Source organism: Barbus barbus (genome assembly GCF_936440315.1).
Source record: "Barbus barbus genome assembly, chromosome: 34".
Classification (NCBI taxonomy): Eukaryota; Metazoa; Chordata; class Actinopteri; order Cypriniformes; family Cyprinidae; genus Barbus; species Barbus barbus.
The window spans coordinates 28,810,090-28,954,268 of record NC_136762.1 but is presented as its reverse complement, the minus strand read 5'-3'; the positions used below and the strand labels follow the sequence as shown (position 1 = coordinate 28,954,268).

Below are 144,179 nucleotides of genomic sequence, written 5' to 3'. Positions count from 1 at the left end.
CTGAATATGAACTTTTGTGAGATTCAGTCATTGAAAGGTGATTGAAGTTGAGGTAAGACGGGCTCCCTGAGTGGCATAGTTATACTAACTTTATTATTTTAACATTTATAACACACTTATTGTTATTGATAAAGTTAATTTTTTAATATTAGTACATTTACATTTACGATATCTTTGCATTTAATTAAAACCTTTAGGTTAAATGAGTGAAATCATTCATGTTAACTTCATAATGCAGCTATTATGACATATATTCAATTAAATATTGCCAATTAAATATGCAAATATTTAGATGAATCTCTTTTACTGGATTATGTCAGTTATTCAATTATTTAACTAAATAAGATCTTTTAATAGTTTTACATTTTGTGCTATGAGAACTAAACGAGCAACTGTTTCTGTTTGTTTACTCGAATAACACATCGTCTGATGCATTATCATAATCATCATCATCCTGCACATGCTAACCTAAGGGTAACACCTTCCCTTATCTTACCTTATTTCATAATACATTTAACCCTTAAAATGAGAAAAAAATAAAATAAAACGGAAGAATACAAATGGAATTTCCATTACACATTAATGTATGGTAATGATTTAAACAGTTTAAATCTAACACAAATTCAGCACCCCCCCCCCCCCCCCCCCCCCCATTAATTATTTCAGCAGTAAGTCATAAGGGCACAAATGAAGCCTGGAAGAGTCTTTATAGACAGTGTGCTGGTTAGGGTTAGTTATTTATTTTATTTTTTTCCAGGTTTCCTTTCAATCAAAGAAACACTGTTATTCTGTAGTACTAAAACTAAGTCGTTCTAAATTTTGTCACTGTCATCCCCATCATCATCATCAACATCATCATATGACCTAAATACGAGACATACAGAGAGGGTAGAAGCAATGTGGCCAGGTGGAGCTGTTACACTTTATGCTGTGAAGGCAACAGATAAAGAGCACAAACAGATAGCTCACTGTCAGACGATAGGATACTGCTGTTAAAGTATAATGATGGGTATGCATTTTACGATGGACATGTTGTGTACAGTAGATCAGGGGTTTTCAACCTGTGGGGCGCGCCCCCCCAGGGGGGCGCCAGCACCTGTCAAGGGGGGCGCGAGCATCAATTAATTCAGAGACATTGCCTTGAAGATTTATAAATACGAGCTTTCAATTCTTCAGCCATCCGCTAGGGGGCAATCTGACTCCCGCTGTTCGGCGACAGTGAGAATGGTGTAAAATAGGGGTGTGCGATATGACGATTTTTGATCGTGGACGATAAAAATGTCTCCACGATCTGCTTTTGAAGAAATATTGTAGTATCGTGCTACAGCACACATTCTGTCAAATACAGTTCTGGTGCCTCCGTCTCTATGTACTGTACAACACGACATACAGCAGTAGAGTTACTCTGACAGGACACTGCACTTATTCGCGATCGCAAAAGTACATTATTTGCACACAAGCCTTGCTGGTTAAATGTTTAATTCGCGCGCTGGTCTGAGGTGCCCTTTTTCTGAGCGCATACACCTGAAGCGCGCGCACTAAAAAGCCTGTCTAACAGCGCCAGATTACTCAACTAACTTATCTTTTGTGCTAATACTGTCAAAAAACACAAGGTTTACATACAGACTCAGTTGGTTATCTCTAAAATGAAAGTAAATAGTTAAGAGAGAAACGGATGCATGCCTGTATATTAGATGCGTGCAGCTCTTAAAGGGACAGGACACTAAACATGCTGTCGACTGTCATTAAAGGGATAATTCACCCTAAATTTTAATTTCTGTCATTATTTACTCACTCACGTTGTCCCAAACCTCTATTAATTTCTTGTGCTGAACCCAAAATAAGATATTTTGAAGAATGAGGGTAACCAAACAGTTGCTGGTCCACATTGAATTTGATAGCAGGAAAGAAAAATCCCATGGAAGTCACTGAGGACCAGCAACTGTTTGGTTTTCCACCTTCTTCAAAATAGCATTTATGTTCAACAGAAGAAAGAAACTCATTCAGGTTTAAAACAACTTTTGAGTAAATGATGGTATAAAAATAAAACATTATGACAGAATTGACAGACAGATGACAGAATATTTATTTTTGGGGGAACTAGTCATTTAACGTTAACAAAACAACAAAACGCAAAGAGAAAAATCACTCACTATTCTTGACTGAAAATCTTTAATACAGTTGCTTTAGCAATCAGTCTATCTAGTGTTTTATTTTTATATTTGTTCATTCAATTTCATTGAATGCTCCTGCTAAATACACCTATTGTACCTGAAAATAAAGCACTGTTCTTCATAACTGTTCTTCATACATCATTGTATCTTTGTTCTTATTTTTTAATAAGAAAGATAAAATGATGACAAAGATTTTTATCTTTGCCCACTTTGGCCTAAATATCTGCAATGTCTTTTTTCTACCTTGAAAGGTTTTGCCTTTCTAGTTTGGCTGTAATGCTCAGACAACTTGTAAAACCAAAATAGTAAAACTAACATGACAAAGAATCGTGATAAAATCGTGAATCGTGATATTTCTAAAAAAAAAAAATTGTGATATGATATTTTTCCCATATCGCCCACCCCTAGTGTAAAATGATTTACGGTTAGTCATGTCAGAAATCCAACCACAGATTGGCATGTTGTTATCTCAGAAACAAGCTCAGCCATCACACTGAATCAGGTAAACTGGTTATATGTTTATGTTTCTTAATGCTACGCACTGGAAACGCAGCAAACAATATGTGAATGATGTTCGCACACTTTGGGCTCGCGGGGGGGGGGGGGGGGGAGTGTTGGGGGGGCGCGAGTGAAATTAGACAAACTTAGGGGGGCGCATGTCCTAAAAGGTTGAAAACCCCTGCAGTAGATCACTGCAATTGAATAAATTTGATAAATGGCTGCTATAAGTGAAATAACATAGTATTTTATAAAAGCTGTGAAATTACAGTGATTTTATGTTAAATGTTAAATGTAGTATGACATTCTGGACTGAATGTCAGCAGTGCAAAACATAATGTCACGCTCGTTTAATCTCCATTCAATGTGTCGAGTTCTTCTACAAGAATACGTCTCCACTTTTGCATCAAATAAGCTATTCAAATACCTTTCAAAAGTAGTTATAAGCATAAAAAGTCTACCAAGACTAAAACCAAAAGAGCCCAATTAAAATATAAAAAATGTATAGTGTCAACCAACCGTCTGTGCAACATAAAGTTAGATTTAATGCATTAACTAACAATAAGCAATGCTCTCTTGTGGTTTTTATTAATCTTTGTTAACGTTAGTTAATACAAATACAACTGTTTATTGTTAGTCCATGGTAGCTTGGATCCATTAAATAACATTAATAGATACAACTTTTGATATTAATAACGTATTAGTAAATTTTGGAGTCAACATTAACCAAGATTATTAAATGCTCTATAAGTATTTTTCATTGTTTGTTTATGTTAACTACTGTAGTTAACTAATGTTAAAAAATGGAACCTTATTGTAAAGTGTTACCAACAATTTTAAACTGTATTGATAAGTAGCGTAATGGGTGACTAAAATATTACGGAACAAAATAAGAAACAAATACAAAAAGAAGGCAAAGGATAATAATGAGAAAGCGTGAAGCTTACCATATTTCCTGAGGAATCCTCTGTGCACCACCACCGCGCTCATTCCTGCGCCCAGCCAAGCAGAAGAGATGCAAAGAGATGCACAGCTGCGCAGCTTTACTCTCAAGCTGAGAGAGAGACACTCATGTAATCCGCGCTCATTTAGGACATTCCAGCAGCCAGCATGCTGAGCAGGGCATTATGGAATTGTAGCGACCGCATCTGAAAGGGAAGACACAGCAGCACTCATAAACATCACATGCACATATAAGCTGCCAATCATGATCAGAACCCAGAGAAAGTCCCATCGAGCTGGAGGTTGACAAATGTCATGTTAAACTCTCAATATAGAGCATATACTCTATATAGTATATAAATTCATCAGAACATTGCACGAAAGTAAACAACACACAAACAATAATGTTTACACACGCTGTGTACATGCTCACAACACAGGTGGAAATGCATTGCAAGGCTTGGGCTTGGGGCCCCTGGGCTTGACTTTATTTTTGGCCAATACCTACACTACATATGACCACAACTAGAACATCATTATGGAGCAGCCAGGACCGGCCCTAGTGTTTTGGGGGTCTAAGCAGATTTTCAAAAGGGGCACCCACTACCTGTGACTGTGAATAGCTGTTTGAGAACACGTCAACACAGTTTGATTTCTTTCTTCTCTGTGACATGCAGGAACTGATCCAACACAAAATATACCTAATTTCTTTATGTACGTAATTATTCTGGAATAATTAAACATGGACTTATTAGTATCAGAAATTGATCTGAATATACAATGAATAATACAATAGCCTCTGTTAAATTAATACTCTATGAAAAGCTTAACTCACCATGCATCATCTTGGAAGCTTCATGTTTTTAAATTCGTACTGTATGTAGTCAGTTATTTCTCTGAATAAATTATGATGTGTATATTTTTAATGTCTTGATTGAGCAAAATTTATTTCAGACTCTCTGAAATATGTTTACTAGCATTACCGTTTCCATGTAAAATGTTATGTATGTTAAATTAATAATTAATTTAACCACCGTTTAAATCATTACCAGCTTCAAAAGAAATGCTGTTAACGAAATCATTGTTGAAACATTTCCAGTAAGCCTACTGTATGAATAAAAATACTATAACAAAAATAACTACAAATAGAATGAAGGTAGGCTGTTCCCTATCAGTTGGTCACTCCGAGTCACGTCGGTGACCGACGAATTGGGATCTCGCTTAGAGAGACCAATCCACTACGAGTGTATCTAAACAAGCCAATGCACATTGGCATGCGATTATTGCATCCAGCTGCCAGCTGAGAATAAGTAGGCAGGAGGTGCAGCGCATATTCAGCTTTTCGCTTCGGTGCCGAGCGTTCATCGTTCTGCTCCTGACAAAGCTTTCGACTACGGTGTCTGCAAGTCAGCACGCTCTCCGGAGGTCTCTCTGTGCTGGTGTTCCTTTCCTGTCGAGTGGGTTGCACACATAGGATTGCACTACCCCCTGATTGTGTTGCAAGCGGCCATCTCCCCTGTGCGCTTCAGCACACTGAAAGAGTGATTTCTCTAAAACAGCATTCACGGGTGGAACGTCTTTTTAAAGACGCGTCTTTTTAAAGATGCCCTTCCATCTGTGCGTTTCTGGATTCGGTCGTTACCTGGCGCCGGGTGATGGTCACGATCGCTGCCTCTCGTGTCTGGGCATCAATCACGCTGAGGCGGCTTTCGTGGACGAGTCATGCCCCCATTGCGGGAAAATGGCCGTCGCGGAGTTGCGGACCAGACTCCATTTCCTGCAAAGGGGTGGGGTGCCTGTGCCTCTGTCTAGATCTAGGGCTCCACCTGGTGGCAGCTGGGGGAGCGCTACTTCTGACAGTAGCCAGACTGGTCTTACGGTGACGGTGAGAAATTCGCCTCCGAGGAACTAACCTCCGAGGGCTCCTCCTTCCACCGGCAATTCGTAGCCTGTGGAGCTGCCGAGGGAACAGGCTGGACACTTTCATGGGGTACCAGTTGTATCCTTTGGTGCTTCCCCCGACGATCGGATGTCGATCGCTGCATCGGAGGGTGAGTCAGACCTTTCTGGAGGTGATGACCTTCTGGGCGGCCGGCGATGCCGATTCGGATCCAGAAATGGTGGCTATGCTTGCCCGGGCCGCTGAGAGGGTCAGGCTCAAGTGAAAACCTCCACTGCATCCCGAACCCTCGAGGTTGGACGATTGGTTTCTTGGGGTGGCTCGCGCTGGTTCTCAGGGCCCCACCCCGGTACCTTTCTTCCCAGAGGTGCATGATGAGCTCACTGGATCATGGACGGCACCTTTCACTGCCCGAAACCGATCTGGTGGCTAGTCCTCCCTCACCACCCTCGACGGTGGGGCAGCGCGGGGGTATGCGGGGATCCCACCGTTGGAGCGGTCGGTTGTGATTCAGTTGTGTCCAAATGCTGCTGCCACCTGGCGTGGAAATCCATCGCTCCCCTCCCGGGCCTGTAGGTACTCGTCGGCCCTGACTGGCAGTGCCTATACGGCCTGTGGTGAAGCTGCTTCTGCCCTACACGCTATGGCGTTGTTGCAGGTTCATCAGGCCAAGGCACTGAAGGACCTGCACGAGGGTGGGCATGACCCAGAAGTTCTCAGAGAGCTTCGTACCGCTACTGACCTCGCGCTACGAGCGACGAAGGTCACTGCACGGTCTCTGGGCCGTGCGATGTCCACTATGGTGGTCCGGGAACGCCATCTCTGGCTGTGTCTGGCCGACATGAGAGAGTCTGACAAGATGCGGTTCTTGAATGCCCCTGTGTTCCAGACTGGCCTTTTCGGTGACGCAGTGGAGAACTTCACCCAGCAGTTCTCCGCTGCACAGAAGCAGACTGAGGCCATCAGGCACATCCTGCCCCGGTGTGCAGCTGCTGCCTCCACCCGGCCGCTAGCGGCAGCGCCTCAGCCTACTCGTCGCCGAGGGTGGCCCCCTGCCGCCGTCCCCGCACCCGCGCAGCAAACACAGCAGCCTCCAGCAAAGCAGCGCCGTGAAGCCGGTCGCAGGGCAGCCGCCCCGCCCGTCCAGGCCCCCGCCAAACCTGGTGGCAAGCGAAGGAGCAAGAGGCCCTGAGACAGGCGACCCGGAGATGGAGGAGGATGCTCTTCGGGAGATGGTGAACGCACCACTCCCTCCCCCGGAGGAGGGCCAGGCGGAGAATCTTTTGTTTCTTTTTTCCAGAACAGGACAGGGGTCCCACTGAAACAATTTCAGAGGCTCCTGGGGCATATGCCAGCTGCAGCGGCTGGGGCTGCTTCATATGAGACTGCTTCAACACTGGCTCCATGGCTAGAGTCCCGAGGTGGGCGTGGCAACGCGGCACTCACCGGGTCCAAGTCACACCGGCCTGCCGCCGAACCCTCACCCTGTGGTCAGACCTCTCGTTTCTGCGGGCGGGAGTGCCCCTGGAACAGGTCTCCAGGCACGCTGTAGTTTACACAGATGCCTCCACCACCGGCTGGGGCGCCACTTTCGACGGGCTTGCAGTGTCGGGGGTTTGGACGGGCTCCCAACTGCGCTGGCACATCAATTGCCTAGAGTTGCTAGCAGTACACCTGGCCTTGATCCGTCTCAGGAGGCGCTTACGAGGCAAGCACGTACTGGTCCGCACGGACAACACTGCGACCATTGCGTACATCAACCAACAAGGTGGTCTATGCTCCCGTCGAATGTCGCAACTCGCCCGCCACCTCCTCCTCTGGAGTCAGAAGCATCTGAGGTCGCTTCGTGCCATTCACATTCCGGGCTTTCTCAACTGGGCAGCCGACGAGCTGTCACGAACTGCGCTCCCTGGAGAGTGGAGACTCCATCCCCAGATGGTCCAGCTGATTTGGAGACATTTCGGACCCGCTCAGGTAGACCTGTTTGCGTCTCTGGAGACCTCTCATTGCCAGTTGTTTTACTCCCTGACCGAGGGAACACTCGGCATGGACGCACTGGCACACAGCTGGTCGCGGGGCCTTCTAAGTATGCGTTCCCCCCAGTGAGCCTTCTCGCACAGACACTGTGCAAGATCAGGGAGGACGAGGAGCAGGTCCTGCTCGTGGCACAGTACTGGCCCACTCCACTTGGTTCCCAGAACTGATGCTCCTCGTGTCAGCCCCTCCTTGGCAGATTCCTCTGAGGAAGGATCTACTGACTCAGAGACGGGGCACTTTGTGGCACCCGTGTCCAGACCTCTGGAAACTTCATGTCTGGTCCCTGGACGGGACACGGAGGATCTAGGTGACCTATCCCAAGAGGTAGTTGACACCACCTCTTCGGCAAGAGCGCCGTTTACGAGACATGCTCGTTTTTTTCTATATGGAAGTTACAGAGGACAAGCTGCTGTTTAGTTACCCAAATTCTTCAAAGTATCTTCTTTTGTGTTCAACAGAAGAAAGAACTTTATGCAGGTTTAGAACAACCTGGGTAAATTATGATAGAATTTTCATTTTTGGGTGAAACATACCTTTAAACATACCTTTAATGTTTACCAGAGCAACGGTGCACTGAAGCGTTTTTTTCCCCACTAGTTTAATGTTTATGAATGAATTTAACGTGAAAGAATATCATTAATCTTGACAAACTATATATCATTCTGAAGGTCTAAGCCTCAAGCATCGACGACAGATCGCTGTTTTCCGATGGAAAGCTTATAAGGAATGTATTTGCTACATTTGCGTAAGCAGTACACATCAAAACATGCAGAATAAAAAAGCAGTACGTACCTTTATCATTGTAATAACGAGCCACAAACGCGTCCACTGCTGAAATCCCAGTTTAGTTAGAGAATTAAGGGTCCACAGAACAACATCCCAGCGAGCACTTTTAGTCCAGCGAAACAATAACGTTGTAATAAGGATGAATATTCCTTTAAGTTTCATTTATTCGGGAGAGTTATTGTTCGCGTCCGTTATGGAATAAATTGCGCTCAAAAACATCGTCTTGGTGGTAAGAAAACAACACGGTGCTGTAGCATACAGTTTTACAAACAGAATGAGACCGTCCACGGAAAAAAAAGTATCAGAAAAGCGGAATATAGTTTATTTGATTTTGGCGCTCTCTCCTGAAAGTGTGACGCACGCTGTGACGCAGCTGTCATCTGAGGGGGGCGTAACTTAGCGATCTGCTTTTTACATAAAAAACTGTTTTTTTTTCCTTCTACATTTTTTATGTGTGTGTGTGTGTATTGTGTGGGGAATGTGACCGTATCTGCATGATTATCATATGTATGGACGGACATCAGCGTGTTTATTACCGACTCTATGACGTCTATAATTGTGATTCAATGATGAGCTATTATTGATTATATGGCCCATCTGTTTGATTATCATCTGTATGGAAGCACATCAGCGTGTGATTACTGACTGTATGACCATGTCTGCCAATATCACTTCATGTCTGGCAATCAGAATACTTCAGTATACATACTATATACAAAACATTTTTTCTATTTTTTTTTTTCCTTTTTTATTACTCAAATAATTATTTTTGTATTTTTTAGTGCTCAAATAAATCACTTATATGATGTCTAAAATTCTGTCTATTATTTTATAATTGAAAAACTATGCATCAATATGTATAATGACTATAATGAGAAAAAAGCGCAGCGTGGCTGCCGCTAATCTCGCTTAGATTGCTAATACTCTATTCACACACATTACCATTGTTTCACTCTTACTTGCTTAAGGCGAGACACTACAGGTGAATAGGGTAAATTTTTTAACTAGCAGATATCACCATGAAATTTTTTCCAGTTGATTACCTACATTAAGATGAGAAAAAAATGTATTACAAAGTTTCTGTAATTTTATGTTTAAATAGGCAAATTAGGCATTATCTAATTAAATATGCGCTAATTTGCATATATTTTAAAAAACGAAATCTCAGAATTGGATAAAGCCAGGTTCAAAATTCTTTTTTCATTGTGTTCACATATTAGATGGGAAAAAGATTACAGAGGGATTTATGGATATCTACTTTTGTTATCCTGTAAATCAGAATATACTGTCAATAGCCTTAAAAAATTTATTTTCGCCATGTTTTTTGGAATAAAATGTTATATAAATCAGGCTAGGAATAATATATTTACAAATCCCTCTGTACTTGTCTTCATAATATAACTAGGTACAAGACTGGAAAGTTTGGTGTATATAGGTGCTACTGAAGTGGAGATGTCGGACTTGGAGTATGATAGAAAAGTCATTTTGAGAAAACGGCTTTAAAGATTTATATTGTAAAAATCCATACATTTTTATATGAAAACATTGCTAACAAGCAAAACAACTGGCCAAGTAATTGTTTATAACAATGTAGACTATGAACAATGGCAACTGAATAAAACAACATTGCCAAATAAGACCTTCAACTAACCACAGAGAACCACAAATACAGACACAAACTTATCATCAGAACTGCAACTCTAGTCATCTATGTCCATCGGAACACAAAGTTCACCCATGAGGGTTGAAAGCCTAGCTCTCCATGCCTGCACCATATGTAGGCCCCTCACCCCTCTCTTGCTGATGCCTTTTCAGCTTTTTAGCTGTGCTCAGAGTCTTTCTGCAACGTTTTACACTCTCAGACTGGATGGATTCGGCTTTTGTGATCCTCAGCATGTCGGTTTCCCTGATGGTGGTGACGGTAACGACATTGCTTTCCAGCCAAAGCTTATCCATAATGGCAAACATGGCAGAGGCCCCCTCATTAAAAGTTTAAATGGCCATACTTGCAGCTGCCTCAACTCTACTCTTACCTACAAACACTGTTTTTGGACAGCGGGCCCAAATGACGGAGTTGAGGCATTCATTCGCATTTTGAGTGCCACCATGCTGCATGCGCTGCAGCAGGCTGTCACTTGACATGCGGTGGTATACAGGTATCAGCTTCTGGCCCACCTCCCGAGACAAAAAGTTTCCTGCATGGAGCCTGTGGCTCTCTGGAGTTTCTCCATTTTCCTCCGCTCTCCTATACCAACACCAGGACAGGTTGCACCTGGTGTGCAAATTGCCCCCCTGTAATAATTTTGTAATGTTTTACATTTTTTGGCCGTTAATTTTCCCAGACCCCCCCCCCCCCCCCCATTTGCGTTCAGCAATTAATTTCCATAGTGCTGTGCCTATACGCTTATGGGCATGGTTGATGCATTCTAATTTTACTACCTCATGCCCAGGGTATGGGTTGAGGGATACCACCTCCCTGAATGCAGCACTGTCCCCATCTGACAGCATCTGAATGTATCTCAGCTGGTGGCGACTCACAGACCTGGCCCACATCCTCTTCGCTGCCTCCTGCTCCATAGCCTTGCTTGAGCCCCTAAAATTTTGTGCACAGTCATGCGTTTCTCTCCAGCTGTCAATTTCCTCATCTGTAATCTTTCCCTCATGCCTGGCAGCTTCTTTAAGGGCACAAGCATGGCAATAGGAGGATAGAACCTCAAAGTCGATCACCAGTCCCGTAAAAATATCGATGCACACCCCAATCCCATAGTGTGATGTGAACCCTCTTTTCTGCCAAGTGCCATCAAAAGACACACTGATATTTATCACCACATCTGCATCCTCTCTCAGCAACTCTGCCACATCTGCATCAATATCTGCATAGGCCTGCCTGACCTGCTCCCTGATCCTGTGAAGTGACTCAAGACCTCTCTCAATTTCTGCCGCTAAAATGAAATGTGTATTGTATCAATAACTGTTCATTTGTTTTGTTTTTATAGATACAGCACACAGAAATCTGTACTGTAAAAGTAAAACTGACCACCGCAACACAACATAATGAATGAGATGGCACTTTATTCTATTCTTATAAATCTTATAAATAAATAAATATTTCATCCATACAAAACAAATATTGTTACAGTAATGTTATAATATGTTACAAGGTGGTAACAGCCACACGTATTGAGCTATTTCTGACATTAGAAATTCTACAGACTGCTTAAATTTTTGGGATAGGCTACAACCCTGTTTCCATAGCCTACCTGTCACTCTCTTGCCGTGCCTCTGATACGTTTTAAGGTGAAGGCCAGGGAGCCCCAACACCTTGCTGATTGTTCTGAGAGCTGCATATCCCAATCCTAACTCGTGTGCCAAGAGGACCATTCGCACATTCACATCAAATGCAACATCGTTTCTGGACTCATCGCGAAGTCGCGTAGACGTGTACACGCTCCTGCGGTACTTGTCATCTTTACACAGACAGCACTCGAGCAATAAACTGCTACAGAACCCTTGATTCTGTGGATCTAGGTATATTAATTTTTAGCCCTGACATACCACAATTCGGACAAGTTAAATAACCAATCAGCTCATTCAGTCGCGCAACATGAACAAGCAGCCACTGTTGGGTAGAGTGCACTTTATTTATAGATTGGCTTATATCTAAACCTCCCATCGACAGCTTACGTTCAGATGCGCTTCCCGAGGGCATTTCTCTGGGTAATCCATCACTAATTTTCCTTTTCCCCCCTGCAAGTGACAACTGCTGTACTCTTTTCGATGATTGACGCAAAGTCATTTTCATTAATTCACTCAAAAGATCCCGCAGAAAGCTAAACCAAACAAGGAAGCGTCAAAGCATACCATGTGACGATTCTGAACGAATCACGTTGTAAGAAATTGTCTTCAGCCAATGAGATTGCGCATTTAGAGTTAAATCCCCTCTTTTACTTTTTCACGATTGGTAGCTGATAAAAAGGAAATGACCATATTTGGATCCGACAGCATTGTACAGAAGAGAGAGAGCTTTCCAGCAGTGTACGTGATGACTGGGTACAGGCAGAGATCGCAGAGCAGCATGTTGATTTAGAACGCCAACTTTTGTTGAATTTATGAGAAATCTACAGACGCAAACAGACAAAGTGCAGTAAAATAAAGACCTAAATGTGTATTTCAGACTTTTTTCACCACAAGTCTAAAAGAAGACATGTTATTGAAGACAAATATCCAAAAATCTCAAAATTGACCAATAAAAAAAAAACGATGTTTTTGCCTGCCGTGTCTCGCCTTAAATGGCAGATTTGTGTCTACCTTTGAGTGCAGGTGAGGACACGTTCGAGCTGCATTCGGTGCAGCTAGAGCTGGAAGCCGTGGAGAAGCAGATCCACGACCTGGTGGAGAAGCAGGCTCAGCTGAGAGAGCGGAGAGCCGCGCTGGAAACATCCCGGGCTGACGCTCACAAGTCCGGGGTAAATATACAGCACGCTGCTAACACTCCCACCACCTCTACTCCGTGTGTTTCTCTGCACAGACCCTGTGCACCCAGGACGCGATCTTCCCAGATGTCCTTCACTCCGGCGCCGGGACGCCACGGACCCTGGGTGTGCCATCAACGGAAGACGCGAGCCAAGCCCCGGGCAACGACCTCGCCGCCTCCGGTCTTCGAAATCTCCACCCGGAACCGCTTCGCTCCCCTCCGCGAGACGGAACGCAACGCTGTGATCGTCGGAGACTCCATCGTCCAGCACGTCCATGCTACGTTAGCTGAAGGTAAAGTGCACACTCACTGTTTCCCCGGTGCTCGTGTTCTCGATGTTTCTGCGCAGATACCCGTGATCCTGAAGGGCGATGAGAACATCGGTGCTGTCGTGCTGCACGCGGGGGTTAACGACGCCAAGCTGCGGCAGACGGAGACACTGAAGGGGGACTTCAGGAGCCTGATCGAGACGGTACACAGCACATCGCCCGCAACAATGATCATCGTGTCAGGACCGCTTCCCACGTATCGACGAGGAAGCGAAAGGTTCAGTAGACTGTTTGCTTTAAACGAATGGTTATTGTCATGGTGTAAAGAACAGAAACTGCTCTTTGTTAATAACTGGAATCTTTTCTGGGAGCATCCTAGGCTTTTCCGTGCTGATGGCCTGCACCCCAGCAGAGTCGGAGCGGAACTCCTGTCAGACAACCTCTCCAGGACGCTACGCTCCATCTGACTAGTAAGCCAACTCTCAAATAACTGCTATGATGACTTTTGTTCTACCCACTTAAAAGATAGAAGCACTTGCGTTGTCCAATCTATACAGACTGTGTCTGTTCCCCGAATAGCGAGGTCAAAATATAAATTTAATGCAGGATCTAGAAAAAATCTGATCGTGATTAAACCAGAAAAATGCTAAATAAATGAACAAAAACAATTTTTAAAGCTTGGGCTCCTAAATATTAGATCACTCGCACCCAAAGCAGTTATTGTAAATGAAATGATCACAGATAATAAATTTGATGTACTCTGCCTGACTGAAACCTGGCTGAAACCAAATTAATATTTTGTTCTAAATGAGTCTACTCCATCAAGCTACTGTTATAAACATGAGCCCCGTCAGACTGGTCGTGGCGGCGGTGTGGCAACAATATATAGTGTTACTCAGAAAACAGGATACAGGAGGTTTAACTCATTCGAAATACTTCTGCTTAATGTTACACTGTTAGATATGCAAAAGAAATCTCTCTTATCTCTTGCTCTGGCTACTGTGTATAGACCGCCAGGGCCATATACAGATTTCCTAAAAGAATTTGCAGATTTCCTCTCAGATCTATTAGTTAATGTTGATAAAGCGCTAATCGTTGGAGATTTTAACATTCACATTGATAATACAAATGATGTGTTAGGACTTGTGTTTACTGACCTAATAAACTCTTTTGGAGTCAAGCAAAACGTCACCGGGCCCACTCATCGTTTTAATCATACGCTAGATTTAATTATATCGCATGGAATTGATCTTACCGATATAGATATCGTACCTCAAAGTGATGATGTTACTGATCATTTCCTTGTATCGTGCATGCTGCGTATTACTGATATTGGTTATATGGCTCCGCGTTATCGTCTGGGCAGAAATATTGTTCCAGCCACCAAAGACAGATTCACAAATAACCTGCCTGATTTATCTCAACTGCTCTGTGTACCCATAAATACACATGAACTAGACGAAATGACTAGCAACATGGGCACTATCTTCTCTAACACATTAGAAGCTGTTGCCCCCCTCAAATTGAAAAAGGTTAGAGAAAAACGTACTGCTCCATGGTACAACAGTTATACCCATTCTCTCAAGAAAGAAACTCGTAATCTTGAGCGCAAATGGAGAAAAACTAACTTGGAAGTTTTTAGAATTGCGTGGAAAAACAGTATGTCCAGCTATAGGCAGGCTCTAAAAGCTGCCAGGGCAGAGCATATCCGCAAACTCATAGATAATAACCAAAACAATCCAAGGTTTTTATTTAGCACAGTGGCTAGATTAAGAAATAAACAGACACCGCCCGATCTAAATATTCCATCACAGTTTAATAGTAATGACTTTATGAATTTCTTTACTGATAAAATAGATCAAATCAGAAATACAATATCAAATGTAGATTCTACTGCGTCTAGTATTTCAGCTTCATTCATCGCACCCAAAGAAAAACTGCAGTGCTTTACAACTATAGGACAGGAAGAGCTAAATAAACCACAACTAGATTCTAATGACCTGGCAAATTACAGACCCATTTCAAATCTTCCGTTTATGTCTAAAATTTTAGAAAAAGTTGTGTCTGCTCAATTGTGCTCCTTCTTGCAAAAAAATTATCTCTATGAAGAATTTCAGTCAGGTTTCAGGCCTCACCATAGTACAGAAAATGTAACTAGGAATGACAACCTTCAGTCTGGATCCAACCCTTAAATGATCTGAGATGACCGAACACCTGAGAAAAGATGATGCCAACCCCTCAGAGGACTTCGGAGGATGCCAATGCTCAGACAACATACAGAATTACCAAATTTTGCCATAAGTCAAATATATTAAGGTTCTGCAATATATACATATATTGTGGAAACTTAAATTCCTGTAGAGCTGCTTTGCAACGATTTGTATCGTAAAAAGCGCTATACAAATAAACTTGAATTGAATTGAATTGAACTAAAATAGCTTGTATAATTCTGCAATCCATTTGGTGGTTATTTTTCCTCAAACAGGGGGTTGGGAGGACTATAAATTGTTTCAGAAAAAATATTGCAGGAATCAAATTTTTCATGGTATCTTCTTCAAATTTGAAATATGAACTCATGAGACATGTGGCTTTCAATCCATTACTTTTCTGAATTGCTCCCGGACTTATTTCATGTATTTGTATATGAAATAAAAAAACATTCAGTGTGGAAAAATATTTTTCAAGGCACGTCAGTGCCTATAACTTTTTATCTTTTTGAGCATTATCAACTCTGGATGATGGATAGTAAAGCCTAGAATGTCTTCTTTCCAAAGATACCTAATTTGTTTGTGTAGCACACTTTGTCAGGAACTGTTACCGTTTTAATTTAGGTAGGTTATTTTCACCTGTGAGGCCCACAATGGGGGGCGAAGGTTAACAGGTTAAAGTGACAGACACATCTTAGCTTGTAAAAGGTATAGGCCTATTATTTTATTAAAATTTTGTTAGTCTGTTAATATAATATCCCATACATTATCAGAGCTTGGTAGACATAATTATTTTACTTTTAGACATTATTAGACAGATGATTTAATAGATTATAATTAATGTTAGACCATATTATTAATTTATAATTTATATAATCATAAATATATACATTATAAATAATCATACAGGCCTTTGTCATATACAATTTTGCCTTTTAAAAAGAAAAAAAAAAGCTAAATTATTTTGATAAAAAATGGGACAAATAATTACATAATAAAAATGTAGTCCTAATTAAAGCAAATGAATAATAACCATCTAGGTAACAGCTGCAGAATTGTAAAAAAAAAAAAACTAATAATAATTAATAATTGTAAATAATCAAATTTAAAATAACAATATTCATGTATTATGTTGCAAGTTTACATACTTAAGCATGTTTTCTCATGGTTTATTGTTGAGCTATGAGTTTCTCACTGATTATTTGTGTCGCTGGTGTTATTTTTTTTTTGGGGGGGGGATTTGTGAATGGGTGTCCATTATTTTTCCTCGCTGAAGGTGGCTCAATTCTGAGCATTATCCTCTGTATATCCCTTTCTGAGTTAGGACTTTTGCTGTTTTCTCATTTATGTCTCTGCCTGCTGTTTTGGACTTTATCTTTCTTTCTCTGTGTTTGACCCATGCCTGTTTTGACCCTGCCTTGTCTTACCCTATTAAACCTCCTGCACATGGCTCTTTGCAAATCTTGTTTTCGTTGTCACAATCAGACTGAATTTTTATGCAGCAAACATGCAGTGTTGTAAAAGAACTGGTAAATGGAGGAGAAACTAATGTGCATTTTAAAAATGTAAACAATTCAGATAATAGGGTAACTAGAATTCTTCACATATTTTGAAGTGTCCACAGTAACACCATGCACAACACTGACACTGCTGAATTAGATCAATAAGACATGACACAACTGACATTTCAACAATTATATATATATATATGACATTTCAACAATTATATATATATTCCTCTTCTCTACACCAGACTGATACTGCCAACTCTTCATTTTTAAGTATTAACGCACACAGCTGACACAGGCAAACTTTATCAAAGTTATTATTACCAAGCATTACTGTCTGAACCACAGGCATGGGGCCCCCTGGTGGCTTGGGGGCCCTGTGCAACCACTTCCATTGTTTAATAGATAGGGCCAGCACTAGGAGTAGCACAAAATACACAAAAATTTAAATATGCTTTGAGGTTCCTATAACAATTAATATGCAACATACATAGAGCTCTCAGTTGAGAGAAGATCACTTTCTATGGTTACATGTTAGTTAATTTTTCTGTTCACATACTGTATGTATGTTTATTAATTAATTCATTAATTCGTTTAGCCTGTGCATATACAGTATACTGCCTGTGTCTTTCAATTCTTAGTCCAATCTCGTCTGTGTCGTGGTTGTGTTCTTCTATATTTTTGTTTAACATAATAAATTCATTTTAGATTTCTTTCTTCCTCGTGTACATTATAACAGCAACCTCGTTGTGACAGAAGAGTGGACCAACAAATGTTATGTTATACCAAGCCTGTGTCTCCACCTCGACGTGTCAGCCCTTGGGCTCTGCCGTGGCTCTGCGTCCCCTTATCTTCACCGTGGCACATCTGTACTGGGCCTTCTCTGTGCTCCCTCTGGATCAACCTCGGTCAGTTGTCACTCAGCCTCCACCACGGACTTCCAGCTCTCTGGCTGCGCCTCGACCATTTACTCCTCCGGGCTCCTCCCTTCCTCGGGTTTCCCCATCATCCTTATTTGCATCATGTGGTTGTGTTCCTTTGTATTCTTGGTTGATTTAATGAATATAGTTTGGATTTTCTTCTTCCACATCGTGTGCATTACTACAGCAACCCAGTTGTGACATCAATGTATTAAATCAGAATAAAACATCACTGAATGACTATTATCAATCAAATGCAATCAGTATCAACAAAATTCATCTTTGGATTTACACATACTGTTCAGATGTCTGCTCAGCTAGCCATGCAGCTCAGATGTGGCATGAATGGATATACACGGCAATTATAACTGCACAAATTATGTCGAGAGATAACATATTTAATGATGAAATATTAAATTATTGAAAAAATATATATATACAGTGCCCTCCAAAAGTATTGGAACAGTAAAGACAAAATTGTTCTGTTGGCTGTGGAGTCAAGACATTTACAAATATGATTAAAAGATGAATATGAGACAAAACTACAGAATGTCACATTTTATTATTGGGTGATTCAACACATAGATGTTTTACCAGCTAAGAAGTTTAGCACTTTTAGAGTGTCATCCCCCTATCTGATGTGAGCATAAGTATTGGAACAGTTGCCTCACAGGTCTTTCTAAGTGATCAGCTGTGTCCTGTTGCATTAATTCTTCATATATTAAATGCAGGGAATGTGTCGTATCAGTTATATCCATTACTTCTGTATTCTGAATCTTGCATTCGATGATGACACACACAAACCAGGATGAAGACGAGGGAGCTGACTTTGAGAGAAAAGCAAGCAATTTGGATGCTAAAAGAAAAGAGGAAGTCAATTAGAGCTATAGCAAAAACGAAGGGCATGGAGAAATAAAGAGTTTGGAATCCATCAGAGACACCAGCAAACAACAACGACCTGATTGGCTGAGAAAACAACAGTAATTGATGACAGACAAATCATAAAAGCTGTGAAAATGAATCCTAAAAGACATGTCTGTAAAATCACCAACAACTTCCAGAAAGCTGGGGTGATGCTCTGACAATCTATTGTCCTCAGGAGACTTTGACACAGAATGACAGATGCTACACAGCAAGATGCTAACCTCTGACCAGCACCAAACATAGAAAGGCAAAATTACAGTTTGCAAAAAAGCAAAAAGGTGAGCCAGAAGAGTTTTGGAACTGTGTTTATGGACCAATGAGACAAAGATGAACCTTTATCTAAGTGATGGGAAAGCAAAAATGTGGGAAAAAAAAGGGAACTGCAATTATCCCAACCATACAGCCTCATCTGTAAAGCATGGTGGAGGTGGTGTCATGGCATGGGCATGCATGGCTGCCTCTGGAACAGGCCCTCTCAACTTTACTGATGACTTAATGTATAATGACAGTAGCAGAATGAATTTGGAAGGGTACAAAACCATCTTGCCTACCAATATTCAAGAAAATACCACCAGATTCATTGGGAAGTGCTTCATATTGCATCAGGACAATGACCCAAAACACCCTACCAGTTCAGTCAAGGAATTTATAAGGGCAAAGAAATGGAAAGTCTTAGATTGCCCAAGTCAAAAAAAAAAGTAAATCCGATTCAACATGAATTTCATCAGCTGAAGAGGAGAGTAAAGGCAGAAACTCCCCAAAACAAGCAACAATTGGAATTGGCTGAATTAAAGGCTGAGAAAAGCATTTCAAATTATGAGACCAAGAGTCTGGTGATGTCTATGGGTCACAGACTCACTGCTGTGATTGTGTGCAAGGGATCTGCAACTAAATAATAGCTTTTAATCTTTTATATCTGCCTTTTGTTCCAATACTTATGCTCACATCAATGAGTGGGATGAACTCTAAAAGTGCTGTATCAACAAAATTAATCTTTTGTGTCATTTTGTAGTTTTGTCTCATATTCATCTTTTAATCATATTTGCAAATGTCTTGACTCCACAGCCAACAGAGCAATTTTTTCTTCACTGTTCCAATACTTATGGAAGGCACTGTATATTAGGCTACTTTTAAATATGAAACTAAAACCACCAGTGGGTGCCAGCAAATGACTGTTTTATTGATTGAGTTGAGTCCATTATTCAACCGATTGGTTCAAAATGCTAATTAACTTAATGAAGCAAATGACTATATTTTTGAATGGGTAGCCTAATTCAATCAAATGATTCATTCCAATATGCTGATTCTGAGGAACACTGTGTGACTTGGAGATGCAGAGGTTCTGCTGTTTTTCTGATTCAGTGTGTGTGACCTTCTATGTGAAATAATGATACATACCTATTTAACCCTGTTTGATTATTGCCTTGAAGCTCGCAGTCAGAGGCTTTTAGCCCTGGCTGGCCTGTTTAAAGCCCTCACTCACACTGGCCCAACAGTGGAAATGCAGCTAATCATTTGTGGCTGGCATGTAACTGAACAAATCAAACGAACATAAACAGGTAAAGGACTGCAGCCCAGTCAAGCCCAATGGTAAGTGCGGCAATGAGTGTATGAAATATTTGATCTCACAAAAAAAGCAGGTCAGCTAATCTGGAGTCCAGTGGATGAGAGGGGGTTTGAGGTTTTGATCAGAGACATCCTGTCTTATTAAAACACCATTTGCTTTTCTCAAGTTACTGCCTGATGTGGACTGATTTGATGCTCTGATCAGACTTTTTACAGCTGATACGATTAAGGATTTATTGTCATTTTAATTGGCTGATGCCTATACTGATTACTTTTAAGTCTAAGTCTAAGTATTATATATATTAATTATATTATAAGTTTATATGCTGTATATAAAACCATGTACAGGTATGCAGTCATGGATAGAAAGGGAATAGGATTGGGCTCAGCACACAGCCCTGTGGTACACTAGTTTTCAGAGTGAAGGTGGAAGAATTATGGTCGTTCAGCCTAACAGACTGTGGTCTGTTAGTGAGAAAGTCCAAGGTCTGAATGCAGAGGGAAGTGCTTGTACCAAGATCACTGAGCTTTGAGATCAGCTTGGATGGGATGACAGTGTTGAAGGCAGAATTCAGTTCAGTTTGGCTGTAAAGCAGCTTTAAAAAGACAGTAGTAACTGAACTCCATCGGTGACAGAAATGGTGTTGCTACTGTCCTAGTGAGTAAGAGCTGAGTGGAGAGGTGAGGCGATAGCGTCCTCAGTTGACCTGCTGGGTCTGTAGGCAAACTGGCATAGGTCCAATGTTGGGGGCAGGCATGTTTTCAGGTGAGAGAGCTCCAGCCTGTCAGAATATAATGGGAATAAGAGCAACAGGGCAAAAGTAGCCTTATTGCCCTATTTATAAAAACATGATCAAGGATGTTGTATCCTCTTGTGAGCAAATTTGGAGAATGCTGTCCTCAAATTACTGTGATTAAAGTCACCAGCAAAGACAAAGACTCCATCTGGATACATTGTTTGCAGACTGCTTATAACCAGTGTTGGGGGTAACGCATTGCAAGTAACGTGAGTTACGTAATCAGATTACTTTTTTCAATTTACAAGAAAATATCTGAGTTACTTTTTCAAAAAAGTAACGCCAGTTACTTTGTTGTCCCATTTATTGACTGACAAGTCTCCTGTCCCCATGTTGGGAGAAATCGTAAGTACAGAGGCGTTGTGTGAGCTGTCTAAACATGACGTTACTGTAGTTCTAGACTAAATCTGAATGTGCAAATTTACTTTTCCTTCAGCCTGAGGTTTATTCATTAAACTTTTTGGTGTGAAAGGGCTTTTACATTTGCTATAAATAGAACTTCTTATATTAAAAACAATCAAGCTCTGCTCATATTTAAAAAGTAACACGAAAGTAACGTAACGCATTACTTTCCATAAACTAAGTAATGTAATTAGTTACTTTTTTAGGGAGTAACGCAATATTGTAATGCATTACATTTAAAAGTAACTTCCACCAACACTGCTTATAACTTTAATTTGTTTCTTTGTTCTATTTATTTATTAAATTATTATTATTATTTATATTTATTTGTACTTATTATAATTAGTATATATTATACTTATTTTATTGACTCTTCATTGTAATTTTGCTGTTTTAGTGAAAATGGAATCAATAATTGTGAATTTAACTGGCATCTAAAGTGTTGGTGTCAAGCTTATTTATTATAATATTACATAACATAACTGTGTTGTAAATATTGTTGTGACATACATATTTTATATAAAAAGATATATATAATTATAAGACCTGGGCTTTTTAAATGAAATCTAAGGTTACTAAATTTATACAAGATCTGTGGGTTAAAAAAAATAAATAAATGAAAAGAGAGAATGTAAAAATAAAAATGCAATATATACCCACCCACCCACCTGGAATGTCACTTGGCCGACCCTTCATCTCATATTTGGAGCCGGTATATGTCATAGATTAATGTAAGAAATGAAAATCATTATAATTTCCCCCCAAAATGTTTTAGACAAACTCTTGTTATATGAATGTGTAAAATTATTATTTGGGTTAAAAGAGCCTCTGCTGTTGCAGCTATAGGCACATTGATTGACATGTCTCACAAATTCAGCCTCTGTGGCTGCCTCCGATCACCACCAGAGGGAACCCTCACCTGAATATTAACTGTCATTCAGACTCCATTTCCCATCTCACCCCGTACCTGAGACTGATTACCTGCACAGGTGTTCCCTATTGACTCGTCTATTTAAACTGCTCCACCCTTGCTCTCAGTGTGAAGTCTTGTTCTTGCCATGGAGACATTTCTGAGTGATTTCCCCGTGTTTAATTTCTTGTTGCCGACCTGGACTGTTTACCCATTGCTGAACGAACTCTGCCTGCCTATTCTGACTCTGCCTGCCTTGTTGATCTATCGTGTTATCTGTGTGCCGCCTGCCCACATCTCTAGTCTGAACTCTGTTGATGATTCTGTCCTGCCTACATGGTATCTGACATCTGAGATTGACTTATGCTTGTATGACCGGAAAGCCGATTAGTCACCAGAAGAGATGGACGGCGGCTCGCGTAAGTGTTTTGAATAACTTTGTCGCAGTTCTGTTGTTTAAATTATTTACTTGCTACTAGGAAGGTATAGTTCGTTTCCTACCTATTTCTACTCTGCATTTTTGTTGGTTTTTCTGTTTGATTGCACTTACTGGTAACTAGAATACTTTGCGCCTCAGCTGAGAACGAGCCTGTGTGATTGTACAAAGTGTTAGGCTACGTCCACATGAAGACGGGTTTCTCCGTATCCGATCTTTTTTTTTGCCTCAAATTCCGTAAACACGGAGACTAAACCTGTTTAGTCAGGTTTCACTCCTGAAACCTGACTAAACAGTCAGGTTTCAGGAGTGGCCATTCAACAGAGACTGCGCTACTTTCAGTCACTGAAGCCCTGCGAATTGCAAAGGCTGATTCCAAATTATCAGTGCTCATTCTGCTGGATCTTTCTGCTGCTTTTGACACTGTCAATCATCAGATTATCCTGTCTACCCTCTCATCTCTGGGCATCACTGGGATTCCACTTCGCTGGTTTGAATCCTATCTCATCGGTAGATCCTTCAGGGTGGCCTGGGGAGGGGAGGTATCCAAACCACATCAACTGGTCATTGGAGTTCCTCAGGGATCGGTTCTGGGACCCCTCCTCTTCTCCACATACACTACATCGCTGGGTCCCATCATACATGCGCATGGCTTCTCCTATCACTGTAACGCCGATGACACACAGCTCTATCTCTCTTTTCAACCAGATGACCCAACGGTAGCTGCACGGATCTCAGGCTGCCTGGTGGACATCTCAGCATGGATGAAAGAACATCACCTACATCTCAACCTGGCAGAGACGGAACTTCTTGTCTTCCCTGCCACTCCAACTCTACAGCATGACTTTATGATTCAGTTAGGCTCATCAATGATTACCCCATCAACTTCGATCAGAAATCTTGGTGTAATCTTTGATCAGCTGATCTTCAAAGAGCACATTGCAAAGACTGCTCGATCCTGCAGGTTTGCACTACAAAACATCAGGCCCTTTCTGACAGAGCATGCTGCACAACTTCTTGTCCAGGCCCTTGTCGTTTCTAGACTGGACTACTGCAATGCTCTTCTGGCTGGTCTGCCATCAAACACAATTAAACCTCTACAAATGATTCAGAATGCAGCGGCACGACTGATCTTCAACGAGCCCAAAAGAGCGCATGTTACACTCCTCTTCATCTCCTTGCACTGGCTACCAGTGGCAGCTCGCATCAAGTTCAAGACACTGATGCTTACGTACAGAACTACCACAGGCTCAGCACCCTCCTACTTCCACTCACTATTACAAACCTACATCCCTTCTAGAAGTCTGAGATCTGCTAGTGAGCGACACCTTGTGGTACCATCACAGAGAGGCTCAAAATCACTCTCCAGAACATTCTCGTTCACCATTCCTGGCTGGTGGAGTAATCTTCCCACCCTTATCCGGAAAGCCAGATCCCTGGCAATCTTCAAGCAACAACTGAAAACTCATCTCTTTCGACAGTACTTGACTTCATCCTAAACTCAAAAAAAAACTCTTTCCCTCTATCTTTCTCTCCGCTTACTAGCTTGTACTTATTTGAACAATGACTGAGACTTGGTGTTACGAGCACTTCCTCTGTCTGATTGCCTCTTCAAGATTAATCGCTTTTTGTATTCCCCAATTGTAAGTCGCTTTGGATAAAAGCGTCTGCCAAATGACTAAATGTAAATGACCATTCTTGTGAATTAATAAGGTTACACTTTATTTCGATAGTCAACTTTAGACATTCTACTAGCTATAAGTAACTTTATAACTACATGTCAACTAATTCTCATTAGTTTGCAACTACATGTCTACTAACTCTCAGTAGGGTAGGTTTAGGGTTAGTAGAATAAGTTGACATATACTTGCAAAGTTTCTAATAGTCAGTATGTTGTGGACCCATCAAAATAAAGTGTTAGAAGATATTAAGTAGACAGTCTACTAATACTCTAATGACTGCAAGTTGACATGTAGTTGCAAAGTTACTTACAGTTAGTAGAATGTCTAAAGTGGACTATCAAAATAAAGTGTTACCATTAATAAAGCTGCACATGGATCTTAACGACACTGCCGCTGCGTTACAGAAGACTTCACTTGAAATCGATCCAGCTGCGTTTTACCATTTCACCACTGAGGTATCTGCTCAAGCTTCGAGCTTAGCCACTCATCAACAACAACAACTTCATCGCCTTACCTTGTTGACCAAAGAAATGATACAGACATTGCGGGATCTTTGTCAGCAAACACCCGTAGCCCAAACACCTCCTTCAAGCTCACCTCCTCAAGCCCCGACTCCATCTACCTCCACCACCAGTCCTCGTCTGGCGTTCCTAGATAAGTTTGATGGCTCACCCACAAAATGTAAGGATTTCCTATTGCAATGCTCGATGTTTGTGAATCAACAACCCATGCTATATTCCATTGATAGCCGCATAGCATTTGTCTGCTCTCTACTCACGGGAAGCGCGCTGGAGAGGCTACTGCTGTATGGAGTGATGATCATTCTGTTTTCCCTACCTTCGCTGCCTTTATCCAGTGGTTTAAAGAGGTTTTTGAACATCCTGCTGTTGGGAAAGGGGCGGGTGAGCAACTGATTTTGCTATGTCAGGGAAAAGGTTCGGTGGCGGATTATGCCCTCTCCTTTCACACACTCGCAGCTCAAACAGGATGGCCAGATGATCCTCTGAAACTACACTTTCGCAAGAGTCTGAGTTCGGAACTACAGTCTGAGCTTGCCTGTCGGGATGAGGGTAAAACCTTGGATCAGTTCATTGACCTGGCCATTCGGATCTTCTTCGCTCCCGATGTTAACCTCATTTCTCCTCGGCTCCAGTCGGCACTACAGCTTCATTCTCTGATCCCAAACCCATGCAGATCGGATTCACTCACCTCAGTGAGGAGGAGAGCGCGAGAGACACATTCGCAAAAATCTGTGTCTGTATTGCGGACTCTCAGGACCTATGAGGGCTACCTGTCCCACTCGTCCATCACGCAACCCCCGACGGTGAGTTCTAATTTGAATCCATCCACTGTACTAGAAATACCAGTCACCCTAACGATTGACGGGCAAATCACGGAAACTTTGGCTTTGATTCTGGAGCTGCCGAGAAATGTGAGTTTCATCAAGAATCTGTGTCTTTCCTCGGCTACGTGATCAGTGCTGGAGGGGTAGCTATGGAGGATAAGAAGATACAAAATGTAGTCAACTGGCCTCAACCTGCCACACTGAAGGAACTTCAGCGCTTCCTAAGGTTTGCTAACTTCTATTGGAGGTTCATTCGTAATTTCAGCACGATAGTCCTCAATTCACCTCACGAGTATGGACCGCTTTCTGCCAGAAACTCCATATCAACGTGAGTCTCACTTCCGGTTATCATCCCTAATCCAATGGCCAGGTGGAACGTCTCAATCAAGAACTCACTCGATTCCTTTGATCATACTGCCGTCAAAATCAGTCAGACTGGAGCCGCTACCAATTCTGGGCTGAATATGCTCAAAATTCACTCTGCAAACCTGTTACTGGTATCACACCCTTCCAATGCACTCTGGGATTGCAACCCCCTCTCTTCCCCTGATCAGGAGAACCCTCAGAACTCCCTGCCGTCAACTCATGGTTACAGCATAGTGAGGAAACATGGAATGAGGCTCATACACCTCTCCAGAGAGCAGTTCGTCAATCAAGTGAACAAGCTAATCATCGCCGGCGCATCAATCCCAATTACCAGCCGGGTCAATGGGTTTGGCTGTCCACTCGGGACCTTTGTCTCCGGTTGCCCTGCAAGAAGCTCCGTTCCAGGTACGTGGGTCCATTCTAAATTCTTAGACCAATAACTCCTGTTTCATTTCGTTTGGCTCTACCTGCCCATTACCATATCTCACCCACTTTTCATGTCCCTCTACTCAACCCCGCTGGTGGTCCGAGAGGAGCGGAGGTCCAAGAGGAGGCTGGTGAGCAGAGGGCTCCTCCCATCATAGATGGCGAGGGGGCATCTCAAGTCCGAGAGATTCTGGACTCTCGTCGCCGGGGCAGGATACTTCAGTATCTAGTGGACTGGGAGGGGTGCGGCACGGAGGGACGGTCATGGGTCAATGCGGAGGACATCTTGGATCCATCTCTTACCGCAGACTTCATCGAGACCACCCGGATAGGCTGGCTCCGAGACCCTGTGGAAGACCCTGGCGTCGTTTGCCTCTTCGCATCAGGAGCCGCTCACAGGGGAGGGGCTCTGTCACGAATTCAGCCTCTGTGGCTCCCTCCTATCCTCCTATGTTTACAACATGTTTATTATTAATAGTCTTCTCTGTTCAAAAATAGATTTAAATAAAGTGCTAAACAATAATAAATAGTTTCTCAGATATAAAATATTTTTTATAGTACAAAGTACATCCTTTTGTGGTTCACAGCATACATGAGTCTATGCTGCAGAATCATAACAGCTTCTATAAAATCATGCATACTAGGCTGTATGACTACAAAATCATAGCTGTTGTTTTTTGTTTTTTTTCCCCAAACTGTTGTTTTCATGCTCTATATAAAACAAAAGTAATATGAGAGTACACTGTAATGATGAATGCTACGAGTCGAAGTATGTTTACAACATGTTTATTATTTAGCCTACTCCGTTCAAAAATAGATTTTAATAACGTACTAAACAATTAGTTTCTCAGATATAAAATGTCTTTTTTTTGTGTACGATAGTACAAAGCATGCATGAGTCTATGCTCACAAATGTTTTTTTTTTTTTTTTTTTTTTTTGCTTGTTTGTATTTTATTGAATCCGGTACCTGAACCACAGATGAATCCTGATGACTTTCTTCAAGATGTTTTCCTCTGAGAGCGCTGTACCAACATCAGATGGTCAACTACACTGATATTATATGGTAAAGCAAGATCCTTGACTACTGATTGTGTTTTTTTTTTTTCTTGAATCCATGGAAATAAGTAAATGTTGTTGAACAGAATCTGTTGCAGGAATGACTCAAAGTCTGTTCACATCTCTGTGGTTAGATCAGTGTGCACAATAATGTGTCTTTGACCTTCATTATGTATGTTTTGATTATACTGTGTTGTAAATAAAATACAAATAATTTAAAAACCCCATTTTTTTTTTTCAGTCTCCTCACACTCTCTCTCTCTCTTACCTGTCTCAGTCACACTGATGGCCCATTAGCAGCTTTAGGGGAGGGCCCTTTGTCTCTCAGGTGAAAATCACTTAATATTCAAGGACATTACCACTCCCTCGCATATTGGCTTTCAGTCATAAAACATGTCTTTAAAATTTTAAATCAATATATTGTTTTCTGTGAATGAGTAAGCTGAATGATTTTCACATAATTGTGAAGTAAATATTCGAGCCTAGAAGACTGATTACACAAGTCTTATTCAGGACGATTTAGTGTGGCTTTTATGACTTATTTCAGATACTTTTTTTTTTTTTTTTTTTTTTTTTTTCCCAAAACTTACTGACCACGCATAATATCTTTTTTATAACCAATGCAAACATGTACATCCACCTTGGTCACATATTATTGTAGCATAGTTTGTGCTGAATACAAAAAAAAAATATGTTTGTCAATAGTATATTATAAGTAGCTGAAATAAGCACAAATATCAGGGCATGTCAACACATCTCAAGGGCCCCAAATTACCTCAGACCCCAGAGGGTTAACTGTCATTCAGACTCCATTTCCCATCTTACCCCGTACCTGAGACTGATTACCTGCCCAGGTGTTCCCTATTGACTGGTCTATTTAAACTGCTCCACCCTTGCTCTCAGTGCGAAGTCTTGTTCTTGCCATGCAGACATTTCTGAGCGGTTGTCCCGTGTTTGATTTCCGACTGTTTGTTCCGACTTGTTCTGATTGTTTGGTTGCCGACCTGAACTGTTTACCCATTGATGAAAGAACTCTGCCTGCCTATTCTGACTCTGCCTGCCTTGTTGATCTGTCCTGTTATCTGTCTGCCGCCTGCCCAGATCTCTAGTCTGAACTCTGTTGATGATTCTGTCCTGCCTACGTGGTATCTGACGTCTGAGATTGATTTATGCTTGTATGACCATTCTTGTGAATTAATGAAGCTGCACATGGATCTTAACGACACCGCCTCTGCGTTACATAATGCATTTTGATATTTTGCTTTGATATTACACAAAACAGATTATTTTAGCCTTTTTTTTAGCATTAAGTGTTTGTATGAACCATTTACCCAAAGTGTGGAGAAAGTCTGCCCTTGCCATCTCATACAGTTATAAAATTTCTAAACAAAACTAGTTTATGTATTTTTTTTTTTTCTGATGGTACACTGGTGTAATTTGATTTTCTGCAATCACATGAGTAGTGAAAAACACATTTAGGCATGCCTTTAACCGTGTTGTACCTGTATTCAAACAGCACAGCAGTTCTACGGTGGGTCTGTGAGCTCGTGGCTGTGGATTCATTAATTCTCTGTGACGTTGTTGGTAAACCGTGAACCAGATGGTAAATCCTCCACCCGAGCTGACTGGATTACCAGCCTGGGATTGTTATTCTCCCACATCTGTCCTGAGCTCCGTGCAGCGCTCGCTGATAATCTCATGCTCCTCAGCCGCTGCCCTCAATAATATTGATTGTTTAATATAAAGAGAAAAGGAAATTGAATCATTGTCCTTACGGAACCCTGATACACATTGTTATGCAACAATCATGACCTTCTGGCCAGTGCCTGTAGAATATGGATGATTATGTGATCTACGTCTGATCCTAAACCATCAAGACTTTTGGAGACTCCTACCAACGTGTTTCTCTTTTTTCTTCATGCTCTGTAAAATTTGAATATTCTTTTCTTTATAATATGTGGAATTTATTTGCAATTTCTCACGATCATCATTGTGGAATGTGACAAGTGATTTTCATTTGATTTGATCATAAAGGCTTTTACTGTAAATTAAATTATATAAATGCTGTTATATTCTAACAGCATCTCTTACTTGAAATTAGAAAAATGAAGCAACAATTGCCATTATTTTACCTCTGGGACTTGATCTTATCCAGTAGATATGATGAATTGGATGGTGAAAAGTGGGTGCTCCACATGCGAACAGCACAGCTGATTGTGGAGGTCGACAGATCTCCTTTTGAGGAGGCTTTTTGAATGGGATGCGAACTTCACTCTTCACTTATCCCAAAGATAATATTTCTTTTTAAAATCTGTTGGCTTTTGCTATGATTGCCGTGACATTTGTGCCAGCATCTATTTACACGTAATAGTTGGCAAAGGCTGTTTTCACTGAGTCTGTCCACCATTGCTCAGATATTTAACCTTTAGTACATTACCGTTAGTATATTACTACTATTCACTTATATTCCATTTTTTTTAAATTTCGGTTAACTATTTGTAAGATTTTAGAATGCCACTTTATCTATAACAATGGCTTCAACACAGACAAACAGCTTGTTTTCACTATTCATTAATTTTTCCTGATATCACCTGAAAGCAAAAGCAGGGAAAGTTATTACATTTTGTTATTACACATCTGTCTGGATTCTGACTGCTCAGTTGTAGCATTGAGCGCTCAGATGTTTCCTATCATTGTTGTCCATGTCAACGCTCATCCAGGTAAATGAGACCACTTTCGTGTCTCATAACACACCTTGAATGTGCTCTCTCATATTACACACAATTGCAGCTGACACCCTCCTGTTACTGACTGTATTCCTATAGTTCCTATAACTGAGCTTTTCCCTGCTGAAAAAAACCCTGAAAATGACCTCTGAGAACTTTAATGTTACTGTAATAAAGGTGCAGTGTTATCTTTGTTGCAATACTGATTGTTTTGTACGTTTTTCCCCCTTAATAGAAGCTGTAAAAGAATATATAGGAAATTATTTCAAAAAATGCCTTCAAGTCAATTGAGTATTTCATTCAAACTTATTGCATAAAATTTATTTGGTGAGGTGGTGTTTATTTTGTAAAAATGACCAGCTTACAGTGCATTATTCTTACATTAAAGTATAAAGATATTTTTTTCTATGGAATAATCTTTTTTTGGCGACTCCTGCATGAAGGACGTGCTTAATGATATTTGCTGCTAGACTTCAGAGCGTCAAACAAAAAGGCTTAAATTTCAGACTTAAAGTGGAAGAATGAGCAAATAACAAGACTTCTGCTCTGCACAGAGGACTTTAACACTGAGCTACTGCCTGCGTGTTCCTCTAGCCTTGGAGTTCTTTACAAGGACCCTGAGCAGTGATCACCACTGACATGCTTGTAGTTTTGTTAGCAGCCAGAAGGTGGTGTACAGGTCATGTTTAGGAACAGAAATCTCTTTCCCCAGCCCAGTCAGTAAATCACATCACATCAGTAAATCACAAAGTCTCTTGTTGTGATTTAAGGCACTACTGGGGCCTGTTTCAATAAGGAGGTTCAACCAACTCTGAGTTAAAACTTGAACTCTGAGTTGACTTACCCTGAGATGGGAAACTCTGAGTTTTCGGTTACAGAACAGCTGAAATGAGTTAGTTCAATCAACTCTGAGTTGACTGACTCTGAGTTAAGCGCGTGCACCGCAACTATAAAAATCCATTATCAATGGAGCGCAGATATTATGAGTCACCATGGCAACGGCGCCAGACAAAAAGAGGTCTTCATATTTTTCACCAGCAGAACTGGATGTGCTTATGCAAGCATATGGAGAGTACGAACATATATTTTAAAAAAAAGCAACACGGCTGCAGCGGCAAAGGACAGAGAGTTAGCTTGGGAGAAAATAGCTGCTCGAGTCAATGCGTAAGTTTACATTTGAATTAGTGTTATACAGTGTTGTGTGTAATTATTACTAAGTAATCTAAAAACTGTAATTTAATTAAAGGGATTACTCCGTAATTTAAAGTAAAATCTGATGTAATTGCATTAAATGCTGCATAGACTATAAAGCAATTCTCTATAAAACCAATAGTGGCTTTAACATCAAATTTTAAAGGATATATTTTTTCAAGAATAATTCATGTAATTGTATAATGTTTATTTGAAAGCAATAAAAGTGCAGTTTCTTGTCTCTCCTTGTATTTTTCAAGTGGTTGAGGTTGATATGGGCTTTAGAAAGTAATTAGTAATAAGTAGACCAATACTTTCTAGAGATAGTAATTATTACATTAATCTAATTACACTGTTGAAGATGTCATTTGTAGTTAGTAATACAAGTAACTTGCACAACTGTTATAATATCAGAGGTGACACTGGAAGAACAGTATGTTATTCAACCTAATTTAAGTTTTCATGCAGGTGCAATCCTGCAGGTGTTAAAAGAACATAGCAGCAGCTGAAAATGAAATATAAAAACATAATTCAATCTTCAATTCTTCTTCTTATTAAAAAGATAGACAAAAAACTGCAAAGAACTTGTATACTTGGACCGCCAGATCCAAAAGGCAGATCTAGAAATCGAGATTCTGAAGCAAAAGCTAGAGGTGAGTGCATGGTCACACAGGTGAATTCTAAGAAGTATTGAAAAAAAATTAACATCTTTTTCTTTTTTTTTTTAATGTGTAGGAAATAAAGAACACCATATAAATTGCTGTGAATTTGTGTTTATTAATTTTTATTTTATTTTGTGGTTAGCTGTGGTGGTGGATATAATGTATATTAATCTGAGAAGACATTGCGGCATATCATATCCCGGACTACCCTTCCATCCTGGAAATCTGCCCGGTTGATGGGGTCTTCCTCTGGGTCTTGTATTTGTAGGGCAGGGTGTTGCTCCCCTCTAATTATGGCAATATTATGGAGAACAACACATGCCACAATAATGTCGCAGGCCCTTTCAGGGGTTACCCTGAGGTAACGTAGGCACTGGAAACGTGCTTTCAACAGGCCTATGGTCATCTCCACACGGGCTCTCGTCCTGCAGTGTGCCACATTGAAGCGGCGCTGGGAGCCTGGTTCTGGGTAAGGGGTAATCAGTGTTGGTCGGCATGGGTAACCCCTATCTCCCAGCAGAAAGCCATCAATCTCTCCTGTAAGAAAGTTCACATTGGTTTAGGGCTGCATAGAAGTTCCCCTGTAAGTGTGTAGTGCATACATTGAAATACGTGCATTTACTTACCCCTTTCCAGTCTGTTGCTCAGGGTCGACTCACGATACATTCGTGAGTAATGAACAGAACCGGGCCACTTGGCCTCCACATTTGTAATGAGATGTGCAGCATCACATATGATCTTGACAGTGCAAAGAATGAGACATGTTATAGTATTGTGATGTAGTCTTTGACCATTAGAAACAATAGGCTGTCAGTGTACCTGCACATTAATACTGTGGATGGACCTCCTGTTGACATAGTCAACTTCATTTTCAGAAGGTGCAATGATGGGAATATGTGTGCCATCAATGCATCCAACCACATTCGGAAATCCTAAAAGTAATTCTAATTAGCCTATTAGTTTACTTCCAGGGGTCGCAGCAAGATGCTCTTAACTGAACGTCATTTATCAGGTTAGCCTCATTTAAACCGATTTATACATCACTGACCTGCAATCCTGTGAAACTCCTCTTTGATGGCTCTCACAGGTTTGTGCCCAGGAAACAGCACAAAAATTCTCAGAAAGCGCTTGAGAGCGAGGCACACTTTCCTTACAACTCTGCAAACAGTAGCCTCACTAATATGCTCTGCATCCCCGATGTTATACAGAAAACTACCATTTGCAAAGAAACGTAATGCAATTCAAAGCATCTGCTCGGATGTAAGAGCACGGCCGCGATGGCTGATGTTTCTGATGTAAGGATGGATGAGATTATGGATGTATCTTATTGACTGTAAAGAAAAACGGTACCGCTCAAATAAAATTGAATATGGATATGACAAAAAATCCACTCTGGGCCTCAAAATCCTCTCCCGACGTAAATGTAACTCCCTACGGATTAATGCAGCCTCTTCATCCACAGGATCGTCCATAAAAGGACATGCCATTTCATTCACTTAATTTGATGCGCTCTGCGTGACTGAAATGTGCGCAATGAATGAATGTACCGAAATAATGAATGGGGTGTTTAAATACCACTTAAATACCTCCCATTCTGAAACCGAAAACCCAGAGTTTCCCTCATTTCAGGGTTAACATACTCAGAGTTTTCACTTAACCTCCTTTCTGAAACGGGCCCTGATCACACATCAGGTGTAAATACAGGACTCATATTACATAGTCATAGCACACGTTTCACTCCTGGAGCTCTGTTATGATGTGGAGGGCATTTTACTGACATGGTATTGAGACCCACTGCAAATCATATTCTGAGTGATCACCTTCATCCTGTGATGAAACATTTCTATCCTGATGGGTCGGTGAATGGTTTGATTAGTCTGAAAATTATGTTAATCATATCCTACGATCTTCACAGTCAACAATTCAACACCCGTTTGAACAGCTGTCATGTTACAGCACTCTTCACCACCATCAAAGCATCACATGAGGGAAGAAGACTTGAAGAATCAGTATCAAGGCATATTAAAGCTGATGTGGTGGCATGTGGCAACAAAACACCATATGTTTTCCCCCCTTTTATTTGGCATCTCTCTCTCTACACACACACACAGAGATAGACATATAGTAACATATTTATATTAGCAGAATATAACAAACAACATTACATATGTGACACAAATATTCAGTGAACATAAAATAACAGCACAGCAGGGAATCTCCAAGCTATCCAAACTGTTGAGCTCTGCCGACAAACTGTTTTTCACAAGAATTAATTCAAAAACTGAACTACAAAACTGTTGAGTTGTTTCTTCAGTTCTGCGGTCAGTAAGTGATTTTCTGATGAACTGATAGTCAGTGTATGTGATTTGAGGCAGACCGGGTCTAGCCTGTTTGACGAGTTTAGTGAGGCTGGTTTAATCAGTTCCCTCTCACATTAACCTGACCCACCCACACTACCCTCTCTGTCTGCCCAGACAAAGTCTCCTCATTCTTAACATTTAGCATTTTTTCCCTTCTCATTCTTTTAAGACAGTGTTTGATACTTTCTGCCTCCTTTATCTCTGCCGTCTCTGTCTGTGTATTTGTGTGTGTGTGTGCGTGCGTGCGTGTGTGTGTGTGTGTGTGTGTGTGAAAGAGAGAAAGCGTGATTCCTTGGTTTCTTTTGAAAAGCAAGGACACAATGGGGTCTTTCTCAGATGGGTTCTGTCTCCATTAAAGACCCTGGGAACACTGCATGGACCCCTCAACCTCCTCTTAAAGGGCCAGAGGACTCTCTGCCCTGAGCAACCTGAGAGCGCAGCAACAGTCCCTTGTGTTTCCATGGGGAAAAGGAGGAATCAATTATTCATGAAGGGAACGTGGATCCCGCCCATCCTACACTCTCTCTGAGTTCACCCAAACAAACTTCACTCATGTTTATCCTCTCTCCTGAGTCCTGTATGAACACGCTATACAAACTCACCCGCAGACATAACCAGGAGAGATACATAACAACCAAGAAAAGATCATCTCAGATGCTCATGTGGAGTTGGTTTTGCACTTGGGGTAAAAGTTAGTTGTATTGCTTTTAACAAGTAGTGTTTTTTCAAACGTGTTTCCACAAATGAATATCATTTATGAAAATATCTCACCTTCAAAACCTTTATGTGATTCTAATTTAAATACCAAAGGCCTTTATTTACATCAATAGAAATAAAAAGTGACAAAATCCTGATAAATTTCCAATTAAATGAAATGCGATTAATTAGAACAGAACACACATTGAACACAAATGTTACTAATTAATTTTAGGAACATTCTCTCATACAAATTAAACAGGTTTTGCACAGAAATGCTCTAACAGTTACAAGTTTAAATTTTAATAATCATTAAAGCTAAGAAATAGCACGTGGAAATATAGGACTTAATCATTTGCCTAGACACCAGCTCTGCACGTTTCACATTCAGTCAGGTGCATCCTGGGATTGTAAACTGGAAGAACAAATAGGGCTTTCTTTCACAGACAAGTTCTCTTGCAAACATTTTTAAGTTATTTTTTTTTTAAGTTTAAGCCAACTTTAAGCTTAAAGTTTTTTTGCTTAAAATGACTCATCCTTAGACAATTTGAGTGATATTTAAAGAAAACATATGTTGTGAGTATCTGTGTCTCATACGGCTGGTCAGTAGGGTTAGTTAAGTCTACTAGTACTAGGTGAAGGAGGTTGTTGTGTGTGCAGCTCCGAGAGGGAGGCGCACAGGAGGGGAGGAGAAAGACAGAATGGACAAAAGTTGAGTGGAGGAATGCAGAGTTTGTCTGAAGGGGGAATAAAAGCGTCCTGATGGGAGAGCAGTTTTGGAGGCAAAAGGAAATTCTGACATAAAAATACGCGTCGTGATTCCAAAAATAACAGGTCTGGCTGGGAAACTGCAGCGCTTTTTGGTTTGGGCTTTCTTCACGTTCAGGATTATACTAAAAAGTTTTGAGCTTAAAGAAGGGGGAACGATATTTTTAAAAAAAAGAAAGGGAGAATTAACTGCTTACGCTGCTGTTGGAAACTGATTTCAGCAGATGATAATTCTGGGGACAACTTGACAGCTGCGATTTGAAACTTTTTTTTCCTTTTTTTCATTTTTGCTGAGGAGTCTGTTTTTGCTCAAGAAGAATCGCTCCTCCGTGGAAAGTTGAAGCGCAGTCTGAGCTCTCATAAGCGCTGGAGCGATGCGATGATGATGCGACCCGTCTCTGATTCACACTCGACACCGACCCGGAGCTCGAACCGGAGCGCAACAATGAGCGGGTCGAGCTTCCTCACTCTGATTCTCGCGACACTGCTGCGCCTCGGCTCCGCGGAGCTGCTGTCAGGTAACAGATTTACCTCATCATTTCTAATCACAACCTGTGTAATTCAGAGCATTCACCATGACTGAATATAATCAAATAATATAACCGTTGCATTGTTTCAGGACATACAGTTGTCTGAAAAGGTTTTTTACACACTAGTCACTTTTTAAAAAATGTTTAAATGTCATTGTATTAGATAACAATGATTACTTATCAAGCAACGTAGGCTATTTCACATAATAATGTTTCAAAAAGTACAAGAATGTTACGTTTGAAATGATAAAATAGTGTTAAAACGAAGATCAGTTTTGCTAGTTGAACATGTCCATAGATAAATATGATAGAGTACAGCTGTGGATATTCTGCTGTGTGAACTTTTTATATTCACTAAAATGGCCCTGGCACCAAAATAAGTGTAAATAATTGCAGATAAATGCATGTATTTCTGAGAAAAGCTAAAGTGTCCAAAAACCTTCGGTCCACTGTACAAGCATCCTTTGGATATTATTTATCGTCAGTGCATCTAATTTTGGGGCAGACAGTAACAACTAGTAAAAGACACTTGACAATGTAGTTCACTCTGAACATATTAAATGCCTCATGTCTCTATTCATGCCACACTGTCTTTGCTCTTCAGCTGGTTGAGAAGAGCAGTGTGTGCTTTTCAAAACAATGGGACTTACTGTTTTCACCTGACAGACGGAAGAAAAAAAAAATCGTACATTGAAGGAGGGGCCTGGGATATATCTGGAGACAAGAATATCTTATTTTATCTTAGAAGAACACTCTAGCAATGCCCTAACAATAACACTACAAGACCTTAGCAACCAACCAGAACACAAGATAATGGCTTTAAGTACCAGACACAAATCTACAGTCTTTACATTTGTCTGTGAGCAAATTGAGCGAAGACTCAAGGTGTGATGTGATGTCTGGCAGACTGGACACTTATCAGACTCTCACATCGAAGCTCTCAGACTCTGAAGACGGGCAGCCTAAACATGCAGCGTGGATGCCGGGATTCAGAAGGAATGTGGCTCAGGGGCCATTCTGAACCAGACAGGGGAAATGATGGATTGAGTTTGGGCAAAGGGACGGATGAGAGGATCAGTTTATAAGAATGAAATAAAAAGACACAGGAGGAGACTGAGATTGGTGGAGAAGTGAAAACATAAAGGAGGAAAGGAAAAGTGATTTGTGTTAGTCTGGTGATAATGGTATCAAACATGGGGAAGGATGTTTGAGGGGCTGCTATTCCCGCTGTTTAGTAGTTGTCGATTTTTACTGATGATTATTGACACTATAACATTTTACAACACCTTACAAGATAATGTTAATGAGGACAGCCTGCTCTCATTATTTATTCATAGGTATTACTACGTTACATGTATAGGTGCAAAATGTAGATTTTTGTTCTTTGGATAGATGCAAAAATGTACAATATGGATCTATTGACAGCATCTAAAAAAAATTACAGATAAAGAAACTTAAAATATCCCTCTCAAACTTTACCATTATAAAGATATTTGATAGTTGCGAACGTAAGTAAGTGTACATGTGGTGGAACAACACCTTATGTAAAATACATTCAAATCAAAATTGACCTTTATTTCTGAGTTATTTATTGAAAATAAAAAGTCATATAGAGGCCACTTTTCATGATAAAAGCAGTTCTTGATGGATTGTATCTTGTTGCTGAGTAGACAAGAATGCAGAAGTTTCTTCTTGTTGAATACAAAGTTTCAAATTAGGAGAGTAAAATGGGTTTGAAGCACCATTTTGTGTTGGTGTTACACACTCAGATTCAAAGGGAGGCTGCAGAGAAAGACAGTTCAGGTCAGAGCTGACCGCCCACTTTCTGGCCATCATAAAAGGAGATATGTTTAAAAGAACTAGTGAAGCTAAAAGCCGCTGTAGCAATATAAAGAAAAAGCTAACCACGACGAGAATATTTAGTGGGCCTCATTTTAAATATCAACTTGGGACCCGTGCCTCTGCATATGTGTACGTGTGTGTTCTCCTAAACCTTCCCTAAAAGACTGACCGTGTCCACAAGTTGTTTGTCCCATTCATATCTGAACACACTTTGGATGGACTGAAAGGAATGATATACTCTTTAAAAAAATAGTTCTGTAACTTCAAACTCTAAGTGGGTTTGTTAAGTGTGTACCTGAATGTGAAATGAATTATGTTTTTTACGGCCTTTTTCAAAAGTCAGACTGATTTCTTGATATAGTGAAGTGACATACGGCCAAGTATGGTGACCCATACTCGGAATTCGTGCTCTGCATTTAACCCATCCAATGTGCACACACACAGCAGTGAACACACACACAGCGTGAACACACACCCGGAGCAGTGGGCAGCCATTTATGCTGCAGCGCCCGGGGAGCAGTTGGGGGTTCGGTGTCTTGCTCAAGGGCACCTCAGTCGTGGTATTGAGGGTGGAGAGAGCGCTGGACATTCACTCCATCCACCTACAATCCCTGCCGGCCCGAGACTCGAACCCACAACCTTTGGATTACGAGTCCGACTCTCTAACCATTAGGCCACTACTTCCCCAGCTGAGGAATAGTTGTGTTAGTAAGTGTTTTAGATGCCATGTCACTCTGGATGAAATAATCTTCATGAGGTCGAAGGTTAAGGGTCAGGTCAGCGTCTGACAGCCTTGAGAAAATCCTAAACTGGAGTTAAGCAGGAAGGAATTCGGAAGGATTTGCGTCATCCGTAGCGAACCTACACGGATCTGGCCTAATGCTGGATTACACGCCTCTGGTATCTCTACAGCTTTAGCTGCAGAGCTTCTATTCGGCTCCATGTCTACATAGGAATTTAAGTTCTCCAGGCAGATGAAGATGCATGGAGCCAATAGAAAGTGTTGAACTATACCGTCCTGCGCTCGTAAAAAATCCATGCGAGGCAGGGTTGTTTGTGTTTTTGAATACCTTTCCTACAAAATCAGTTCACAAATCTATACCACCCCAATGGCATTGAAAAGGAGGTTTGACTGATAAGTTTATGTGATGCTTACTCGTACTGCCAGACAAGGGAGCAACAACTCACTTAGACTTAAATGGAGGGGCTTGAGCCGTATTTTAAGATTAAAATAACGTTGATGTACTCCTAGTGACCACTAAGAACCAGAGTGGTCCTCGATGTGTCAGAGAAGCACCAGGGTTGGGATACACCGATGCAGAACTGATCTAGATTTATAAAGGTGTGATCTTTAATCTTCAGAAAAAATGAGGAAGCCCTCCAGTATGATCTTTCAAATAATCTTTCAAATGCTCCAAATAATCTTTCCATTGATGTATGGTTTGTTATGATTGGACAATATTTGGCTGAGATACAATTATTTGAAAATCTGGAATCTGAGGGAGCAAAAAAATCTAAATATTGAGAAAATCACCTTTAAAGTTGTTCAAATTAAGTTCTTAGCAATGCATATTACTAATCAAAAATTAAGTTTTGATATATTTACATATATCAAATGTATATACAATATTTTGTTGGCTATTGCTACAAATATGCCTGTGCTACTGATGACTACTTTTGTGCTCCAGGGTCACATATGTTTAATTAATCTGCTGTTCAAAACAAACAGAGGTTATGGAAGCTAAAGTGCTAAACTTAACTTTACTCCTAACCTAATGGCTTTTTCATGATTTTCATGCACTGTGTAGGGCTACTTTTCGTGGAGAGCCCTGAGAACGTGACCTCCTCTCTTGGGAAGCCAGTGGCTGTCCAGTGCATCCTGCGAGCGGACAGCGAGGGCCAGGGGCCCCTGGATGTGCTCTGGTTGAAGGAGGGACAGCCACTGGACTTTGCTGACACCAACCAGATGCAGTTCCCCGAAGATGAGAGCGGCTGGCTGGTTATTAGTAAACTCAAGTAGGAATACCTGTTTAATTTGGACATTTACTCTGCCTCTCAGTGGACTGTTCTTTCAGTTTCCATTCATGATCAGTGTTGGAGAAAGCTAGCATGTTACGTTATTGCCTTGATGCCTAATAAAAGTACTGAATTATGATATCTCATGAATTTGTATGGAAACTAGTATGATAGGTATGCTTATGCCACTTTTTCTCATTGACATTTTGCTGAGACTCCAAAATACAAGCGCTATGATTGGTTTGCAGGTACATTTTCTTTTGTAATATGACTCTTTTGTCAGTAAACAGATTTTTTTATTAGAAAAATCGGTAACACTTTAGAACAGGAACAATTTCTCACTATTAACTAGTTGCTTACTAGCATACCTATTATTAACATATTAGCTGCTTATTACTATTTATAAATAAATTATAAATAATAGCTTTCCTGTACTTCAAATAGTAGAGCATGGCGCTAGCAACGCCAAGATCATGGGTTAGATTCCCAGAGAAAGCAAGAGCTGATAAAAATGTAAAAACTGTAACTTGAATGCAATGTAAGTCCCTTTGGATAAAAGCGTCTACTAAATGCATAAATGTATAAAGCACATTCTGCATGAGCACATACATCCCTAACCCTACCCAATAACTAAATTCAACAACTACCTTACTAACTATTAATAAGCAGCTAATTTATTGAGGCAAAATACATAGTTAATGGTTTGTTGATAGCAAGAATTTAATCTTAAAATAAAGTGTGATTGAAAATCTTTAAAATGGATTACCTGTGACCCCAGCGCTGATCAAACCCAGCCCACAGACATGTAAAGCTGACTGCTATGCCTCTAGCAATGCAAATGTCAGGTGTTTGATTCCCATTGACCGCACACACTGATGAAACGGAAACACTAAAAGCATTAATTCGCTCGGGAGAAAAGTGTCTTCCAAGCGAATCTATTTAAATGTGCCTGCAGTTTCATATTAATATATTCTCCTTCTGCTGACAGGATAGAGGAGGTACAGCTCTCAGATATGGGCGCCTATCAGTGTGCGGTTTCCTCTGGTGAAGAGGAGATTTTATCCATTGAGGGATACATTGAACTAGAAGGTATTTCACTTTTTGAATGTCTTACTTAAAATCCATTGTTCCAAAATACAAATTCATATGGTGACTTGATCTCCTGATTGCTGACTGGGCGGCTTCTTGGGCTGGGTCAAGACTATATCACTAGACTGCTATGTTGGGAGCTCCTCTATAGTGCATTAATGATATATTTCTGGATTCCCTAACTGTCTTTCTCTCCCCCAGGTCTCCCTCATTTCTCGGTAGAGCCGCAGGATCTGTCAGTCGTGGCTAACAAAGAGCTGAGTCTGCGCTGTGTGGCTCACGGTCCTCCTGATCCGGTGCGGGTCATCTGGCTTCAGGACGGGGCTCCTCTCAATAACCTGGATGACCCGATATCCCTGTCGCCCTCAACCCTCCACATCTCAGGTACTGACCGCACTCTACATGACTGTACGCTAGGGTTGTTTTTATCAACATTTCCTTCTAAACAACAAATACCCTGTGTCTCCATATTTCATAAATCGATGCTATTATTCACCCTTTACATTTGCCTGTGAGTTTTACAAATATTTAACCAATAAATAGTGCTAAAAGGAGCCTGTGACTAAACCTCATAACTCCACATGGATCCTCAAACCTCACCCTGAAACAATGAAGTGCAATGAAAAAGTGCAAAGTTCAGCATCAAGAAACTCTATCTTTAAGAAAAATGTTTTATGCATCTGAAGTGTGGAGAAGAACATTTCACCATGAACATTGAAGAGATACCATATACTGTGTAACCTGTGATGTGATGCACTTACTGCCATGAATACAGCCATACTAATGGCGAACAAAACAGGCCGACAGTGACGACTTGTAACTGTTCCACATAATAGCTTACTTCAGTACTAAATAAAGGGGCAGTAAAGCCATACAATATACATGATTACTTGAAGCTACTATTGTGGCGTTTGCCAGTGTAATCAGTATCATTGCTATATTGCTCATTTAGAGGCATTTGTACACATCACTTTAATGCTGAGTATTAAGCTTTGGTCCTGTATTCATATTTAGAAACCAGAGGCCTGTTCCATAAACTGCTTAGACTAGTACTACAAGTTAGTCATCTCAATCTTTTCTTTAAGGCTGGTTCTTTAAGACAAATTGTCTGCAAGACTGGTCACACACACACACACACACACACACACACACACTGCAGCAGGCGGACTGTCTGGATGTTTTCCAAACGAGAATCATCCTTTGAGACGCTGGCCTTTGCTTACTGGTGAAAGAGCAGCAGGAGATGAGAGGAAGGTCGGACAGGAAGAAAGAGTGGAAGAAAAAAATGAGGAGAAGGAGTAGGAAGAGGAGGAGGCCTTTGAAAACCTGCCACAGCAGAGAGCCACATACAGCCTGTGTTGTTGTTCCAGCTGTACTGAGCTGAAGAGAGAGAGAGAGAGAGAGAGAGGGAGGGAGGCTTTGACTCATCATGGATAACTGACCATTAGTGGTGGATTCACATCTTTGGAATGAGACACTTCTGCTTGCATGCACACACGCACACACACACACACACTGACTCACACTCATTGAAGAATTTCATAAACTAAAATGGCAGTTCTTTCCATCCATAGCATTCCGTCTGCCGCTGCAGCAGCCTCACACACACACACCGGCAGTCACAAACTGAATGTTAAACACTCCCTAAAGCATTCAGTGCTGTTTGCTATTATTGCTGCTCACACTTATGGTGAGGGGTTTGATTAAAAAAAAGTATTTAATTTTACTTTTTTTCCCCTTCCAGATAACAAAAAAGCAAAAACACAAACCAATCATACAAAACACCTTAGTGACACATAGCAAACACCCACTTCATGGCCACAGGTTTTGCCCAGGCACACTAGTAATTTTATTGTGGGAAAGTGTATCATGATGCTGTGAGGTTCTTTCAGTGTTATATTATATGGCAAAAGTGTGTCTAGTTGAGCAGTAAATGGGTTTACACTCTTAAAGAATTCATGTTTCTTCTGAATCTGTGCTGATGAAGACAGATTATGTTTTTAGGGAAGGAAATTAATGAGATGAAATTGAATGTGGCTTGTGTTGAACTCTCTCTCTCTCTCTCTCTCTCTGACACACACACACAGCACTCAGCCCTTGTCCATCAGAATTTGATCTGGTGACCCTTGATATTGAACTTTTGTGGCCTTTCAACAATGGACACACAGTGTTCTTCAATGACACACATGAGTTATTTTCACTGAAAGTGTGAAGAATGCTGTGTGTGAGAAAGAGAGCCTTCATTTGACATGTTTCTGGGAATGTCAGCATGTGCAGTGTGTGTGTGTGTGTGTGTGTCTTCAGTGTTTTACTGAAAGCAGAAGTAGTTATTTTCAAATCAGCTCTTTTTAATTCTCCATATGAATGCATGTTTAAATCCACAAACGGATTCTGAGACTCAAACACAACCCAACACAAGTTTTTTTGGGTCTGGTTTTCTCAACCATAGTGTTTCTCTCCTCAACAGGTTTGAATAAAACCAGCTCTTTCTCCTGTGAAGCACACAATCGTAAAGGCGTGGCATCGTCTGGCACAGGTGTTGTGAGAGGTGAGTTTGACGTCCAGAAGTGAGTGACCACCGGTCATTAACAAGTGGTCAGTCAAGACCCACATGGGTCTACAGCTCATGGTTTTTCAGTGCACTATAGCCTTTAATGTGGTAATAAGCATAAACATTTTTTTTAAGTTTTATTTTTATTTATTTTTTATATGCATAAAATTTTTTTCATAAAATATATGAAATATATGCAGGGTTCTCCATGAGGAATGTATGCAATACTGCTGTAGAATTTGGTCAAATCAGGCTGTGTACAGTGTACTTTAGGATTTAGTGCTCAGTTTAGATTTACTGTTCGTAACTGATTTAAAAAAAAAAAAAAAACAATTACATTGTTTTTTTATATATGGCCAGGATCAGATACCAGTGTGAAAAGGTCACAGACATAAACACAGAGGCAACTGAAGTCAGAGTTTACTTTTAAGGCGCAGAGTTTAAAGAGATCAAAAATTGTAATTATTTAGGATATGAGCACTCAAGCTCTGCTCGTATAGCTCATAGCAGCTCACTGTCCCTCCACTTTCTCGAATAAAAGATTCCATGCTGATTGTGCAATCTCATATGAGATAAAAACATTCTGATCTTTTGCTGCAGTCTGAATGTAGCCAAAGTGTGGAAACACAAATAGATTTGAGCTATTTTTATCAGTCAATGTTTATGTAAAAACAGTACTTTTTGTCTTTTTGTCTAGTTCTTCCTTCCCAGCCCTGTGACATTAAAGCTGAAGAAATCTCAAATTCAAGTATCCATCTGTCTTGGCACATGGGCTTCGGAGGAATTTATCCCATCAGCCACTGCATTGTTCAGGTACCTGACAAAATCTTTCAATAGATCAACATCAGCATGAGTGATTGTGTCTATATATGTGTGTTTGTTTGTATCATTTGACTGTTTTGTGAGTCAGAACCCTTTCCCTACACACACATGCTTCTTAATCATGCTGTAGAGTATCACATTTCACACATCGAGAGAGGCCCGTTCCACTCACTGCTGAGGCCCAGCTCCACATGTTCTGGGGCCCTGTTAGGACGAGTGTGTGTGTGTGTGTGTCATACACTCCCCTTCGCCTGAGCACCACCCCAAAGTGTCTGGTTCTAATAAAAACAGGCTCTTGTGTCTGATCCCGCACCCCTCCTCTGTTTCTCAGCTCGGCTCCAAACTGAGGCTAAACACACAAACCTGAGGAACTGACGGATAATAAAAATGGAAGAAAGAGAACAAAGAAATAACCAGAATGTGTTAACAGAACTCAACTGACGAGAGAGAGAAAGAAAGAAAGAAAGAAAAAAGAAAGCATTACAAATCTATTACAATTTAATCAGGGGTTTGGCAGCCATTGAAAGCTTTCATGTTTGCATATATTAAGGCATATACAGGCTATATTTAACCCCAAAGTAAAAAAAAAAAAAGGTTTTGAAAAAAGACTGGATACAGTATGTATATATATAATATTTGGTATGTATACAGTATATTACAATACTTTTGCTCAGTGTAGGAAGAAAAATGATTCAATTTCTACAAATGGTATGTGCTGTTTAATGCTTCATCATTAATTTCTCTTCCCCACATCCTTTGGCTAGCGTTACAGTAAATGATCACAGAGCTGCTGACTGTTTATAAATGATAAATGAAAACAACTGAACAACTTAACAGCTTTCAGTTATAGGGTAATTACTGAAATACTGAATGGCTACTCATTTCTTTTTTACTTTTTAATCATTATTCCCCAAAAATTACAAAAATTAAGAAACATTTAAGTAACATGCATCTAATTTTACTCTTTTTATCAGTTTGTTCACTCCTGAATTGAAGTAAATGATCTAGAAGGAATAGGTCCATCTGTCAGCTCAAGTCCAGAAATGCTTCAGGTTATTGTGAATGCTGGTCTAGATAAACGGACCGGTCATGGGGGAATTCTGCAACGCGGTGAGTCAGTGACCAGCTCTGTTCACTCTGTTTACTGACTCCAGTCTGAATCACAGAGTCCTGACTCACGTGTGACTCTTCATTCCAGAATGAAACCTTTCACCATGATCAGGAAGAACAGCTTTGAGCATTATGAGACATCTACTCTTTTGCACATGAGTCAGTTCTTTCATTCATCTGCTCAGACTACATTAGGATAAACACTCTACATTATAACTCTGTGTGTATTGTGCAGACGTTTGAAGTTTGTGTTTGATGGGAGTTTTTTTGCACAGTTTTAGCACTGCCTCAGGGAATGTGAGGAAAACAGAAAAGACGAGAAACGTGCATCTAGTCGTACATTTATTGATCATATATTACAATTCCTCACCTCTGTTAGTTTATTCAATTTGCTTACTGTAAAGTAAAAAAAAATAAAAAATATGGTAATGAAAAAAATTAAGTATTCTGATGTACACTTAATATTATACTTTTTATTTGAAAATATATAGGGTAAACGTACCTATTAAGCTCACCAATTTTAAGTGCACAAGATATTGGTTTCAGTACAAAAAAAGTTATGTTAAAATAAAATATTAACGTTTCACACAAAAATATTTAATTTTATTTTAAATGAAAAAAGCATTTTAATTAAGATATACATCATTAAATTCAAAAAGTCCGGCAGTGCTTAATCTGTACATTTCTTTGTTCTTTAATAATAATAATAATTTGTTACATTTATATTGCGCTTGTCTTGGTACTCAAAGCGCTTTACATAGAAACATCCACCACCAGTGATTAGCACCTGGATGATGCGACGGCAGCCATATTGAGCCAGAACGCCCACCACACACCAGCTTACTGGTGGAGAGGAGACAGAGAGATGAAGCCAATCAGTGTATGGAGATGATTAGGAGGCCATGATGGTCAGAGGCCAATGGGGAAATCTGGCCAGGATGCTGGGGTTATACCCCTACTCTTTTTCGAAGGACATCTTGGGATTTTTAATGACCATAGAGAGTCAGGGCCTCGGTTTAACGTCTCATCCGAAGGACGGTGCTTTTTACAGTATACTGTCCCCATTACTACACTGGGGTGTTAGGACCCACACGGACCACAGGGTGAGCACTCCCTGCTGGCCTCACTAATGGCGCTTTTCCACTGCATGGTACGGCACGGTACGGTTCAGTACGGCTCACTTTTGGGGGGTTTTCCACTGGGTAGAGTTTTTTTAGTACCACCTCGGCCAAGGTTCCAAGCGAGCCGTACCGTTACTAAAACGTGACGTGTAAACTCTGCTGATCACTGAATGGCCGGAGAAAATCGTCACTGCCTGTGTCATTTGAACTTTTTTTTTTTTTTTTTTGGCGTAGTTTGAACTTGCGGCATGAGACACAACCAAAGACTATAGAATACCTAAGACATGTCACTCGTATTGTTTTGAATGGGGAAAAATGCAACGCTTAATAGAGTCTGGGAATCTACGTCACGCCGCGTTGGATTCCGCCATGTTTTAGGTCACGCTCAGGAGCACACAGTGTAAACACATGCCAATCACCACAGAAAAAAGCCAACCGTTTACTATTAATATTTTTTGAAAACCATCTTACATACTCTTAGAATAAAACGGACTAATATGTAAATCTCTTTAAATAAAAAAAATCACTCTGTGGTTTGTCTGAGAGGCTGCAACTATTAATTATTCAGTCTCCATCACTGCAGTGGTACTGATATAGGCTAATTGCTATAACACTTTAGTTAGAGTAGGAAAACCGTGGCTATTTTTTAAAGGGGAGAATACATAGCTAGATCTTAAACAGTGGATCGTTTAGCATTGTTATATATCACGATTGCCCAGTAAATCTGCTCAGTGTAAAGAATTAAGCCATTATAGAGGTAACAGAACTTACTGTAAGCTAATATCCAGAGGTGGATTTGCTGGTGTGTTTTGGATCATTGTCCTGCTGCAGAACCCAAGTTCACTTCAGCTTGAGGTCACGAACAGATGGCCGGACATTGTCCTTCAGGATTTTTTGGTAGACAGCTGAATTCATGGTTCCATTTATCACAGCAAGTCTTCCAGGTCCTGAAGCAGCAAAACAGCCCCAGACCATCACACTACCACCACCATATTTTACTGTTGGTATGATGTTCTTTTTCTGAAATGCTGGGTTACTTTTACACCAGATGAAATGGGACACACACCTTCCAAAAAGTTCAACTTTTGTCTCGTCAGGCCACAGAGTCTTTTCCCAAAAGTCTTGGGGATCATCACTAAACACGTTTTCACACAGGGCCATGTGGGTTTGGATTTTGTTTTCCCTTCATAAAAAAAAAAAAAACTTCATTTAAAAACTGCATGCAACTGTTTACTTGTCTTATCTTTGATTAATATTTAAATTTGTTTGATGATCTGAAACATTAAAGTGTGACAAACATGCAATAAAATGCAATAAAATCAGAAAGGGGGCCAACACTTTTTCACACCACTGTATGCGATTCAAATTAAGATTGCGTTGGAATGATTAAAGCTTACTGTATCAACATAGCGTTAATCAAAATCATTTACATTTACATTTACATTTAATCATTTGGCAGACACTTTTATCCAAAGCGACTTACAATTGGGGAATACAAAAAGCGATTCATCTTGAAGAGGCAATCAGACAGAGGAAGTGCTCGTAACACCAAGTCTCAGTCATTGTTCAAATAAGTACAAGCTAGTAAGGGAGGGAGAGAAAGATAGAAGGAAAGAGTAAGTTTTTTTTTTTTTTTGAGTTTAGGATGAAGTCAAGTACTGCCGAAAGAGATGAGTTTTCAGTTGTTGCTTGAAGATTGACAGGTATCCAGCATTTCGGATAGGGGTGGGAAGATTATTCCACCAGCCAGGAATGGTGAACGAGAATGTTCTGGAGAGTAATTTTGATCCTCTCTGTGATGGTACCAAAGGCATCTCTCACTAGCAGATCTCAGACTTCTGGAGGGGATGTAGGTTCGTAAAAGTGAGTGGAAGTAGGAGGGTGCTGAGCCTGTGGTCGTTCTGTATGCAAGCATCAGTGTCTTGAACTTGCTGCGAGCTGTCACTGGTAGCCAGTGCAAGGAGATGAAGAGAGGTGTAACATGCACTCTTTTGGGCTCGTTGAAGATCAGTCGTGCCGCTGCATTCTGAATCATTTATAGAGGTTTGATTGTGTTTGATGGCAGACCAGCCAGAAGAGCATTGCAGTAGTCCAGTCTAGAAACGACAAGGGCCTGGACAAGAAGTTGTGTAGCATGCTTTGTCAGAAAGGGCCTGATCTTTCTGATGTTGTGTAGTGCAAACCTGCAGGATCGAGCAGTCTTTGCAATGTGCTCTTTGAAGGTCAGCTGGTCATCAAAGATTACACCAAGATGTCTGACCGAAGTTGATGGGGTAATCATTGATGAGCCTAACTGAATCGTGAAGTCATGCTGTAGAGTCGGAGTGGCAGGGAAGACAAGAAGCTCCGTCTTTGCCAGGTTGAGCTTTAGGTGATGATCTTTCATCCATGCCGAGATGTCCGCCAGGCAGCCTGAGATCCGTGCAGCTACCGTTGGGTCATCTGTTTGAAAAGAGAGATAGAGCTGTGTGTCATCGCCGTAGCAGTGATAGGAGAAGCCATGTGCATGTATGATGGGACCCAGTGATGTAGTGTATGTGGAGAAGAGGAGGGGTCCAAGAACCGATTCCTGAGGAACTCCAGTGACCAGTTGATGTGGTTTGGATACCTCCCCTCCCCAGGCCACCCTGAAAGATTTACCGGTGAGATATGATTCAAACCAGCGAAGTGGAATCCCAGTGATTCCCAGTGATGAGTGGGTAGACAGGAGAATCTGATGATTGACAGTGTCAAAAGCAGCAGAAAGATCCAGCAGAATGAGGACTGATGATTTGCAATTCGCAGGGCTTCAGTGACTGAGAGTAGTGCAGTCTCTGTTGAATGGCCACTCCTGAAACCTGACTTTTTAGCATCCAGTTTGTTGTACTGTAAAAGAAACTGTGAGAGCTGGTTGAAGACAACTCGTTCGAGTGTTTTCCCTACGAATGGAAGGAGAGAGACAGGTCTGTAGTTTTCTGAAAGAGAAGTGTTTAATGTAGATTTTTTGAGCAGTGGCGTTACCCGAGCCTGCTTGAATGCTGTGGGGAAGATGCCTGTGAGGAGAGATGTGTGGATAATGTATGTGAGTGTGAGGGGATTGGGTCGAGAGGACATGTTGTAGGATGGCTGGAGAGGAGAAGTTTGGATACTTCTGCCTCGGTGAGGGGACAGAAGGAGAAGATGGGAGTTAGAGCAGTGGATGTGGTTGATTGAAGGTCCTGTGGAGTTGAGAACTGGTTACTGATTGTTCTAGTTTTGTCTGTGAAAAAATAGGCAAAGTCGTCAGCGGTTATCGAAGTGGTGGGAGGTGGAGGAGGGGGACAGAGGAGAGAATTAAATGTTCTGAAGAGATTACGCATGTCTGGAGCACTGTTGATCTTGTTGTGGAAATTTGAAGATTTGGCAGTGTGGACTTCAGTAGAGAAAGATGAAAGCAAAGACTGATACCTACTCAGGTCCGACGGATCGTTTGATTTGCGCCATTTTCTCTCTGCCACTCTGAGTTTGGTCCGATTCTCACGAAGAACATCGGATAACCAGGGGTTAGAAGGGGCAGCCCGTGCTGGTCTGGAGGAGAGAGGACAGATGTCATCTAGACAAGAGGTTAAGGTAGAGCATAAAGTGTCAGTAGCTGCATTCACATCCAGAGATGAGAAATAGGTAGGCGAGGGAAGAGAGGAGGATACTACAGAGGAAAGAAGGGAGGGGGAGAGGGAGCGTAGGTTGCGTCTGAAAGTAACCGGTAAGGGAGATGGTGGCACCTGGGTAGCAAAATGTAAAGTAAATGTCATGAAGAAATGGTCAGAGATATGTAGTGGTTGTACAAGAATGTTATCTGTAGTACAATTGCATGTGTAAATTAAGTCAAGTTGGTTGCCTGATTTGTGTGTGCTAGTAGTGGTGAGGCGTTTGAGATCAAATGAAGCTAGGGGTGAATGGAAGTCTGTAGCATAAGGCCTGTCTAGGTGAATGTTGAAATCGCCGAAGACTAAGAGTGGAGTGCCATCCTCCATGAAAGAGGACAGCAGTCTGTCCAGCTCATCTAGGAAGGTTGCTAGAATTTGGCCAGTGGGACGGTAGATTACCACAATCTGGAGTTTTATAGGCGCTGTTACCGTAATGGCATGATATTCAAATGAGTTGAGATTGCCTAGGGGAGAGTGGTTTGAGTATTTCCAATTGTTTGAAATGAGCAGACCAGTGCCTCCACCCCGGCCAACTTGTGAGAGAGAGCAGCTGGGGTTGCTGAGTCTTCTGGACGAATCCAGGTCTCAGTCAAGCCCAGGATGCTGAGTGTGGATTGTAAGGAAAAAGCAGAAATGAAGTCGGCTTTGTTGACAGCTGACTGGCAATTCCAAAGACCCACAGAGAAAGAAAGAGGTGCAGTGGAAGATGTAGAGATAGGGCGCAGGTTAGCAGGGTTACGTAGCCTTCTGCGTGTGTTTTTAGAGGGAGGTTGAGAGAGAACCGGAATGGTTTGGAAACACATGATGGACGTGGAAGGATAGAGGATAGGAAAGTTTGAGGGAAGATAAAAACAATACTTAAGTGTGTGCTCGGTGTCGTTGCTCGGTCAAAGTCGTGCAGGAAAAAGCCGTCTGTCTTTACACTCGTTGGTCTTCACACGAGGAGGCTGAGCATGACGGCTGAACGCTTCCGCGTACGCTCGGACATCAAATAAATACAGTCTAGGAAACTAGAGTGAAAACAGCTGTGGCCGGCTTCTGATCAGCCCAGCCAATAAGGTTAAAGGACTGCTAATAGCTCAAGACGAAACTAACACTTAGCACAATCACACAGGCTCGTTCTCATCTGAGGCGAAAATTATTCTAATTACCAGTAAGTGCAATCAAACATAAAAACCTCAACGAAAATGCAGAGTAGAAATAGGTAGGAAACGAACTATGCCTTCCTAGCAGCAAGTAAATAATTTAAACAGAACTGCGACCAAGTATTCAAAACACTTACGCGAGCTGCCGTCTGTCTCTTCTGGTGACTAATTGGCTTTTGGTCGACAGACGAAAGCAGAGGTATTTCATGCAGACACTGATAAGGGCTATGGCATCTATTAATTTCTGCAGGAAATATCTCTGATTTTCAGCTTTCTAAGGCTGAAAAAAGCATGTTTTTCACACTGGCCGTGTATAGGGCTATGGCAAATGATGTACAGTGAGCCTTAACCACTCCAACGTGATCTTAAGTAGAATAATAGAAAAATTAAATTATATCAACTAGTGTTGTTTTTGGCGGCCTGTTTTAATTTTAGATTTAGTCTAGTCTTTGTGTGAAGCTGTCATTTTAGTTTTTATTAGTTTTAGTCACGTTCATACTCTTTTTAGTCTAGTATAGTTTTAGACGACGAAAACTGATGACTATTTTGGTTTATTTCTAGTCGACGAAAACTGATGACATTTTAGTCTAGTTTTCTTCAATGAAAATTGTATTTTAGTCTCTTTTTAGTAATACAATTCTTTTTAACCCAGTCAATATAGTATAAGTACCTAGTAGTATAGACGAAACCAAAATTTTATTTTAGCCAAACCCATTTCAAACAAGGTTATCTTATTATATTATTGTTACCTTATAGACTCAAGCATGCATCCATTCCAGACAAGGAAGACGCTCTGATTTGAATTTACAACATTTATTTTACCAACCAAACATGTTAGAAGTACACACACACATCTCCCAAAAACGAACCCCGGCCATCGGTCCCTTTCTCTGTGTCAGACTTAACTTTGTTGTCGTCTTCAAAATAATGCCGCGAGTGGGGCTTGAGGAAGTGACGTCGCCTGCGTCTGCGCAGTGCAACCTGAAGTGAGACACCGGAAACAGAAATACTGCAAAATAATAATAATAACGCGACTAAACGAGACAAAATAACGTTATAACATTTTGTTTCGTCTCGTTTTAGCCAACGAAAATGAAGAGACATTTTAGCATAGTTTTTATTTTGTAAACCACATTTAGTCTCGTTTTTATTCGTCAACAATATTGCATTATACATTTAGTTATCGTCATCGTCACATGACCAGCATTTACATTTAGTCTCGTCTCGTTTTCGTCACGTGATAAAGGTTCGTTGATGATGATATTTAGTCATAATTTTCGTTGACGAAAGCAACACTAATATCAACGTCTATATTCACTATATTATCCAGTCTCCGCGGTAGCTCCCGTGACCTAAATTCCCAGAATGCACTGCTGCTGTGACGACACATTCCCATACTCAATATGGCCACTCAATCGCACGAAGCCCCGCCTTCTGAATGAAAGAGCCAATCACTAATTGGTAAAGTCAGCGCGTCACTGCAGCTGCTGTTAGAAGTCCCGGTTGCTATAGAAACATTCAGCACTCAGGACTGCGCATGCACACTGGCTGATCTAGTCTGAGAAATACGATTTTTATAACGCTACTTGAGCAAAAGAAACAACATTTATAACAGAGTTGTTGTCCGATTTCATTGGTGATTTAAAATATGAAATTTAATCATAAGCTTAGTGAACAGTTTTGGATAATTTGATGTTTCCCCATTCAAAGAGATACAAAGTCAATCACAAAAAAAACTGAGCACTAAAATCAAGCAACAAGGCATTTAAATCGATCAGTTATATATATATATATACATAAATGTCATCTAAACACATATCAACATCTAGACTAGTCCACTTTCAGCTAAATAACACATTCAAAAATCATATAAATCATGGGGATGAACACAGAAACTAGCCTCATTATGAAACCTCTTATTAAATGGATGTAATCTTACCTCTAGTCTCTTATGGCTGGAATACACATGATTTCTGCTCTGATTTTCCACAGATTTCCAGTCTGGAGAAGCTGATACTAGTTACCAAAGATCAGAGCCAGTCTGCAGATTTGAGTCGACAGAATCCATAGAAAATCCATTAACTTAACTTAAAGTGACAACCATCAGTTAATATTTAAAGTCTGTTTCTGAAGTATTTACAGAGACGTTCAGTGTAGAAGATCTTAAAGAGAGTACACTGAGCTTACATGTCATGTAATATTTATTAAAATGAAAGGATTTAGCTAAATAGATAGGTCATGTATTAAGTTCATACATATTTTAATATGAACAACTATTATTAACAATATCTATGAAATTATATGTTTTCTTATTGATGTCACACTGAAGCTGTGTGATTTTCATAGTAGTGTCCTTTAAGCTCACCTTAAAATAATATGAAATCTTTCAAAATTACAGCACTGTAAAACCACAGACCAGCAATAAACTGTCAATTTATGATATTATGGATGTAAAAGTACAATCCGGTAATGTTTGTGAAGTAATATATTAGCGTAGCACACAATCTTATCCAGCTAGTCAGCTAACTGTGTTCTGTAGCATCTGTTGCTAAAACTATCTTTTGGATCTAATGTAATTATTTCCCACATCCAAGTTCCAGGTTATAATATGCAAAAGTTTGAACATTAATCTCTTAATTTTACAATAAGTAGTGAAACTTACCCAAAATAAAGGCTTAAACATCTAAAAAACACACCTCTTTTGGTGAGAGTTTTCAGACAGCTTTCAAAATGTCCGTCAGACAGAGTGAACACATGGAGACTCATATCTCAGTGTGCAATGACCTGATTGACTTCAAATTACACGAGGTATATAACAACAAACACATCAATTGGTTAAGACATCAAGTAGGATAATAAATAATTTTTTCTTTTTATAATCTGAGCTCAAAAATGGAAGTGTGCTTAATAGGTACGTTTACCCTACTATTGTTTGTTTTTCACTTTACATTAATGATAATTGAGAGGCAAGATATGCTTATGCCAGAATGATTTATTTAGCATTATTTATCAGAAGCATTTATTTATTTTTAATATGACTCTAGACATTTCTAGAGAGTTTCACACTTTGTTTTTGGCTGTTTAATATTTTATTTCTGGCTTACACTTGTGTGCAACCTGAATTCTGGTAATCATTTTCAGTCAAGCAATAAAGCTTTTTTTTGGTTTGTAAAGCCAACTCTTTCATTCCTCTCTGTAGTTTTAACTGTAAGTCCCACATCCGAGAATGATTTGAAGCAGTTTAACTGCAGGTATGTGGTTTGTTTTCTGCCAGTGTTTGATGTTTGTTGCATCGGCAGCATGTTTCTGGGGCTGAGTGAGCTGTTTTCACATGTCCCGCTGCGTGTCTCCAGGTGGAGATGACTTGTGTGTGTGTGTGGGTGCCAAAGATCAGCTCAAGAAGACTGCAGACTACATGCTTATGTGTTAATGTATTAACATTCTGGCTTCAGTATACCTTACCAGAGAAGTGTGTCTTTTTTCTCTCATGCCTTAGATGAAACTACCACTTTAGTTTACGACTGACTATATTAAAATAATGTCATTAAAACCTCTGCAAAGTATGCAATAGTGCACTGTTCTCTACAGCCTTGTAATTCTTTGTATTTTTCTACAGCTTAGTTTTTTTTTGTTTTACTGGCCTTTTTTTATACTGGCCTTTTCAGCGCCGCCTTTACGCTTTCTTTTAGGCTATCCATTTTTTAATCTATTATTTTTTGCTCGCATATCTCAAACTAAATATTTGTACTGTACCAATGTCTGCCTGCAGTTAAAAAGTTATCAGAAATAATCACATTTGTTTTGCTTAACCTGTTTATGTTCAATTATTCTAAAAATAATTTGAATGTAAAAGAAAATAAATAAAAGTAATCGGCCTGAGTAAATTGTACCATTATAGAGTTGTGACTGCACAAGTAGTGTAGTAATTTAGGAGGTGAAAATACTGTGAAATTACATACATACAAATGGCAAGAAATTTTAACATTTATGAAACGTCAGTCAATAATATTTTTTTAAACAATCACACTTATACTTTTTAACTAAAATAGGCTATTATTGCATCCATATAGCCTATGAATGAATGAAAATGCATATTTTTCAATTAAAGTAAACTTAGAGAGTGTGGACTGCTTCTGGTGCTTGGAATTCTACTTCAATATAATGAGCTCCAAGAATGCGCTAAATGTCGGGCTCATGATCAATAAGTTGTTTGTAATCACCCAAATTTATTTGGCAAAATCAAAAAGCAGAAGGAGAAGGGAATTGGCGTAAGTGCGTGTCCCGCTCGCTTGCTGTGAAGTAGGAGCAGCCGGCAGAGGATTCCACTTGGCCTTAAAGCCTTCCTCAAACAGTTGAACAAATAAAACAATAATTTGCCCAAAAAGAATGATTAATTATCAGTTGAGAATTTGTTATTCATATGGTCTGGTGGTCATATGTTGTATGTATGCCTGTGAATACGGGACAAATTGTGTTATAGCTTTCATATGGAATGCTTCTTTGATGCCTTGAATACGGGCATCCATATTTCAACCCCAGTGGCAGGACAGTGCTGGCCCACCAGGAATCCTCCCGGTGCTCTCGATTAGCCAATCCAGGTTACATAAAATTTGTTTACACATAAACTTGTAAGTCACATTTTATGCTGAATATTCCTGCATTTACACTGACATCAGCACAGGATCCTGGGTAAAGGGGAAGTGATCACTTCTTTTTTGTCCTGAACAGAAAGTGAATGTCACACATTTCACTCAAGTTATCAGTGGTCATTTCCTGTGTGTCAAAACACCAAACATTCTTCTTGCCTCATTTCTTAAAATAATTGTCCAACAATAAATACTTGAAAAAAGTCTGCACAATCTCATATGCAAGATAAAAGACATTTACTGAAGAAACAAGGCACAGAGGCAAAAAAACCCCAAAAAACAGAATAGCCATTCAATATACTGTTACATGTTGGGTTTTTTGTGACTGTTCCATGTCGGGTTTTCTGTTTTCCCCTGTGTCCTAGTTCAGTTTAATTAGTCATTGTGTACACCTGTCCTTCCCAATTATCTGCCCCTTTATAAGTTCCTGTCTTTGTTAGTCTCACTATCGGTTATTGTTTCTACTATGATGTGTGTGCACTCCTGTGTCTGTATCTGCTCCTGGATCTCTGATTAAAAGAGAAGGTAATTGTTTATGCTTGTCGTGTGTTCGTTGTTCCGCACAGCACCGTAACATATACTGATTTTTTGTAGAGTGAGATTTGTTGAAGTGTGAATTGAAAAAAAGTTTCTCTATTTTAATATTTTGAATGTACAGTGTATTTGCAAATAATGAAATGGTTTGATCGTTTAAAAATCTGTTCGGCGAGGCCCTAGGAGATCTTCATCCCTGTTATAGATGTCACTAAAAAACATTTTGTTAAATATCTTTCAGGTTAAAGCGTCTGGTGAAGACTCTGGTGATGAGCTGATCTCCAGTCAGACGGTCAGCCCACCGGTCACCAGCCGTCTGATCTCGGGTCTGCAGGCCTTCAGCCGCTATGATCTCAGACTGGCCTGCCAGAGCAGCGAGGGCATCTCCAACTGGACTGCCTGGATGAGCGTCAGCACCAGTGAAGGAGGTAAGCACGTCTTCTCCAAACACTGCTGGAGAAGTGTGTTTACAGTAGAGAGATGTGTGAGGTCTGTCTCTGCTGAACTCTGAACGAGACTGTCAGCTCAGAAAGAGCAGCGAAGCAGAACGACAGAGGACTGAAGTGCACTAGGGATGGGAACTGACAGCAAGGAGCAATCAGGAATGAACAAGATGCCCTTTCCTAATGCACACTTCATCCTGAGACCTGGTGGTTTTGTAGGTTTGGGTGTGTGTTTTCTGTAAAGGTTACGGTCTGGCTGTGTTCACATCAGCACTGTGCGTCTGTCCGGAAGGACTGTGCTGGAGTTGTAGTAAGTTTTTCCATGCCAGATTACTGAAGGATTGTTTGTAGGAGAGAGTGAGGTGGGTGTTGGGTACTTTCCATAAATTGGCATTATGAAATGTCTCTTGGAAACAAGCGGCCTTGAGCGAGCTTTAACACACACAGACAGTGAGAAACAGAGACACAGCATGTTACTGTGAGCACAAGAAGAATCTGAAGCTCCGTGTTAATATACAATTTTATTCCTTTAAATGTTATTTCCTAGTGGCTGCTCCTTTCATTTATTCAGTTCATATAGACTCTTTTATGTAAAGGGGATGCATTCCACGTTTTAGTGTTACAATACTTTTTCATGTCCCAGCTTAAAACACAGATCCCACAGTAATGAGCCAATCCTACATTGATTCTTTTGTAAAGTGTAAGCAGTTCATAATCAGAACACTTATCTATTTGTCCGAGTATCCCAGTAACATTCACTCACTGGAGTGGATTTATACCTGACTAATGACACACAGGGAGTCTTAAGGCCGGGACACACCAAGCCAACGTCGGGCTCATGTCGGCGCCAGTCGGCATCGGGGCCGTCAGCGAGAGGGAGAACTCTGATTGGATGTTCAGTTTAGCGAACGAGTCGGTGCCCGAGAATTACAGCGAAAGTGATGAAAACGAGCACGTAAATGAAGGCGGTACAGACAGAAGGCTGATTAAAAGTTACGTTATCTTTCCCAATCATTCTAATATGCAAATGTTTTCATAACAACATGAGCCGCTTAAAATAATTAAAGTTATCAACATTACTGATACTAAAAATGGTAAGCAAGCGCTGCTTTGTTTACGTTTTGTATATCTGCGTTTATCTCGTATATCTTTGTTTCGGTTTCTCCTTTTGAATGAGGAATATATACTACTGATAGCTGCTGAAATAGACAGCTAACTCCTCTGACGCAGGTGCAGAACACACGTGTTAGTTTGCCATCGGCTGTAGTCTGTGCGGTGTGTTCTCATGCAGCTTTTTGGTCCGAAGCGAGGGTGACAACACCGTCAGCTTTCGTCGCCGCTAGTTCTTTGAAGTCGACTTGGTGTGTCCCGGCCTTAACAAAGCATGAGTCATTATTCATACCATTTGGTAATGCTGTTGGAAATATTTAACAGGAGAAGCATGTCTAGGTCTAGAAGGTCTGCTGCTTAGCCTGCTTTGCTGCGGCCTGTAAAACACTTAACTTTCAGTAATTTATTGATATGTCTGCACCGACACCGTCAGATGAGAAGAAAACTTGACCTTAATTAAGCTGTTGAGTTGCTATTGAGCTGCTTTACAGCTGAATCTCTTCTTGCAGCATCAACACTGTTATTGAACTGAACTCAATCAACAATGAACCGACTAAAGATGAATAACAACATTGCTGCCTATTGACTACAGCTGATTGATTAACTTCACACTATTTATCTGAAGTGATTTGAGCTGAATAATATCACTGCTGTCTTTCAGAGCTGCTTTACAGCAGAATCTGAACCGTCTCCATAGTTGAGTTTGATAGTTTCCATAGTTGAGTTTTCCAAAGCGTGGAGTATGGAAGTGAGTGGGGCACACTGCTCTAAAAGCACTCCGCTCCAGCTCCTCTCCAGGTTTTCATTTCCTTCAGAGCTCACATCTGCTCCAGAGCACGAGGATTGTGACACAAACACTGTGTTTATTGGTGCTGTATTCAAATGATGGAGGTGAAATGAGTTTGGAATCTCATGTTGTCTTTAAAAAGGTTTCATTTGTGATTATCTTTTCCTGTTTGTTCTGCTTGACTGGATTTAGTTTTCGTCCTTTTTTCGATCTCCAGTGAATAATTGGCTCACCGCTGTGTCAGTGTGTGGGACAGGCGAGACACAGGAAAGATGGAGGAGTGAAGGAGACATTTCAGATTTTCCTGGAGAGGGTTTTGCTGGACAGTGACACAGTGTTTGGCTGTACTGGGCTGTGTGTTTATACGCATGTGTGTGTGTGTCGGTGTGCTGCTGTTTTTGGTTTGAGTGTAATTAGCGTGTTTATTATGTTAGTCCAGGCTGAAGGCACCTCTTCACTCTCAAATGCAATTTTGTTTTGCTGTCCCTCTTTTCCCTTGTCTTCCAGTCTCTCCATAAGAACAATCACACATGAATTGTGTCCCAATAGGGCTGGGTTACAGTATGTGACAGTATTTACTATGCAGCATTAGAAATGTGTCATACTGTTTACACTGCAGTATATATATATATATATATATATATATATATATATATATTGCTCAGCATGGGACTGCATTCAGTTAATATAAGGATTAATTAAAAAACACAGAACAGTGTGAATCCCAAACAAGTCAAGATGAGGAAGAACTTATTACATTAGCTGTTACATTAACTCATTCATCTGTTTATACTTTTCCCATTTTTTTCTCTCTCGCACACACACACACGCGCAGGTTTTTGTGGTTTATGGGGACTCTCCATAGGCGTAATGGTTTTTATACTGAACAAACTGTGTGTGCTATTGCCCTACACCTAAACTTAGCCCTCACAGGGGACTTTGTGCATTTTTAGATTTTCAAAAAAACACCATTTAGTATGTTTTTTTTTTTTTTAAGCCTTTTGAATTACGGGGACATAGGCAGTGTCCTCATAAACCACCTTCATATTGTAATACCTCTGTCATACCCATGTCATTATACAAATTTGTGTCCTCATAAACCACATAAACATGCACACACACACACACATTTGTATTTCAAACTTAGCTGAGAGTAACACCATGCCGCTTGAGCTATAAAGATAGGGTATCACTTTAGAATACTGCTCCATAATTAATGAATAACTACACAAGAACACGAGTAACACAATATTAGCACTCTAGTAACTACTAGTAACTAACAAGAAACTCTGATTAATGAATTAGGAAGTAATAGTGCTTAGTCAAATGTAGTAGTTCTTCTGAAGAAACTACTAATTATTTGGATCAGTATTCTAAAGTGAATAACATGGTTAATGCTCTAGTAACGACTGAAAACATTGTAAGCTTTTGAGAGTGTTGTAAAGTATTGGGCAGTAATTATTCAGGTGTTACTACATCCTTCTAAAGGAATTACTAATTCTTTGGATCAGTATTCTAAAGTGAAGATCGTGATAACTCCCTAGAAATTACTGAAGTCATTGTAAACTTTTAAAGTTTTTGTAAGGTTCTGGTTAGTAATTAATTTTGTTAGATTTGGTAACACTTAAATCATTACTAGTGGGTTTCCATGATCTTCACTTTAAAATACTGATCCAAATAATTAATAGTTTCTTCAGAGGGATCTAGTAACACTTGAGTCATTACGATCCAAAACCTTACATACAGTGGTGTGAAAAAGTGTTGGCCCCCTTCCTGATTTTTATTTTTTTTTGCATGTTTGTCACGCTTTAATGTTTCAGATCATCAAACAAATTTAAATATTAATCAAAGATAACACAAGTAACCCCCGCCCCGTTAAAACATAACTGTGGTTTATCACACCTGAGTTCAGTTTCTGTAGCCACACCCAGGCCTGATTACTGCCACACCTGTTCACAATCAAGAAATCACTTAAATAGGACCTGCCTGACAAAGTGAAGTAGACCAAAAGATCCTCTAAAGCTACACATCATTTTGAGATCCAAAGAAATTCAGAAACAAATGAGAAAGAAAGTAATTGAGATCTATCAGTCTGGAAAAAGTTATAAAGCCATTTCTAAAGCTTTGGGACTCCAGCGAACCACAGTGAGAGACATTATCCACAAATGGAGAAAACATGGAACAGTGGTGAACCTTCCCAGGAGTGGCCGGCCGACCAAAATTACCCCAAGAGCGCAGCGACGACTCATCCAAGAGGTCACAAAAGACCCCACAACAACATCTAAAGAACTGCAGGCCTCACTTGCCTCAGTTAAGGTCAGTGTTCATGACTCCACCATAAGAAAGAGACTGGGCAAAAATAGCCTGCATGGCAGAGTTCCAAGACGAAAACCGCTTCTGAGCAAAAAGAACATAAAGGCTCGTCTCATATGATCCCCAAGACTTTTGGGAAAATACTCTGTGGACTGACGAGACAAAAGTTGAACTTGTGTCCCATTACATCTGGCGTAAAAGTAACAAAGCATTTCAGAAAAAGAACATCATACCAACAGTAAAATATGGTGGTGGCAGTGTGATGGTCTGGGGCTGCTTTGCTGCTTCAGGACCTGGAAGACTTGCTGTGATAAATGGAACCATGAATTCAGCTGTCTACCAAAAAATCCTGAAGGACAATGTCCGGCCATCTGTTCGTGACCACAAGCTGAAGCGAACTTGGGTTCTGCAGCAGGACAATGATCCAAAACACACCAGCAAATCCACCTCTGAATGGCTGAAGAAAAACAAAATGAAGACTTTGTAGTGGCCTAGTCAAAGTCCTGACCTGAATCCTATTGAGATGCTGTGGCATGACCTTAAAAAGGCGGTTCATGCTCTTAAACCCTCCAGTGTGGCTGAATTACAACAATTCTGCCAAGATGAGTGGGCCAAAATTCCTCCACAGCTCTGTAACAGACTCATTGCAAGTTATCGCAAACACTTGATTGCAGTTGTTGCTGCTAAGGGTGGCCCAACCAGTTATTAGGTTTAGGGAGCAAGCACTTTCACACAGGGCCATGTGGGTTTGGATTTTGTTCCCTTCATAATAATAAACTTCATTCAAAAACTGCATGTTGTGTTTACTTGTGTTATCTTTGATTAATATTTAAATTTGTTTGATATGAAACATTAAAGTATGACAAACATGCAAAAAAATAAAAAATCTGGAAGGGGGCCAACACTTTTTCACACCACTGTATATCTCAAAAGCTTAAAATGACATCAGTCAATATTATGGAGTTATGATGCTTTTCACTTTAGAATACTGATCCAAGTAGTTAGTAGTTCCTTTAAAAGAACCTCTTCAACTCTGCGGACCCGCGGGCGGGTCCAAAATGATGTAATCAAAGTTTGCCTTTAATTTTTAAAGGTCTGTCTGGACCAATAACACCATATGTGGTACCATTTGAAAGCTTAGAATCTCTATTTTATGCAGATATACATCACTTTGATTGTAACGGGGAGTCCAAGATCTAAAATGCAGATCCAAATGCAGCTTTATTGGAGAAGTCAGATGGGAGAGGTCAGATACCAGCAAACAGAACAATGGAGGTAATGCAGAGACATAGGTCAAACAGGCAATAGGTCGGGGCAGGCGGCGAGATGCAGAGTCCAATAAACAATCCAAGTCGGGGCAGGCAGAAAACGATCAATAACAATAAGCAGTCCAAGGTCAACAGGAGAAAAGTAAACATGGGTAAATAAAGACGCTCAGAAATGATGGCCGGGGCAAATCAAGACGTCGCGACGTGCTGTAGAGTGTGAGTGGTTTATATGCATGTGTGCTAATGAGGTGCAGGTGTGAGTGCAATCAGTCCCAGGAATGAGGCATGATGGGAATTGGAGTTTGAGGTGGTGTGTAACAGTTAGTGTGGTGCAAGAGTTCATGTGGTGAGTGAGTTACATCTGGTGGTGAGTAAATGCGAGTTCATGGCCAGGATTTGTGACATAGCCCCCCCCAAGGAGTGGCTTCCAGATGCTCCTATACAATCAAGGAGGGCGGTGGAGCGGAGGCGGAACAGGGGGAGGGAACGGAGGGCCAGGTCTTTGAGGAAGTGGGAAGACCGGGAACAGGGGCAGAACCGGCAGAGCAGGAAACCAAGGCGGAGCCAGAGGCCAGGTCAGGACCGACAGAGCAGAGGCCCACCAGGGCAGAGCAGGCGAGACCAGAGCCCACTAGGGCAGAGCAGGCGAGACCAGAGCCCACCAGGGCAGAGCAGGCGAGACCAGAGCCCACCAGGGCAGAGCAGAAGACCACCACGGCGGGGCAGATGACCACCAGACCCGAGCATAGGACCACCAGACCGGAGCAGAAGACCACCACGGCGGGGCAGACAGGGCAGGAACCCATGACAGAGACTGGGATCTGGGGAGAACAAGGACAGACAACACAGAGAGAGCAGAGACAGACAACACTGGGAGAGTCTTCGTTGCAGGGCAGGACGGGACCAGATTCCCCCTGAGCGGAGCAGGAGACCCCCAGAGCCAGACAGCTGACCACCACGGCCGAGTAGACGGAGCCGGAGCCCACCAGTGTGGCGTAGACTGGGCATGGTATCTCCACGGTAGAGCGGACTGGTCAGGAAGCCATGGCAGGATCAGGGATCTGGGGAGAACAGAGACAGACAACACAGAGAGAGTCCCCATGGTCACAGGAGCCGTGACCGGGCAGAACAAAGGTTCATGGACGGTCTCTATGGCCGTGATTGGCCAGGACGAGGATTCACAGACGGCCTCCTTGGCCGTGACAGGACAGGGTGTGAGTTCACAGACGGCCTCCTTGGCGTGACAGGACAGGGCGTGAGTTCACAGACGGCCTCCTTGGCCGTGACAGGGCAGGGCGTGAGTTCACAGACGGCCTCCTTGGGGCGCTCCGGAGGAGCGGACACTTGAGGGCGCTCTTGCAGCGCGGACACTTGAGGGCGCTCTTGCAGCGCGGACACTTGAGGCTCGGGAACGGCACTCCTGGCCGTGACTTGAGAACTGGATTCTCGGGATTCGGGATTGGCACTCCTGGCCGTAGTTTGAGAACTGGATTCTCGGGACTCTGGATCGGCACTCCTGGCCGTGACATGAGAACTGGATTCTCGGGATTCGGGATTGGCACTCCTGGCCGTAGTTTGAGAACTGGATTCTCGGGACTCGGGATCGGCACTCCTGGCCGTAGTTCGAGAACTGGATTCTCGGGATTCGGGATCGGCACTCCTGGCTGTGACATGAGAACTGGATTCTCGGGATTCGGGAGTAGGTGTCACCACTTCGGGAGATTCTGCAGCAGAAGCCGCCACCTCTGGAAGCACTGGAGCAGACTCGTGAACAGGAGAGGCCTCAGGAGCATATTTATTTTACTGTAACAAAGTTATTTACACGTAAATTACACTGTGTACCCCCCCCCCCCCCCCCCCATTTTGTACATTCCCTGGTGGTCATATTTTTCATATCGCTCAAATATGTCACACATGTGCAAGTCATATATCAAATGAAAGCTCTCATTCCCAACAATAAGGATCCACCGTTATTTTTATTGAATTAAAATCACCTATGCAACAGTCTTCGAATGAATCATGAGGTATAAACTAGTATTTTGTAAACATACGAAAGAAATTATTGAATATTTGCTCCGTGAGCTGCAGCTGTTAGCACAGATCGCCAAAAAAGCTATATCATCGTTTAGCTTAGGTTCTCCTCTACAACATGAGCCCATTTTCAGCGTTTTCTGTGGTTGTGTGCATGAGTAATACCTTGCTGTGCCATGTATGTCCAAAACACAACAAAGGAGGGTCATGACATTCCAAAATTCGGGAAAATATGAAAGGATCGACCTATACTACATGATAAAGACAAAATTCTTTTTGCTAGTGTTTCTGCCATCTGCTGGTATCATTTAAAACTACCTGCAGTTTGATAGAGCACACAGGGCCTGAGTTATACACTTTCAAAAACAGGGTTTAGAACAAAAACAACTAAAAGCGCCTTGTGTTGACATGGTTCATCTTAGGACAGACATCATATATAATAATATTTATCACTTACAGCAGTTTTTTTTGTCATTTCAAAGGGTTTTCTTTAAAATGACACCAAGATATTGCATTTATTCCACTGTATGTTGGTATGGGGAGACTTAAAATTTGGGTAGGCGGAAATTGTATAAAAAAGGGTATTATTCTTCCCTACAGTTGGAATAGAATAACTCTTGCATAGATAATGATCGAAACAAATTTCCTTTTTCCTGTGCTTGCTGGCATCTGTTGGAAACAAATAAAATTGTTTGCAGGGAGCTGAGGCACTCAGGGCCTGAGTTATATACTTTCAAATTTCAGTTTACAAAAAAAAAAAAAGCGCCTCTTTTTTTTTTTTTTTTTTTGTCTTTATTATAACACAGACAATATATACAATAATTTTAATCAGTTTCAACAGTGTTTTATGTAATCTCAAAAGGTTTCCTTTAAAATGATACCAAACTTTTGTATATACACCTCTGCATGTGGGTATGGGAAGCTTTTTAATTTGGGTAGGCCAAATGCAGGCGGAGTTCCCCAAAATAGCCCCAGAGTGGAAGAGGTTAAAAGCATTTGATAATGCTTGAGCCATTACTACCATGATCTTCGCTTTATAATTAATTATACATTATGCATAATTCACATTAATTATGAAGTTGTATACAGTAGTTCTTAGTAGTTCTCCAGGATATATTAAAATAATAGTAGTTATTGATTAGCTAATAGTGAACTACCAGTTTCAACTGAGCGCTATTACTTACTAAATCAATAATCATAGTTTCTTGTTATGTAATAGTAGTTACTACAATGTTAATACTGCATTAGTCACTTGTTCCTGTGTAGTTATTCATTAACAAAGGATCAGTATTCTAAAGTGTTACCAAAAATAGAAAGCTCTGAGCAATCAAATTTTCATCTGTCTCTTTGTCTTTGTAATAATCCTACAAATTTCTCTTTTTTTTTTTCTGTCCTCCCCGTTTCATGTAGCAGCTCTGTCTCGTCTGCCCTGACCTTACGTGACCTTTGATTCATGCTCGCCACAAAAAGAAAGGATGAAATACAGACATGCACAAACTGTGGGAAAAGTGAATGAGGCAGAGATGATTCTGTGAAAAAGAGGAGGAGGGGTTTGTGAAAGAAGAAAAAACATACTCTTTGCTAGTTTCCCAGAGTCCCACATTGCCCAAGGGATGAGAGAACCAGAGAGAGAAACAAAGCTGATCGCTGATATCCCAATGAAATTGATTTGGCATGTTCTGTTTGAATGGATTATCTCAAAACTGAACTTATATAATCATAATCGCACATCCACTCTTATCTACCACCATCTACTTTAAAGTGTTTGCCCAGCTACAATCTACTCAGAAGTGAAAGTAGTTCAGCTATAGTCAGGGTGAACTATATTGAATGAGTTCATATCTTTTTAAATATATAAGTGTTAGATTATGTAATTTAATCAGTATTTTTATTTTTCAATAATAATGATGGTTTTTGTATCAATTAAACCTCTCAACTGAGGACTAGCATTAAACAGATATATTTACACTGAATAAAACTTGCTAGAATGTAGCAGAGAGGCAGGCAGTTATAAACAGCAGTGTTTAGCTGGACAAAAAACTCTCACATACTGGAAAAAGTCACTTATAACTGGAAAATTTACATTATTTTTTAAAAATGCTGAGCTATTATCTTGCTCCTGAAAAAAGAAGCATAAGTTAATGTAATTAACATACTTAATTAGAAATGATACCTTTGGTTATTCGCTAAGACAGCTCTCCACATAACACTAGTGAGTGTCTGCCACACTATGGCCTCGTACACTAGATTTAGGAGTGTCAAGTGCACTTAAATACCAGAGTGAATTCTCTAAACACTAAGTTCTCTTTTGTTTCCGTTTGAAAAACTAATCACTCCTGAAATTGCGTTGTTTGATGGTGCACCACTAAAGTGGGCAGATTTGTGCTACAATATCTCTGGATTTCTAAAAAAGAAAGCATTAGGATTTATTCATATTTATTTTGTGCTTGTTCTTGTTTGCTGTTTTTTGTTTTGTTTTGTTTCTGCAAGATCTGGCAACACAAATTAATCAAGGCTCATATTCTTGCATTGCGCATAAGGAAAAACAACAGCTCTTTTCAATTCGCCATTAACAACTAGTTCTTCAGTTCGGTTTCGTAAACTGCATAGAATTATTGTAAATATGGTTTTCACTACCACCGAGATTTTCAGAAGATAATTGAGGTGTAGAATGCGGTTGTCACTCCAGTAAATGTGTGAAATGTATGTGAACAGAACAGGATTAAGCACGAAAAGGTGAATTGCCAACCGAGTTTAGCTGGAGGGTGTACGTGCCTATTTTCCTTTAAACACAGCCCCAGTCTGCATGAGAGAAACCTTTCTGAAAGCAGATTTTATACCGCATGCCACCGCAAACAGTAAACAACACAATTTGTGACTAATTGCTGTAAGACTGAGGTTCATGCCTTGTAAAGCAGCATGTGTGAAACGCTCGACTCGTTTCTTAAACACTTCAAAATTCTTGTGCATCTCAACATGTCTAGATCACATCTCCACATTCAGTAACGTAGGATCAAAACTGCAATATTTGCTTTATGATAGTGAAGCACCTTGTCCACATAATCCTAATTTACATTTCACTAATGAATATGGATGTTTTACATTTGCAGGTTTCTCCTGTAGATCCCCACCACTGTACATTTTGCATGTCTCCATTATTGGGCACACCAGATATTTACACCTAATAAATTCAGAATCCTGCACATTCATATGGGACTTTTTGTCAAGGCCCTTCCTGTTTCGCCAGCATACAGCTTCAAATCGCACCATTTTTATTTAATTTTTTTTCTGGTTTCTAACTCTCTGCTTGTGCGGGTAGTACTGTCTGCATGATCAGATCGGACTGGAAGTGTAGGAGAAGATTTCCACCAAGGAAAGTTATTGAGAGAGAGGGTTAGGCCATAGAGGAGGAAGAGGAAGGCTGAGACTTTTGACGAAATGCTATTTTCACAGCCATGAGCCAGAAACACATGTGGAAACAATCAGACGTGAAACTCTTCCTGATAACATCATCGGAGTGCTGCGCCATGTTCCTCAGCGTCTCCAACGCAGGGGCGAGGAGACTGCTTACTTACAACATAGAATAACAAAGAGTCTGCTCTCATAGATACAATGGGGAAACTATACTAAGAAATAGTTTGATTCTGCCGTTGAAGAGAATTCTGTTCTGGGAAGTTAGCACACACACACACACACAAACACTCACTCTCACACACACACACACACACACACTCTTTCACACAACTATTTCCAGACCATTACTGCAGCCGTTCCCGGTGTGCTATTTTTTTCTGCTGCTCTGGATTAGAAACAGAGACAGCGGCAGTAAAATGTGTTTATCAAAGAAACAAAGAAACTCTTAGCTGCACTTTTGCAAAATGTCAGAAGTACAAGTATGTTCAGGCTGTAATACAATGTTGCTACTCACTGAATGCTGCAGAGAACACTTGTAATAAAAACAGCAGCAGGCTTTATGCAATGCTTCACATTGTCACAGCTATTTCACATTGTTGTATGTAGTTATCATCTTGGAAATAATCTTTTTTTTTTTTTTTGTTAATTCAATTTTGTGTGTAAATAATGACAAATGTGACCCTGGAGCACAAAAGCAGTCATCAGTAGCACAGGTATATTTGTAACAATAGCCAACAATACATTGTATGGGTCAAAATTATCCATTTTTCTTTTATGCCAAAAATCATTAGGATATTAAGTAAAGATCATGTTCCATGAAGATATTTTGTAAATTTCCTACCGTAAATATATCAAAACTTAATTTTTGATTAGTAATATGCATTGCTAATGACTTTATTTGGACAACTTTAAAGGCGATTTTCTCAATATTTAGATTTTTCTGCACCCTCAGATTCCAGGGCCCGTATTCATGAAGAATTTTAATGCAAAAAGTAGCTCCTAGTGACAAAATTCTAAGAAAATTCTTAGAAATGTGGGCGTTTACTCTTAAAATTAAAGAAAAAATCCTAGTAAAGAAAAAAGTAATTCAGAAAGCATCTTAACCCTTCAAAGAGGTCTTAAGGTCAAACTTGTTAGGAGTATGGACGAGGACTTTTAAGGGGCTTAAGAGTTTCTTTAACAGCGGAGAAATGGACGAAAATGAAGAGGGAGAAGAAACGTGTTGCACACAATGCATGACAGTGAGTTAATAAGACGCTAGACATTAGTTCGTGCAGGGATCATGTTTGTGACTGATCTTTTTAAAGACATGCTAACATCTCAGACACCGCACAGAATTGCCATAGCGCCAGAAATCACTACATTAAAATATTTGGCACCTGGAAAAATGCAACCATGCAGCAGTGATGATTTGGGTCTGTTACAGCATTTATTAGGCTTATATGTCTCTGTTCATTTCCTATAAAAGACAGTAAATATGCAGGGCCGGCGCCAAGGCGCCCAAACGAGTTACTGTGCCCCCCCACTTTCCATCCTCTCCCCTCCTTGCTGAACGCGATCGATTTTGAAAGCGAAAGTACCGATAAAACAGCGCACATAATGCGATTTGCACGCTTTAGCGAGCGTCAGCAACTGCACGAGATCACAGATTGCAGCCCCCCCACCCCTCCGACACACACACACACACACACCCAAAACGTGATTTGTGTGCCCCCCCGAAATTTAAATGCCCCCCGATGGAGGTGCCCTGGCGCCGGCTCTGTAAGTATGACAGCATGGTAAATAAAGAATATATACATATATAATGTGTGTGTGTGTGTGAGAAAGAGCGAGAGGAAAAATTCCACCAGTAATTTCAAAGTGAAGGCTTATAATATACCCTACTCTTATGTAGGGGTTTATTACATTTTATAATATTAATACGTAATTTAAACAAATAGTTTAATTTAGCTCAAAGGGAATCATTTATGATTTTATAGGGATTCGAACAGAATCAGTGTTACGGCGATTCACTGAACGAGCCGTATAACAAACTCTGCACTGGATATTAAAATCCCAAATATAGTGAAAACACTATTAACTAGCACAGTAACGAAATCGACAGATTAAGGCATTAACTTGTGAGCAGAAAACACAAGATACTTCTCTTTTAAAATATAAATCAGTTTTATTTATATAAACCTAAGACATAAACTAATCTAACACATGAACACAAGCATTCACACATTCACACGTTGCAGAAAGAGAGAGAGTGAGGAAAGGATGAGTTTAAGAGAATGGAAATGTGAAATCCCAAGTTCACAGCAATATGTAATATTGCATAGACCTGAACAACCATCAATCACTTATTTAACCCTCGCTTTGAGTTTCTCAATGAGGCTAAAATTTACATTAAAGTCACCAATTCAGTATTTGGAGGCATTGCTTGCTTGCCTGTGTTACGGGGTTTCCTTTGTGTCGTCGTTGCAGACACGGGGTTCCCCGAAGTGTCTGATTGGCTGGAGGTTCAGTAGTCTTTGAAGTGATGTCTCTTGGGCGTTGGCTGAGGATGCAGAGTTCTTTCTGGTTGAAGTTTGAAACGGGTCGGAGCTAGACTTTGTAGCAAACTTACATTAGAACACGAAACTCCACGGAAAGAAAAGAAACTAAAGTAAAATAATAAAATAAAATGATGTAATGAGACTAAGTTGTTTTCTTTCTCATTATGGCACGTGGGCCAGGGCACGCTCAAAGAGCAGCACGCACGCGGTGAGAGGGACGAGAGTTGGAGAGAGTAAAAGGCAAGAGAGAGAGATAAGAGAGATGTCCTGAGGTTTTAAACTCAGCTTCTGGACCGTCCCATCTGCACGTATTGACCAATTAGGTATTGTCCTTGCTTAGCTAGGGTGTGTTCTTCACCTCATAAATCAGCCTGTTATCAGTCACATGGTCCGAATTTTACAAGCTTTGGCCAAGTATACCTTTTTGAACATGATTTCATAATAAGACTATGATGCCTTTGACAAAGAATTGATTGGAAGAAACATTCACATCATGGATTTTCGAGCTCATACATACTAAATATGCAATATTTATCTTTAAGGCTCGAGCTATTCAATAATGATTAAAAAGACATACATATTATTTGATTAAAACATGATATGTGGGTACAACATAAAAATGTCCTTTTAGGATGATTTTATGTGCATATGGAAAATAAAGTCTTTGTATAGTTCTAAGGAGAACGAAGGAATGTTCTTTAGACAGGAATGTTGGTTTGTCTTCTATGTGGGGGAGAAGTCAGTCTAAGGAAGCTTGTGAATACAATCGTGGAACCCGTGATGGCCATCTCTTTGACCCTCAGTCTTGATTATTTGCAACAAATTTGACAGTCTCCTTCTTGAATTGGAATTATCAATAAGTGTTCGTTTGTCTCAAGGTTGTAAGCTGTTTGATGAAAGAGGCTTTGCTAAGTTAGGAGTTGCTTCAGCTAGTTGGAGCTAGGACTCCGGACAGATTTATGATATCCTGTTTCTTGGAACCTCTCTTTCTGGAATCTCAGCTTCTCAGGTTTCAGTGTCCTCATGCATCTTAAAAATTGTCTGATTCAGTCTATGATATCCTACATCTCCCCCTTTCGATCGGCGAGGTGTTTAGTTGAAGACGTCGTCGAGCGCTGGAAACACAAAGGCAGAAGAAGCAGACAAGAACACAGCAAACAACAAGACAACACCTCCATGACAGTTACTGTATTGGTGCAGGTCCTCAGGTTATTTGAGGTACAGACGGTTATATTCAATTAGTCAATGTAGTTTAGTAATTTGAACAGTTCAATTTGGAAATTGTTGTTCTAATTCGGTTCAATACTTTGATTCTTCGATCAAGTTTTGTGATTAAATTTGTTTGTTCCTTCTAAGTTGTCTTAACTTAAGAATGTTCACCTTTAGTTTCTGGTGGCATCATTTGTGGTAAAATGAATTGACCTATCGTGCATGGAGCTCTCTGGCTTCCATTCAGTTTAGAGTGGCTTGCGGATATTAGGTGTGACGAGTCAATCCTAATATCAGACCTTTGACCCTTGCAGGGTGTCTAGGTGTTTCACCTACTAAAGAAAGAGGGGAAGGAAAAGTATAGGTGAAAGAAGAACAAAACAAACAAAGCTGCTGTGGGTTTTCCTAGAGTGGTTTGCAACTTATGTTGAGCTAGGATGTCCTGTGCAGCTAGGGAGTCATGTACCCTAACTTAGTGTCAGGTGCTCTACCTATGGTGAGGATAGCTGCATGTTTCTTCATGGTGTTGTATGTAACTTCATGTTATGCTCTAATGTGTATATTCTACTTGTGAGAAGAATATGTTTGTGGAATGTGTTATCAGTAGATGTGGTTACCTCTGGGTATAGGTAATGTTATGTGTGTTAGTGGTGTAGTGTAGGTGTGGTCAGATCTGTTTCAGTCTGTGTTGTCTTCCCCCTTTTCTGGTATGTCAGTGAAGACTGGCTCTCTACATCCTTGGCGTGGATGAGGGCGTGTCCATGATCTAATGGGGGTCAGTCCAGCAAGGCAGGAAGTTCTTAAGCAGACAGTCAGAGGTAGTTTGGCATGGCTGTGTGAAGCTGGGATGCAAACTTCGTCTCCTATGTTGCATTCCTCTTGTGCTGCCTTCTGGATGTGGCAGACTTTCTGACCTTCTGTGCTTTGGTGGTTGCTGTTGCACAGACGTGAATGTGGTTCTTGAAGTTTTAGTTCATTTAGCAGTTTACTAGTGAGTGATGGGTGACTGAGGTGATGTTCTCTGGTACCTCAGTTTTCATCATTGGTTGGCCGTGAGAGACTTGTTCATTCTGGGTGGTTGTTGAACAGGTGCTTGTCATCTCTGATATGGTGTTGTACCATGTGATCACCGGCCTTCCGTTCTGTCGCTGGTCACAGCGAGCATGACTCAATTTTGTAGTCATCCATGTTCAGCTTATCTTGAAGGAACTCTTTCAGTTGTTTCATGACTTGTTCCATGTCTTCTGATGGTAAGCTGTCTTGTTCTTGTGCATACTCAGCACTGTGCATGTCTGAGTGGTGCTGAGGTGGGTTTCGTTGTCGCTTACCCACACGAGTCGCCCTTGGATGAGTCAGGCGATTACCTTTGGGTGTCTGGTTAGGTTTCCAGTTGTTGTGGTTTCTTGAGAAGCGTGGCTGGTCCCATGGATTTTTCCAGCGGTTAGGCTGATAGCTGTCGTGGACATGGGGGTCACGTTCTCTGTGCTCTTGATGGAGGACTCTGGTGTCGTGATGCAACTGGGTGTCGTCCAGTGCAAAGCTTGAGTCTTTGTTGACAGAGTTCAAGAGTGTGGAGGTTGTGTTACCTTTCTTTGAGGCCATCTTCTGCTTGTTGTAGGCCTTCTGTGTTAGGTCACGCAACTGTTGGATGGTCATGGAGCCTGGACAGGCCATGACGCCTAGATGGTGGCTGACTCCAGGGTGCAGATTTCTTAGGAAGAGGCTTTTGAAGTTCACATCCTCTTCAAGGTCAGGTTCGTTGTGTGCACCGAAGTAAGCTTGTCGGAGTCGGTTGTAGTAAGCTTGTGGAGCCTCTTGTCGACCTTGTTTGGTTTCTAAGGCAGTCAAAAGTCCATGTTCAGATTCATAGTCTGTAAACTCTTTAATCAGGACTTCACGAAGTAGCTGGTAGTCTGACTTCGTTCGACTGGGCTGTCGATCTAGAAAGTTTCGTACCTCAGAACTGGATGTGGCTCTAAGGAGGTATAACCTGTCTCTGTCAGTCACATGAGGTCTCATTTCCAGATAGAAGTCGATATCTTGAAGATGGGCCTGGATGGTGTGGCCCTCTGTGGAGTTCGGGTCGAACTTGCTGATGTTTTTAGACAGCTTGTCGAGGTCTTTGATGGTCATCCCATGTGCAGCTCCGAGGTCTGCTTGGATGGGAGGTTTACTTTCGTTGACAGGAAAGAGTTCTGTGGCGAAGGCAGGTGAGGTTTTGGGTTGTGGCTCTTCGCTTCTTTCGCTGTATACCAGTTCTTGGATGTGGGACTCTGCTCTGCTCAGCAGAGGTGAGGCTGAGAGCTGTTTCTCTCGCCTTGGCTCTTGTTTCTGCTCATCAGCATGTTTAAGTTCTTTTCTGACCATGTAGAGCTGATCGTTGGTATCGTCTATTTGTTGGGTCAGATTGTCTATTTTAGAAATGTACCTTTCAAGGTGGTCTTTCAAGGCACTGATTTCAGCATTCTTGTCGCTGATGTCATGCTTGGCTTTCTCTAGGAGCTGTTCAGCATACTGGAGTCTGTTTACCAGGTCTTTCTGGGCAGCCTTTGCATGTTGTTGGTCGAGCTGAGCTGCTGTCAGGGCTGCTTGGAGCTCCTTAACTTGTTCCGTTGATTCCTGCTCCCTTTCGTTGGGTGCTTTGAGATGATCTTGAACTTTCACTTCCAGCTTGTCTATGCGGCGTTGAGCATGTGTCAGCTCCTCTTGAAGGTGGGTGACGTGCTTGTCACTCAGTTTCAGCTGGGTTGTGAAGGCATAGCTTAGAGAGCTGGAGATTTTGACTAGCTCCTCGTGGTTGTTGTTCTGGCTTGAATCTTGTGTCAGGAATCTTCTCAGGATTAGGATTATTATTAGAAATAATAACAGTTCAAGGGTCTTGGGGGTGAGGCTGTCTGTCGTGGCTCTCAGCCAAGTGTTCCCATCTTCCCCTTGTGCAAAGGGGTTTGCAGTCTGCGGCATGTTGGCACGCTCGGGAGAAGAGAGACTGACACAGATCTGTGTGGAGTAAAAGCCTATGTGTGGTGACAACTACGTGTTGTGTCAGTGATTTTGAACCACTAATGTAGTGTGGTGGTGATGACTGTGTTGGTCGCAGTGTCTAGGTGGTAGACTAAAGATGTGAAGACTTCGTCACTCTAATGAGGAAGAGGGGAAAGAGAGAAAACAGGTGAAAAGCAAATTCAATTAAAATAAACAATTCCCTTTTTTTTTCAAATGAGAAATTATTTATTAAAAATTTATTTCAATTAAATGTTATCAAGAAGGCAAACAATATTATTAAATCTCTGTTCTCGACAGATGAATATAATAATAATTCTGATATCTCTTTTTAGTCTGACAGGATTGACAACGTACACCTTACAGTTGGATCGCTCACCAGGGAGGCTGCGAAGGCAACGGTTGCTCAAAACTTCTCTATTAAAATTGATCTCAGTGTTGTATGAGATGTTAAAATTTTGATTGCGTTTTTAATGTAGGGAGGTTAGGAAGAACGATTACAATCAAATTCGGAAAGATGATTAGTCTTTTGACAAGATTGTGTATCTCATTCACTTAGAATTGATTGATGGTTCTTACAGGTCCCCACAAATGTGAAAAGTGAAGATGAAAGCAAGCAGGAGAGAACAGGAGAGAAGAGAAAGAGACAGTAAATCGAGTGGATGGTGTCCACTAGCAAGCAGTTATGCCGACTACGAGTTGTTGTCAGTTGCTCCACAACCAATCAACAAAAATAAAATTTTGGGTGCAAGAGATTTGTCTCTTAAATTTATTTGAACTCGTAGTGAGGGATAACACTGTCTCCTATTAAGGCTCAGGTGAGACAAAGTGAAATTGAAATTAAATAAAGGAGAAAATCAGTAAATAAAAATAGAAAATAGTGGCTAAGTGTATAGCCACAACAGGAAGAACGAGGGAATAAAACGCAATAAAGTAATGAGTGAGTATAAGTCTGAATAGAATCTATTAATATGGGTAATAAATCAATTAGATAGAATAAGTTTACTTAAACTTTCCAAGTTCAAGACTTATTTGTATCTAAAATGATTAGGCCCAGAAGAGAATAATAGAAGTATTGATCATATGAAATGATCTGAGGGAAATTTGAATGATTCAAAATAAATTTAAGGTTTTAATTAAATTTTTGAATTTGGCACAATTAATAATTGTGAACTAGTATTTCCCTTTCTAGTAAAATGCAAATAAGTGGTAAGAAGTGAGAATTTAGAGAAATAAGAAATAGAAAGACCAACAAGTCTATTAGTTGAGAGGTGTTTAAAGGGTTAAATCACTTTAGCTTTCCAAACACACACTGTATTAAACCACTGGAGGTTAATGCTAACTGCTAACCTTTGAGGCTAATCTTTAGCATAGACTTGTACCAGGTAAACAACCGTTTCGTTAGCTTAGCAACAGCATCGAGTTTGTTTACATCAGCATCGATGTGCTGCGCGTGCGCAGTACAAAGTTGCTCCGGAAGAAGGTTAAGACTTCCGTGTCACGATCGTAACTGTGGAAACCAAAACAAACGTTGCTTTGCCAGTACAGTTAAGCATGTTACATGAAATGTCAGCGCATTTCAACACTGTACAAATAAACAACACCGCTTTTAGTTGTTCTGCGATGTGGCGCTTAAACTCTCAGTTCGTTCAGAGTTAAACTTATTAAAATAGCAGCTTGGTGCTGCAGGGGAAACAGTACTGTATCAGAAGCCGTGCATAAACACAACAGGTTTTCTTCGCTGTTGGTTCAAAGTTAAACTTTACTTGATAAAGCTTTTAAAACTCCCATTAAAATCTCCCGGACACACGCAGTGTTGAGCGAGATTAACTTCACTTAGTGAACAGTTAACGTTACACAAACAGACAAGCGTTATTGTCTAATGTTTAACTGAGGGAGTCATAGATGATTTAACAATGGAACACGCACTGCTAATCAAACTATGAATAATAATGGCTCTGATAAATAGGATTGAGGAACACGCTCAAAACTATTCTTTATCCACTGATTTATTTCCCGTTTAAATCACTGCAGTTTAGCTTCGTTCTGCTAACAGACTGAGATTCAGGAGAATACTGACTGACCTGGAACCCGCAGGACATCACTTCAACTATAAATAAAAGGCATTACAGAAAGAGAGGAACACGCTCAATTTCGACCTTATTGTACGATCTCAGATGTTAACTTTAAGTTCACTTACTGCAGTCTGAGAAGCTCTTTTGCTGACTTCATTCATTCAAGCGGGGCGCGCGCAGCTGACGCACACACACACTAGTCTCTGCTCAGACGCGTCTCTCATTCATTCAAGCGGGGCGCGCGCAGCTGACGTCACTCACGCGCACGCGCACACACACAAGTCTCGTCTCTCATCCGCGGCAATAGAAAAATATTAAATACTTGGTTTATGCTCACAATTTAGATTAATCTGCCCGCATTCTCCACCAATAAAATGTAGGGGTTTATTACATTTTATAATATTAATACGTAATTTAAACAAATAGTTTAATTTAGCTCAAAGGGAATCATTTATGATTTTATAGGGATTCGAACAGAATCAGTGTTACGGCGATTCACTGAACGAGCCGTATAACAAACTCTGCACTGGATATTAAAATCCCAAATATAGTGAAAACACTATTAACTAGCACAGTAACGAAATCGACAGATTAAGGCATTAACTTGTGAGCAGAAAACACAAGATACTTCTCTTTTAAAATATAAATCAGTTTTATTTATATAAACCTAAGACATAAACTAATCTAACACATGAACACAAGCATTCACACATTCACACGTTGCAGAAAGAGAGAGAGTGAGGAAAGGATGAGTTTAAGAGAATGGAAATGTGAAATCCCAAGTTCACAGCAATATGTAATATTGCATAGACCTGAACAACCATCAATCACTTATTTAACCCTCGCTTTGAGTTTCTCAATGAGGCTAAAATTTACATTAAAGTCACCAATTCAGTATTTGGAGGCATTGCTTGCTTGCCTGTGTTACGGGGTTTCCTTTGTGTCGTCGTTGCAGACACGGGGTTCCCCGAAGTGTCTGATTGGCTGGAGGTTCAGTAGTCTTTGAAGTGATGTCTCTTGGGCGTTGGCTGAGGATGCAGAGTTCTTTCTGGTTGAAGTTTGAAACGGGTCGGAGCTAGACTTTGTAGCAAACTTACATTAGAACACGAAACTCCACGGAAAGAAAAGAAACTAAAGTAAAATAATAAAATAAAATGATGTAATGAGACTAAGTTGTTTTCTTTCTCATTATGGCACGTGGGCCAGGGCACGCTCAAAGAGCAGCACGCACGCGGTGAGAGGGACGAGAGTTGGAGAGAGTAAAAGGCAAGAGAGAGAGATAAGAGAGATGTCCTGAGGTTTTAAACTCAGCTTCTGGACCGTCCCATCTGCACGTATTGACCAATTAGGTATTGTCCTTGCTTAGCTAGGGTGTGTTCTTCACCTCATAAATCAGCCTGTTATCAGTCACATGGTCCGAATTTTACAAGCTTTGGCCAAGTATACCTTTTTGAACATGATTTCATAATAAGACTATGATGCCTTTGACAAAGAATTGATTGGAAGAAACATTCACATCATGGATTTTCGAGCTCATACATACTAAATATGCAATATTTATCTTTAAGGCTCGAGCTATTCAATAATGATTAAAAAGACATACATATTATTTGATTAAAACATGATATGTGGGTACAACATAAAAATGTCCTTTTAGGATGATTTTATGTGCATATGGAAAATAAAGTCTTTGTATAGTTCTAAGGAGAACGAAGGAATGTTCTTTAGACAGGAATGTTGGTTTGTCTTCTATGTGGGGGAGAAGTCAGTCTAAGGAAGCTTGTGAATACAATCGTGGAACCCGTGATGGCCATCTCTTTGACCCTCAGTCTTGATTATTTGCAACAAATTTGACAGTCTCCTTCTTGAATTGGAATTATCAATAAGTGTTCGTTTGTCTCAAGGTTGTAAGCTGTTTGATGAAAGAGGCTTTGCTAAGTTAGGAGTTGCTTCAGCTAGTTGGAGCTAGGACTCCGGACAGATTTATGATATCCTGTTTCTTGGAACCTCTCTTTCTGGAATCTCAGCTTCTCAGGTTTCAGTGTCCTCATGCATCTTAAAAATTGTCTGATTCAGTCTATGATATCCTACACTTAAAAGCACTCTTTTATTTCCTTCTTGACAACCAACCAATCACAGTCTTCAAAAGATTGTGTCATACATAGCAACGGGGTCAACCCCGCCTCCTCACTAAGATGAAAGTTTTTGTCTTTTCCTTACTCAGAGTTGCTCTCAGATCGGTCCCGAATCGCTCTTAAGCTAAGACTCCTACGTAAAAGTTTTTAAGCTAAATTAAGAGTTTTCTGAGAGGATTCTTAGAAACTTTATGAATACGGGCCCTGATTTTCAAATAGTTGTATCTCAGCCTGTTATATTGTCCTATCATAACAAACCATCCATCAATGGAAATATTATTTTATTCAGCTTTCAGATGATGTATAAATCTCATTTTCGAAAAAAATGTACACTTAAGACTGTTTTTCTGGTCCAGGGTCACAAATAAAGATAAATATCAGACAATTAAAACTGCTGGTAGGTGTAACAGTGATGGACAAGTAAAATTATGTATGATGAAATATATTTTCCCCAAAATTACAATCAAATATGGTCAGAAATTAATAAATACAGTGTAAATAAGTCTTTTTTTTTTCTTTTTTTTTTTTCTGGGTAAAGAAAAAAAACGTCTCAGGTTACTTATGTAACCATGGTTCCCCGAAGGGTACTAGACGCTGCGTCGAAAACGCTAGGGGAACTCCTCCAGCGTGATCGCGCTCTGAATCACATGTGTACAATGGAAGGGCGAGACGTCACAGGCGGGTGACGTAATCGACCAGGAAGCATAAAAGCACGTGCGGCGGAGCCGGCATCAGCTTCTAGGAATGAAGCAAGCGCTGGCAGGGATGCCGGAAGTGTGGCCTTCGAGACGCAGCGTCTCGTTCCCTTTGGGGAACCATGGTTACATACGTAACCTGAGACGTTCCCCTTTAGGAACTCGAGCTGCGTCGAAAACGCTAGGGGAACGAGATGCCCACGCCACCAGACTTCCAAGTCCCTGCCCTGTGTGTATCCCTTGGGAGCACAACGAGGGCGAGAGAAAAAGGGCCACGAGTGTCTAAAGTTGGCGGGGCCTGCGTCCCAAAGGCCAACTTCTAAGAAGTGAGTCTTGATCCCCAGGAAAGGGGAGAGCAGAGGACTCGAGGCTATGGAATAGCATCCTAATCCACCACATAGCATAAGCTCTCTGGCCGGAGGCCTCAGCCTCTGGAAGAAACATGTACTAGGGGGTGTCTACCCACTGAAAGGCCACCGAGAAGGGTGTGGTAAGCCGATATAGCCGCCACGTAGACCCTCAGGGTGGAGTGGGTTGACCCTGCGGAGGACAAGGCCTGCATGATGTCCAGAACTGTACCAATCGGGCAGCTGGGTCGAGCTGGCAACCTCCACACCATGAAGTGAAGAGCTCTGGATTGGAGGATGGTCTCAGCAACCTCAGTTGAGAGACCGGAAGCTAGGAGCTGTGCCACCTCAGAGGCCACACCCACAGCTTCCACAACTCCGGGTGAGGGTGGACGATAGTGCCCCACGCCTGTGAGAGGAGATCTCTCCTGACGGGAATCTCCCTTGGAGTGCCGTCGAGAAGAGAAATGAGGTCCGAGAACCATACTCGGCCCGGCCAGAACGGCGCTACCAATAGTAGACTGACCTCATCCCGGCGCACTCTCGCCAGAACTCCCGGGAGCAGAGCGATAGGGGGAAAAGCGTACAGACGAAGCCTTGGCCAAGTCTGCACCATAGCATCCAGTCCCAGAGGTGCTGGAGGAGTCAGAGAGAACCAGAGGACATTGAGCTGACTCTATAGTCGCAAACAGGTCCACCTGTGCCTGGCCAAACACTCTCCATATCTGCTTCACCACCTCGGGGTGAAGCATCCATTCCCCGGGCCTCGGCCCCTGTCTCGACAGAACGTCAGCTCCCACATTGAGATGCCCAGGAATGTGCACTGCTCTTAATGAGAGGAGTTTGCCCTGGGACCACACAAGGATCTGATGCGCCAGCTTGTACAAGGGTCGCGACCGCAGACCTCCCTGGTGGTTTATGTACAAGACCACTGACGTGCTGTCGGTGCGCACCAACACGTGGTGGTCTCTTACGTCTGGGAGGAAGTGTTTGAGTGCTCGAAACACGGCCAGCATCTCCAGCCAATTGATATGCCATGTCAGATGGCAGCCACTCCACAGACTGCGGGCAGGGTGGCCACTCATGACCGCTCCCCAACCGGTGAGGGACGCGTCCGTCGCTAGTGTTACACGGTGACAAGGAGCTCCCAACACCGGGCCCTGGGACAAGAACCAAGGTTTCCTCCACATGTCTAAGGCACGTATGCATCGTCTCGTGACCTTGAAAGTGCGGATTGGTTTTCCCCTTGGGGAGAACGCGTTGGTCTTGAGCCACCACTGTAGGGGTCTCATGTTCAGCAAGCCAAAAAATATAACGTTGGACGCAGCTGCCCCCCAGCAGTCTCTATAACTGCTTAACAGTGAGTGACTGGCCTTCTTTCACTCTCTTGACTGTGAGGATCGACTCAATACGAGCAGGGGACAGACGTGCCTGCATCGTGGTCGAATCCCACACCACGCCCAGATAAGTGGTCCTCTCTAATGGGGAAAGCACACTTTTCTTGGCGTTTAGTCTTAACCCCAGGTCTTTCATGTGAGCGAGAACGACATCTCGATGTCGAGCCGCCGTTTGCTCTGATTGAGCTAGGATCAACCAATCGTCAATATAATTCAGTATGCGGATGCTCTGAAGCCGCAGCGGGGCCAGTGCCACATCCACACAATTCATGAAAGTACGGGGTGACAGTGCTAGGCCAAAGGGAAGAACTCGATATTGGTAAGCTTTGCCCCAGGAAGCAAACCTCAGGAACTTCCTGTGACTGGGAAGGATGGAGACATGGAAGTACGCGTCCTTTAGATCTATCGTGACAAACCAGTCCTGGGACCTGATTTGAGACACGACATGTTTGATTGTGAGCATCTTGAACTTCAGTCGCATGACTGAGCGGTTCAGCTGACGCAGATCTAAAATGGGACGCAACCCTCCATCCTTCTTGGGAACTATGAGGTACCGGCTGTAGAACCCGGACTCTCTTTCGTGAGGAGAGACCACCTCGATGGCCTCCTTCCTCAAGAGAGTACTCTACTTCTCGTTCCATTACCAGAGCCTGCTCAGGGCCCACCAGAGTGGGATTCACCCCCTTGAATTGAGGCGGAGGAGAACCAAACTGGATTCTGTGGCCTCTCTCTACAGTATGCAGGACCCATGGAGACACATTTGGCAGTAGTTTCCACGCAGCCAAATAGTCTACTAAGAGAACCATTCTTTCGAGCGGCTAGCTCGGTGTCCTGGAACAGCACACCGGCAGGAGACGGCCGAACTAGCTGCTCTAGAGACCCCCGAAGGGGTGGCGAGCATCTCAGCTCCGCTACGTTTCTGGTCGGAAGAAACTGAGATGTGTGCTCGCTGGAGATCGATGCGCCCTGGAACACCATACATGGCAGGGTTGGCAGACCGATCTCCAGCGGGCACTGAGGAGAGATGGGCACCGTGTCCGCGGTGTACTCCGATCTTCCCCAGAGGGGCCTGCCCTCATGAGTCCTGGACCATAGCATCAGAACTGCCTGGCCACTCGAAGGCTCCGCCGCACGTGCTTTTATTCTTCCTAGTTGATTACGTCACCCGCCCGTGACGTCTCGCCCTTCCATTGTACACATTACACATGTGATTCAGAGCGCGTCCACCCTCAATACCATGAGCAAGGCACCGAACCCCCAACTGCTCCCCGGGTGCCGCAGCATATGGCTGCCCACTGCTCCGGGTGTGTGTTCACGGTGTGTGTTCACTGGTGTGTGTGTGCACGTTGGATGGGTTAAATGCAGAGCACGAATTCCGAGTATGGGTCACCATACTTGGAAGTATGTCACTTCACTGGTGTGCTTAGAGCTGCTAGCTCGGTGCCCTGAAGCAGAAGACCGGCAGGGGACGGCCGCTCTAGCTGATCTAAAGACCCCAAAGGGGCGGCGAGCCTCTCAGTTCCGCTACGTTTCCGGGCGGAAGTAACTGAGAGAAGCGCTTGCTGGAGACCGCTGTGCCCTGGAACACTGGCAGAATTGGCAGACCGATCTCCTGAGGGCACTGCAACAGCGAGCTCTCACTCAAAGGGGGAAGAACCGCATCGCGGGCTTCCAGCCCCAAGCGAGAGTGCTAGATCTGGGGAATGTAGGTGAAGATAGGGCGAACCCGTCTCCAACCCATCCGCCAGATCCATGTTGCGATCCCTGCGATCTGACTCGCAGCCATGCCTCAGCAGTGGCGGACCGGAACCGCGAGATCTTACGGCGGGGAGAAGCACAATCAGCCCTTTATCTTTAGAGCTGACAGCGCGAATATAAGGATGTCGTCATTCATAATATGCTTGTGCAAACACTGCAGCTTTACAAAGCTCATCGATGTCCTTCACGTCCACCTCCTCAGAGGAAGACAGACGGAGCATCGAGCCCTCTCTCTGGGGGGAAGAAACCGTGGGGCGGGCTTCCGAACACAGAGAGCGGCGCTGGATCTGATGGGGAAGGAAGAAGATAGGGGCTCGCCCATCTTCATTCACTCCACCAGATCCATGTGCTATTCCCATGAGCACAGCCGCCGCTCCTCCTTTTTTTCTGCAGGGAGGAACATACAACCTGTAATGTGATCTGCTCTCGCCCAAGTGCTTGCACACATTGTGGAGCTTATTTCAAGTGATTGTGCTTAGGGACAAACAACACTAAATAAGACTCGCAACACAGATCGACAGACACACACACAGAATAGCGGTTGCTGAATGACAAAAAGCTGATGCCGGCTCCGCCACACGTGCTTTTATGCTTCCTGGTCGATTACGTCACCCGCCCGTGACGTCTCACCCTTCCATTGGACAGATTACACGTGATTCAGAGCGCGGTCACGCTGGAGGAGTTCCCCTAGCGTTTAAATAAATAAAATATATACCCTTGTAATCATAATTTGTGTGAAAAGAATCAATTGTTGTTGGTGTTTTACTGCCTCTAGTGTTCATTTCACCTGGAAACTGCAGTGAAATGTATGTATAGGTAATTTTTTTGCTAAATTTTTTTTTGAGCCTGGGTTATTTCACAGTCTGAAGGAGAATGTTCATATGTGGCATTTTATTTGTGTTTTAGTTCCAGACTCGGCCCCAGACAATGTGACAGTTGTGGTGAACGGAACAGAAGTGCTCCTGAGATGGTCAGAACCTCCTGGAAAGATGAATGGACAGCTGCAGGGATACTTGATGGAGTACAGCGCACCTAACATGGAACAGGTGACCACACACATTTGTGTTCGTTTTTGGATTTCCTATAATTTTTATAATTTATTTTCTCTTTACTAAATAGCTGTGTCAATCCGTCAGATTATAGGAAGTAGTGTTTGATGTTGACTGGATTGCTGTGTTGTTTATGATGGATTGGTCTGCAGGTTGTGGTGGACACAGATTTGGACACAGAGCTGTTTGTCAATCTCTCAGCTCCGCTGTCAAACGTCTCCTTCAGAGTGTGTGCGTACACCGGAGCAGGGCCGGGGCCCTGGACGTCCCTCCAGACCATCACGCTCATTCCTGCAGGTATGAGAGCAGGCAGACAGTAACCACGTCTAAAATTTCCATCGGTCAAACAGTCGCACTGAATGTTAATAGTCTCTTTCCTTGCAATGTTTTGCAGAAACGGGGGAATCCAGAGGTGAGTGACACACACACAAGTGTTTTTTACACCACTTCCTATGGACTTATAAATGCTTTTATATTGATCTAATTATATTTGTTCTACTTTCACCCCAAACCAAAACCTCACAGAAACCTCTGTGCATGTGTATAGTTTTAATTAAGAAGTCATTTGATGTCAGGAAGACAAAACATTTAACTCATCACAGACATTTCATTCCACAAAAATAGGACCCACAGAAGATACAGAAGTGGACTTTTCCTTTTACTTCACTTATTTAGAGTCCTTCTTAAAATGTTGTTTTTATTTTTCTGTCTGTTGTTGCTGTCTCAGAAAAGAGGAAGAAAAAGACAAATGAGGGCAAGAAAGGAACAAAGAAATGCAAGGAAATTAGTTGCAGGAGTTCTGTTGAGTGGGAGGCATGTGGCAAGATTTTAGGACGTTCTCTAGAAGCAACACGCCCTGCTGTAAATATGGACTGTCTTGCACTGAGGTCATTTTAATGAGCTAATTCAACCAATGACCAGCTGAGCAAAACACACATTCACTCTCTAGTCTCTGAACAGTTGACATGATAAAATATAAAGACAAATCAGGCATTGGCCTGGTGGGAAGTCAGCGTAGTGCAACGGTATGGTATCATTTATTAACGCAACCCAAGTTTAATCTATCCTGGTGAAACTCCATAAGATGTTTAGGGAGAAAAACCTGAGGAACTTGACTTAGCTGTGGGAGAGTAGCCAGACAGATTAATATAATGCATATCCCCTATATATAGCATAGACTTTATTCAAGCTGTTCAACCACAAAAAGACAAACTTTTAGGATGCTCTTTGTGGTCTGCTAGATGCATCCGGTGTGACCCTCTTACACATTATAATTCCCTGAGCTCATTGTATTGCATTCTGGGATTGACTAGGATGCAATTCTGCCTCAGAATCTGGCTAAAATGTATGTAATGCAGCACAGTGTTGCTGCCTAAATCTTGAAATGGACTCAGAAATGAGGGAGCGCAGGCTCCAAGAGCACTAACTGTAAAATTTTAACAATAAAAGTAAAGGAAACATGGAAAGGACAAGACCTGACAGTGAGAACTGGAAACACGAGAGCAAGAACTACAAACTAAAAGTCTATAAAGCAAAAGCACAGGCAGGAGATGCATTAGACTCAAGAGTCTTGAAATCCTAAGCTCACTCGGTTTCCAAACAGAGCTACACACTTCAGTGCTTGCATTTTTCCCCCTTTCCTCTCTATAATCTCATTTACATTGAGATTCTTGACATCTCTTTCTCTGTGTCTGTGTGAAGGTACTTTGAGTGCTCCGGCGTTCTCCTGGCACTGGTGGTACGTGGTCATGGCCATCGCCGCTGCCATCGCTCTAGCGGTGCTCTTGGCAGTGTATGTGACCAGGCTGAGGCGGAAGGAGACGCGTTTTGGGTGGGTAGAAATTAGGCTTCCTGCTGTTTTGCTGGATTCTGACATTGTGGGTGTGAGCAGAGATGTTATTTGCTACTATTAAACTAACTGGAAAATGAGGCATACATGAACTAGAGACACTAAGTTGTCCATGATTGTACGTGTGATATTAATCTTGGACTGGTCATCTGTCCAGGATGTTGAAATAGTTTCCAGCATCTCCTCATATACCTACATGGGACAAGAGCTAATGGACAGGGACTAGAAGGCACAAAACTCTCATCCTGATTCCATGTGGTCGATTTTCATTCTTTTTAGAAATGTTCTTGTGTTTTAAGTGTACATATATTTTTAGCTATGGTATAAAGGTATAACATTAACAAAAACATAACTGAATAAAGAAATGAAAAATACTAAGAGGTTCTGTTCCATGTGAAGAATATGTGGGCTTAAAGATTTGCATTTGTGTGTGATGTTGTAAAGTGAGGCGTTTGAACCCATGATGGAGAGTGGTGAACTCGTCGTTCGATACCGAGCTCGTCGGACGTACAGCCGGCGCACAACAGAAGCCACATGTGAGTTTGCTTTCTCTCCAGTAATATTTGACGAATGCAGATTTTACTTGCTCGCACATGTAGCTGTAACTAGATCAGGAACAACTGCTCGAGAACTGATCAGTGGGAATCCCTTCACGTCTTAGGTGGACGTTCTGGTTTTCCTTTTTACCAAAGTTATATGATTTTTTTTATTTATTTTTTTATTAATTCAAAGTTTGAAAATATGCCTTTTATGTTACTGTTCAACCATCAGCGATGGTGTCATGTTAAGATTAGCACACTAGATTTAGCATTTAGCAGTTGCTTTAATCCAAAGTGACTTAAATTGCTTTCAAGGTACACATTTAAATTTTATCTGTTCTTTCCCTGGCTGTCAAACCCATGATTTTGGTATTGTTAATGCCATTGCTGTTCTGTCTGAGCTACAGATAAGTGTCACACTTGAAATTGGTATTTTAGAACCACATATTGTGGTCTCAATGCAAAGAAGCTGTTGTGTTGTGTTGATTCTCACATCCAGCTTCATGAGTGTCATAATAGCAGCGATTCACTTGCAAAGACTAAAACCTAAACTGACCTCAAAACTTAATCCTTGTCTTGCAAGTACTGCTATGTCTCTCAGGAAATGCACATACGTGCCCCTACTGTGATCGTGATGTGAGTTATATAATGGAGTTATATATATTTAATGGTCTCAAGAGTGTATTTCATGACAGAAGATCAGCCAGACTCCCTTCTGCGGACACTTGAGATGTGTTCACTGTTGTGAAGGAAATGAGCGTGCACTCATAACCTGCTATCACATTTCACCCTCAAAACTGGTGGATTTGTCTCTGCCAGGGACAGTTTGATACTGATGTGCCTCAACATGCAGGAGCAACAAAACTGGATAGAGAGAGGGAAAGTTTACAGAGAAACAGAAACCAACAGATAGCACATTCACATATTCACATTTTATGGGTTCATTGCATAGACCTAATGGTTTTTCTACTGTACAAACTGTATTTTCTATCCCTTTACCCTAACCCTACACCTAAACCTACCCCTCACACAAAGCATTTTTACATTCTCAAAACACTTCATTCTATATGATTTATAAGCTTGTTTCCTCATGGGGACCAACATTTACTGGTGTTACTATCCTTGTGGGGAAATTTGGTCCTCATAATGTAGGGAATATAAGGCGCACACACACACACACACACACACACACATGTCCTGTGAAAGTTGCTGGTGTAGATTCTTGAAGAAATCATCATAAATTCACAGCTGGAAGTAATAAACCTCAGCAAACAGATGCATACTGTTAATGCCACACACACTCATCACACAACACTTTAGTAATATGTAATAGGTTTACTTTACATGGTTGTAAACAGCTTGTATTATAATGTTGTCCAGGTTCTTATATACAGTGCTACTGCTTTAGCATCAGTATTACTTTTACTCTACAAACTCCTATCCATAAGCTTTAAACTGATCCAGCTAACATGAAATAATAATGAACAACACTCTTACAGCATTTATTAATCTAGCAGCTTAATGTGAAATTTTACATATACTGAAAAACTTTTAACCTATTAACGTTTGCCAGAGCGACGGCGCATTGAAGCGTTTTTTCCCCACTAGTTTAATGTTTATGAATGAATTTAACGTGAAAGAATATCATTAATCTTGACAAACTATATCATTCTGAAGGTCTAAGCCTGAAGCATCGACGACAGATCGCTGTTTTTCAATGGAAAGCTTATAAGGAATGTATTTACGTACGTACGTACCTTTTATCATTGTAATAACGAGCCACAAACGCGTCCACTGCTGAAATCCCAGTTTAGTTAGAGAGTTAAGGGTCCACAGAACAACATCCCAGCGAGCACTTTTAGTCCAGTGAAACAATAACGTTGTAATAAGGATGAATATTCCTTTGTTTGTTTACGTTTAATTTCTTCAGAGAGTTATTGTTCGCGTCCGTTATGGAATAAATTACGCTCAAAAACAGCATCTTGGTGTTAAAAAATCAACACGGTGTTGTAGCATACAGTTTTACAAACAGAATGAGATCATCCATGGAAAAAAAGTCTCAGAAAAGCGGAATATAGATTATTGGAATTTGGCGCTCTCTCCTGAGTGACGCACGCTGTGACGCAGCTGTCATCTGAGCGGGGCGTAACTTAGTGATCTGCCTTTTCCATAACATTTTTTATTTTTTTTTCTTCAACATTTTTTATATGTGTGTGTGTGTATTGTGTGGGGAATGTGGCCGTATCTGCATGATTATCATCTGTATGGACACACATCAGCTTGTTTATTACCGACTCTATGATGGCTATCATTGTGATTCATTGATCAGCTGGGGGGGGGGGCGAAGGTTAACAGGTTAAAGATTTCACATCACATGAGCCAATATTTTATTCACAATAGAACATAGATAACATGTTTAAACTGTGAAATTTTAAAAATGTATGCACAAAATTAGCTCATTTCAAATTTGATGCCTGCTACAGGTCTCAAAATAGTTAGGATGGGGGCATGTTTACCATGGTGTAGCATCTCCTCTTCTTTTCAAAACAGTTTGAAGACGTCTGGGCATCGAGGTTATGAGTTTCTGGAGTTTTGGTGTTAGAATTTGGTCCCATTCTTGCCTGATATACAGTGCCCTCCAAAAGTATTGGAACAGTAAAGACAAAATTGCTCTGTTGGCTGTGGAGTCAAGACATTTACAAATATGATTAAAAGATGAATATGAGACTAAACTACAGAATTTCACATTTTATTATTAGCCGTTTCAACACATAGATGTTTTACCAGCTAAGAAGTTCAGCACTTTTAGAGTTTCATCCCTCTATCTGATGTGAGCATAAGTATTGGAGCAGTTGCCTCACAGGTCTTTCTAAGTGATCAGCTTTGTCCTGTTGCATTAATTCTTACATTTACATTTATTAATTTAGCTGACGCTTTTATCCAAAGCGACTTACAATTGCTATATATGTCAGAGGTCGCACACCTCTGGAGCAACTAGGGGTTAAGTGTCTTGCTCAGGGACACATTGGTGTCTCACAGTGGATTTGACGGGTCTCTCACACCAAAGGCATGTCTTATCCACTGCGCCATCCCCACCCATTTCTTCAGATATTAAAAGCAGGGAATGTGTCGTATCAGTTATATCCATTACTTCTGCATTCTGAATCTTGCATTTGATGATGACACACACAAACCAGGATGAAGATGAGGGCGCTGACTTTGAGAGAAGAGCAAGCAATTTGGATGCTAAAAGAAAAGAGGAAGTCAATTAGAGCTCTAGCAAAAACAAAGGGCATGGAGAATTGATGATTGGCTGAGAAAACAACAGTAGTTGATGACAGATAAATCATAAAAGCTGTGAAAATGAACCCTAAAAGGCATGTCTGTAAAATCACCAACAACTTCCAGAAAGCTGGGGTGATGCTCTGACAATCTACTGTCCTCAGGAGACTTTGACACAGAATTACAGATGCTACACAGCAAGATGCAAACCTCTGGCCAGCACCAAAAATAGAAAGGCAAGATTAGAATTTGGTATGCCAGAAGAGTTTTGGAACTGTGTTTATGGACCGATGAGACAAAGATGAACATTTATCTAAGTGATGGGAAAGCAAAAATGTGGAGAAAAGAAGGGAACTGCAATGATCCCAAGCATACAGCCTCATCTGTAAAGCATGGTGGAGGTGTTGTCGTGGCATGGGCATGCATGGCTGTCTCTGGAACAGGCCCTCTCAACTTTACTGATGACAGCAGCAGAATGAATTTGGAAGGGTACAAAACCATCCTGCCTACCAATATTCAAGAAAATGCCACCAGATTAATTGGGAAGTGTTTCATATTGCATCAGGACAATGACTCAAAACACCCTGCCAGTTCAGTCAAGAAATTTATAAGGGCAAAGAAATGGAAAGTCTTAGATTACCCAAGTCGATCTCCATATTTAAATCTGATTGAACATGAATTTCACCAGCTGGAGAGGACAGTAAAGGCAGAAACTCCCAAAAACATGCAACAATTGGAATTGGCTACATTAAAGGCTGGGAAAAGCATTTCAAAAGATGAGAGCAAGAGTCTGGTGATGTCTATGGGTCACAGACTCACTGCTGTGATTGTGTGCAAGGGATCTGTAACTAAATAACATCTTTTAATCTGTTATATCTGCCTTACGTTCAACTGTCCCAATACTTATGCTCACATCAATGACTGGGATGAACTCTAAAAGTGCTGTTCTTTTTATTTGGTAAAACATGTATGTGTTGAAACGTATAATAATAAAATGTGATAAAATTCTGTAGTTTTGTCTTATATTCATCTTTTATTTGCAAATGTCTTGACTCCACAGTCAACAGAGCAATTTTGTCTTTACTGTTCTATACTTATGGAGGGCACTGTAGGTTTCCAGCTGCTGAAGAGTTTTTGGTTGTCTTTGACGTATTTTTTGTTTAATAATGTGCCAAATGTTCTCTATAGGTGAAAGATATGGACTGCAGGCAGGTCAATTCAGCATCTGGACTCTTCTACTATTATTTATTATTATTATTATTATTTTAGTCATTTAGCAGACGCTTTTATCCAAAGTGACTTACAAATGAGGACAACAGAAGTAATCAATTGTAGTATTGCAACAACTAAAAACAGATCCAAAACTAAAGGCTAAAACTTTATAAGTACTACCTATACACATTTTAAAAGTAAAGAAATTAAATAAAAATTGCAAATGCATAAAACAAAATTTCAAAACTTAACATTTAAATGAAAAACAAAAAAATAAAGCTAAAAAACAATTAAAAATATTAAAGAACAAAAGGTTCTTTACACACACACACACACACACACACACACACACATATATATATATATATATATATATATATATATATATACATACATACAAACACATTTATAAATTCAATATATATATTATTTCATTTCCATTTTGTTTGTTGCAGTATTAAAATAACTCAAATTAAATAAAACTAAAACTTAATAAAAGACCTATACCGACATAATAAATTCAGACATAATTTAACTAAAATGAAAATAAATAACAAATACAAATCAAACGACAGTAGTTTCAGTAATCCTTAAAAATAACACTGCCAAACATGCTAAAAAACCACAACTTACACATAGTAAGAAGAAATTATTATAAAAACTAAAACAGAAGTAAAACAAGTACTAGTAGGAAATAAGAGAAATAAAAAGCGATACTTATATAATTTGCCGGTGTCCCTGCCCGGTGGAGTCGCACTGTAGAGTCGATGGTCTTTACACTCTTCGGTCTTCATACAAGGAGGCCTTCACGCGATGGCTGCCGCGGTAAACTAAGCTTTTTTTATACCCGTCTAACAAAAGACTAATTGAATTTTGCTGGACACACTTTCCTTATTATTTCACAACAAATGGCCAAGCAAGTGCAGACACTGACAAGATTCGTGATACAGAACGAGACCAACCGCGATATCAGCATGTCTCTACACAGTAAACCAAACAAGCGTTTCCTAGCAACGACAACTGCGCTAAACACTAATGAGTAAGTAAATACACTTACGAGCTGCTTTTAACTTCCGCTGATAAAGACTGCTTCTCTCAAAGAGTATTTCTTTAACATTACACTGTTTTCAATAGTCCATTATGCCACATTTTGCTGTATGGGAGGACAAGTGAAAGTTTGCGAATTGTGTTCATGGCCGTCTGCTTGCCTTGTAGTATATTTAATAATAACTATACATCGAATTAATCTCCTAATTGCACTTAATGTATGTTAATACATTAAGCCATATCAAGCGTCCATGGCCCTCTACTATGAAGCCATGCTGTTGTAATAGCTGCAGTATGTGGTTTTACATTGTCCTACTGAAATACACAAGGCCTTCCCTGAAATACACGTCATCTGGAGGGGAGCATATGTTGCTCTAAAACTTTTATATACCTTTCAGCATTCATAGTGCCTTCCAAAACATGCAAGCTGTCATAGCGTATGCTCTCATGCACCCCCATGCCATCAGAGATGCTGGCTTTTGAACTGAATGCTGATAACACGCTGGAAGGTCTCTCTCCTCTTTAGCCTGGAGGACACGGTGACCGTGATTTCCAACAAGAATGTCAAATTTGGACTCGTATGACCATAGAACACTTTTCCACTTTGAAACAGTCCATTTTAACCCTCTGGTGTCCGAGGTGATTTTGGGGCCCTTGAGATGTGTTGACATGCCCTGATATTTGTGCTTATTTCAGCTACTTATAACATACTATTGACCAACATGTATTTTTTTTTATTCAGCACAAACTGTGCTACAATAATATGTGACCAAGATGGATGTACATGTTTGCATTTTTTTGAAAAAAAAAATATTATACGTGGTTAGTAAGTTTTGGGAAAAAAAATGTAGCTGAAATAAGGCCATAAAAGCCACACTAAATCATCCTGAATAAGACTTTTGTGTAATCAGTCTTGTAGGCTAAAATATTTACTTCACAATTATGTGAAAATCATTCTGCTTAATCATGCACAGAAAACAATATATTGATTTAAATCTTTAAAGACATGTTTTGTGATTGAAAGCCAATATGCGAGGGAGTGGTAATAGCCTTTAATATTAAGTGATTTTCACCTGAGAGACAAAGGGCCCTCCCCTAAAGGCTGCTAATGGGCCACCAGTGTGACTGTGACTGAGGCAGGTAAGACAGAGTGTAAGGAGACTGAAAAAAATGTTTTTTTTTTGTATTATTTGTATTTTATTTACAACCCAGTATAATCAAAACATACATAATGAAGGTCAAAGACACATTATTGTGCACACTGATCTAACCACATAGATGTGAACAGACTTTAATTCATTCCTGCAACAGATTCTGTTCAACAAGTGAAACAAGTACCTGACATTTACTTATGTCCATGGATTCAAGAATTAAAAAACAAACAATCAGTAGTCAAGGATCTTGTTTTACCATAGAATATCAGTGTAGTTGAACATCAAACTGTGTTCCTCTGAGAGCACTGTACCAACAGCAGAAGAAAGTCATCAGGATTCATCTGTGGTTCAGGTACCTGATTCAATAAAATACAAACAACCAAAAACATTTGTGAGCATGTTAACATCAGGAGCATCTATATACTGTATATATATATATATATATATATAGGTTTTATAGACCTTTTATATGTGAGAAACTAATTATTATTGTTTAGTACGTTATTAAAATATATTTTTGAACAGAGTAGGCTATTAATCAAACATGTTCTAAACATACTTACATACTTAGACTCGTAGCATTGATCATGTTACAATGTACTCTCATATTACTTAACATCACGTTGAAAGAAATTTAAATACAATGAATTGCCCATCATATTCAAACACTGTAGTCTGGAATTACAGTTTGGGAAAAAAACAACTATGATTTTGCAGTCATATAGTCTAGTATGTATGATTTTATAGTAGCTGTTATGATTCTGCAGCCATAGACTCACGTATGCTGTGAACTACAAAAGGATGTACTCTGTACCATAAAAAAAGTATATTTTATATCTGAGAAACTAATTGTTATTGTTTAGCACGCTATTAAATCTATTTGTGAACATTAAACATTCTTCTAAACATTCTTAGATGCTAGCATTCATCATGTTGTCGTTTGGGAAAAACCCAACTAAACGTGTTCAAGTTTGTCACAATAATAGGCTAACTAATGCAAAAAAAGAAGCATTACTTACTAATCAGATCGATCCTCTCTTCTTGATGAACTCTTGTTCTTATTTTGAGGGAATTCCAGCCTTTACTCAGCGCGTCTTCTTCCAGACACTAACAGTATAGCCGTGATGATCTCTTCACTCCTGACTCTGTTTATGCTCCAAGCACGCGCGGGTCACGTGGTTATTTACATGTGAACACGAGGGGGCGGGATCTCATTAGAAATAATGAGTTAGACTGGACAGACTGAACATCGGTACGGTTTCATACGGGTTACTTTATCACAGAACGTTTGTTTTCCATATGATTCATTTAAAAGTGGACACTTCAGGCTTTCTATAGAGAGAACTCTCATGTTTCTGTGTTGAGTATTTGCTGAGTTACACTTCATTTTAGTGACGTGTTACTATAAACAGATCGCGGAGATGGAGAAGACAGAGAGCGCACCCTGTTTGTTTTCTTTTTTCCCCAAAACCACAAAGTTTTGTTGTAATCGTGAGTGTACACAAAAAAAATAGACACTTCACAGTTTCGATTGATGTATAACACTTATTTGTGTGACCAAAATCAACAGAGTGTTTTAGTGTCTTTTGCACTGATCTGAAAAAAACCGAGTTGGTATCGCCGGCGATACAGCGGGCCCCAGAGGGTTAAATGAGCTTTGGCCCACAGGACACGACAGGACACGACGGCGCTTCTGGACCATGTTCACATATGGCTTCCTTTTTGCATGATAGAGCTTTAGTTGGCATCTGCAGATGGCACGGCAGATTGTGTTTACCGACAGTGGTTTCTGGAAGTATTCCTGGGCCCATTTAGTAATGTCAATGACAGAATCATGCCGATGAGTGATGCAGTGTCGTCTGAGGGCCCGAAGACCATGGGGCATCAAACAAAGGTCTTCGGCCTTGTTCCTTACGCACAGAGATTTCTCTAGTTTCTCTGAATCTTTTGATAATGTTATGCACTGCAATGCATTGCAAAAGCCTTTGCAATTTGATATATTCCACAATCTTTTTACGCACTTTCACAGATTGGAGAGACTCTGCCCATCTTTACTTCTGCGAGACACAGCCTCTCAAAGACATCACTTTTACAGCTAATCATGTAAAAAACCTGATGTCAATTTAACTTGAACTTGAACTCAGTTTACTTAATTAGTTGCTAGATGTTCTCCCAGCTGAATCTTTTCAAAAATTTCTTGACTTTTCAGCCCTTTGTTGCCCCCATGCCAACTTTTTTGAGACCTGTAGCAAGCATCGAATTTGAAATGCGCTCATTTAGTGGATAAAAGTGTAAAATTTATCCGTTTAAACATTTATGTTCTATTGTGAATAAAATATTGGCTCATGTGATTTGAAAAGTCTTTTAGTTTTAATTTTATTCAAATTTAAAAAAGGGCCCAACATTTCCGGAATTCGGGTTGTAATCGTGTCAATGAAAACATAAACAGCTGCTTGCGTCACTATCGTCACAGTTCTTCAGTCATTTTTTCATTACTCCATCCATAGTTCTGGAGTCGAGTTTGGAGCTTGAGCCCTCTATCCTTGGCTCCAGGCCAAATCAGTTCACTTTCATCACACTTGAGATTATATGAACATTATATTAACAAAACTCATGAACAAATGTCATGTGTTTCAGAGTGAAACTGAATCTTGAATTAGGAAAACTCAAGGATGAGGCTTGATTTTTGCACACCTGCTCTTCTGCCTTTGGCTCATTTTATTGTTAATAGGGTTCATTTTATGCACATGTATGTCGGGTTAGGGTTATCAAGTTTTTGAGAATTCAGACCACCAGAATATTATCTCATTATTATTATTATTTAGTTTGTTATTATTATTAGAATATTATTAAGCAAAGTCTTTTTTTCACATGGAAATTCTCTGTGAGTGAAATTCATTATCATAAAATAAATTTGACTTTCATTTATTTTCAAAGTGCCTCTGATTTTGTCATCTGAATAGACAGTAAACACAATTGTCTCTTCAAAAATGTTTTGATTTCATGTACGTAACACATGATAAGCCGGTTATTGTAAACTCACTTGAAATAAAGTGAGTGTAAACAAAAATCCTTGTGTATACAGCGTCAACAGATATCACCTTTAACTCTCAGCTGACTTTGGTTGATTGTGTCACTTGATGATCATATAACAGTGCAGAGAGGAAACAGCATTACATCAATGCCAAAACCAGGTTTCTCTCTAAAGAATATATTGTTGTTTTCACATGTTGTTGAAAACACTCAAAGAGACTGAAATCTGATGCTAATCTCTCAGATGACTCGTTCTTTTCTCAGTAAACTCTCTGGGGATCAGCGACGAGCTCAAGCAGAAGCTGCAGGACGTGATGGTGGACAGGCACAAGCTAACGCTGGGAAAAACATTCGGGGAAGGTGAGCGTTGTGTTACTGCTGCAGGGATCAGTGTACTGTACTGTCTGAACAGACGATCAGATTGTAACAGTGTGTGTGTGTGCAGGTGAGTTTGGCTCGGTCATGGAGGGTTTGCTCACTCAGGAGGACTCTGTGCTCAAAGTGGCAGTGAAAACCATGAAAAGTGAGTCAATGGCGACTGCAGCGTCTCTGAAAACACCTGCAATCATTTTCATCTGATTAACCTCATCCTCTGCTATGTTTTGGTCAGTCGCTATCTGCACTCGCACTGAAATGGAAGATTTCCTGAGAGAGGCGGCGTGCATGAAGGAGTTCGATCATCAGAACGTCATGCGGCTTCTAGGTAAGAGTGATCACGCTCTCAATCTCCTGGAAAAAACAAAACAAAAACAAAAAAACCTACAAGAAAGTTTTACTCACAGTAACATGGACTTCTCCTCCATCTTGCCAAATACAGTAACAGGAGGTCACATGGTCCTATTGGTAGTCAGCTATCTCCAGCATTTTATAGGTCAGATTAGTTCAGCTTAGTTGCTTTGAGAACACATGAAGACAGTATATTAATACTTACACATTGAGTATACAATTATTAAACTACATCGTATTCAGTAGCTGAGACTGTTTTAATTACATAAATAAAGACACGAAAGAAGGTGTGGCAGACTTGAATGAGCTCAGAAAAAAAACAAACGTCAGCATGATTATGTTTTCAGAGTAAAATAGAATATTCAGTAAGAAATATTTACTTTATTGAGCGATTAGACTTGCACTACTGACACTGTGTTCAGAAAATGTGAAAAAATTGTGTTTCAAGATGGCGCTGCGCATGGCAGCCATTGTGCTTGGGTCTCCAGTTGTTTTAGTGTTTTTGTTAGTTTTTCCTGTTTTTTGTTTGTCAAACATGATCAGTTTCACCAGGGAAGAACTGCTGAACATTCGGCAGAACACACCACTAAATCTCCAACCGTTTTTCGATTATTCGGATGTTTTGTTGAACATAGTAGTCGGCGGAGCTGCAGTGCTGTTTAGTAAACCTGGCTGAATGACGCCATCCCAGACAGCGCACTTCATCTGCCTAACTTCCAGCTGATCAGAGCATATCGCAATGCAGAATCAACAGGGAAATCGCGCGGCGGCGGGACATGCTTCTACATCAATGAAAGGTGGTGTACAGATGTAACAGTGTTAATGAAGATGTGCTGTTCTGATCTAGAAACACTTTTCATCAATTGTAAACCTTTCTACACGCCGTGGGAGATTTGTTCATTCATTCTCGTGAGTGTCTACATTCCACCGCAAGCGCACTTGAGCTTAGCTTTACAGAAACTCACTGATATGATCACAGACACAGAACAACAACATCCAGACTCTGTTTTAATCATTCTAGGGGACTTTAATAAAGCAAATCTCTCCTGTGAACTGACAAAATATAGACAGCATGTTACATGTGCCACCAGAGACAGTAATATCAGTAATATCGAGACTGTCTCGATCTTACTGATTGGAGTGTTTTTGAAGCTGATGCACACGATCTGTACGAGCTCACAGAGACTGTAACATCTTATATCAGTTTCTGTGAGGATATGTGCATTCCTACCAGGACTCATCTAACTTATAACAATGACAACCCGTGGTTCATTGCAAAACTCAGACAGCTCCATCAGGCCAAAGAAGATGCTTACAGGACTGGGCACAGAGTCTTGTATAAACAGGCCAAATACTAACTGGCAAAGGAGATCAGAGTGGCAAAGAGGAATTATTCCGATAAGCTAAGAGAAGATAACATGCGCCAGGTCTTCAAAAAGAACAAGAGAAGGAAGGCACCAGGCCCCGACGGTGTGACACCAGCCTGTCTGAAATCCTGTGCTGACCAGCTGGCCCCCATCTTCACACAGATCTTCAACAGATCACTGGAGCTTCACTCCCAGATCAACAACAGATCACTCCCCTCATGCTTCAAACGCTCCACCATCATACCCGTCCAAAAGAAACCCAAGATATCAGGACTTAACGACTACAGACCTATGGCTCTAATATCTGTGGTTATGACGTCATTTGAAAAACAGGTTTTGGCTTATCTGAAGGACATCACTGGACCCTTACTGGATCCCTTGCAGTTTGCCTACAGAGCACACAGGTCTGTGGATGTATGGGATTAACTTTGTGCCAATTAAAATGAATGTAATTTTTCAAGAAACATATGAAAATATAAACTGAAATGGAATAAAATGTCTTTGAAACTGAAAAAATAAATAATTGCATGCAAAAAAGTTTACTTCGTTTTTATTACACTGCATGTTTTGCGACTGTTTTTTCCTCTTTCATTCGTTGATCTGTACTTACAAATACGCTTCCAGAGTTTTCATTTATGCTTCTAAAGTTTTCGTTTACGATTCGGAAGTTTTCGTTTGCCATTCTGGCACAAATCTCTTGTGGGGGCGGGGCTAGCAGCGGTGTGCTCTCATTGGCTACTGAGTTTTGATTGACAGCTTCTTGACCTGGACGTAAAGACATCAGTGTTGCGCCCCCAGTGTGGATGTGAGCGTCTCTTAGCGGCTTCCTATTTCATTTTAATGATATAACATTAGGAGTTTTGTTTTTAAATTCAATCTGTATTTATCTGTTGCTACTACTCTGTCAACATAAGCTTTTAGGAGCGCGAGAGAAACAGAAGATCATGGAGGTTTAATTGTTAAAGTACTATATAATACTGGAAATATTGTATAATGTCCAATATTCTCGTAGGATATTTGTTTATTGCTCATGATTCTTTTGCATTGTAGGGTCTAATTAGGTTGAGCTGTTACATTTGAAAGATACTATCATATATATGTGTGTGATATTCAGACGTCAAGAAAGTCTCACTCCAACCTGACAAGCTCATTTCATTACATATTCCACACAAAAGAATGTTCTTGCTGCCAATTGTTTTTATCATGCTGATAATTTTTAGTTATTTTATTAAGTTAACATCATCATCTAACATTTAAAATTGTAAATATATTTTTAACAATCATCAACACTTTCAAGTGTGACTTTTATAAACCTGTTGAATGAATGTAAATGAAATATGAAATAATTTAAATAAATGTACATTCTTTATTGTCACTATAGCATATATACAAGTATCAAAGTGAAAGTCTTGGATGCAATGTTGTGACAGGAAAGACCAGAATCCACAAAACACTAACTGCATATTATACATGTAATGCACTGTATTCTCGTAATTTACATTACTACACAAAATGCACAAGAACATAATATACAGAATATGTTTAAAATTCATTATATGTTTTAAACACTGCAATGATCCTTTCAACAGTTCCTGTTACAGTATAAGTTACAAAACAGTGAATGAGTATGTTATGTAATGGAGTGCAATATCAGTCTCTACCCAGATAGCAAGATGTCTGTTAAAGATCTCTTGATCTGGAAAGCATCTGCTGTCTACAAACGTCTGGCAGACGTCTTTCAGATGTCAGTTTTACATACATTCTAAATCATAAACATCTTAAAGACATCTAATAGACGTCTATTTGACATCTAAAAGGAAACGTCCTATAGACGTATTGCAGATGAGCAAACACCCTAAATAATACGTCTTGCAGATGTAAATGCAGACATCAAATAGACGTCTCGGAGATGTACGTGTGCTATCAGGGAATGGGGATAGTCCACCCAAAAAAATGAAAATTCTCTAATTATTTACTCACCTTTATGCCATTCCAGATGTTTATGACTTTCTTTCTTGACATAAACACAAAGAGTTTTAAGAAAATAATCCATAACACAAGTGGATTGTAGCCCATGCACATATGACAGTTGAATGGAAGCGATTGTTAATTGTCAAAAGTTTAAATTATTAGTACTTTTGTTATCTGTTGTTTTACTTCAAAAAATATTGATTTAACCACTAAGGTCAGATGGATTACTGTCACGGTCACTGTGTGTGTTTTTAAAGCATCTTTAGGACTCACAAAGATGGATTATTTGCCTAAAAATCTTAATGTGTGTTTACCTATCCAGTAGAAAGAAAGTAATATGCATTTGGGACAGCATGAGGGTGAGTAAAAGATGAGAGAAGTTTTATTTTTGGGTGAATTATCCCCTTAACAATCATATGCTGTTGGTATGCTAATTCAAGATCAGCATAGACTAATAAGAATAAAGGGCAACCTCTTGTGTACGTGTGAACTGTGTTTGTTTTAATCTAGAGCTCCAAAGATATTAAAATATTTGTATAATATCAGGTGTCTGAAGATCAAGATCCCAGTCATTCAAAGGGGATGTGTCTTTCTTGTCTGATGAGGGCATTACAAACTGCTTTGAACTCCCATGACACATTTCAAACTTAAAATATTTCAAACAAATAAATACAAAATATAATTATTTAATTTGATATGTATTAGTAATTTTAAGTTAGTAATAAATACATCAAAATTATGCATTATCTGTAATACCATTGTGTAACCAGTAGATGGCTGTATAGCCCTATATATCCATGACTGTGTATACCCTAGTTGCTAGTTCAGTCATAATTATCTGTATGTACAGGTCCTTCTCAAAAAATTAGCATATTGTGATAAAGTTCATTATTTTCTGTAATGTACTGATAAACATTAGACTTTCATATATTTTAGATTCATTACAACACAACTGAAGTACTTCAAGCCTTTTATTGTTTTAATATTGATGATTTTGGCATACAGCTCATGAAAACCCAAAATTCCTATCTCAAAAAATTAGCATATTTCATCCGACCAATAAAAGAATGGCCATTATGTTCATTTATGCACTCAATACTTGGTCGGGAATCCTTTTGCAGAAATGACTGCTTCAATGCGGCGTGGCATGGAGGCAATCAGCCTGTGGCACTGCTGAGGTGTTATGGAGGCCCAGGATGCTTCGATTGCGGCCTTAAGCTCATCCAGAGTGTTGGGTCTTGCGTCTCTCAACTTTCTCTTCACAATATCCCACAGATTCTCTATGGGGTTCAGGTCAGGAGAGTTGGCAGGCCAATTGAGCACAGTAATACCATGGTCAGTAAACCATTTACCAGTGGTTTTGGCACTGTGAGCAGGTGCCAGGTCGTGCTGAAAAATGAAATCTTCATCTCCATAAAGCTTTTCAGCAGACGGAAGCATGAAGTGCTCCAAAATCTCCTGATAGCTAGCTGCATTGACCCTGCCCTTGATAAAACACAGTGGACCAACACCAGCATCACTGACTGTGGGTACTTGACACTGGACTTCAGGCATTTTGGCATTTCCCTCTCCCCAGTCTTCCTCCAGACTCTGGCACCTTGATTTCCGAATGACATGCAAAATTTGCTTTCATCCGAAAAAAGTACTTTGGACCACTGAGCAACAGTCCAGTGCTGCTTCTCTGTAGCCCAGGTCAGGCTCTTCTGCCGCTGTTTCTGGTTCAAAAGTGGCTTGACCTGGGGAATGCGGCACCTGTAGCCCATTTCCTGCACACGCCTGTACACGGTGGCTCTGGATGTTTCTACTCCAGACTCAGTCCACTGCTTCCGCAGGTCCCCCAAGGTCTGGAATCGGTCCTTCTCCACGATCTTCCTCAGGGTCCGGTCACCTCTTCTCGTTGTGCTGCGTTTTCTGCCACACTTTTTCCTTCCCACAGACTTCCCACTGAGGTGCCTTGATACAGCACTCTGGGAACAGCCTATTCGTTCAGAAATTTCTTTCTGTGTCTTACCCTCTTGCTTGAGGGTGTCAATGATGGCCTTCTGGACAGCAGTCAGGTCGGCAGTCTTACCCATGATTGCGGTTTTGAGTAATGAACCAGGCTGGGAGTTTTTAAAAGCCTCAGGAATCTTTTGCAGGTGTTTAGAGTTAATTAGTTGATTCAGATGATTAGGTTAATAGCTCGTTTAGAGAACCTTTTCATGATATGCTAATTTTTTGAGATAGGAATTTGGGGTTTTCATGAGCTGTATGCCAAAATCATCAATATTAAAACAATAAAAGGCTTGAACTACTTCAGTTGTGTTGTAATGAATCTAAAATATATGAAAGTCTAATGTTTATCAGTACATTACAGAAAATAATGAACTTTATCACAATATGCAAATTTTTTGAGAAGGACCTGTATTAGGTTTTGCATTTGGATGCATATTTAGGCATTATTAAATACTACTTTTTGTCAAAGTTTGTTTGTTTCCCGCCCCCCAAAATGTTCATCTGAAGTGACCATTTTTGCATTATTATTAGTCAAATCTGGACACAGAAAAAGCACGGTTAAAAGGCTTTACATTGCAAAAGATGACAGCGCAATGATTGACAGTGCACTTGTAAAATAGTATCGGTCATTGACAGATAAAGTACATTTAGTACTGTACATTACGCTATGTGCTGGGGGGAAATATGAACTAATCGAAGCAAATATTATCTAATTGAAGGCTATAACTGTATGTAGAAAACCAGGTCCAGAAATGATTAGGCTAAATCAAGACTTACCGTGAGTATCCTGACAACAACGATGATTGATGATAATGATGATATCATTCGCTGTGCTATTCCCATGAAATCATCTCAACAATGTAGTGTAGCTGCAGAACAATACTGATAAAATAATAATAATAAAACTATTTATATATTATTTTATATCATTAAAATGAAATAGGAAGCCGCTAAGAGACGCTCACATCCACACTGGGGGCGCAACACTGACGTCTTCACTTCCAGGTCAAGAAGCTGTCAATCAAAAACTCAGTAGCCAATGAGAACACACCGCTGCTAGCCCCACCCCCACAAGAGATTTGTTTCAGAATGGCAACAAAAACTTCAGAATCGTAAACGAAAACTTTAGAATCGTAAACGAAAACTTTAGAAGCGTAAATGAAAACTCTGGAAGCATATTTGTAAGTATAGCTCAACGAATGAAAGAGGAGAAAACAGTCGCAAAACATGCAGTGTATTAAAAACGAAGTCAAAAAAGTTGCATGCAATTATTTTTTTTTTCAGTTTCAAAGACATTTTATTCTGTTTCAATTTATATTTTCATACGTTTCTTGAAAAATTACATTAATTTTAATTGCCACAAATTTAATCCCATATGGATGATGCAGTCAACATGGGACTGCATTACATACTGCAACACCTGGATAGACCAGGGACTTATGTGAGGATCCTGTTTGTAGACTTCAGCTCCGCTTTTAACACTATCATTTCAAACCTCCTCCTACCCAAACTAACTCAGCTCTCCGTCCCCACCTCCCTCTGTCAGTGGATCAACAGCTTCCTGACAGACAGGCAGTAGCTAGTGAGGCTGGGAAAACTCACATCCAACACCCGCACCATCAGCACTGGAGCTCCTCAGGGCTGTGTTCTCTCCCCACTGCTCTTCTCCCTCTACACCAACGACTGCACATCTAAAGAACCCTCTGTCAAGCTCCTGAAGTTTGCAGATGACACCACAGTCATCGGCCTCATTCAGGATGGTGACGAGTCTGCTTACAAGACAGGGGGTTAAGGAGCTGGCTGTCTGGTGCGGTCTTAACAACCTGGAGCTCGACACGCTCAAAACTGTGGAGATGATCGTGGACTTCAGGAGAAACCTCCCTGCTCTCCCCCCACTCACCATCATGAACAGCACTGTGACTGCAGTGGAGTCATTCAGATTCCTGGGCCTCACCATCTCCCAGGACCTGAAGTGGGACATTCACATTGACACTATTGTCAAAAAGGCTCAGCAGAGGTTTTACTTCCTTTGCCAGCTGAGGAAGTTCAACCTGCCACAGGAGCTGCTGAAACAGTTCTACTCTGCCATTGAATCCGTCCTCTGCACTTCATTAACTGTCTGGTTCAGCTCAGCTACCAAATCTGACCTCAGAAGACTACAGAAGGTAGTCCGGACTGCTGAGCAAATCATTGGTACAATCCTCCCCCCTTTCCAAGAACTGTACTCATCCAGAGTGAGCAAAAGGGCTGGCAAAATCACTCTGGACCCCTCACATCCAGCACACTCCCTCTTTGAACTGTTACCGTCTGGTCGACGCTACATGTCACCCTTATTTATATAACGCTTTTAACAATGTAAATTGTGTCAAAGCAACTGCACAATATCAAAAAAGGAAAATAATGTGTCAATAATGTAAAATGAAAAGATTAAAAAAAAGATTTTCAGTTAAAGGCATTTCATTATTGAATTCAGTGATGGCATCATCCAGCTCAGTTCAGTTTAAATAGTGTCTTTGCAATCAGGTCGACGATATCGCTAGAAATTAAGTGTCTCCAACTAAGCAAGCCAGAGGCGACAGCGGCAAGGAACCAAAACTCCATCGGTGACAGAATGGAGAAAAAAACCTTGGGAGAAACCAGGCCAGTCGGGGGGCCAGTTCTCCTCTGGCCAAACGAACCAGCAGTTCAATTCCAACTGCAGCAAAGTCAGATTGTAAGGGCTCAACTGGTTCCAGTGGTCTTTTCCGATGGCTGTCTGGCGGGGTCCTCACTGGGGATCTGTCTCTGGCGCTCATCTTGGTGTCCTGGTCTCCGCTGACGTTCAGGGCTGTAGAGGTCATCTCTGGGTGCTGATCCACCATCTGATCTGGATACGGACTGGATCTGGTGACTGCAGTGACCATCTGGGCTGGATACGGATCGGATCGGGTGGCTACAGTGACTGGGGATATGTCCCCGGAGCTCATCCAGGTGTCCGGCCTCCGCCGACGATCAGGGCCACATACATCATCTCCCGGCGCCGATCCACCATCTGATCCAGACATGGACTGAGAAACAGAATAGAAACAGACAAATATTAGCGTAGATGTCATTCTTCTGATGATGTAACAAGTACATCATGTATTATGGGGAGTGTTCCCGGTTCCGGTTGATCTAATTAATGCAGCCTAACAATCCCTTAACAGATTTGAATAATAGAAGTGTATTAGTGTGTTATGTGTAAGCCAGGTTAAAGAAATGTGTCTTTAATCTAGAATTAAACTGACAGAGTGTGTCTGCCTCCCAAACAGTATTAGGTAGATTGTTCCAGAGTTTGGGTGCTAAATAGGAAAAGGATCTGCCACCCGCAGTCGATTTTGATATTCTAGGTATTATCAAATGGCCAGAGTTTTGAGAACGCAGCAGACGTGGAGGACTATAATGTGATAAGAGCTCACTCAAGTACTGAGGAGCTAAGCCATTCAGGGCTTTATAAGTAATTAACAAGATTTTAAAATCTATACGATGTTTGATGGGGAGCCAATGCAGTGTTGACAGAACCGGGCTAATATGGTCGTACTTCCTGGTTCTAGTAAGGACTCTAGCTGCTGAATTTTGGACCAACTGCAATTTGTTGATCAAGCGTGCAGAACAACCACCCAATAAAGCATTACAATAGTCTAACCTTGAGGTCATGAACGCATGAATTAGTATTTCTGCATTTGACATTGAGAGCATAGGTCGCAATTTATGATAGATATGTTTTTGATATGGAAAAATGCAGTTTTACTGATGCTAGAAACATGGCTTTCAAATAAAAGATTGCTATCAAACAGCACACCTAGATTCCTAACTGATGAAGATGAATTGACAGAGCAGCCGTCAAGTGTTAGATAGTGTTCTAGGTTATTATTACATGTGGGGTTTTTAGGTCTGATAATTAACACCTCTGTTTTTTCAGAATTTAGCAGTAAGAAGTTACTCGTCATCCAGTTTTTTATATCGACTATGCATTCCGTTAGTTTCTTAATTTGGTGTGTTTCACTGGGCCACGAAGAAATATAGAGCTGAGTATCATCAGCATAACTAACACCATGTCTCCTGGTAATATCTCCCAAGGGTAATATGTAAAGCGTGAAAAGTAACGGCCCTAGTACTGAGCCTTGAGGTACTCCGTACTGCACTTGTGTACTGCAATTCTTCCTCTCCTATAGTAGAGAATGAGTGAAATTGTTCCTCAGGGGATCTATAGTGCATCTGATGCGATATTTGTAGCCGACGGCTGCATGGTTACAATTTTATCTCTGATAGAATCGATAGTAGTTCATAAAGTCATTACTGCTGTGCTTTTGGGAAATGCCAACACCTGTTGATGCTTTATTTTTCGTTAATTTAGTGACTATATTGAATAAATACAGGGGGTTATGTTTGTTTTCTTCTAGAAGAGACTGAAAGTAATCAGATCTAGCTGTTTTTAATGCTTTTCTGTAGGATAGGGTGTTTTCCCGCCAGGCTATATGAAATACCTCTAGTTTTGTTTTCCTCCATCTGCGCTCCATTTTCCGGGCTGCTCTCTTTAAGATCCGAGTGTGCTCATTATACCACGGAGTCGGACTGTTTTCTTTGATCATCTTTAAGCGTAAAGGAGCAACTGTATCTAAAGTGCTAGAAAAGAGAGTCCATAGTTTTTGTTACATCATAAAGTTTTTCTGCGCTGTTGGATATGCTGAGGAATTGAGATAAATCAGGAAGATTACTTACAAAGCAGTCTTTTGAGGTAGAAGTGATGGTTCTACCATACTTGTAACAAGCAGTAGAATTTACAGTTTTAACTATATGGAGTTTTCCAAGACTAGATAATGATCTAAGATCTCATCGCTTTGCTGCAGAATTTCAACACCACTAACATCAATTCCATGTGACAGTATTAAATCTAGAGTATGATGTTGACAATGAGTAGGTCCGGAAACGTGTTGTCTAACCCCAATAGAGTTCAGAATGTCTATGAATGCTGATCCTAATGCATCTTTTTAATTATCGACATGGATATTAAAATCGCCAACCATTAAGACTTTATCTGCAGCCAGTACTAACTCAGATAGACAATCAGCAAATTCTTTAATAAAGTCTGTTTGGTGCCCTGGTGGCCTGTATACAGTAGCCAGTACAAACATGACGGAATTTATCACTAACACATGTTTCTCTAGATAATGTTATACGCAGCACCATAACTTCAAACGAGTTATACTTAAAGCCTGCCCTCCGAGAAATACTGAGAATATTGCTATAAATTGTAGCAACACCTCCCCCTTTACCTTTCGGACGTGGCTCATTTTTATATCAGTAATCTTGAGGGGTGGATTCATTTAAAGTAATGTATTCATCTGGTTTTAGCCATGTTTCTGTAAACAGGGCAAATCTAGATTATTATCATTGATAAAATCACTTCCAAAAGTGCTTTTGTAGAAAGGCACCTGATATTGAGTAAGCCAAGCTTTATCAATTGTTTCTGTGTATGATAAACATTTTTTATTTGTTGAACATCAATTAAATTGTTACTCGTAATTTGGTTTGGACGTTTTCTGTATTTTCTAGTTAGGGGAACAAACACAGTCTCTAGAGTGTGATATCTGGGTGAAGGAGTCTCTATGTGCTGAGAATTAACTGACTTCTGTGATGTAAGCTACAGAGCTCTGAGCACCAGAACGACCAGACACAGAAACAGTTTCTTCCCTCAAGCAATCCATCTCATAAAAATTTGAACTCTTAACAATAAACATGAAACACACAACACTATCATACTTTTTATTTTTTTATTTAACACACATACTTATTACATTTCAAATTTGCACCTAACATACCTATACATACTGAATTGTCTATTTTGTATATTGTGTTTGTGCTATTTTGCATATTGTCCATTTTGTATATTTGTACATATTTATTTTTTTATTATCTGTGTCCTGTCCTGTCACTGTCATTCTGTCGCACTGTGGAGCTACTGTCACTAAAACAAATTCCTCGTATGTGCAAACATACCGGATGTAGTGCCTAGTAGACCAGGACACATTAAGACTTCCACTCCCAGCATCTGTATTTGACTGGCTGGCCGATTTCCTGCCCTAAATCTCCTTATCTGAAGAAACCTCTAAAACCCACGATAAATCTGAGGGAACATCTGCAATGGATTTTGAACAGAACCTTCAATGTTGTTCCTGACCGGTTTACCGTAAATAAAAGTTGCGTAATCAACAGTACAAAGCATGTGGCATCTGGAAAGGCTCCAGCACAGACCCCCCTGATATCTCCTGATCGTTTAACACAGTAATTCAATGATGTTATCAACCAGGAGAGACGGTTTTACAACTGACGTCCGAGCTACGAAAAACACCAGATCTCCACGAGAATGACATTCCCACAACCTCCCGTCTCTCCACAGCAGAGAAATGCGTCTTTTCTTCTTATTGGCAGAACAAAGAATATCGGACCTTTATGGGTGTTTCGAAAGACATAATAATTGTTGCTGCTACCGAAAGCAACATTTTATATATATATATATATATATATACAATATATATTGAGGTTGTGTGTTTATTTTATCTTTCATATGCATATGTGTGGTGTTAATCGATGCATTAACCCATGTAGTATATAAAATTAAGGTATGTTCTTTGTGTATACTAAATACCTGTTGTTTGATTTAGAATGAAAGCTAGTTGCGTCAGCAATAATTTGGTGTGGATGAAAGTTGACTTTTCTCATCGTAATGTATGATTAAAACATTTATAGGAATCTGCTAGGATATGTTCTTAATTTTATGAAATAACTCCGCAAAGGATTTACGCACGGAAAACTGAGCCATGCGGGGCGGGGCTCCGCCCTACAGAAACACTTGTGATTGGATCAAACAGCGAAAGGGGCAGACTGAAATCAGCCCATTAAAGACAGACGCCCAGCTTTGCTTAGTGCTTGCTACTTGCTCACGCACTGTTTGAAACTTTGGCTCCTCATCTGATCGCGCTGTTAAGCGCTCTCGGCCATACACCATCTGGCAAGGATCCGCACATGCCTTCAAAGTTCTGACCAAATAAACTTTAACACCTGAAGCCGAAAGAACTCTAAACAGACTTCCTAAGCGCGTCATCACGTCACAGAGAAACCAATCAATTGCAAGAGGGCATCCCCAGTGACATCAGGCAACAGCGACTTCAGCAGCCAATCCACACCCGGGGTTCCCTCAACCAGGAAAGGAACAAACAACTCAGAGCAAGTAATCAAATAATTCTTCATAATTCTGCTGGAAACTGGTTGCATTCATCTTTAAGAGTAAAGATAGTAAAGTTCCTTGCTTGTGACTTCCTCAGGTTGAAGTTAGAGCATTCTTGGAAACGAGCATTAGAACCTTAAACTCTCTTCAAATCAAAACAATTCATTGCCTGCAGCGTGTATGTGTGTTTGTGTGTGTACATATTCTGTTTTGTGTTATTTTAGCTTAGTAGTGTTGAAGAGTAGCAAATAAACTTTTTGATTTATTAAGAAATCTTTGTCTGGTGCTATGTGATTAAACTATTTGCCAAAAGATCACGTTACCTATGCTAAAATTACCTATGCTAAAAAAATTACCTAATCAATTCTGTATTACTGTGGCCACGGGAATAATCTGAATTGTTAAAACATACTGATTTTAATGCTTGCTGGACAAGTCGTTAATGAGGTATCGTTAATAAGGTATAAGTTGGACGTTTTGATTAATATCCATTAATCATACGAATATGAAATCGTTACAACTCGATTTCCAGAAACTAAAATTAAATTAATAGTTCTAAAATTACTACACTGGCAATAAAGCTCATTCTGATTCTGAACATCTGAATGGTTGATTTTATTTTCCCCTGCTATTACAGAGGTCTGGAAAGTGATCACTGTACATTTTTATAGATTTTTTTTCAAATAAGGTACCCTAGTGAATCATGCACAATAAGACTTGAATACTTCTTAAGAAAGCAAAGTGTCAGTTTGGTTATTAGTTGGTTCAGGCTGGATGAGAGTGATGGATTGTGTGTTGTGTGACAGGTGTGTGTCTGCAGACGGTGGAGAGCGAAGGCTATCCATCTCCTGTGGTCATTCTTCCCTACATGAAGCACGGAGACCTCCACAGTTACCTGCTGTACTCCAGACTCGGAGACGTACCCGTGGTGAGTGAAGCACTGGAGAGAGAAATAAGAGAACGAGAGATCTGGAGCAGATAGAAAGGCACTAAGAGGACAAATAAAATCATATACTGTATGGCAAAGTGCATTAAGACAGAGATCAGAAGAGTGTTTCAGCATTGATTAACACTTAAAGAGTGGCAGTTCCCTTTAAAAAATTTAAATAAAAAATTTCACTCAAGTGCTGTAATCATTTGCTCATGTCATTCCAAATCTGTGTGACTTTCTTTCCGAAAAGATGATCATGGTCATGCTGCTCTTGTTCATAAAATTAAAGCAATATAAAAATGTTCATACTAACCAACGAACTAAATAAATATGTTGGAACCACATGCATGCGAGTAAATTTTGGTTTTGGGTAAACAATTCCTTTAAATAATAATACATTTATCTCAAAACAAAACAAAAATCTAAATCTAAAAATAAATGGGAAAAAGTTAAATATTTTGAATTTTATGCACAAATTTGAAACAATGGCTCTTACAGACACAGACTGTCCTATCTGGCACCAGCATTACTCTCTAAAAGAAGTATTTTTAACAAACATTTCACCATCCCTGATGAATGTGAACACTGTGAAGGAAAGCAAAGCCGTGATACAACCATAGTGAATGATTCTGTCAGAATCTAATTGATGACCGGTTTGTTTTGTGGTTTAGATGCACATCTCATGGTCAGAGGTGTGAAACTCCTTTGTAATCATAAATGAAGTTCCTCTAAACTAAAGCACAGACGTCAAGCACATTCACAACAAACAGGGCATTCTCTCAGTAACGTGTTGTACCGCAGATGCATTTTTAAAGCCCACTGGTCTATGATTTCTGTTATTGTCTGTGGTAAGAGCAGAATATAGAAAAGTCTCTGGCACCACCTACCTGTCAAAGTAAGAAAAAAACCTCCTCTGACAAATGTTACATTACATTGAAAGATGTATTAGCTTTGTACAGCTGTTTGATGACTAAATGTTTTAATGTCATAGATGTTTTAAATATCTAGAATCTTTCTGTGTAGTATCTGCCCTCTCATATGCTGGTGAAGTTCATGACTGATATAGCCAGAGGAATGGAGTACCTGAGCAGAAAAAACTTCATCCACAGAGACCTGGCAGCCCGAAACTGCATGTGAGTGCTGATGGGAAACAAACACTGCTCATATGCTTCGCACGCTGCTACTTACTACAGAGATCTACATATAATATACTGATTTGAGTGTTGTATTTGATAACCAGGTTAAATGAGAACATGAATGTGTGCGTGGCGGACTTTGGCTTGTCTAAGAAGATCTATAATGGAGACTACTACAGACAAGGGCGCATCTCTAAGATGCCTGTCAAGTGGATCGCCATCGAGAGTCTGGCGGACAGAGTGTACACCACTAAGAGTGACGTGGTAAGACGTCCTCGATTTGATAAACACAATGAAGAACTGATTCTGAGCATTCCAGAGCTTGAACAAGCGTACATGTTTCCAATCCTTGTTCACACTAGAGCATTAAAAACTATTTAAAGTGTACAGGGAGATTTATAATTGACATTAATGCATGTGCCTGGTCTTATGGAGAATGATGCACATTATTCCAAAGATACCAAGATATAATAACTTGCTACACCTCAAACAATATTGACTGTTGTTTTACATCTACTGCTCTCTTTCTCAGCATTCATACTATTCATGAAGGTGCATTTGTCTGTCCTGCAGTGGTCATTTGGAGTGACAATGTGGGAGATCGCAACTCGAGGTCAGACACCGTACCCTGGAGTGGAAAACAGTGAAATCTATGATTATCTGAGGCAGGGCAACCGTCTGAAACAGCCTCCAGACTGCCTGGACAGTATGTGAGTATGCCTTTCAAAAACATGTTCAGCTTTTCACACGGTGCTTAGACCTGGGTTAACATGTATTTAACCTCTGGTTAACACTACTTTCAACCTCAACATAAGCATTGCTTTAAAAGAAGTAGCACTGCTGGGCTATGAATGCTTTTACTTACTTGCTTTACTTTTAGTCATTTAGTAGACGCTTTTATCAAAAGCGACTTACAAATAAGAAAAAGTAACTAAAACTAAAAGTTAACACTCTGTAAATACTCTATACACACCCATTTAAGAAAATACAGAAATTAAATAAAATGGACAAATGCATACAACAACATTTCAATATTAAACATAAAAAGGGAAAAAAATAAATTAATAAAATAAAAATAAAAAGCGATACTTATATCCTTTGCCGGTGTCCTAGCCCGGTGGAGTCGATGGTCTTTACCCTCTTTGGTCTTCACAGTAAGAGGGCTTCACACGAGGGCTGCCGCGATATAATAACCTTTTTTATACCTATCTAACAAATCACTACTAGAACTCAGCTGAACCCACTTTTCTATTAATCACTAAAAATGGCCAAGCAAGTGCACACACTGACAAGATACGCGATACAGTATGAGACCAAACGCCATTTCAGCAACTCTCAACAAGTAAACATAATAAGGAATAAACCAAATAAACAGAATGCTGTTGACTGAACTGGTTTTACAGACACTTTTACCAGTGGTCAGCGATTCAGACTGCAAACTCAGCTAATCAATTGATCTTTTTTTTTTTTTGTGGTACTGCTGAATAGTAGTGCAAGTAACACCATCTGTATTTTAGTATGGTGTTCAGTCCAGTATTAAAAGCCTGAAAACGGTACTGAATAAGAGCTGGCTCTGGATTCCCAGCCCAAACTTGTGTGCTTTATTACAGTCAAACCAGAGCATTGTGTGAGGAAAAGACTGAAATACAAGTTGTTTTTTGTGAGAATTGTCCTCTCACATTGGCTCTCAAATATTTGTCATGTTTTGCAACATTCAAACACCACAAACAATCATGAGAAAAGCAATGTTTGACATTATGGCCTTCTGTCCATCTCTCTTTTCTCACAGCTATTCCCTGATGTTTTCCTGCTGGCTGTTGAGCCCGAAGGACAGGCCGAGTTTTGAGATCTTGTGCTGCGAACTCGAGGAGGTCCTGGAAGATCTTCCAAGCCAAGACCCAGATGAGATACTCTATGTCAATATGGAGGAGACCTCCGGAGAGCTGGGTGCCGTGGGGGGTCGTGATCCCATAATGGGGGTCCCGTGTGCTCTCGGGGCCCTGAAGGGTTCAGGCTCAGTGGCCACCGTAGAAGTGCACCAGCCCAACCGCTACGTGATCTGCCCCCAGCACGAGAACCAGCGTCTCCTCAACACCGACTCCATGGAGAGTCTGAGCCTGATGGGGCCCGGATCCACCCCGCTGGTCCAGCCCTCGTCCTGTTCTACCCCAGTGTTGCCCTTTGAAGGGCCGTTCCCGGAGGACAGAGACGAGAAGAAGAGAGCGCCGTGGCAGTGACTGAAAGGGACCTAGACTGCCTCTCGTGGAGAGCTGAGCTATTGCTCCTGCCCCATCATTTTGCACAGACACGCCACACACACCACCAGACATTGTCAATTATGTCTTTGTTTATGCTTTTCATTCCAAATTGTCATTTATGTTCAGTGTGGGTCACGAGAAATCAAATCAATCTTAGTTTTTGTCTTACACTCTATCATGACCAGAAACAATGTACTAATTTTCCAAGAAAAAGTCATTATGTGACCCTGGAGCACAAAAGCATGCATAAGTAGCACAGGTATATTTGTAGCAATAGCCAACAATATCCATTTTTTTATGGCAAAAATCATTAGGATATTAAGTAAAGATCATGTTCCATGAAGATATTTTGTACATTTCCTACCGTAAATATATCAAAACTTAATTTTTGATTAGTAATATGCATTGCTAAGAACTTCATTTGGACAACTTTAAAGGTGACTGGTTTTGTGGTCCAGGGTCACATTTGTCTGTCCATTTTGATAAATGATGTGTGCAGCACCAAGCTATATTGCAGATGTATTGAAGTGCATTTAGTGGTGTTTGCTTACTGTTGATCGCACTTATGCAGGGTTCCCAATGCACGATCTTAGCCCTGATTTTCACTCACCAAAAGTTTTGTAGAAATCGCTGACAAATGCCTGAAATTGCAGTGTCCTGCTGTGTGAAATGTGTTTTGACTGGAAATGACATCGGCGATGACCTACAACCAATCAGAGAGCAAGATACAGGGCAGGGGAAAGTTCAGGGGAGGAGTCCTAGACCTTTAACCACACACATGAACTCTGCAAGCATCCATTCTCTCTTTTTACTTTCTGTTTTACTGCAAGCCAGCATAAAGACAACTTGTAATGCAAGCTTATTGTGGACTACAGGTTCTAACAGGTAGAAAGCCAGTCTCACACGTGGTTTTACGTTATTTCCTGTATCACTTCTTGCGAGTGTTTGTTTGAGAAATGTAGTTGGTAGACCAGAGTTATCACTGGAAAGGTTGTGTAATCGCTCTGTCGTGTAGTGTGCACACAACAGCAACTAGACGGTATGACTTTGAAAATCGTGCAGTGAGTTCCCGGCATTAGTACAACTTGTTTAGGAGGTGTATTACTTTTTAAAGACATTTAGTTTATAAAAGTTAAGAGACATGGGCTTTTTTTATTGACCCAGAAAACAAGCACCAAGAATACCCTAGTAAACACATGGCATTGCCTTAACAACTACTGCACACACTTTAAAACTAAGGTTCCAAAATGGTGTTTTTTGCAGTAATGCAATTGAAGAAACTTTGTTTCTCAAAGAAGCTTTCAGTGATCAGTTCTCTCGTCTTAGAGTGAAGAACATTTTTAATGATCTGAAGAACCTTTTTTAACTATAAAGACCCTTTTGTTCAATGGAAAGATTCTACTGATTTTAAATGTCCTTAATGGAACCATGAATGCCCTTAAAGAACCTCATTTTTAAGAGTGTGTTTGCAGTGGCAGGGCTATGGAAAATGAACAACAAATCAAATATCTTGTTGCATGCTTATATCACATTACACCGGGTTAAAACCCTTGTTCCAAAAAAAGTCCAGAGAGTCAGCACACCTCCTGCAGTTTTATGAGACTGATATCAGTCGGCTGGAATCTGACAAATCTTAAAGCCCCTTTTCTGTAAGGTTCTAAAGTTCAAAGTAAAGTTAGCTTTCGACTGATATTAATCACACAATATTTTCATCATCAACTCAGGAGATGCTTGGATTTACAATGACCAATGACATAAATGTCAGATTAAGTGAATGCCGCAAACTAGCTTGACACTGCCAGTCTCTAGAATGGGACAGAACTGGTCAAAGTACTCAATCTGTTTCTGTCCGCTGAGACATTTTTCTCTCTCAAGTCTCCTGACCAGTGTCTTTATCCAAAGAAACACATGGAGGATGACGATAGTACATGTGTTAGGTCTAATATGTCAAACCAAATCATCAGTGATGTCAATATCATGTGTTCATGTGTGTGACCTACAGACACACTCAAGCTAATCTCCAGGTGTATGCATACAGTTTTTATAACTGTTTCTGAGGTTTTCTGAATCAGCAGGGTTTTTTAACATTGATTTGAGACCAATTTTGTGGTTTCTCTAAAGGTTTAGAGGAGTAGAAAGGGCAGTAGACTAGACTAAGCTGTGTAAGGCTGCACATACAACAGGTCTTTGCTCATCAGAGGCTCTGCCCCAGACTCAAGCACAGTGTTTTTTCTTGTTAATGTTTTTTTGTACATTTTATATTTTGCACTAATAATTTTTGTCATTGTATTGTTTGTATTTCATTGTTTATGCATTTTATTTTTTACCTGACATAGATTTTGATGTACATTTACCATAATATTATCATTTTATGATTATATTAAAAACACTGTTTCAAAATAAGTTCAAATACAGATGACATTTTAGCTGATTATTTTGCAATTATTTTAAAATATTTTTAGCATAATAAATATGGTCATTTGTTAAAATAATTTCTTCCAATACAGCCTTTAATCTAATCTGAAATTTAAATAACTGAAATAGACACTTTGAATCGAAATTATATTACATCATAGAACCAATCTTTGGAAAATCTTTGATATTGTCTTTTTTTTCTCTCCTCACTGTAATTTGGTACTAAGATTGGCTGAGGTACATTAATATACGACAGATGTAACTGTATATTATAATTTTAATGAGCCACAATGCTTTAGATACATGTAACATTGGATGACAAATGATTTACTATATAAATGATGTTCATGTGTACCAGTGTTCAGTTGGAATCATCTGTGATGGACATTTCTGTTTTCTGCACACATGAAAGAATGAAGACCAAAATGAACATGACAGCCCCCCTACAAAATGTTGTGTCAGTCACCTCGTGTGGATATTTGCATGCTCACATTTTCAGCACTGTCTTTCAATCACTGTCTTTCATTATGAGAAACACTGTGTGTTTAAATATGTGGATTTGAAGGGTCTCAGCTGACCTCAGTTGAACCGGACAAATTCAACTGCACTGCTTTTGCATGTGATATTTCAGTGCAAAAACCTGCATCTTCTATATGTAGTATTACATATTCTTTTGCCTGACAGTAAATCAGCCAGTGATGATCAAATGATGGAGAAGAGTGTTATCCAGGTGTGCAGTGTAGTAAAGCTATTCATTCAAAAAGCGAAGTTTGGTATTCTATATTGACAGAAGTACAAATATTATTTTTATCACCATATGAATTCATAGACAGAAGCACACTTCAAAGTGCCTTTGAAAGCCAGTATTTTGCCTTAAAATGGCTCAGTTTACGGTGCACAAGTGTTTAGCTTTAGGATTATATGTCTAATGTTGTCTAGATAACATAATTTGTCATTATTGTGATTTTGATATGCTTTGTATTAAAATAAATACTACCTGCACAATTGATGATTTTTTTAATGTGATGTGTTGAGATTGCAGTTAAACGTTACATTAAAAAGAGACCTTGAGACCTAAGAGATCTTGAGTGAAACGACTCACTGACATTAATCACAACTCTAATGAAAATACATTACTTTGGTTAAATAATTTGTAAACAGTTTGGAAAGTAGTGATGTTACGTTCGTGAACGAATCGTTCTTTTTGAACGAATCTTTTAGGTGAACGAATCATTCTCGTTCACGTAATCCATTGACTCATATTTCTCGTTCACTGAAATTCCTCCCTCCACCGCAGCGCGCCGCTATTGCGCGCATGCGTAGCTCTGGACCGTTTCATCTGTCAAAGAATGACTAAACCTCGAGCCAATAGCCTTCGAGTATGATACGAGGACGGAGCATGTGATTTGTTGAATCTAGTGAACGAATACGCCCTTCATTGAGTTGCTTTGAGTTTGAAAGAGTCAAATGAACTGTTACATACATACATCTCGGATCGAACGAACGAATATAATAGCATCATTGACCGAGATGGCTCTGTTTTGAGTCTGAACGAGAGAGAGATCTCCCGTTCGTGAACGAATTGAACGAACTGGTAGCTATACCCAGTTCGTTGACCGGGTAGGTCGGCCATTCTGTCAATCTAGTTCATCAATCAGCAGAAAGCGGATGCAAAGCACAGGTATCCGTACTGTGCACGCTTGTTTATATTCATATTTTACATACAGAATAACTCCTCGTTTAACATAATCTCAGATTTGAACGTGTAAATCTCTGCCTAAACAATTAAATGTTAACTAGCCTAGTATGCAAACAAATGAAAAAACACTTGTGCTTTGGTCATCCGAAAAGAGTGTAATTTAAAAGATAAAAAGAGTAATGACTTTGATCACTTATTTAGACTTATTTTATTCATTTAATGAGAAGGGCACACTTTTTAATGAAGCCAAATCGGTTTTAATTTGTAACAAGTAAATACGTTAGTTGAACAACACATTTTGCCGCACATGCTGACGTATTTGTGTAATATGGAAAAATGGTCACTGAACGAATTAGTGAACGAATCTGAACGAATCATTTTGGTGAACGAACGAAAAATGAACGAGTCTCTGGAAAGAATCAAAATTTCCACCACTATTGGAAAGTAAATGAATAACTGGCCTAATGAATACATAAAAACAGAAAAGATTAGAATTAAAAAAATATATAAATATAATATACTGTATATATTTAAAATAAGAAACTAATGTCTTATATTTCAAATATGAAAATGCCCATGCCTTATTTAAGTCTATAACATGTTGGCAGTAAATAAGACGTGCAAATGCACTTTTATTTGTTATATGCCTTGTGAGCAATGCTGTCTGATCATGCCTGTGCTCACGTTTCATTCAGATTTTGAGAATTTCAGATGAAATATGACTCACTTTAAATCTGATGAGATGGGTTTATTGCCTGAATTCTAAAAAGTTAAATAAACAGACAAACTTTGAATCCAGTTTCAGACTGATGTAATTTTGCACACAGTACCTTTAGCATCAATGAGAGGACATACACCCTGGCCAATACATGACAAAATATTTAACTGTTAAACTGTTTGTGAGATAGATGACCCGAGGGAAGAAGCATTTCCTATGTCTGGCTGTTTTGGTGCTCAGTGCTCTGTATTGCAGACCAGACGGCAGCAGTTCAAAGAGGAAGTGGGTGTAAGGGGTCCAAATTGATTTTACTAGCATGTTTACGCACTCTGGATGAGTACAGTTCTTGGAGGGTAGGGAGGGTTGTACCAGTGATTCACTCAGCAGTCTGGACTGTCCTCTGTAGTCTCCTCTCTCCTCTCCGGCCATCCTACAACTTGTCCTCTAGACCCAATCACACCTCACACCTTCCCCTACACTCTTACCAGCACTTACACACACCATCAACACATCTCTCCTCACAGGCACCTTCCCCACTGTATTCAATCAGGCTCGGGTAACCCCACTGCTCAAAAAACCTGCATTAAACACTTCACTTACAAATAGCTATAGACCTGTCTCTCTCCTTCCATTCATAGCAAAAACACTCAATGAGTTGTTTTCAACCAGGTATCATCTTTCACAGAATAACCAGCTGGACATCAACCAGTCAGGCTTCCAAAGTGGTCATTCAACTGAGACTGCATTATTGTTAGTAACTGAAGCATTGTGGATTGCAAAAGCTGATTCCAAATCATCAGTTCTCATTCTTTTGGATCTATCTGCTGCTTTTGACACTGTGAATCATCAGATCCTCCTGTCCACCCTTTCATCGCTGGGCATCACAGGGATTTCCACATCGCTGGTTTGAATCCTATCTCACTGGTAGGTCTTTCAGTGTGGCCTGGGGAGGGGAGGTACCCACAGCACATCAACTGGTCACTGGGGTTCCTCAGGGATCAGTTCTTGGATCCCTCCTCATCTCCTTATACACTACATGATATACTTTATATCGAAGAATGAACTGATGTGATGTCATTTCGAGCAAAATTCAACCTAAGCGAAGTTTGTTTTATGTTCGTTTTGGGAGTTCGAAACAGCTTGCCAAAGTGAACTTTCTGGAAAAGTTTGTTCCAGCTGCAAAACACTTTCGTACTGCCATTGGTCAGTGACAATTACGTCATAGGATGTGTGCACTGCGGCTCTGCCTTCTTTTATGTAGAACTCCCCTCTGGGTTAATTTCGTCTGTCGAGTCCTTGGAGGTGAGATGTCCATGGGTAGAAACATGAACACAGTGGAGTGCCGCTTTATAGTAGAAAATTAAGTTGTGCTTCTGATGAAATGAGACACTGACACTGTTTTTCATGTTTAATACTGCCGATTGCTTTTAAGCATTATATTGAATATAAAGTGCCATGTAAATACACGTGATGAGACTTCACCGGAGTGCTAATTTGCAGAGCTCGTCCAAATATATCCACTATGATCAAAAAAGAACAAAAGAAGAGAAGAACAAAAAAAATAAATAAAAATTGAAAATGAAGCCCGTGCATCACTTTCAGGCACATTCATAGCCTGTGAAACATTTTTGGCTGTTGACATTAATAATGTGTTTTAATGTCGGTAATAATTTCACCACCACCAACGCATATAATTAATAATTATATGCTTTCATTGAATAACACTGCTAAAATACATATTGTAATACAAAATAAACAATGTACAGTATGTACATTACTTGTTATTAGAAATGGTTGCAAAGAGAGCCAAAGGCCATGTAATTGCCGCTGCTACAGTACAATCAAATCCTTGTTTAATAGGCTATTGACCAAACATTTAATTCAAATAATATATTCCATAATATTTGAGGGAGGGGGGCACAACAGTACATTCCTGCTTAGGGCACCCATTTGACCAGAGGCGGCCCTGCTGGGACCCATCGCACGTGCACATGGTTTATGCTACCATTGCTATGCTGATGTCACAGCTATCTTTCATTTCAACCACATGATCCAACGATAGCTGCAAGAATCTCAGGCTTCCCGGTGGACATTTAGGCATGGATGAAAGAACATCACCTGCAGCTCAACCTGGCATGCCAGGTATTGGCAGCAGCTACTCATTAGCCCCTTTCACACAGTAATACCAGTAAATTGCCGTAAAATTACCGGAACGACTTTACCGGTAAATTAAAAAATGCGCTGTTCACACAGGCAACAACATTCCGTCTTTTTTCCCAGAAAAGCACCATTCACACATCCATTCCAAAATACTGGTAAATTCTGTGACATCATTAACCTCCAATGGCTGCGCTTGTATTTGTAAACATGGAGGGGTATATGCGGTCAGTCTTTTTGTTGATGGTTTAATTTTTGTTTCAAATTGTTGCATTCATGCAGCTGTTTTTGTCCCAGAGACATCGTAATAGACGACTACAAACCTTAATTTGTAAATTTCGAGGTCCTGGAACAAAGCTGGGTGATGGATCCGGCATGTGATTAGAGGAGGGGTAACAGAGCATTCAGCCGATCACACTGATGGCCAGCTTAAGTGATTAACAGCGTGCATCAGCTGCTTTTATTACATTTTGAAAACAGCAATTTCCAGGCCTGGGGGAAAACAAAATGCTAAAAAATAATGAAATTTTATTTCACAAATCTCTGTAATAGAGTTATAATTAATCACGTCCAGAATTTCGTGGGGGATTGTGTGTATATTACATAGTTTTACTCATCTCCGCAGCTTTCAAGTTTATAATGAGGGAAATTCCTGCAACATTTATTCAAGATAGCAAGTAGGTTATTTGAGTAAATAAATCCACACAAACTAGCAGATTAAATCAGTCATTTGAAAACAGTGTGGGTGATTCAGCTGGACCGTGTCTTCTCTCTTTCACTCTCTCAAAGCGGCTTCACATCACATCTCGTCTGCAACGAGATGCTGCACACCGATCCAAGACTTTCGCTCGCATTTCGGGACAGTTGACAAAATTGTAATTTGCTTAATCGGGTCATTGTTGCATCTTCACAAAAATGTATAATTTGCACGTCTTTTTAAACCAATCAGTACTCACGCTCCAGAGGCTGTTTCAAGGCTCACAGTCACATCCAAAGCCGACTATAGCAAGTATCATATTGAGTTATTTTACGTAGTTTGTTGTTGAACTTAAGTGGCCAAATACACACAAAATTACACAAAAATGGCCGTCCTGGCGAGTATCCAGGTTTTTTCTTAAGTAAATGTGAACAGTTAAAAAAAACAAAAAAAAAACAGTTATGTTTACAAAAATGTAGAGGTCTGGGCAGATACATGGGAAAGTGTGGAGTGAATGCATAATCTGTGTCAGTGTGTTATGATTGGCCCGGAGTAGACGTCTTACCTCAGCGCGTTCTGAACTCGTATGTACTCATACCGGTAATTGTCCTTCTGCGTTCACACACAGCAGAATTCCGGCAATTTACTGGTAATGTTACAACTTCTCATATCGGTTGTCACGAATCCTGGCCATGCTCTTCCGTTAACTCGCCACCAGATGTCACTCACTCACCACACAGCACACTGGACTACAGTTCCCACAATCCATTGCACAGATCACAGCTGTCACCATTCACGCATCACACACACCTGATTATCATTTCACAATCACTCACTCACTATTTAAGTCTGGGATTTGCTCTTGCTCAAGGCCGAGTATTGTTTAGCATTTATCACTCCCCAAGCGATAGCTACTTTACAGAGCCATAGTCTTAGTCTTGTCTTGCCTTGCCTTGTTTATCTTGCCGTGTCTGACCCTGCCTTTGTTTCCTGGATTTACCCCTTTGCCTTGCCGTTTTGACTCTGTTCGCTCCCCATTTGGATTCTTGCTCTCGTCTCTGGATTATCTCTCTGCCTTGCCCCTTTGGATACTGTTCGCTGATCGTCGACCCACGCTTGCTCCACGGATTGCTTTGTCTTGCCCTTGCCATACCTGTTTGCCACTGTCTGACCCTGCCTGTTTACTGACCATGTTTTAGAATAAAGCTTTGCATATGGATCCGCACGTCTCACGTCTCGTCAGCCCCGTAACATCGGTAAATTGCCTGAACGAATTTACCGGTATTTTTGAAAAGGTCCTGTTCACACATGATCTCTTTACGGCAATTTACCGGTAATTTTCCGGAAAAGTCTGTATGTGTGAAGGGCTTATTATCTGGCTAATTAGGTTCTTCAAACGCACATGTTGTTGATGATTAGTATAGCTGGATTGAGTTATCTGAGATCATTGCGCATTCATGCGCTGGCCAAAAAGGGGATATGTATTGATAGTAGAAACGTGATCAGCAACGCTGTTATTGGTTGCCCACGATGGCCAAAGAGCACTCTCACTTTTTCTCAGTGGTAGAACAAGAACTCTTGATGGAGGGCTATGGCGAGTTCCAAAATTTAATAAAAAGGACAGGGAACACCTCACAGGCTGCAAAAGCCAGGAGAGAGGGCTGGCAAAAAGTTGCAGACAAATTAAATGCGTAAGTAGTGATTGTGTTAGATGTTTTCAATCAGTTATTACAGTATATGTAGATTTAAAATTTGCATACTTTAATCTTTTATATTAGACCCACCACAGGACCCACTAGAAATTGGGAACAAGTAAAGTATTAGTGGAAGTGCATTAGCATGGTTCAAATCATACTTATCTGAACGCCATCAGTTCGTAGCAGTGAATGAAGAGGTAGTAGTGCAGTACGGAGTACCTCAAGGCTCAGTACTAGGGCCGTTACTTTTCACGCTTTACATGTTACCCTTGGTAGATATTATCAGGAGACATGGTGTTAGTTTTCACTGTTATGCTGATGATATTCAGCTCTATATTTCTTCGCGGCCCAGTGAAACACACCAAATTGAGAAACTAACGGAATGCATAGTCAATATAAAAAACTGGATGACGAGTAACTTCTTACTGCTAAATTCTGAAAAAACAGAGGTGTTAATTATCAGACCTAAAAACCCCAACAAGGTTTACATATAGTTAAGTCTAAAATGAAAGTAAACAGTTGAGAGAAAAACGGATGCATGCCTGTATGTTAGATGCATGCAAGTCTTAAAAGGACAGACCTAAACATGCTGCCGTTTGTCATTAAAGGAATAGTTCACCCTAAAATTTAATTACTGTCATTATTTACTCACTCAGATGTTGTCCAAAACCTGTATTAATTTAGGCTAGAGAGGGAAAAAATACTATGGAAATCACTGAGGACCAGCAACTGTTGGTTTTCCACATTCTTCAAAACAGCATTTATGTTCACCAGAAGAAAGACACTCATTCAGGTTTAAAACAACTTTTTCAGTGAGTAAATGATGGTATAAAAATAAAACACTAAGACAGAATTAACTGACAGATGACAGAATTTTTAAATTTTGGGTGAACTATTCCTTTAATATTAATAAAACAACAAAACACAAAGAGAAGAATATCACTCACTACTCTTGACTGAAATCTTTAATTCAGTTGCTTTAATAGGAATCAATCTATGTAGTGTTTTATTTTTATGTGTTTATTCAGTTTCTTGATTGCTCCTGCTAAATACACCTATTGTACCTGGAAAAAAAAGCACTGTTTGTTTTATTTGTATATTATGTGTATTTGTAATGTGTATCTTTGTTCTTATTTTTAATAACAAAGATAAAATAATGAGAAAGATTTTTATCTTTGCCCACTTTAGCCTAAATATCCACCATTCTTTTTTATATTTTGTTACCTTTAAAGGCTTTGTCTTTATAATAGGGAAATTAGTTTGGCTGTAATGCTCAGACAACTTGCAAAATAGTAAAACCAACATGACAAAGAATCGTGATATTTCAAAAAAAAAAAAGTGATATGATATGCTCAACCTGAAATGCTCTTCATGCTAAGTCAACGACTCAAGCGATCAGACAATAGTGATGTTACGTTCGTGAACGAATCGTTCTTTTTGAACGAATCTTTTAGGTGAACGAATCATTCTCGTTCACGTAATCCATTGACTCATATTTCTCGTTCACTGAAATTCCTCCCTCCACCGCAGCGCGCCGCTATTGCACGCATTCGTAGCTCTGGACCGTTTCATCTGTCAAAGAATGACTAAACCTCGAGCCAATAGCCTTCGAGTATGATACGAGGACGGAGCATGTGATTTGTTGAATCTAGTGAACGAATACGCCCTTCATTGAGTTGCTTTGAGTTTGAAAGAGTCAGTCAAATTAACTGTTACATACATACATCTCGTCTCATTATTACGTTCGTCGTTCGAACAACTGGTTCTTTGTTTTATTTTTTTATATTATTGTTTTATTTTTTTTTATTTATCATTTTGTTTTATTTATTTATATTATTGTTGTTTTATGTTTGAACAGTTACATACTTTTAAATAAAAAATATTTCATTATGTTAGTCATGTCATGCACTTTTGTTTGTTTAAAAACTGTGAAACATAAAAAAATATGGCAGTATTGATTATTTGCGTCACGTCATCCCATCTCATTTGCGTCACGTGACTCACGTCAGCAAATAGCATTTCAGCTCGGGTTTAGAAGGGGCATGTAATTGGTTGGATCGAACGAACGAATATAATAGCATCATTGACCGAGATGGCTCTGTTTTGAGTCTGAACGAGAGAGAGATCTCCCGTTCGTGAACGAATTGAACGAACTGGTAGCTATACCCAGTTTGTTGACCGGGTAGGTCGGCCATTCTGTCAATCTAGTTCATCAATCAGCAGAAAGCGGATGCAAAGCACAGGTATCCGTACTGTGCACGCTTGTTTATATTCATATTTTACATACAGAATAACTCCTCGTTTAACATAATCTCAGATTTGAACGTGTAAATCTCTGCCTAAACAATTAAATGTTAACTAGCCTAGTATGCAAACAAATCAAAAAACACTTGTGCATTGGTCATCCGAAAAGAGTGTAATTTAAAAGATAAAAAGAGTAATGACTTTGATCACTTATTTAGACTTATTTTATTCATTTAATGAGAAGGGCACACTTTTTAATGAAGCCAAATCGGTTTTTATTTTGTAACAAGTAAATACATTAGTTGAACAACACATTTTGCCGCACATGCTGACGTATTTGTGTAATATGGAAAAATGGTCACTGAACGAGTTAGTGAACGAATCTGAACGAATCATTTTGGTGAACGAACGAAAAATGAACGAGTCTCTGGAAAGAATCAAAATTTCCACCACTATCAGACAAGCAATGGACAACCTGGTGGTTCTTGAGCACCACCTCTGGCTGTATTTAACAAATATCAAGGATGCTGACAAGACAGCTACCTTGAGTCTCCCCCACAGGCCTGTTTGCCCCCTGTGCTGGGTGGCTTCATTGAGTGCTTTACCGCAGCCCAGAAGTCATCGCAAGCCAGCCTGCTGCTCCCTTTCACTTAACCCTCTGTTGCATATTTTCCTGTTAATAGAGAACATGAGAGATGTCTATAGAAAATGTGAAGTGTCTACTTCAAAGTTATATCAAAACAAATATTCTCTACAGTACTGTTAAAAGTTTTAGGTATTCTACTACTTCCTGTGAATATACAAATATATACCACTAAGAGTTCTCCTAAATAGCAGTAAAAGGTTTTAGCTAAGAGTTTTCTTTTAAAACCTATTCACAAAGCTGCTGAGACAAACTTGTACTAAGGAATAGAGCGAAGTCTTAAGCTAAGAGTAAGGGGGCGGGGTTTACCTCGTTGCTATGGATCAGGTCAGCATGCTTACTAACTATGCTCACAGTGATTGGCTGATAGTCTCTGTCAGAGATTAATTCATGGAAATATTGTAGACCACAAAATTATGTTGCCGTATTCAAATAAAGGTTTAAAAAAATGTTAATTACCACATTAAAATAAATATTTTAAAATGCAGGCTTAGTGTCACTAATTAAACAAGTATATATTCAAGCTTCTTGTCAGCCTCTTACATGTATGCTTCTCAAAAACAATTAGCGGATATGCATATAAACAGCCTTTTAATTAACAATTCATTAACAGTACAATAATCATAGCTGATAGTAATACATGCAAACGTCAAAAAAAAACAAAAAAAAAACACTGTTTGCAAGCTGTTACTTCTTGCCCAACTGGTTAATGAAAAGAAGGATATAATCAAAGGAAAATTTGGAGTTGGGATAACCTCCAAAACCAAAGGTGATACCATTTTAAAAAGTCATTATCATCAAATGTTTCTAAAATGTATTGCCAGATTGCCAGCAACAGCCATTTTAGGATAGTTGTGTGTTGGTCTTAGTGACTTAGGAGTCCTCTTCACTACTCCTAATGTTTCACAGATTTAAGAGCAAATTTTAGTGGTAAAATGCTTTGTGAAATACTCTTAGAGCAAAAATTTAGGAGTCCTAAATTTAGGACTGACACGCCCATTATTTTAAATATTTTCTCCTAAATCAGCGAGTTATGAGGTACTTTTAGCTTTAAGATGTTTTGTGAATACGGGCACTGATCTGTAACGAGAGTCTTCATCCCTCCTGGGGTTCTGCCGCTCCTCTACTTGCCTTTTTGAGGACCAGCCCGTGACAATTGTTATTATTGTGGCATGTTAATCTCCAATCTTGTCTACAATGTAATGCTATTCAATCATTGTACTCAAACCTGGAAAAGCTTGATCAAACCAGTTATTTTTGATTAATCAACTCTGGGCTGGAAATATTACTTCATTTGAACAACTTCAATTTGATCTGATGCTTGATTGAAAAATCAAATCTCCGTCATCCACGCTACGTTCATCGCTCTACTAGGCATGTGCGTTTTGAACATTGCACATCTCTGCACTGTATTCCATCTATCTGGTCTAGTAGACTTGCTGCTCACAGGACTACATCTTCAGCTCATCTGAGAAACACTGCTTCATTAAAGTGCCTGGCTAGGGAGAATTGGCATCGTTGTGACTTAAAAGTAGCATGTAGTCTGTCCCAAAACTTTGAGCTTCTAAACTGCTGTTCACTGACAGAAAAAGCATCTTTCCTCCATTAATTCATTATTGATGCACAATTGGATATGCTGCTTCTCACAGAAACCTGTCAGTTAGCAAATGACTATATCATTTAAACCTCCTCACTCCCTCTGGATATACAGTAAGTGCCTGTTTATGCCATGTCTCACTGATGGTGGCTTTGCAGTTATCTATAGGGATGTAATGAAAATTGTCATTACTGAATTTCATAATGTGAAAGTTCAAAGTTCTTACTCATACCACTCTTTTGATCAAATTAATATATCCTCCTCCTAAGCCTCTGTCTGACTTACTCTCTGAACTCATTGAGCTACTTTGGCCTATGCTGTATCCTCTTATGTTATCCTGCTCAGTGATTTCAATATACATATTGACTCTGTATGTTCTAATGCCCATGATCTTACTTAACTTTGGATGATTTTGGTCTTGTACAACATGTCAATTTCTCTACTCATATCAGTGGCCATGCACTTTATCTAATCTGCTCCTCTGGAATTAATAATGTCTCTGGCTCTGGCTCACAAACTGGTATATCTGATCATAACCTGATAAAAGTAAGATTTGATTTTCTTTTTCCAGAGCCTCCTTAAAAAAACTGTTATTAATTAATATTAAATCTGTTGATCCTCTGTCCTTCTCAGACTCCATTAATGAATCTTTACTGTCTTCATACTCAGAATGGACTGCATTTGGACAGGAAAATTCAGAGTATAATACTGCTATCTTTTAAGCTTTGGACAAACATGCCCTTGTGATAACTAACCTGGTACCTTCATCTCATGCGTCCATTTGATATACATCTGAGCTCTGTGTACTTAAACAAACTGGCAGACGTCTTGAGCGCAGATATAAGAAAAGCGGCCTGTAGGTGCATTATCAAGATTTTTGTGATAACCAGTTGAAATATAAGTCTGATCTTGATGCCAAATGCACAGCATATTACTCCTCCATAATTAATACAGCTAAAAGTATACCCGAGACATTACTTTCGACTGTTAACAAATTCATTAACCCTCCAATTCATAATACTATTGGCTCAATTGGCCTTTGTAATTCCTTCCTTCACTTTTTGAGAATAAAATAAAATCTATTTACGCACCATTTTCAATGAATTCATCAGAGGTTTATTCTAACTGGTCTCCACCTCAGTCCATAGAACATATCCTGTCTAACTTTACTCTCACCAGCTCATCCTCTGTTAGTGTCTTAATTACTCAAGTAATCTTATATACTCGCCAGTTAGATCCAGCCCCTACCCCACTTCTTAAAAACTGTCTTTCTGTAATAGCATCTCCTATTGCTCACTTGAAAAACTGTTCTATTTCTTCCGGGTCTGTTCCGCTATCATTAAAAATGGCTGCGGTCACTCCCATCTTTAGGAAACCTGGACTAGATCCATCTGTTCTGAATAACTTCAGACCTATATCTAATCTCTTTTACGTTTCCAAATTGCTAGAAAAAGTGATTGCTTCACAGCTACAAGCATCATATCATATCTCTCAGATAGACGTTTCTTTTATTAGTGCTCATAACTTTAAATCATCGTCTTGTTTTCTCTCTCAAGGTATCCCTCAAGGCTCGGTTGTTGGACCTCTTCTGTTCAACATTTATTTGCTTCTCCTAGGTCATATTATCTGCATCTAAAGTCTCAGCTATCATTGTTATGCTGATGACCTGCAAATTTACATATCAGGTCACTCTGCCTCTACTCTTCCACAAAATTCACAGAATGTCTATGTTGTGGACATTAAAATGTGGTTACATAGCAACTTCCTAAAACAAAATAAACAATAAAACTGAGCTTATTGTATTTGGTATCTTTAAAAAGCCTGAACTGAGTATATCCATTGATGAGGCTGTATATACACCCTATCATTCCATTAGAAATTTGGGTGTAATATTTGACTCATCAGAATGAGAATGAGAGAATGAATGAGAATGAGCTTTATTGGCCAGGTATTTTTACACATCGAGGAATTTGTATAGTGACAGAAGCTTTACAGTGCAATAGAAAGACAGCAACAGGACAGGACACAGATAATAAAAAGAATAATATACAAATATACAAAATAGGCAATGTACAAAAAAAACAAAACAACACAATATGTAATATAGCTGCAAGCAGCAATTACCGGGGTTCAAGCAGTTAAGGTGGTCTTGGCCAACCTGGATGTATGGCTGACAGTTAAACACATCCAAAATGGAGAATAGTCTCACAGACACGCAACACACATACAGACACACTGGAATTAAATGTTTAAACTAGTATATTAATACTCTATAAGCATATTTACACACACTCACACAGACACACACAAACATAGACATACATGCATACACATTTTGTTGCAGATATAGATATTTGAAACAAGTGATAGGTGACACAAAATTTATTGCAAGTCTTTGATTTTAAGAGTTTATATGTCATTTTCAGTTTTCTCTGTGATCATAATATGGCAAAATTGTAAAAACTGACATATATGTATGAACAAAATGTTAAACTTTAATTAAAAGTGATTTAAAATGTTATAACAGAAAACCTATTAACAGTACTGTTTTAGTGTTTAATAAGCCTATGGTCTTCCGCTGCTATCTAGTGGTTATAAATTGAAATTTATCATACAACACTGTGTTTTAAGCTTTAGAAATATTAAAGTGTTATTTTTTGCCCAATCTCTCTTAAATTGTGCATGCTTGTTTAGAATGAAATTATGCATCATTGCTAGAAGTTGAGGGCTTTCTTTTAGGATTTTAGTTCTTTGGGTACACTCTGTAAAGAACATATTATAAAATGACTGTTTTATGGTTGGCCAAATGCAAATGTTCAACATTTGTTTGATCATTATTGACCTAGAGAGTCTAGAGAATAGTACTGCACAGATTTGATTGATTTTGGGTTAAAAAAATAAGATTTGTTAACAAAAGTATGTTTCTAAAATAATCTCAAATATTTAAAGAACAGTTGGATTGACAGCAGTGATCCTAGAGGCAAAGAATGAGGAGATCTATCATATTATATGAAGATATAGTGTATAAATGAATATATGAACATTTTATTGCAATTGGAGGTCATTTACTATAGAAATTCTGTGTTTTTATAGGGCCACCTATGGTCCGATCTCCATGAAACTTTTCGTGCTTGTTAAAAGTCATCTGACACATCTTTTTACCAACTTTCATAAAGTTTCAAGTTTTTGTTTAGGTTTTATAGGCTTTTGGGTATATGTGGCCACGCCCCTTTTTAAATGAGCCATTTATAGCTAACCAAAGGACAAAATTAAACATTCTTTCAATAATTATTTATCTAGAGAGTCCACAGATTATTACTGCAGTGGTTTGATTGAGATTGAGCAAAAAAAAAACAGGGACTAGTTAGTAAAAGTAGGTTTTAAACCTATTTCTGGATAATTAATGAACGATTTGATTGACAGCAATGGTTCTAGAGGAAAGGTTGCTCATTGTGAATAGATCTATCAAATGATGTGCATATTGTGTGGATATGTTAAACACCACGTGATTACAGAGCCAAAAAACTCGTTAGCGCCAACTAGTGGTCTATTTCTTTCAAAATTCTTACAGACCTTTAGGGCCATGAGTCGAACATGCCCACCGAGTTTCGTTCCGATCGACCTCCGTTAACCTTGTTTAATAGGTGCTTAAAATTGTTTGGCCAATGGCGGCCATGTTTTTTGAGATACACCAATGTCCTCATAGACACTTGTGCCCCTTCAGACGAAGACACTGCATACCAATTTTCAAGTCGATCAGACCAACGGTTTCTCCTGAAGTCCAGGGTGATCTCCACAGTTTTGAGCGTGTTAAGCTCCAGGTTGTTAAGACTGCTCCATACAGCCAGCTCCTTAACCTCCTGCCTGTAAGCAGACTCGTCACCGTCCTGGATGAGGCCAATCAGTGTGGTGTCATCTGCAAACTTCAGGAGCTTGACAGAGATGTGCAGTCGTTGGTGTAGAGGGAGAAGAGCAGTGGGGAGAGAGCACAGCCCTGAGGAGCTCCAGTGCTGATTGTACGGGTGCTGGATGAGAATTTTCCCAGCCTCACAACCTGCTGCCTGTCTGTCAGGAAGCTGGTGATTCACTAACAGATGGAGGTGGGTACAGAGAGCTGAGTTAATTTGGGCTGGAGGAGTGATGGGATGATGGTGTTGAAAGCGAAGCTGAAGTCTACAAACAAGTTCAAGTTCAAGTTGAGCTTTATTGTCATTCCGCTACATGTGGGGACATACAGTGGAACGAAATGTCGTGCCTCGCAGGACCACGGTGCTACATAAATACAGACATACAACAATGAAGTAAAAAACACTATACACAACTAACCTACTGACAGATTTTAACTATAAGAATACTATATATACGTATTTACCCTATACAAACTAAAAAATAAAAGCTAAAAAATACAAACTATACAAATGCTTCACATAAATATTTACCCTATACAAACTAAAAAATAAAAAAGCTGTTGAGCAGTCTGGTGGAGCGGGCTCTGATGCTCCGGTACCGTCTTCCTGATGGTAGGAGCTGGAAGAGACTGTGGGAGGGATGGGTGGAGTCTTTCACGATGCTGTTGGTTTTGCTGGAGCATCGTGTAAGGAAGATGTCCAGGATGGAGGGGAGAGGGGCACCGATGATCTTTGCAGCTGTGTTCACTGTCCGCTGGAGGGTCTTGCGGTCAGCAGCACTGCAGTTCCCGTACCAGACAGTGATGCAGCTGGTCAGCACACTCTCAATGGTGCCTCTGTAAAATGTGGTGAGGATGGGTGGAGGAAGACTTGCTCTTTTCAGCCGGCGGAAGTGTAGGCGCTGTTGTGCCTTTTTGGAGAGTGACATGGTGTTGGTGGTCCAGGTGAGATCCTCTGTGATGTGCACCCCCAGGAATTTAGTGCTGCTGACTCTCTCCACAGTCGAGCTGTCGATGGTCAGTGGGGGGTGGTCAACGGAGTTTCTCCTGAAGTCCATCACAACCTCCTTTGTCTTCTCCACATTGAGGGACAGATTGTTGGTGCCACACCATTCAGCCAGCTGTTCCACTTCCTCTCTGTAGTGTGTTTCATCGTTGTTGCTGATGAGACCTACCACTGTTGTGTCATCAGCAAACTTGATGATGTGTTGAATTGTTATGGCCCAGCAGGTTTAGTTTATTTATGAGCTAGTGTGGGATTATTGTGTTGAATGCCGAGCTGAAGTCAATGAACAGCATTCTAACATAGGAGTCTTTATTTTCTAGGTGGGTAAGAGCCAGGTGGAGGGTGGAGGAAATTGTATTGTCCGTAGAGCGGTTTGGACGGTATGCAAATTGGAGCGGGTCGAGTGTGTTGGGGAGTCATGATTGGAGTCAGTGCTATGGGACGGTAGTCATTTAGACAGCACACAGGTGATTTCTTTGGTACCGATATGATTGTTGTGGATTTGAGACATGTGGGGATGACTGATATCTGTTAGGACATCTGACAGCTGTGCAGCACAGTCTCTCAGAACATGGCCAGGTATGTTGTCAGGACCTGCAGCCTTGCGTGGGTTAATCCTAGATAGGGTCTTCCTTACGTCGGCTGGAGACAGACAGAGCACCCGGTCGTTGGGAGGTGTGGGCAGATTTTGTGCAGGTGTGTCATTCTGCATTTCAAACCGTAAATAAAAGTGGTTGAGTGCATCGGGGAGGGATGTGTCATCATCACAGGCCTGTGGCGGGGGCTTGTAGTCAGTGATGGTCTGAATGGCTTGCCACAGGCTCCGTGTGTCTCTGCTGTCTGTGAAGTGATTGTTGATTTTTTTGAGCATATGACCGTTTTGCATTTTTGATGCCACAGGACAGATTGGCTCTTGCTGTTTTGAGGGCTGCTTTATCTCCTGATCTGAATGCTTCATCTCTAGTCTTTAGCAGCCTACGAACCTCTGCTGTCATCCATGGCTTCTGGTTTGCACGTGTGGTGATGGTCTTGGTGACTGTCACATCATCAGTGCACTTTTTGATGTAAGCAGTCACAGTTTCAGTGTACTCATGCAGGTCTGTGTGGTTGTTGTAGGTAGCTGCCTCTTTATACATGTTCCAGTCTGTGCACTGAAAGCAGTCCTGTAGTGCTGAGGTGGCATTGTCTGGCCATACTGTGATCTGCTTTTGAACCGGTTTGGCGAGTTTGAGAAGTGGTCTATATGCTGGGATTAGCATAACAGTGATGTGGTCCGAGTACACGAAGTGGGGGTGGGGGCGGGGTACAGCCTTGTAAGAGTGCTTTACTGTTGTGTAAACAAAGTCCAGTGTGTTGTTTCCTCTTGTTGCAAAGTTCACATGTTGGTAAAACTTTGGCAAAACTGTCTTTAAGTTTGCGTGGTTGAAGTCACCGGCTATGATGAAAAAGCCGTCTGAGTTATTTGTTTGTTGTTCACTGATGGCGCTATACAGTTCACGAAGCGAACAATGGCATAACAATGGCTGTGAACTCCCGCGGCAGATAGAACGGTCGACACTTCACAACCATAAACTCCACCAGCGATAAACAGTGTTTTGATAATACCGCAGCATTGTTACACCAGTCTTTGTTGATATACACACACAAGCCACCTCCGCGGGTCTTACCAGACAGTGATGAATCTCTATCCGCTCCGTAGCTGGTTAGCCAGTGCTGCTGAATGGCGGAGTCCGGGATGTTGTCGTTTAGCCATGTTTCAGTGAAAACAAACACACAACAATCCCTTGCCTCATGCTGTGTAGGCTGACTGAGTTGAATTAAGTCCAGTTTGTTTTCCAGAGAGCAAACGTTTGAGAGCATGAGTGTTGGAAGAGCTGGTCTTGTGGGGTTAGCTCTTAGCCTAGCTCGTATACCTCCGTGCTTACCGCGCTTCCGTCCTCTCTCACACCGCTTGCGACGCTGCCTTGTGCGGGTAGCGTCAGTAGACGAGGCCGCGGTCTCGAGGTCCGGCTCCAGCAGTAAAAAAAGGCCTCGTAGCTTCTCAGTAGCCGCCGGCGAGAGTTGTTGTTCATACGCATTGCCGATATCCAAAAGGCTTTGGCAATCATAGATGTGTTTTGGATTGATTTCCTTGCGAGTTAGCAGTAATTTTATAATATTTGGAGACAAACAGATGACATTAAAATACATAAAAGCACCGTCTTTGGGACCCGGAGTAGCCGCTGCATCTGATCGCGCCGCCATCTTTGTTGCCATGAAACAGGATCCTCACATAAGGTCTGTCCAGATGCTGCAGGATGAAGTGCAGTCCCATGTTGACTGCATCATCCACAGACCTGTTTGCTCTGTAGGCAAACTGGAGGGGGTCCAGTGCTGTCCTTCAGATAAGCTAAAACCAGTCTTTCAAATGATTTCATGGCCACAGACGTTAGAGCCACAGATCTGTAGTCATTAAGTCCAGTAATTTTGGGTTTCTTTGGGACGGGGATGACGGTGAAACTTCACACAGCTCCAGTGATCTGTTGAAGATCTGTGTGAAGATGGGGGCCAGTTAGCCAGGACAGGATTTCAGACAGACTGGTGTCACATTGTCTCGGCCTGGTGCCTTCCTTCTCTTGTTCTTTCTAAAGACCTGGCGCACGTCATCTTCACTTATTTTCAGTGCAGGAGGTGTGAATGGTGTTTTTTCAAACCTGCAGTAGAACTCATTCAGATCGTCTGCCAGCTTCTCCAGAGTGCTAGGGGATGTCTTTCAGACCTTTCCACACTGAAGCAGAATCACTGGAATATAATTTGTTCCTTAGCTTTCCAGAATAATTCCTCTTTGCCACTCTGATCTCCTTTTCCAGTGTGTATTTGGTCTGTTTATACAAGACTTTATCCCCCTTTCTGTAAGCATCTTCTTTGGCCTGACGGAGCTGGCTGAGTTTTGCAGTGAACCATAGTTTTTCATTGTTGTAAGTTAGATGAGTCTTGGTAGGAATGCACATATCCTCACAGAAACTGATATAAGATGTTACAGTCTCTGGGAGCTCGTCCAGATCATTTGCAGCAGCCTAAAAAATACTCCAATTAGTAAGGTCGAAATAGGCTTGTAAAACCCGCTCTGTTTCATTAGTCCACCTTTTAATAGTTCTTAATACAGGTTTAGCTGATTTCAGTTTCTGCCTGTAGGTCGGTATACCAAACATTGATCAAAAAGCCCCAAAGCTGCCCGTGGAACAGAGTGATATGCGTCCTTTATTGCTGTGTAACAGTGATCCAGTATACAGGTCCTTCTCAAAAAATTAGCATATTGTGATAAAGTTCATTATTTTCTGTAATGTACTGATAAACATTAGACTTTCATATATTTTAGATTCATTACAACACAACTGAAGTAGTTCAAGCCTTTTATTGTTTTAATATTGATGATTTTGGCATACAGCTCATGAAAACCCAAAATTCCTATCTCAAAAAATTAGCATATCATGAAAAGGTTCTCTAAACGAGCTATTAACCTAATCATCTGAATCAACTAATTAACTCTAAACACCTGCAAAAGATTCCTGAGGCTTTTAAAAACCCCCAGCCTGGTTCATTACTCAAAACCGCAATCATGGGTAAGACTGCCGACCTGACTGCTGTCCAGAAGGCCATCATTGACACCCTCAAGCAAGAGGGTAAGACACAGAAAGAAATTTCTGAACGAATAGGCTGTTCCCAGAGTGCTGTATCAAGGCACCTCAGTGGGAAGTCTGTGGGAAGGAAAAAGTGTGGCAGAAAACGCAGCACAACGAGAAGAGGTGACCGGACCCTGAGGAAGATTGTGGAGAAGGACCGATTCCAGACCTTGGGGGGCCTGCGGAAGCAGTGGACTGAGTCTGGAGTAGAAACATCCAGAGCCACCGTGTACAGGCGTGTGCAGGAAATGGGCTACAGGTGCCGCATTCCCCAGGTCAAGCCACTTTTGAACCAGAAACAGCGGCAGAAGCGCCTGACCTGGGCTACAGAGAAGCAGCACTGGACTGTTGCTCAGTGGTCCAAAGTACTTTTTTCGGATGAAAGCAAATTTTGCATGTCATTCGGAAATCAAGGTGCCAGAGTCTGGAGGAAGACTGGGGAGAGGGAAATGCCAAAATGCCTGAAGTCCAGTGTCAAGTACCCACAGTCAGTGATGCTGGTGTTGGTCCACTGTGTTTTATCAAGGGCAGGGTCAATGCAGCTAGCTATCAGGAGATTTTGGAGCACTTCATGCTTCCATCTGCTGAAAAGCTTTATGGAGATGAAGATTTCATTTTTCAGCACGACCTGGCACCTGCTCACAGTGCCAAAACTACTGGTAAATGGTTTACTGACCATGGTATTACTGTGCTCAATTGGCCTGCCAACTCTCCTGACCTGAACCCCATAGAGAATCTGTGGGATATTGTGAAGAGAAAGTTGAGAGACGCAAGACCCAACACTCTGGATGAGCTTAAGGCCGCTATCGAAGCATCCTGGGTCTCCATAACACCTCAGCAGTGCCACAGGCTGATTGCCTCCATGCCACGCCGCATTGAAGCAGTCATTTCTGCAAAAGGATTCCCGACCAAGTATTGAGTGCATAAATGAACATAATGGCCATTCTTTTATTGGTCGGATGAAATATGCTAATTTTTTGAGATAGGAATTTTGGGTTTTCATGAGCTGTATGCCAAAATCATCAATATTAAAACAATAAAAGGCTTGAACTACTTCAGTTGTGTTGTAATGAATCTAAAATATATGAAAGTCTAATGTTTATCAGTACATTACAGAAAATAATTAACTTTATCACAATATGCTAATTTTTTGAGAAGGACCTGTATTACTGTCTTGTGGGACATGTAACATGCTGTCTGTATTTTGGCAGTTCACGGGAGATATTTGCTTTATTAAAGTCCCCTAGAATGATTAAAACAGATTCTGGGTGTTGTTGTTCTGTGTCTGTGATCAGATCAGCTAGTTTCTGTAAAGCTGAGCTCACATGCGCTTGCGGCATCATTTACATTCCAATCTCATATTAGTTCTATTACCAAGACTCCATTTTACCACCTCCGTAATATTGCCCGTCTGCGTCCTACTTTCAGTAACAAAGACATTGAAACTCTCATTCAGGCATTAATAACTTCTCGTCTTGATTACTATAACTAACTTCTCACTGGACTGCGAGCCAAAATATTTCTGAGGTTACAGTATGTTCAAAACTGCTGTCAGAGTATTCAATCATATCAAAAAGTCTGAACACATTACCCCTTTACTTTATAATCTACATTAGTTGCCTGTTTCTGTTTGTATTCAGTAAAAAATATTTTGTTAACTTTTAAATGTCTTCATGGACTTGCTCCCAGTTATCTTTCTGAACTGTTGCACTATTATAGACCCTCTTGCTCTCTTCGGGTCATCTGATTCAAACCTGCTTACTGTACCTCGTTTTCGTCTCTTTTTTCCTTTTGCACTTCCCTTTAAATTATGAAATGCTTTGGAATAACATTTTTCTTTGTTTCATCATACCTAGTTAATGATTGTAAACTGAGGTTGATTGATTTAAACAAAGTATCTGTGATAAACTTTACAACAATATTGTGCTATGGGCACTGCCATTGATACAGTCTACACCACTATTTGAAGCTTTCACTTTTCGAATGCAGAAGAGTGATAAAGCCCTATAATGAGTATGCTTGCACCCTCAAGAGAACAGCCCTTAAAGTGTAGTGCATCTGGACAAAAAAAAAATCACATTGTGTGGAAGGATAATGTTTCTACCTACAGAAAAAAAAGAAAAAAAACTATGTTGGAAAAAAAAATAAAAATTTTTTCTACTACAGTAGCTAAATTAACAAGAAATAAATCACTGCATTGTAAACATTCTGGCATTGATAACACCTAGAACTGTGGGAAGTAGAATCCCAAATTCTGGAACAATCTTCATAGCTTCATAGAGGCAGACACAATCTTTATTCGTTATTGTTTAACTATCTTTCATCAAAGCTACAATAATGTGATCTCTAGTCTCAGAATTCAAGAATGATCACCTCTGTCCACAAGGGGGAAGCAAAGGGCAGCTTTCCAGCTGTATCACATACCAAGAAATAAGACCACGCATTATGGTGTATTATACTTTATTAACTGTAAGAGCTCATTTGGATTTTCATTAATACATTAAGTTTGTTAGCAGTAGGAACCTGTTTTGCAGATCTTTCAGTGTAGACAAGTTTTGTTCTGGCTTAATCTGAAGGTTTGGTTAATATGATGTACGAGAGTTTGTGCTTTTCCTATAATGTGAGTTATTATATGCACAAGGATAGGCAGCAATTGTTTTAGGTGCATTTCCTGTTTGGTTACATCTCTCTCTCTCTCTCTGTGTGTGTGCAATCATATTTGCAATGTGAATTGCAGACTTGACTTGAAGTCAGCATTACAGTTACATATGTGTCCAGACAAATGATTAAAAAGCTGATGAATATTTGTTACATAATTCAGATATGACTGCTCTAGAGTAAATCTTTAGAAAACATGTCCAGGTAACATCTGACTACAAAATCTTTTTTTCTTCTTCTTCTTTCATTTGCAATTACGTTTTTATTTGCATAAATAAAATGAATCCTATTTTAAGACCACTGCATAAATTAAAATGGAGAGCAGTTTAAATAATATATTAAATATATAATAATATTAGTATTTTATTAATTTATTTTCATTGAGGTAAGGAAAATGTAATCGAAAATGTTACTAAAATTGCCATGAAAATAAGAAAAAAAACTCTTGGTCCTAAAATAGGGTTGAAGTTGAAATATAATTTCTTATTGTTTCCTTTAGATTTTGGAGTAAAATATGACTGGACATGTTCTCTCTCAGCGACATTCATTATTACAAATCATTACAAATATAGTTCTATTAACTGTAAGCTTTGAATTAATACAGTCACAAGATCATGTTGTCTTAGTAAGTAATAGTAATTTGAGTTCCTTATGGTATTTCTGGGGACTGGTATGTCATAAACAGTGAGTCAAACAGTACTTTGTTATACCCCTTATTCATTTAGAAAATTAATCAATATTGATCATATTATAGAACATGACATCTTAATATAGTGAACAATCTCCCTCCAAACACAGACACACTCGCTCACATAGTTTACAGAACTTCACTTGAACAGTCCCAGGACAGTTATCCACACTTAAAAGTCTGTAAGATAAAGCATCGTTCACATTTCACATGTACTCAAAAGGGTCAGAGGGTACCAAATCCTCCAAGGTGGGACAGCCCATTGGGGTGTGTGTGTGTGTGTGTGCATTTGCACAATTATAACATATATAGTTATAATCACTGTAGTCTAATCAATATCATCAATTCCCCTTCTTTGAGACCCTCAAGGACGGCCGGTTTTACGAGCACAGAAATCATTCTGCGTTTAGATATGGCTCACTTTAGGAGAGATATGTCATCAGAGAAATCTCCAGCGCCCAGCGGATGAAGGCAGCGTGTGAAACGCCACTGACAGACCATGAGGCACAGAGGCAGCATAAATAGGGCACAGATGCCCGCCATAATGTAGGCGATGGTCATTAATGTGGACTCGTCGGTCTGAGGGACATTGTAGCCACAGTCCTCAAGGTCCACACCATGGAACGGCCCCTCCACTGCGGCGGTGCGGAACTCATCATGGACTAGAGCGCAGGAGAATTAACAAACAACATCAACACAAATAAGGTAGGTGACATCTCATTCATGAATCTCAAAGATACTCTCATTACTGTAATAAAACATCCTGAATGTCTGGATGCTGTCTATGTTTGTTAAGCTGCATGACTGTTGTTGTTAGGGTTAGAGTAATGTTTTTGCATTGTAGTAATGAGAATGATTGAGTGTCCCAGTTATCTTGCTAAGCCTCTGAACAAACAACCTAAGTCCAGAATGTAATATTACTCTGTCTTTATTACTGGTCTTGTTGTTGAAATGAAAGTCAACATTAATTTCATTGATTATTAAATCACTTTAAATACAGTGACCCCAAAACGACTTAATCCTTGGGTGTCTAGTGCTGCTCCAGGTAAACACATCTGAAGCAGCCAATCCAGTCTTCAGGATCACGAGGCTCTTCCAATCGGTTTAAGCCATGCCTAGACATGTCTGAACATCTGTCATTACACAGATAGAAGCTACAATAAGTCACAAATATCAAATAAATGTAAAGAGAGTCACAAAAATAAATGTATCAAGAAATAAACAGAATGAGATCCACAAATATATCTTGGAGTTTCACAAAAATAAATTAAATTAGCAAATAAATAAAATGAAATTTACGGTTAAAAAAAAACAAACATTCACAATCACAAACATACATTTATGTCAAAAATACTACTCTGCTTGACATTAATTTGTGGACTGCTGCATGCATTTGTGAATTTCAAAACATTTCTAATGTCAAGACGTGTAGACAAATCCACAAATAGGTGGACTCCACCCACCATCTACTCCGATCAGATAATGTTATCTATGTTGCGCTGACCAGTCGTAGGATGTTCTCGCTACAACCAATCATATTTTGCTTTACAATCAGGTGGGTTGGGAACAGATTAATTTCGCTCCTAGAACTACACTATATGGCCCTTTGAGCTGAATAAATTGAGCTCAAGTGCTGTTTGCGTGGTTAAAAAACCCATCCATCCATCCATCCATCCATCTTCTTCCGCTTATCCGGGGCCGGGTCGCGGGGGCAGCAGTCTAAGCAGGGATGCCCAGACTTCTCTCTCCCTAGACACTTCCTCCAGCTCTTCTGGGGGGACACCGAGGCGTTCCCAGGCCAGCCGGGAGACATAGTCTCTCCAGCGTGTCCTAGGTCTTCCCCGGGGTCTCCTCCCAGTGGGACGCGCCCGGAACACCTTCCCGGGAAGGCGTCCAGGAGGCATCCGGAACAGATGCCCGAGCCACCTCAGCTGACCCCTCTCAATGTGAAGGAGCAGCGGCTCTACTCTGAGCTCCTCCCGAGTGACCGAGCTTCTCACCCTATCTCTAAGGGATCGCCCAGCCACCCTGCGGAGAAAGCTCATTTCAGCCGCCTGTATCCGGGATCTTGTCCTTTCGGTCATGACCCAAAGCTCATGACCATAGGTGAGAGTAGGAACGTAGATTGACCGGTAAATCGAGAGCTTCGCCTTGCGGCTCAGCTCTTTCTTCACCACGACAGACCGGTACATCGACCGCATTACTGCAGAAGATGCACCGATCCGTCTGTCAATCTCCCGTTCCATCCTTCCCTCACTCGTGAACAAAACCCCAAGATACTTAAACTCCTCCACTTGAGGCAGGAACTCTCCACCAACCTGAAGTGGGCAAACCACCCTTTTCCGACTGAGGACCATGGCCTCGGATTTGGAGGTGCTGATTCTCATCCCAGCCGCTTCACACTCGGCTGCAAACCGTCCCAGTGCCTGCTGAAGGTCCTGGCTTGATGAAGCCAACACGACAACGTCATCTGCAAAAAGCAGAGACGAAATCGTGTGGTCACCAAACCTGACACCCTCCGGCCCCTGGCTGCGCCTAGAAATTCTGTCCATAAAACTTATGAACAGAACCGGCAACAAAGGGCAGCCCTGCCGGAGTCCAACATGCACCGGGAACAAGTCTGACTTACTGCCGGCAATGCGAACCAAGCTCCTGCTTCGGTCATACAGGGACCGAACAGCCCTTAGTAAAGGACCCCGGACCCCATACTCCCGGAGCACCCTCCACAGGCCGCCGCGAGGGACACAGTTGAATGCCTTCTCCAAATCCACAAAACACATGTGGACTGGTTGGGCAAACTCCCATGAACCCTCCAGCACCCTGTAGAGGGTATAGAGCTGGTCCAGTGTTCCACGGCCCGGACGAAAACCACACTGTTCCTCCTGAATCCGAGGTTCTACTATCGGCCGTATTCTCCTCTCCAGTACCCTGGCATAGACTTTCCCAGGGAGGCTGAGAAGTGTGATCCCCCTGTAGTTGGAACACACCCTCCGGTCCCCCTTCTTAAAAAGAGGGACCACCACCCCGGTCTGCCACCCCAGAGGCACTGTCCCCGACCGCCACGCGATGCTGCAGAGGCGTGTCATCCAAGACAGCCCCACAACATCCATAGACTTGAGGTACTCAGGGCGGATCTCATCCAACCCCGGTGCCCTGCCACCGAGGAGTTTCTTGACTACCTCGGTGACTTCAGCTTGGGTGATGGACGAGTCCACCTCTGAGCCCTCAGCCTCTGCTTCCTCAATGGAAGACGTGACGGCGGGATTGAGGAGATCCTCAAAGTATTCCTTCCACCGTCCAACGATATCCCCAGTCGAGGTCAGCAGCTCCCCACCTCTACTGTAAACAGCGTTGGTAGGGCACTGCTTCCCTCTCCTGAGGCGCCGGACGGTTTGCCAGAATCTCTTCGAGGCCAGCCGATAGTCCTTCTCCATGGCCTCACCGAACTCCTCCCAGGCCCGAGTTTTTGCCCCCACAACCACCCGGGCTGCAGTTCGCTTGGCCTGTCGGTACCCGTCAGCTGCCTCAGGAGTCCCACAAGCCAGCCAGGCCCGATAGGACTCCTTCTTCAGCTTGACGGCATCCCTTACTTCCGGTGTCCACCACCTGGTTCAGGGATTGCCGCCTCGACAGGCACCGGAGACCTTACGACCACAGCTCCGAGCGGCCGCTTCGACAATGGAGGTGGAGAACATGGTCCACTCGGACTCAATATCTCCAGCCTCCCTCGGGATCCGGTCGAAGCTCTGCCGGAGGTGGGAGTTGAAGATCTCCCACCTCACATGGTTAAAAAACCATGTGTCCAAAAAGGTTATTGGAGTTTAAAGGGATTATGAACTGAGAAATCAAGTTCATAACCTCTTATAACCTTTTTAGCCTATAAGAGGTCATTTTACTATAAAAACATCCTGTAAGTTTCAGAACTTTCTCGTTAGTCTACAAACAACTTATATTGAGGCTGCCGATATAACAGT

The 144,179-nt window shown here is 40.6% G+C and overlaps 3 protein-coding genes across 3 annotated transcripts in view; 1 reads left to right on the top strand and 2 right to left on the bottom strand.

The window, feature by feature from the left end:
- Nucleotides 1-5,794, bottom strand: part of LOC306854160 (uncharacterized protein) — a gene marked incomplete at its 5' end in the record, with an annotated part of 11,364 nt that extends 5,570 nt beyond the window's left edge. Inside the window, 3 exons of the mRNA XM_079391977.1 lie at nucleotides 827-864; nucleotides 3,620-3,726; nucleotides 5,528-5,794. Coding sequence (XP_079248103.1) covers nucleotides 827-864; nucleotides 3,620-3,726; nucleotides 5,528-5,794 — 412 coding nt within the window. The remainder of the gene's footprint in view (nucleotides 1-826; nucleotides 865-3,619; nucleotides 3,727-5,527) is intronic.
- A 30,202-nt stretch (nucleotides 5,795-35,996) lies between these two features.
- On the top strand, nucleotides 35,997-117,839 carry LOC306853996 (tyrosine-protein kinase receptor UFO-like). Its single transcript, XM_079391762.1, has 20 exons — nucleotides 35,997-36,547; nucleotides 40,210-40,417; nucleotides 41,406-41,506; nucleotides 41,708-41,890; nucleotides 43,974-44,054; nucleotides 44,755-44,870; nucleotides 57,342-57,528; nucleotides 84,529-84,668; nucleotides 84,824-84,968; nucleotides 85,066-85,083; nucleotides 86,373-86,502; nucleotides 86,965-87,056; nucleotides 97,052-97,147; nucleotides 97,233-97,310; nucleotides 97,398-97,490; nucleotides 110,899-111,020; nucleotides 112,047-112,156; nucleotides 112,264-112,423; nucleotides 112,733-112,869; nucleotides 113,949-117,839. Exons 1-20 carry the CDS (start codon nucleotides 36,409-36,411, stop codon nucleotides 114,394-114,396), a joined length of 2,784 nt encoding a protein of 927 aa, XP_079247888.1. The 5' UTR covers nucleotides 35,997-36,408; the 3' UTR covers nucleotides 114,397-117,839.
- A 21,473-nt stretch (nucleotides 117,840-139,312) lies between these two features.
- LOC306853995 (beta-secretase 1-like) overlaps nucleotides 139,313-144,179 on the bottom strand; it is a 24,405-nt gene continuing 19,538 nt past the window's right edge. Inside the window, exon 13 of the mRNA XM_079391761.1 lies at nucleotides 139,313-140,867. Coding sequence (XP_079247887.1) covers nucleotides 140,623-140,867 — 245 coding nt within the window. The 3' untranslated portion in view covers nucleotides 139,313-140,622. The remainder of the gene's footprint in view (nucleotides 140,868-144,179) is intronic.

Coding starts and splice junctions, on each gene's coding strand:
- LOC306853996 (XM_079391762.1), top strand. CDS start 36,409: ATGATGATGCGACCCGTCTCTGATTCACACTCGACACCGACCCGGAGC. Junction 36,548..40,209: donor CTCCGCGGAGCTGCTGTCAG/GTAACAGATTTA, acceptor TGCACTGTGTAG/GGCTACTTTTCGTGGAGAGC. Junction 44,055..44,754: donor TGGCACAGGTGTTGTGAGAG/GTGAGTTTGACG, acceptor CTTTTTGTCTAG/TTCTTCCTTCCCAGCCCTGT.